The sequence below is a fragment of the Eutrema salsugineum genome, unplaced genomic scaffold (assembly GCF_000478725.1).
Source record: "Eutrema salsugineum unplaced genomic scaffold, Eutsalg1_0 scaffold_11, whole genome shotgun sequence".
Lineage (NCBI taxonomy): Eukaryota > Viridiplantae > Streptophyta > Magnoliopsida > Brassicales > Brassicaceae > Eutrema > Eutrema salsugineum.
The window spans coordinates 7,358,478-7,502,656 of record NW_006256901.1 but is presented as its reverse complement, the minus strand read 5'-3'; the positions used below and the strand labels follow the sequence as shown (position 1 = coordinate 7,502,656).

Below are 144,179 nucleotides of genomic sequence, written 5' to 3'. Positions count from 1 at the left end.
GCTTTAGTGACGCTCGACACCATGGAGAGTGACGCTCGACACTTGTCAGAGAAATAAGGAAAATGCGATTTTGTTTCCTATTTGAAGAAGGAGTTGGGCCTAAACGTTTCCAAGGAAGCCCAAAACGTGTCTTAGAGATATATATAGGATTTTTATTCCCTTTTTACGATTACCTTAGATTTTTGAGAGAGAGATACTCTGAGTTTTCGGCTTTTGCGATTTCTGAGCTTGGGGAGACAAGTCTGAACTCTGTTCGTTTAGAGAGAAGATTTCGAACCCCTTTATCTATTTCGATTTAATCTATTGCTTTCTATTCATCATGTTTGTTGTTTCAATAACCATGTCTGAGTAGATCACCTGTTAGGTTTAGGGTTTAATTAGGGTTTTCTTTGAATGTTTGATTAACTTGCTAGTTAGGGTTCATATCTGTTAGTTCTTCATCTTAGGTTGTTCTTAATGCTAATTCTAGATTGATCACCTAGAACTTAGATCTTAGGTTGTTTAATTGACACGGAAGTGTAATGAATGACTGGAAAGAACCTAGGTTGAGCAAAGTAACTATTTGCAAAGGAATTTGGTTTAGATACTTTTTGAACATATCGAACTTGTGCATTAAGGCTGGTTTAAATCTGTAGGATTTGCAAAGGAATTTGGGATTCTAGGATTTTAACTTAGATAATTCTCACAACGGAAGTTGGTTAATTATAATTGTGTGTTTCGAGTTCAAGAACCGAGCTTAATAACTGAACCCTGATTAGTTAAGTTGATCTGCATTCATTGATCTCCTGAAAATGCCCTAGACCTAATCCTTATCCAATCGAATTTACAAACCGTTTCACTGTTGCTTAATTTGTTTCTGTCGCATTGCTATTTACTTCCTATATTTCTGCTTAGCGTAACTCTATCTCTACAAGGTTTATTGAGTGATCTCTTGTCTCTGTGGTTCGACCCCTAGATACTACAACTGCACATCTGTGCTCTTGCAGAGTAGCTTAGGGATTAAACTTTGAGCAGATCACTAATGAGTAGCTCAGATGAAGAAGAAAACCCAAGGCGAAGAAAAAAGAAGTCATCCCAGCAAATTTTCAAAGAACGATACGAATCTGGAGACCCAGAAGTTGGTCTTCTTGAAGAACCAATAGGGAAGGAGTTTGAATACTATGTCTTGTATTCAAACAGATCAACTCCACCAACACCTGACAGTGAAGATGTCCGCACATGTTATATGTTCGGTTCTTCGTCCTCTCAAGAGCCAACATTTCCAACACGAGAATTTGAAGAAGGCAACATCAGGCACTCATGGAAAATCAGAAATCCGAACGTTAAAAATCCAGATGGAACGGCAAAACAAGTCAGTGCAGCAGAAGCAACTTTAAATTGGCAATCAGAAAACGCTATGGTCCAAAACCATCTCTTGAGCCAAATCGATAGAAAGATATCTATTATGGACCTTTCAATCAAAGAAATTAACAAAAGGATAAGTTCTCTTCATCAAGAACTCTTACACCTGGTGACTACTGTTTCCACAACTTCCCCACTCATGTACCAAAAGGAGTCAGAGCTAAGATCCCTTAAAGCCCAATTACAATCATTACAAAACCAGCCCAAAACACAGACCCCAATGCCATATGATCTCTTCACACCATATCCTATATATTCTCCACCAGCCATGACCCAAACACAACCTCTCTCCTTTTCCCATGACCCAAGTATCTTTGGATCATCCTCCTTCCTACCAACAAGAATCAACGAGCAACGTCCTGCAAAAAAAAAACACCCAACTGTTCCTAAAGAAACTCCGAAGATTTCTGCGCCAGAAACCACGAAGACCACTTCACCTGAAAAGAGTGAAGCACATTTTATGGTGGAACACGCCAAAAATCCAATTTCTACATTTCTTGAACAAGTGGCAGAGCAAACAAAACCACCAAAGCAACAACGTTCTGCAAAAAGCCTGATGCCGCTACAAGAAAGTTCTAATGAGGAGTTCCTAATCCCAAACTTCATGATGGCCGAACCAAAAATAGAAGAAGAAGATATGGAAAGCGATGGCGGAAACATATCTGAAGACAGAAAGGAACCACAGAAGCCTCAAACTCCACCAGACTGAAATCCAAGAAGCCACACTGACTCACACAGTGGTTTCTCTTTCGACAATGTTTCCCCATCAAAATGGAGAGACAAAATCTACGAGATGCATGCCTGGCTCACCGAACAACTGCTCAACCCAGGAGCTACTCTCCCTACAGAAATAGACAAGCTAATCTCCAAATTTCATGGTCGTCTCAGACAGTGGTGGATCAGCCTTGGAGATTACAGACAGCTACAGATCCGCCAATCTCAATCAGTGGATACTGTGATTGGGCATATCCACAACGAATTCCTTGGCACATGGGATCACTATACAATCTAAGCAAGAGAAGAGTATATGAGCATGAGATGCTGCTCTTTCAAAAGAAAAGATCTCGAGAAGCACTATGAGAGGATGTCAAAAAGATTATACTCACTAAATGGAATTGACGATGTCAATCTCAAGCAGGCGTACTTGAACTCACGTCCAGAACCTCTTGGAAATGAGACATCTCGAATATTATCCCTAAAGAATATGACTCTAAGTCAAGCTTCTTTGGGAGAAATATACCAGATCTCGCTTGCAGCCCTCGAAAAGCTATGCAACCACCAAAAGTTCTTCAAACAGCTGCAAGAACAAGGAAAACTACTCGGAAGAGCATGTGACCATCTAGAGCTCTCCACCAAATGCAAAACAAAAAGGTGTGGATGTTCTACGAGCTATAAACAGGAGAAAAAATCCGGAAACAAATGGCAAAAGAGGTATCCCAAGCTATCTGGTGGAAAGAAATGGAAATTCTTCAGGAGAAAGAAACAAAGAGGCTACAAGAAATCTCACAGATGCTACATCTGCAAAAAGAAAGGACATTATGCAAAACAGTGTCCAAACAAGAAGAAGAGGGATAATCTCCTTGGATATCTAGCCCAAGTAGAAGACATTGACGACTCAGACATCGAGTCTATCTTCTCTCTTGATAATGAACCAACTGATGATACAGTCCTTGCAATGGGAATCGAGCATGATGATGAATTCTCAGAAGAATCTGAAACCGAAGAAGAAGAGGATGCTGACGACCAATTCATGCTTTTTGATCTCTACACCCTAGACTCATGCAAGGTTGAAGAGTCAAAAGAAGCAGATTTGGCGTATCTATCCCAACCAGCTCCAAATGCCAAGATCTACATCTTCCCTACCAAATACGATAAGCCTATACCGGTGATAGCCTTCTTTGATACGGAGATGCATCTTCAATCATCAAACCAGATATACTCCCATCAACCCATTGGGATCGATGTTCAGTGGTCTTCAAAGCAGCAAATGGGCAGATATTTCACATCTCCCTCATCAGTAAGCCCATCCATATCCAATTATTTCCAGGATATATGGTTAAATCTAAAGTATATGGGTCTGATCTTCCGGGAAAAGACTTCATACTTGGATTTGATATCCTCCATAGCCTTAAAAGAGTATATTGGCACCCAAAAGGCCTTAAACACAAAAACCACCTGTTACCATGGACAACCATTTCCCATTTTTACCCCATGGAACTCCTGAACCCCATCAAAGAAGAGATTACCAAGACCTCTTGTGCCAGTTCTCACTCAGAATTCCTCACCAAATGTTCTTCACCCCTATGGCAAAATCCAGACTTCCTCATATCCTTGCCATTCAAGAAAAATGAAGATATCAATCCCACAAAGGCCATCCAGGGATGAATCCAGATCATTATACTCTGGCACTTGAAGAAGTAAACCTACTCCAAAAGAAAGGTCTCATAAAAAAAACAACTTCACCATGGGCATGCGAGGCTTTCTACGTCAACAAAAGGGCATAACAAGTCCGAGGAAAATTGAAGTTAGTCATCAATTACCAGCCACTCAATCACTTCCTTGCTGATGACAAGTTTCCATTACCGAAGCGAGAAATCTTATTCCAAAGGCTCCCACAAGCACAAGTCTTCTCAAAATTCGACTTAAAAGCGGGATTCTGACAACTGGGAATCAAACCGGAGGATAGATCTAAAACAGGTTTCTGCATACCAGACCGTCATTTCCAATGGAAGGTTATGCCATTTGGACTAAAGGTGGCCCATCGCTATTTCAAAAAGCAATGACAAAGATATTCGAGCGAATACTTCCAAATGCGCTGGTATACATCGATGATATCATTTTGTTCTCTCCGGATATCGACGCCCATACCCGACTACTAGAGAAATTTCACAAGATCATCCAACAGTATGGCATCATGCTATCCGAGAAAAAGATGGCCATTGGAGAGACAGAGATAGATTTTCTTGGCATGCATATCTCAAAAGGGCAATACCACCTACAGCCTCACATTGCAACACAGCTGATGGTGATCCTGATGTGTGTGTCGAGGGTTGTCAAGTTTTACCCTAATTGAAATCAATAGCCGCAAGTGCACAGCTGATCAATTGTAGTACTTAGGGATCGAATCCACAGGGAAGGAGGATCTTTTGCTGCAAAAAGCCTTTGAAAATAAGTTAAAGTAAGGAAGTCTAGAACTAAACGGTTTAATGGGGGTTTGGTGGTGTCATTAAAATGTAAAAACGAAATATTAAAAGAGAGTACGGAAATTAAATGGCGTAATAACTAAACTTAACGAAAATACTAAAAATGATAAAAATGGATATTCTAATGCTTAAATGAAAATGAACTAAAAAGGAAAGACAATATTGAACTAAAGCTTAAAGAAAAATCGCAGGAAATCAATGGAGAAAAAAGGCGTTGGGCTTCAAGGAAGTTTTCTCAGGGGTACGGACGATTCAAAACATTGCTAGAGAGTAAATTTTGTAAGATCTTAGCTTAAACTTTTCGAACTGGAGTCACAGACGTATGAATACGCCACTGTCGTGATCATAGACAACTATCTCTCTCAACCCTGACCAGCAGGTTTCCACTCTGGCCCTGGAAGAGAAGAGATGCATTATGTTTAAGACTCGTCCTAATTCACAAATCGCCCATAGGTAGGTTTACATTCCTATGTTTGTTTTGCTCTCCTAAACTAGATCTGATACCTGATGAACACTTTCGTGTCACCAAGCATCTGGATCAGATTGTAGTTCATGACGTTACCCTCATGCAGTAAAAACGAATTCAGAAGAAAAAGTTCTAAGATTCAGCTCAATAGCCAATGGAATCCTCATCGAACATATAAATCCCCATCGAAAATCCCTTAATCCCAACAATAAAACTACTCAGACATAATAAACGAAATCAAAGACATAGTATTAAGAAGTAGAATAGAAACCGAAATTGATAAAGAAAGAACAAGGGTTCAAGAGAACAAATCTCTCTCTCCCTAAAATCTAAAGCAAAAAAAACAATAAAAGTTTGAAAGATGATATTCAGTTACTAGGTTACACGATTTCTAGGGCTCCTAAGACATGTATTTATAGTGCTCAAGACCTCTCTAGATGTCACTTAGGGTTTCTCCAAATGTGGGCTTCAGAAAATGGGCTTTCTGGGCTCGGAGGTTGAAGGCCGCGGTCGGGACAAGTGTGACCGCGGTGGATGAGTGGTTTGCCGCTGTCGGGATGCTCCTGACCGCGGGAAAGTGCTTGTTGGCCGCAGGTGGAAGTGCTGGCCAGCTGGTTTACGGGACATCTTGCTCTTCGCGTATCTTTTGATTGAACCGTTGGATTGCCAAGCTGTAAAGTGCACTGGAAAGCTGATACTTCCATATTTAAGGTCTCCAAATTTGAGCTGGATCAGACGGTGAGAAGGCCTTCAATCAGGGGTGAACTTCTGACGGTTTGACTCTGAGCTGAAATCTGGTTTTCTATCCATTTTGTTAAGCTTTTCCCTAAGTTACCTGAAAAGAGTCTTTGGAACTACAAATACTAGAAAAACGTAATAAAAGTACTTAGAAGCAATTAAAAACATAGAAAAAGTATTTCAAAACGATCCATAAAAGTGGTCAAAATACGGTGTTATCAACAGCTCAACGAATTCCTAGACGACAAGCTCTCTTTCAAACAAGTCCAACAATTGCTTGGAGTTGTCAATTACATGGCGGAATTCATTCATGGTTTAGCAAAGTACAGGTCAATCCTTTCAACACAGCTAAAGAAAGATGCTCCTCCATGGGACGAAAGATGTACAGAAGCAGTAAAAGAACTGAAACGGATCTCAAAGACTCTACCCTCATTGAAGATCCCTTCTAAAGGGCAAAGAATCCTACAAACTGATGCGACCGACTGCTATTGGGGTGCTGTTCTCTTAAAAGAAGACGAAAAAGGGAAAAGAAGCATTTGTGGATACAAAAGTGGTGTTTTCAAAGACAGTGAAAAGCACTACCATTCTACCTACAAGGAGATACTTGCAGTCAAGAGAGGCATAGAGAAGTTCGAGTTCCACCTAGTCGGACAACACTTTCTTATCGAAATGGACATGCCCTCGTTCCCAAAGATGATTCAGTTCAAGCAAAAGATCTTGCCACAAGCACAATTACTTAGATGGGCAAGTTGGTTTTCACAGTGGAAATTTGACGTGAAGCACATCAAAGGAAAAAACAGTTTTCTCCCCGACTTCTTATCCAGAACACAAAGGAAAATTTCAGCTGTCATACCAATGATATACGCTCTCACTCCAACCGAAGAGTCCCTGAGGAACATGATTGCAAAAATGCCACAAGGAATACAAGAAAAGATCCTAGAGACTGCTCTAGTCTATCAAGGATGTGAGAAGCTCCATGGATTCTTGAAGCTCTATGTCTACAGGTATGGTCTAGACCAAGGGCCACTCCTCCAGCTACCTTATCATCCGGTATTCCCTTTTCCTCACTACCATAAACTTAAACCCAACTCACTATGGTAAATTTCCGCAAGAAGCGTATTTGCTGTTATGGTACCTGGCAGAACTGTACACCATTGGAGTACTCATTGACAAAAGCAAACTACTTCAGTATCTGGAAAAGTGCATTCTGACAAGAAGGAAAGAGCACTACAAGTTGTTGTACAAGTGGCTCACATTGTTCCACGACGTGACATGGTGGCAAGAGAATATTCGAGCACAAGAAGGATACAAAGTCTTAGTCACCTTCAACATCATCACAAAGCAAGAACAACAAGAAGACGGAGTCATAATTCAGAGGGAATACAAAGCCCAGATCCAGACAAGCTATAATGATGATCCTTTTGATGGGGACAATTTTCACATAAGGACAAGAAACCTGGCAGCGATAAATCACATTGAAGAATCTGAAATTAACCCACAGTTATTTTGTCCTCACACTGCAAACTGGCATAGCAGGGATGCTTATCCACATGACTTTATTGATGAAATACGACAAAGTCTGGCAAGCTTCCATGATCAGTACGCGTGGCCACAAGATGATCCTGACCATCCAATCTACAGAGTTGAAGGAAAGAAGTACACAATCAAAAAGTATATCCCGGGCCACAAAATCTTCATAACGAAGATAGTTTCTGACAGCGAAGAAGACGACGAGGATTCAAACTTCGGATAAGGGAGAATCTACCTCTCTTTTGGAGACAGGGGGAATAATAAATAATGATGCACATGTTGAATAAGAAAAGCATCATAATCCATATGTTAAATAAGAAAAGAATAAAATATTTATGCATGAGGAAGTTAGGTATCCACATGCTAAATAGCTCTAAGTTAGGTATCCACGTGTGTAATAATCTTAAGTTAGGTATCCCTTGTATCACTATAAATAAGAGGCTTGAGTGTTTGCATAAACAAAGCTAAGTCCTGTAATCAAGTCTGAGAGAAAACCTTGAGTGTCCTTGTAATTTGTGAGTGTTCCATATAAATAAAATATCCCCTTTTGTATAATCATCTCTTCCATATTTTAAATACCCTTTTTAATACTCTTGATCCTTATAAACCTTCTTTGTGATTGTATCCACTATGTGTCTGTAAATTTATGGTTATAAAAGATTATCAGGTTTTAACAAAAATGTGATGGAACACAAACTGTCATTGAGACATTTGTTTGGATATTTTTGTTGAATTGTATAGTGAAATTGCAAAGATTTTATGGTGCTAGATAAATTACAGAGTAATTTGATGATGTTTAGAAGCCATAACAAAAACTGTAGGCCATCCAAAATAATATGGTTCATATCAAGTTTTGGTTGCATTCAAAGGAAAATTTTATGCTGTTGAATCAAGTCCTTGTCATCAAACTTCTTTGCATGCTACCGAGGTCACCTCAGTCAGATGATCTTTTAGTGAAAGTCAGGAGAGGAACTGTTGCAAGTACCACGGTTCACACCAGGAGAGTCTCATGATGAATATGTGTATAAATGATTCAGAGTATTTAGGCTGTGGGTGGGTAAATAAGGAGGAGGAAGTGGGTTCAGGTTAATGACTTGAAGTACCGTATGATCTTCCTTGGACAGTTGAATCGCTGCTTCTCCGTGAAAATGCTTCGGGAGTGACAGATAATCACATTGTGTTCTTTGAATCAGAAGAGGGTATCAACTATAACAATGAGTCAATCCTTGTGTTTGACATCAGAACTAGAAGGATAAAAATACCATTTATTGAATGTCGAGGCTATACTGGTGAAAATCTTGATGAATATCTGATGTCATGTGGACTAGTAACCTTGCCGAACCCAGCAACAAGCATGTATGATTTTATCAAGTGAATCTGAGTGACGTCTTTAACCTTCTCCATTTTGAATTTTTTTTTTTTTTGGTTAATAGGTTTGCTATGGACAACAATTTTTTCTTTGCTTTAATTAAACTTTTCTTTTAAAATAGAGTAAGGACAAAACCAAATAAACCAAGGCTTTCTTTATATATATATACACATTGTGACAGCCTTAGTGCTTAAGACAGATAAAGCAGGAAAGAAAAGTATAAAACATAAACAAAGACTTTCTTTTTGTTTTGTTTAAGAGCATACACATAGAGTTGATTTTCATCTTCATTTCCCATTGATCTGTTGGATTAAGCTTGAAGAAAGCTTAAGAAATAAGTTTCCTAAAGAGATTAGGATTAGGTATTTAATTAGGAGTTATCTAGAATATGTTTAGGAGTTATCTAAACATATAAGCTTTTATCTAATTGGTTTAGGATATAGGAAATAAGTCTCTATATATATGAAGTTACCAAGTTGTGGTAGACTCATGAGATTATAGAGAGAGTTTGTAAGCTTTAAGTTTTGAGCAATTTTCTTAAAGCAATAAGAAGAGTTTTTCTTAATCTCGAGTTATAAGCACTTTATTTGGTATCAGAGCTTCAAGGTTGAAGACGACAGCTAACTACGAAAATCCTACATTACGACATGGGCGATTTAGTTCCAATCTCAAAATCAAAGGAGAGTAATACCTCAGCCATACAATATCCGATGCTCACATCGACGAACTACACTGTTTGGGTAATCCGGATAACGGTAACACTTAAGGTGAACAAAGTATGGGAAACCATAGACCCAGGAACAACGGATGGAGAGAAGGACGATATTGCACGAGCACTCTTGTTTCAATCCATACCGGAAACCCTAACTCTGCAACTCAGAAACCTCGATAACGCAAAAGCTGTGTGGAATGTGATAAAGACCAGAAATATGGGTGCTGACAGAGTAAGAGAGGCTCGACTTCAGACCCTAATTTCTGAGTTTGACAGAATCAAGATGAAGGAAACTGATAACATCGATGACTTTGTTGGCAAGCTTTCGGAGCTAGCAACAAAATCAGCAGCAGTAGGAGAAACTATCAAAGAAACTAAGCTAGTAAAGAAATTTCTTCATAGTCTTCCAAGAAGAAAGTACATTCATATCATAGCTGCACTTGAACAAGTCCTCGACCATAAAACTACAAGCTTCGAAGATATTGTGGGAAGATTAAAAGCATACGAAGAAAGAATTTGCGAAGAAGAAGATCAACAAAGTGACCAAGGCAAAACTTATGTATGCAAACACTGACTCACAAGAATCGAATGAAACTGGTAGATGAAGAGGACGTGGTGGACGCTTCTATGGACGAGGAAGAGGCCGTGGGTACTACGGCAACAGCAGTAACCAACAAAACAGAGGAAATCAAAAGGACAGATATAAGATCATATGCTTCCGGTGTGATAAGGCAGGGCATTATGCATCTGTTTGTCCAGACAGATTACTCAAGCTTCAAGAAACTCAAGAGACAGAAGACGACGAAACACAAGAGGCTGAGAAGTTGATGATGCATGAGGTGGTGTATCTCAACGAGAAGAACCTCAAACCTGACAATTTCGAGACATGTTCGGATGGAGACAATGTCTGGTACCTAGATAACGGAGCCAGCAATCATATGACAGGAAACCGGGGGTACTTTTCCAAACTCAACAAAAACGTCACAGGACAAGTGAGATTTGGGGACAATTCCCGAATTAACATCAAAGGAAAGGGGTCCATCTTGTTTGTAAGCAAGAATGGGGATAAAAAGGTCTTGGCTAACGTTTATTTTATCCCTGATGTGAAGAGCAACATCATCAGCCTTGGCCAAGCCACAGAAGCTGGATGCGATGTTAGAATGAAAGAAGATTTCTTGCACTTATACGATCGAGACAGCAAACTACTAGTAAAGGCGAATAGGTCCAAAACCCGGCTGTATAAGGTTCTGATGGAAGTTGAGAATACTAGATGCCTACAACTTGAGACGTACAATGATTTGATCAAATGGCATGCAAGGCTTGGGCATATTGCCTCTGAAACCATGAAGAAGATGATAAGGAAGCAACTTGTTACGGGAATACCTAGTATTTCCGTTGAAAGGAAAACTTGCTCTTCATGTTTACTTGGTAAACAAACACGACAAGTCTTCCCTCAAGCGACAGCATACCGAGCCACAGAGGTACTTGATCTCATACATCGAGATCTTTGCGGACGAATCACGCCTCAAACAGCCGCAAGGAACAGATATCTTTGTTTTAATCGACGATCACTCTCGCTAAATGTGGACAATACTGTTGAAGGAAAAGAGTGAAGCCTTTGACAAATTCAAGAAATTCAAAGCAACTGTTGAGAAAGAAACAGGTGCCACTATTAAAACCTTTCGAACGGACTGGGGGAGAATTCATGTCGCTGGAGTTCAAAGATTTTTGCGAAAAAACAGGCATCATAAGGCACTTGACTGCTCTGTATACTCCTCAACAGAACGGCGTGGTGGAGAGACGGAACATAACATTACTTGAGATGACAAGAAGCATCATGAAGCACATGAATGTGCCTAATTTTCTGTGGGGAGAAGCAGTACGACATACTACTTACCTGATAAACAGAGTAGCAACAAGGTCCCTTGTTGATCAGACACCATACAAAGTGTTTAAAGGGAGAAGACCGAACCTCGAACATCTACGTGTCTTCGGATGCGTCAGCTACGCAAAAGAAGAGTCTCCACACTTAAAGAAGCTCGATGACAGATCAAGGATGCTGATACACTTGGGAGTTGAACCAGGAACTAAGGCTTACTGGTTAACCCGGGAAGCAGAAGAATATTGTGAGCAGGGATGTGATTTTTGATGAAAAGAAGAGCTGGAAGTGGAAGGAAATTGAAGGTTGTAATGAGATGCCAACATTCACACTCAGTCTCCGAGATCATGGAGCTGAAGAAGGAAGAGAGATTGGTGACAGCAAAGAGACCAGAGCAGAGGAAGATGATGATGATGTCGAGATCATCGAGAGAGAGCTCTGCTCCTAAGATCGAAACAGAAATCACCGACAAAGTCCCCACACTAAGGAGATCAACGAGAACTGTCGTAAGGCCAATCTACCTCAATGATTACGTCTGTCTTGCTGAGATGGAAGGAGATCGACTTCTCCTGACAATACGCTTCAAACACTGAACTCATGTCCTGATGCTTCCCATGATCATATCAAACGGATTTCAAATGAAGGAGTTATTCAATTTACAAAATAGGTGATCTCCAGCTTACGCGTTTCAGACCTGCGGGCATTCAATGAAGGATTCCGACCAAACCAAGATGAGTTAAGCTACAAACCAAGTTGTTCTATAATCTTGGTCCATGAGCGAAGCCCAGCAAAGTGGATTCGGCCCAAAAAGAATCAAAGATGATCAAATTTCGTCCTTGACAAATACCGCATTTAATTCTGCCTATTTCTCTCTCTTAAATGCACTTTAGAGTTTGAATTTCATTTCTCCAGATTCTCTGCATGTTGAGCTACTTTTATGAACGTTTTTATCATGTATTTCCTCTATTTATAGAGCACATTATGCTGAATAAAAAATAAGACTTGATTCATTATTTTTGGAACCTTTTGAGAGTGATTCTCATTTTTCGATCTTTTGGAGATTATCCATTGATCAACCCGGTTTATCAAGTTCACTCCATAGAACTTGACGCAGCCTTCATACCATTGTTTGTGCGAATTCGTTTCAAGTAGTTTTAGGGGCACAGAGATATTCGGGAACTTGTTCTCACGCCTTATCATCCTAGTTGGAGAATATGCTCAGCTCAATTACAAAGCTCCTGGAAGAAGAATCATATCAAACGGAGTTCAAAGGAAGGAGTTATTCAATTTACAAAATAGGTGATCTCCAGCTTACGCGTTTCGGACCTGCGGGCATTAAATGAAGGATTCCGACCAAATCAAGATGAGTTAAGCTACAAACCAAATTGTTCTATAATCTTGGTCCATTAGCAAAGCCCAGCAAAGTGGATTCGGCCCAAAAAGAATCAAAGATGATCAAATTTCGTACATACAAATACCGCATTTAATTCTGCCTATTTCTCTCTCTTACATGCGCTTTAGAGTTTGAATTTCATTTCCCCAGATTCTCTGCATGTTGAGCTACTTTTATAGACATTTTTATCATGTATTTCCTCTATTTATAGAGTCCACTATGCTGAATAAAAAATAAGCCTTGATTCATTATTTTTGGAACCTTTTGAGAGAGATTCTAATTTTTTTATTTTATTTTATGGAGGTTATCCATTGATCAACCCGGTTTATCAAGTTCAGTCCATAGAACTTGATGCAGCCTTCGTTTGCAGAGTTTGGGAATTTCGTTAGTAGTAATTGGGGCTTAGAGATTTTCAGGAATTCATTTCTCACACCTTAACATCCTTTTACCGGCGTTTTACTCTTTCTTTGTTCCACCCCCTTGTTTTATTCCTTTTCAGCGCGAGTTTGGGCCTACGGATTCTCGGGAATCACTTCTCACGTCTTAACATCTTCTCCGTGAAAGTGTTTGGAGTCAAGGATTATCCACTAAACCACTTTAGAGTGCCGATTCCTTGGGAGGATCGCATCATTTGGTATCAGAGCAACACTCTAAGCCTGGTTTATATCTTTCTATCTTTTTTTCATCTTTTTATCTTCTTCTTTTCATTTTCTCATCTTTTCATCATCTTTCTTTCATCTTCTATCCTTTCATCTTCTTTTCTTCCATTTTATTTTATTTGTGTTTTATTTATCTATTTTCGTCATAAAAAAAGGAAAAAAAGAGTTAAAATAACGAAAATAGAAAAAAAGAGAGAGAAAAAAAGTATGGATCATTGTGTGATTTGGATTTGAGGACAAATTTTTTTTTTAAGAGGGAGAGGATGATATGATCATAGGAAGCATCAGGACATGTGTTCAGTGTTTGAAGCGTATTTTCTCAACCACCAGGAATAAACGCATGAAACTATCTGAGAATATGTTCAGCTCAATTACAAAGCTCCTGGAAGAAGAATCATATCAAACGGAGTTCAAACAAAGGAGTTATTCAATTTACAAAATAGGTGATCTCCAGCTTACGCGTTTCGGACTTGCGGGCATTAAATGAAGGATTCCGACCAAATCAAGATGAGTTAAGCTACAAACCAAATTGTTCTATAATCTTGGTCCATTAGCAAAGCCCAAAAAAGTAGATTCGGCCCAAAAAGAATCAAAGATGATCAAATTTCGTCCATGACAAATACCGCATTTAATTCTGCCTATTTCTCTCTCTTACATGCACTTTAGAGTTTGAATTTCATTTCTCCATATTTTCTGCATGTTGAGCTACTTTTATGAACGTTTTTATCATGTATTTCCTCTATTTATAGAGCACACTATGCTGAATAAAAAATAAGACTTGATTCATTATTTTTGGAACCTTTTGAGAGTGATTCTCATTTTTCGATCTTTTGGAGATTATCCATTGATCAACCCGGTTTATCAAGTTCACTCCATAGAACTTGACGCAGCATTCATTCCATTGTTTGTGCGAGTTTGTTTCAAGTAGTTTTAGGGGCACAGAGATTTTCGGGAACTTGTTCTCACGCCTTGTCATCCTAGATCCGTGAGTTCTCTCATTCAGTGAAGCCAACCCCTTGTTCCTTTTCACCGCGAGTTTGGGCCTAAGGATTTTTGGGAATTACTTCTCACAGCTTAGAATCTTTGCCGTGAAAGTGTTGGAGTCCAGGATTATCCACTAAACCACCTTAGAGTGTTGATTCCTTGGGAAGATCACATAATTGATATGATCATGGGAAGCATCAGGACATGTGTTCAGTGTTTGAAGCGTATTTTCTCAACCACCAGGAGTAAACGCATGAAACTAGTTGCCGAATATGCTCAGCTCAATTACAAAGCTCCTGGAAGAAGAATCATATCAAACGTAGATCAAACGAAGGAGCTATTCAATTTACAAAATAGGTGATCTCCAGCTTACGCGTTTCGGACCTGCGGGCATTAAATGAAGGATTCCGACCAAATCAAGATGAGTTAAGCTACAAACCAAATTGTTCTATAATCTTGGTCCATTAGCAAAGCCCAGCAAAGTGGATTCGGCCCAAAAAGAATCAAAGATGATCAAATTTCGTACATGACAAATACCGCATTTAATTCTGCCTATTTCTCTCTCTTACATGCGCTTTAGAGTTTGAATTTCATTTCCCCAGATTCTCTGCATGTTGAGCTACTTTTATAGTCGTTTTTATCATGTATTTCTTCTATTTATAGAGTCCACTATGCTGAATAAAAAATAAGACTTGATTCATTATTTTTGGAACCTTTTAAGAGTGATATTCATTTTTTTTTATGGAGGTTATCCATTGATCAACCCGGTTTATCAAGTTCAGTCCATAGAACTTGACGCAGCCTTCGTTTGCAGAGTTTGGGAATTTCGTTAGTAGTAATTGGGGCTTAGAAATTTTCGGGAATTCATTTCTCACGTCTTAACATCCTTTTACCGGCGTTTTTCTCTTTCTTTATTCCACCCCCTTGTTTTATTCCTTTTCAGCGCGAGTTTGGGCCTAAGGATTTTCGGGAATCACTTCTCACGTCTTAGCATCTTCTTCGTGAAAGTGTTTGGAGTCAAGGATTATCTACTAAACCACCTTAGAGTGCCGATTCCTTGGGAGGATCGCATCATTTGGTATCAGAGCAACACTCTAAGCCTGGTTTATATCTTTCTATCTTTTTTTCATCTTTTTATCTTCTTCTTTTCGAAGAGGTATGTACAGAGATTGGGAATTGATTTTGATGAAGTATTTGTTCCGGCCGCGCGAATTAAGACGGTTCGACTCATACTTGCTCTAGTAGCTTCGAAAGGGTGGCAAGTACAGCATCTTGATGTATAAACTGCATTTTTACATGGAGAGCTTAAGGAAGAAGTATTTGTTGAACAACCAGAAGGGTTTGGAATTAAAGGAAGTGACCGTAACATGTATAAACTACACAAAGCTGTTTATGGATTAAGGCAAGCCCCGAGAGCATGGAACAACGAACTGAACAAGATCTTATGCGAACTTAAGTTCACCAAATGCTCAAAAGAACCAGCTTTGTAAGGAGCATCTCCTCCGTATAGCCGTATATGTAGACGATCTTTTGGTAACAGGTTTGAGTCTGAACCTAATATTGGAGTTTAAGAAGGAGATGTCTAACAAATTTGAGATGAGCGACTTAGGGAAGTTAACGTACTATCTCGGGATTGAGGTATCACAAGACGAAACTGGTATTATGTTGAAAAAAGAGCGATACGCAACCAAGACTTTAAGTGAAGCAGGAATGGAGGAATATAACTCGGTCCATATTCCAATGGACTCAGGGTTGAAACTATCTAAGGCACAAGAAGAGAAAGTTGTCAATGAAAAAGAGTACAGGAAAAACATTGGATGCCTCAGGTATTTGCTTCACACTCAACCAGACCTCTCATACTATGTTGGTGTGTTAAGCCGATACATGCAGGAGCCAAAAGAGTCACATAGCGCAGCACTTAAACAGGTTCTAAGATATCTGCGAGGTACTACATCGCTTGGACTCAGGTTTGACCGAGCAAAGGAAACAGCTTTAATGGGCTATAGTGATAGTAGCCGTAACGTTGACGCATACGATGGAAAGAGCACAGCTGGTCACGTCTTTTACCTCAATGATTGTCCTATAAGTTGGAACTCGCATAAGCAAGAAACAGTGGCGTTGTCTTCCTGCGAAGCTGAGTTCATGGCTGGAACGGAGGCAGCTAAGCAAGCAACATGGTTACAAGAATTGCTTGGAGAAATCACTGGAACTGAGTGCAAAAAGGTGACAGTTCGTATCGACAATAAATCTGCAATTGTGCTTACAAGGAACCCAGTCTTTCATGCACGAAGTAAGCACATTCACAGGATATATCATTTTATCAGAGAGTGTGTCGAGAATGAGCAGGTTCTGGTCGAACACATTCCCGGAACAGAGCAAAGAGCTGATATTCTGACTAAAGCATTAGGAAGGATAAAGTTTAAAGAGATGAGAGATCTCATAGGAGTTCAAGATGTGTCAAGGAATGACTTCAAGCTTAAGAGGGAGAATGTTGGATTAAGCTTGAAGAAAGCTTAAGAAATAAGTTTCCTAAAGAGATTAGGATTAGGTATTTAATTAGGAGTTATCTAGAATATGTTTAGGAGTTATCTAAACATATAAGCTTTTATCTAATTGGTTTAGGATATAGGAAATAAGTCTCTATATATATAAAGTTACCAAGTTGTGGTAGACTCGTGAGATTATAGAGAGAGTTTGTGAGTTTTAAGTTTTGAGCAATTTTCTTAAAGCAATAAGAAGAGTTTTTCTTAATCTCGAGTTATAAGCAATTTAAGATCCTTACTCTTCAAAGTATTGTTCCTTTTGTATATTGGATCTAACAATGGCAGACTGGTCATTACTTACCAAAGACTTGTTAGAACGAATCAATAGTCGTTCTGAGACATGTTTTGAGACATGTTTTGAGACTGTAAACTTCCACTCTGTCTGCAGCTCGTGGCAGTCTGCTGTACCTCTGCCAAGCTCTAAACGCCGCTTAGCCATTAATACTGCTAAAATTTAAGAGAAATAAGAGATGAATGTTTGCAGAATTATGAGACTTGAAGAATAAGTAACCAGAGATAAAGAGAGAAAGAGAACCTCCATTTTTTTTTTTGGGCAAAAGAGAACCTCCATTAATGTAAATAGTCTGAGGTATTACAATAGGAAAATTGTAAAAAAAAAACATGAACTTTTAAATTTCGGCCATTTAAACCACAAACTATCATGTAAATAGTTTAAATAATTAATTTTGATTGATTTTAAATTTAAATCCTGAATTTTTGTTGATTAAGCCAAAAAAGACACAACATTAAATCAATAAAAGAACAAACTAACGGGGTTAAAATCCATTGTACATATCACATTATATTAATTGACGTCGTTTTGAGGGTTTTAAAAAAATAATAATTAAAACACCATAATGGCTATTCGAACCCCGACCACTATAAGTGTTGTTATGCCTTCTACCAACTGAGCCGAGCATGATATATGCTTACAAATTACAGATATAATTTATATAGAACTACACAAAATGTCAATCTTTCCATAATTTTTTTCCCAGCGATACTGATACTGCTGAGAACTTTGATGACGATACTGGTAGTTTTTCCGTATCAGATCTACTTAGAATGTCGTTTTTCCCTTAGATCTACTTAGAATGTCATTGCTCAGATCTGTAATTAGAATTTATTTATTTATTTTTAAAATATTTCATTCATTATATAAAAAGGTTTCAGGCCTACAACAAGCAAACTACAAAAGCCCACAACAAGACTTACATTCGGAAAGAGAAGAGAGCAATTTACACAATTATCTGTCAAATAACGAGAACCAAGAGGTAAGGTAAGAAACCGTGGAAGGAGGGTTCCGTTGCGCTCTGGATAACGGGTCCAGCCGGCAGCAAAGCGTGTGGGAGATGGTCGAAATGATCACAGAGGTCGGGCAAGATGAAGCTGTATGGAGTCTCTGGTTTCTCTCATTCCAGATCTCATAGATGGAGGATTGGTACACGAGTTTCATAATGAGGGCAACATTCGGGTCAGAAGTAAGGTCCTGCATCCATCTAATACCTGCTTCGAAGGAAGATGGAGGATTTAGATGAGCATGGGATGTGAAGAAGGACCAAACCTCATTACTGAAGTTGCATTCAAAGAACAAGTGCTGCCTTGATTCGTCAGCAATACTACCAAGAAGGCAAGTTGAGGGCGATGTGACTCCCCAGCTGATCAGACGATCGCGAGTGATGAGACGGTTTCTAGCGACCACCCAAATGAGGAAAGCGTGTTTAGGAATCCTCCCTTTGAACCATACCGAGTTTTACCAATCTACTGTCTCACCCGAAGGGTACAGAGCATTCCAAGTGAGCTTTGAGGAAAAATAAATAGCAGGATCATTATTAATTGTTTTCCAGAGATAAAGATCATCCGCCTCCGAGTCAGCAATAGACCCATCATCCGGGAGACAATGACGAAGGACCGAGATGATGGGGTTACGACTCCTCGACGATGAGAGCGTCCATTGGCGATTAGAGAGGGCATCAAACACTGCGGCGTTAATAGAGAAACCAGAAGTCCTCGGCCCGATATTTCCCGTAACATCGATAAGAGGACCCAGGGAGGTCCAATTATCTTTCCTGAACTGGCGGTGATGCCAGATCCGACCTCACAACCACAAATGTAATTATAATTTTAAACCCTGAGATCTGTCAGATATGTCATTTCTCAGATCTGTCATTTCTACTGAGAAGTTGTGGTCACCATTAGTAAATTGTGGTTTTATATCTACATATGGGATAGTTCTCAACACTCTTAGTTCCCAAATCATACCTTTGGGTCATCACTACAAGGTTGGCTTTGCTTTTCTTCTTTTTATTATTACACTACTAAAAATTATGCGTATACAGCCTTACAGATTAGTCACATATTTTCCGTGGTTATTTTAGAAAAGCCACAAAAAGTATCATAAAAACACCAAACTAACCACAAAGATATAGCTACGAATTTATGCAATTTTATTTTTGTATTCATGGCTATATTTTTGTGGCTTTTTCCGCTGTGGCTTTTTCGTGGCTTTTAAAGAAGCCATGGATTTTTACGCAAAAAATTAGTTGTGTTAGCAACTTTGTTTCATTTTCATTTTGGTTATGTGATGATTCTCATAAACCATCTTTAATATAGATCGATATTGTATAGAAGCTGTGATAATAGATGGACGAGAATCGAGGAAAGTTTTCTGTTGTTGATATGAGTGGATGAGGATATGTCTTTGTTATCGATCCCTCACTAGAAGTTAGCGAGATCCACTCGGTCAAACAATCTCGTGAGTTTTTCCAGGAGAGATGATAACACCGTATTTGTACCCATTTTCACCATTGATTTCAAATTGTTTTTTAAAGGTTTTAATCAGTATTAGAAAATTTTATTATGATTTCTCTGTATTTGTAGTTTCAATGCTCTTTTCAGGAAACTTAGGGAAAAAGATGGCAAAATTAAAGAAATCCACATTTTTAGCTCAGAGTTAGACCGTCAGAAGTTCAGCCTCAAATGAAGATTTTCTCACCGTTTGATCCAGCTCAAATTTGGAGACATTCAAGAGGAGACAACCAGCTTTCCATAGCACTTTACATCACAAAGATCCAACAGAGCAATCAAATGATACATGGAGAACAAGTTGAACAAATTCACCAACCCCGGAAGACTCTCACCCGCGGCAAACAAGTGTTTTGCCTGCCCTGGAAGACTTTCACCTTCGGTGGACTAAATCCGAGCCACAAGGCCCAACATCAAAGCCCATTTCGCCATTCCTCTTCAGAGAAGCCCTAAATGAGACCTGGAAGACCTTAGGACCTATAAATACATTTCTTAGTAGTCCTAAACGGGTGTGTGCTCTTGTAATGAGATTGTAACCCTCCAAACTCTGTTTTTCTAGGGTTAGGCGTTGAAGAAGGGAATTCTTCCCTGGATCCATTGCTCTTTCTCATTTCTATCTAATTAACTTTTCTGTTTCATCTTTTGCATTCTTTCATGTCTTTTATCATTCCTTGCATCATGTAGATCTATCCTAGAGAGTCAAGTTGTTTGAAGAGTTTTTGATAGGTATACAAGTCGATTAGGATTTCTAAGTTTCTAAACCATATTCTGGATCTCATCTATTCTAAGTTGTTTATATTGCATGAGAGTAGATTCATGACCTATTCTTTGAGCCTAGGATCGATCAGAGCCATGAGAGTGCTGTATTAGATCATCCATACCTAGCATCAGAAGAGCATAGTCGCTACAGGAGTCGAGAGCTACCTGCAGAGAAGATGTGAGCAGATGAATTTAATAGTTAATGCATGATCTTATCTCTGGCATGGAAGCGAGAGTTAATTGTCAGATTTGAGTGATTAGTTGATTAAGATGGCGAGAGTTGGTTAATTATACACGTCTATTCTAGTTCCATGCAGATCCCAGAAACAGATTAAGATAAATCGCCCGGAGGCTAATTGGAAATGCTTTGACATCGATTAGAGTAAACCGGAGAAGTCTAAATAGCCACCTATGAGTTTAGAGTCTATAGTTTGAGTCCACATCCTTGAGATATTCTTTTACCAATTCATTTGCATTGCATTTTATTTTCCGTTAATATAAGATTAGGTTTAATTTAGGATTCTTAACCAAAATCCCCAAATCCCCATGAGTTTATGACTTTGCTTACTTTCCCAGTTTGGTGTTGTTTGCAGATTAGATATCTTCCCTGTGGATCGACATCCTAAGTCCTACAACGTACATCTGTGCACTTGCAGACACTAGGGTTTTATAAATTAAAAACTTTTCAGGACCAATGGGCTTGTAAAAACACAACCCTAGGCCCGCACACATCAAGTTTTTGGCGCCATTTCCGAGGAAGGAATTAGTCACTGGAGGTCTAAATCCAGGAGATTGAAGCTATAGAAGACTGTATATATGTCTAGTTTCTGCCAAAACACCATAGGAAGTGAACCAAACTTATAAACACCCTAAATTTTTCTTTTTCTGCTTATTCTTTCTTCTGTTTGCCCTAGTTTCAGAATCCTTGAAGCATAGATCATCCAAAAAGAAACCCTAATCCCGAGCGAAGGTTTTGCAACCTGTGTGAAGTTCCCTCCCCATGTGAATCACCATCCAGGCGTGATTCTGATCATCTTGTTCGGCCGAATCATCTGAACCACTATCGTGGAGACTCGCAAACTCCAAGCCACCAAGATGAGCCCTATTCGCTACACCTGGTGAACCGTCGACCATCTCATCCTCTATCTCATCAGATTCTGCACCAGAACTATGAGAACAATTGGTTTAACATCCGGCTTAATCGATTGGAAACCAAGCTGAATCAGTTTCTTTCCTCCCTAGCCCTCATCGAAGCTGCCCTGCGAACAAGGATAGATGTCATCACTATCGACCTTAACAAGAGGTTTGATGATCTCTCTGAGCATGTGAAGACACTGGAGGATCAGAGAACCAAAGACAATGAAGTGTTGAATCAGAGAATGGAGTCTGTCGAAGAAGAGCAAGGGAAGAACAACTTCAACATTCGACAAAGTGAAAGAGAGCTGCAAACCCTAACTTTCAAGATTGATTACTTGGATAAGGAGCTGAATAAAAGCAATAACCAAACCTATGACTATACGTTGGAGCTGTGGCAAGGCGTAGCTAAGGTTGAAAACAAGACTAAAGAGCTTGATGTTACTTTAGACAAAGTTGTCTATGCTTTAGATGAAGTAGAAGAGAAAGTTGAAAAACTTTCTAAATATTATAAGGATTATGATCTGAACACTGGAACCAATGCTTTAGATGCCCAAGACGTGCCTGACAACCACTGGGAGCAAGAGAACAACATTGAAGAAGAAGAGAATGAAGAAGCAAGTATGGTGAGCCAGGAGAAGCTGACCGTGGCTGCGAGCACTTCACCCGTGGCCAAGATAACTTCCACTGCGGCCCAGAGCATCCCACCTGCGGCCAAGCCTGATTTTTCAGACTTGGAATCCTTTCAACCTCTTTCCGAAACCTGTTCAACTGAAGACCAACCCCTTGTGACCAGATCTAGGTTGTTTGATCAATCTGTCTTCTCAATCACTGCACAAGCATCAAAATAAAAGGAGGAATCCAACACTTATGCTTCTTGCAACATGGTTTATACTTGTGACAATGAGCTTTGAGAGAAATTCTCAGAAGATGAAGAGTATGGTTTGTTTGTAAAAGAATCAAACCCTGGGGACAATTCATCTGATGAAAACTCAGAACTAATAACCAAGAGCATATCCAGAGAGAGACTAATCAAATTCAACAAATTTGTGAAGTCCATTTCTCTCTACCATGGATTCGATGACATCTAGAAGCAAGGCTGCCTTCAAGTTCTTCAGATATAGCAATGAGACTAAGGAGAACATCTCTACCTATTTCAGAAGAGCCATGTATCTATCTTTTCCTAGATCATCACCGGATGCAGCTGTTTACAGGATCCATCTCAAAGATCCTAAAGAAGCCAGTGATTACACAAAAAAGATCAGCGAAGAAGCACTTGAAGAGTTCAATCAAGTAGTTCAGATTCTGCCCAAAGGAATTTCATTTGCCAATGCATGTAGTGATGTGATCATGGGCAGCAAAGAACTTGAAGAAAAAGTGATGTTTGTACCGTTGGAAATTGAGAATGCTCAATTCTTCAAAACTCACTTCTGGCTGATTTATCAAGATTTGGGCAAGAAGAGCATGAAAAAATTCATCTATGATGTTAGCTATTAATCCCAGCCCATTTTGAGCCTGTTAGAAGTCCAAGAAGAGCCCAACATAATCACTTAATTTTCTGGCCCAAATAAAAGACGAAAATTGAAGAGGAAGATTTATTTGGAGGCTTTATTTTTCTCTACATGCATGACTGGTATTAAATGTATCATTTCCCTAGGTTATGTGCATGTAGAGTAGCATTTATTTGTTTAGCTTTCTTTTCAAGTTTCTATTTTCTATTTAAACTCAAGTAATCTCATTTGAGAGAATAAGTTTTAATCAATATTTTTGGAAACCTTTGAGATTTATTCTCTTCTTTTGATCATGGTGTGTAATATCCATTGATCAGATCATGGTGTGTAATATCCATAGTCACAACCGATCTGTCTTGGTGTATCATATCCAAGGGATCACCCGGTAAATCAGGAGTCTTCCGCAGCTTCTGTGTGACCATTCGCTCCACATCCTTTGATCATTGAGACTTCACGGTTTCTTTGATGCAAAGCTTATCTTCTACTAACTTCTGAGTGCCGATCTTTGGGAAAGATCTTATCATTTGCTATCAGAGCTTAATATGATCCTCCCTGAATCAGCACTCTAAAGACTGGATCTAATAAGCTTGAACTTCTGAAATACAACAAACTGAAGGGCAAAGGAATGGATCGAGGGGTCGCACAAAAGGCTGCGGAAGACCTTTGATTTACCGGTTTGATTCTGAGGATATTACACACCTAAGAATCGGGTGTTTGAGAGATATGACACACTCACAAACTAAGATGTTCAAAGAACAAATGATCTTTACTTTAGAGAGGTTTTTAGATAAAAGAAAGATGGTTTCTCAAACGAGAGTAAAAGAGAATATAAAGGAAAAGAAAAACGTTTCGGCCATCAATAAGCATATCTAGGAAATACAAGTATGAGCTGTCTAAGTTGAATTCAAATATCTTCACACGCTCCTCTCCTCTTGGCCGTCTCATTTGGATTGGACTTAGTAGACTTTATTGAGAAGGTGATCCAATCTTGCCTCATTAAAAACCCATCACTAGAATACCCATTGGGACAAAACTAGTGATGGGGAAAAAGAGTACAAAATTGGATCACAACTCCACTAAGCTTCGAGGACTTGGATCACAACTAAAGTACTTGTGATGAACTCTTTTTCCTCCTTAGCCGAATATTGTGCTTGTCTTAGAACTCCTCCAACAGCTTCTTTAAGCTTCTTGGTCCTTGATCTTGTCATGGGGCCATTCGGAATGACTAAAGCCTCTTCTGGTTCGAGCTCTTGTTCCTCAGCTACAAGCTCTCCCTCCTCAGGTTCTAGCTCTATGTTTCCAGTGCTCTCCATGATCACATCATCCCCCCCTTCTTGAAAAGGATTTGACCTCAAATCTGGATCATCTGCATAAAAAGGAACTAAGTCAGCAACATTAAAACTCGGACTCACTTTGTACTTACCTTTGAGATCAATTTGATACGCATTATCATTGATCTTTTTGTGATTTTAAAAGGGCCATCAACTCTTGGCATGAGCTTAGATTTCATTTCAGCTGGAAATCTTTCTTTCCTCAAGTGTACCCACACGAGATCTCCTTCTTCAAAGACTAGTTTGCGGCGGCCTTTGATGGCGTGTTTAACATACTGCTTTGTCTTCTCCTCTATGTTAGTTCTAGCCTTCTCATGGATCTGCTTTATTAGTTCAGCCTTCTTTTTGCCATCTGATAACATCGTATTTTGACCACTTTTATGGATCGTTTTAATATACTTTTTCTATGTTTTTAATTGATTTTAAGTACTTTTATTACGTTTTTCTAGTATTTGTAGTTCCAAGACTCTTTTCAGGTAACTTAGGGAAAAGCTTAACAAAATGGATAGAAAACCAGATTTCAGTTCAGAGTCAAACCGTCAGAAGTTCACCCCTGATTGAAGGCTTTCTCACCGTCTGATCCAGCTCAAATTTGGAGACCTTAATGATGGAAGTATCAGCTTTCCAGTGCACTTTACAGCTTGGCAATCCAACGGTTCAATCAAAAGATACGCGAAGAGCAAGATGTCCCGTAAACCAGCCGGCGAGCATTTCCACCAGCGGCCAACAGGCCATTTCCCGCGGTCAGAAGCATCCTGACCGCGGCAAACCACTCATTCCCCGCGGTCACAGCACTCCCGAGTGCGGCAAGCCAACTCCGAGCCCAAAAGCCCATTTCTGAAGCCCACAATGATTCCCTCATTTGGAGAAACCCTAAGTGACGTCCAGAGCACTATAAATACATGTTTTAGGAACCCTAATCGATGAACCATCATAGAGAAACCGAATACGGTCTATCATTACTTCATACTTTTATTGTTTTTGCTTTAGCTTTTAGGGAGAGAGAGATTTGTTCTCTTGAACCCTTGTTCTTTCTTTTTCAATTTCGGTTTCTATTCTACTTCTTAATACTATGCTTTTGATTTCGTTCATTATGTTTGAGTAGTTTTATTGTTGGGATTAAGGGATTTTTTATGGAGATTTATATGTTCGATGAGGATTCCATGAGCTTTTGAGCCGAATCTTAGAACTTTTTCTTCTGAATTTGTTTTTACTGCATAAGAGTAACGTTATGAACTACAATCAGATCCAGATGCTTGGTGACACGAAAGTGTTCATCAGGTATCAGATCTAGTTTGGGAGAGCAAAACAAACATAGGAGTGGAAACCTACCTATGGGCGATTTGTGAATTAGGACGAGTCTTAAACATAATGCATCTCTTCTCTTCCAGGGCCAGAGTGGAAACCTACTGGTAAGGGTTGAGAGAGATATTTGTCTATGATCACGACAGTGGCGTATTCATACGTCCGTGACTCCAGTTCGAAAAGTTTAAGCTAAGATCTTATCAATTTACTCTCTAGCAATGTTTTGAATCGTTCGTACCCCTGAGAAAACTTCCCTGAACCCCAACGCCTTCTTTCTCATTGATTTACACCGATTTTTCTTTCAAGCTTTAGTTCAATATTGTCTTTCCTTTTTAGTTCATTTTCATTTAAGCAATTAGATATCCGTTTTTTACATTTTTAGTCATTTTCGTTAAGTTTAGTTATTACGTCATTTAATTCCCGTATTCTCTTTTAATATTTCGTTTTTACATTTTAAAAACACTACCAAACCCCCACAAAACCGTTTTGGTTCTAGACTTCCGTACTTAATACTTATTTCAAAGGCTTTTTGCAGGAAAAGATCCTCCTTCCCTGTGGATTCGATCCCTAAGTACTACAATCGATCAGCTGTGCACTTGCGGCTATTGATTTCAATTAGGGTAAAACTTGACAACCCTCGACACAACCACATCAAGTCACCATCACCATCTACACTTTCTCGTTCACTTAAAGGCAAGGGAGTTAGATCCAAGGGAGATAAAGGATTAAAACCATAGACAATTGGAATGGAGAATACTTAGAAGCAGAATGAACAGAATGATTATATGCAAATTCTACATGCGGCAAACAATCTTCCCAAGTTTTGAGATTCTTTTTAATCAGGGCTCGCAACAATGTAGATAGAGTTCTATGAACTACTTCAGTTTGCCCATCAGTTTGAGGGTGACAAGTAGTGGAGAACAATAATCGAGTGGCTAACTTAGACCATAGGGTTTTCCAAAAGAAGCTTAAGAACTTGGTGTCTCTATCAGACACAATAGATCTAGGCATGCCATGCAATCTTACGATTTCTTTAAAGAACAAATGAGCTACATGCGAGGCATCATCAGTTTTGTTGCATGCTATGAAGTGTGTCATTTTAGAAAACCTCTTAACTATAACAAATATCGAGTCCTTTCCGGTCCTAGTTCTAGGTAATCTAAGCACAAAATCCATAGATATGTCATTCTAAGGATGCGAAGGTATAGGCAAAAGGGTATACAAACCGTGAGGCTTAAGTGTGGACTTAGCCTGTTTACATGTTGAGCACCTTGCACAAATCCTCTCCACGTCTCTCTTCATGTGTGGCCAATGAAAATGGTCTTGCATTACTTTCATGGTTTTAGCAACCCCAAAATGCCCCATGAGGCCACCTCCATGAGCTTCCCTGACTAATAAGTCTCGAATAGAGCAGTTAGGAATACACAAGCGATTATCAAAGAAAAGAAATCCTTCTTGTCTAAAGTATCGGCCACTAGCAAACTTTTCACAGGCTTGGTATATCTCTTTAAAATCAGTATCAGAAGCATACATATGTTTTAGCTGTTCAAAACCAATCAACTTAGCATCAAGAATAGAGAGTAGAGTATACCTGCGAGACAATGCATCGGCTACAACATTGTCCTTACCTTGCTTATACTTGATGACATAAGGAAAGGTTTCGATGAACTCGACCCACCTGGCGTGTCTTTTATTAAGCTTTTGCTGTCCCTTCAAATGTTTAAGCGACTCATGATCGGTGTATGACAAATTCCTTGGGCCACAGGTAGTGTTGCCACGTTTGAAGAGACCGAACTAAAGCATATAGTTCCTTGTCATAAGTTGGATAGTTTAAAGTGGATCCTCCGAGTTTCTCACTAAAGAAGGCTATAGGCTTCTTATCCTGCATCAAAACTGCACCAATGCCTATACCAGAGGCGTCACACTCTATCTCAAAGGTTTTAAGGAAATCAGGTAGAACAAGTAAAGGGGCATGAGTGAGCTTATCCTTTAGGACCGTAAAAGCTTTTTCTTGTGCTGATCCCCACTTGAATCCCACGTCTTTTTTTATGATCTCAATGAGAGGGGCAGCTAGAGTGCTAAAATCTTTGACAAACCTCCAATAAAAACCGGCGAGACCATGAAAGCTCCTCACATCTCCAATGCTCTTAGGGGTTGGCCATTCCCGAATTGCTTTAACATTTTCCTCATCTACTTTGATGCCATCTGCACTCACCACAAATCCTAAAAACACAAGGTTATCTGTACAAAATGTGCACTTCTTCAAATTTGCGTACAGCTTTTCTTTCCTAAGCACATCTAGCACAGATTTCAAATGATCAATATGCTCTTCCAAGTTTTTGCTATAATATATCATCAAAATATACGACCACAAAAACTCCTATGAACGCTCTAAGCACATGATTCATTAATCTCATGAATGTACTAGGTGTATTAGTTAACCCAAATGGCATAACAAGCCACTCATATAGCCCATGCTTAGTTTTAAATGCAGTTTTCCATTCATCCCCTTTTTTCATCCTAATTTGATGATAACCACTTTTTAAGTCTATCTTAGAAAAGATACTAGAACCATGTAATTCATCTAGCATATCATCAAGCCTAGGAATGGGGTGTCGATACTTCACCATGATATTGTTGATTGCCCTACAATCGACACACATGCGCCAGCTTCCATCTTTTTTGGGAACAAGTAGCACAGGCACGACACAAGGGCTCATACTCTCTCGGATATGTCTCTTCTCCATTAGCTCATTCACCTGCCTTTGTAACTCCTTAGTCTCCACCGGATTGGTCCTATACGCAGGCTTATTAGGCAATGATGCACCAGGAACAAAGTCAATTTGGTGTGTAATGTCTCTAATGGGTGGTAACTCTTTCAGATTATCCTCAGGAAACACATCTTGATATACCTGCAAAAGATCATTCATTTTACTCGGCAGAGCCGGTGCCAGGTCAGTAATATTTGCAAGTGCTTCTTTAAACACAAATAAAAGGATAGGTTGCTTGGAAATGAGAGCTTTCTTAACATCACCAGCCCGTAGAAAGAAATTAGAGGATTTCTTAGGCGGCTTCTCTTTTTGCTTCATTTGGACTTGATCCTGGTATACCTCTTGCGGTGTTAAAGGAATCAGTGTGATTTTCCTGCCATGGAAAACAAAAGAATGCTTATTAGTAAAGCCATCATGTAAAACTTTTCTATCGGATTGCCAAGGTCTCCCGAGAAGAATATGTCCAGCCTCCATTGCTAGCACGTCGCACAGAACTTCATCTTCATATTTTCCAATAGAAATAGGCACCAAGACTTGATTCTGAACCTTCATTTCCCCGGTTTCATTAAGCCATCGCAACTTGTAGGGTCTCGGGTGCTTGGTCATCTTTAGTCCAAGTTTCTTGACCATTTCCTCACTAGCTACGTTTGTGCAGCTTCCTCCATCAATAATGAGACTACAGACTTTGCCTTGGACCAGACAACGGGTATGAAACAAGTTTTATCTTTGCTCTTGCTCTTCTTCTTTGCTTTGAATGTTCAATGTCCTCCGAGCTACAAGTAACTCTCCACTAGCCGGTATAGCCTCATATTCCTCAGTAGATTCAGAATCGTCTAGCTTTTCTTCCTCTGACTAAAATTCTCCGCTGCTTAAGAGGACTATTACCCTCTTGTTGGAGCACTCATTCGCGTAATGACCTCGACCGTGACACTTGAAACATCGGACGTCTCTAGAACGAGTTGTTGTAGTTTCTGGCTTGCTTCTGATGTCTTGAATTATTACCGGTGGCTTAACATCTGATTTTGGATTCACCATTGTCTTGTTATCTTTTTGGTAACTCGGTTTTTCTTCCTTTGGATAGTTGGCCTTAGTGGGGATACTAACTCCATAATTAGTTTTAGCCGGATGCCTTCTCTTGAGCTGTTGCTCGATCAAGATTGCTTTGTGCAGCATCTCCTCTATTTCTTCATATTGTTGCATCTCTAGCCGATCTTGGATCTCTCGGTTCAGTCCTCCCAAGAATCTAGACATTGTAGCTTCACTATCTTCAGTAATCTCAGCTTGCAGCATTAGAGTTTCCAGTTCTTGATAATAATCTTCCACCGTACGAGTGCCTTGGGTGAGTCTCCTGATTCGTTGGTGTAGCTCCTGGTGATAAAGACTCGTCACAAATCTCTTTCTCAGCAAAGACTTTATTTCAGACCAAGATTCAACCGGATACTGCTGATTACGCCTTCTAGAAGTCACAATTTGATCCCACCAACTTAGTGCATAGTCGTCGAACTCTGTTGCCACCACCTTAACTCGGTTTATCTCAGTATAGTGTTGACAACTGAAGACCAACTCAATCTTTTTTTCCCAGTCTAGGTACGCATCAGGATCATTCTTGCCGTGAAATGGAGGAATGCGTAGCTTGAGGCCTCCTAAACTATCTGGAACGTAGCCTTATCTTCTTTAGCTCGCCTATGCTTCCCTCTACTACCTCTAGACGAGCTGCTCTCTTGACCATAGTATATATCGGCCTCCTCATCTCTGGTGCTCTTATTTGGCTCTTGAACCTTTTCTTTTCCATGATCTCTTCTCCTCGTTTCTTTGTTTGATCTCGAATCAGAATGATGTTGTTGCATCTCTTGTCTGAACTCTTCAAGTTGATAGGTCATGAGTTTCTTCATCTCGGCCATCATGGCTTCCATCATTAGTTTATTGAAACCATTGCCACTGGTCTCCTCGTGTTGATCCGACATAGTTCCTGAGACCAAAGGCAAACAGATCACTAGAGATTTGTCCCAAACTCGATTAAGTTCAAAGAATGACTCTTCGTGTTCCTCAAGAAATCTAAAACCCTAGAATATGATCGGTTTTCATTTGAACTTAAACAAATATTGCCGATGATGTGAATCGATGATAGAAATTTGAAAGACACAATGATTTACTGGTGAAACTTGACGATACAATCATAAACACTAGATCTATATGCGGACTTGATAGATCTAAGAATATGAGATCGAAAAATGAAATGGGTAGAAACAACCTGATGAAATCGTTTCTCCAGTGAATAGAGTGTGCTCTGATACCACTTAATATGATTCTCCCTGAATCGACACTCTAAAGACTGGATCTAATAAGCTTGAACTTCTGAAATACAACGAACTGGAGGGCAAAGGAATGGATCAAGGGGTCGCACAAAGGCTGCGGAAGACCTTTGATTTACCGGTTTGATTCTGAGGATATTACACACCTAAGAGTCGGGTGTTTGGGAGATATGACACACTCACAAACTAAGATGTTCAAAGAACAAATGATCTTTACTTTAGAAAGGTTTTTAGATAAAAGAAAGATGGTTTCTCAAACGAGAGTACAAGAGAATATAAAGGAAAAGAAGAGAGTCTCAGCCATCAATAAGCATATCTAGGAAATACAAGTATGAGCTGTCTAAGTTGAATTCAAATATCTTCACACGCTCCTCTCCGCTTGGCCGTCTCATTTGGATTGGACTTAGTGGACTTTATTGAGAAGGTGATCCAATCTTGCCTCATTAAAAACCCATCACTAGAATACCCATTGGGACAAAACTAGTGATGGGGAAAAAGAGTACAAAATTGGATCACAACTCCACTAAGCTTCGAGGACTTGGATCACAACTAAAGTACTTGTGATGAACTCTTTTTCCTCCTTAGCCGAATATTGTGCTTGTCTTAGAACTCCTCCAACGGCTTCTTTAAGCTTCTTGGTTCTTGATCTTGTCATGGGGCCATTCGGAATGACTAAAGCCTCTTCTGGTTCGAGCTCTTGTTCCTCAGCTACAAGTTCTCCCTCCTCAGGTTCTAGCTCTATGTTTCCAGTGCTCTCCATGATCACATCATCCCCCTTTCTTGAAAAGGATTTGTCTCTATCAGACACAATAGATCTAGGCATGCCATGCAATCTTACGATTTCTTTAAAGAACAAATGAGCTACATGCGAGGCATCATCAGTTTTGTTGCATGCTATGAAGTGTGCCATTTAGAAAACCTATCAACTATAACAAATATCGAGTCCTTGCCGGTCCTAGTTCTAGGTAATCCAAGCACAAAATCCATAGATATGTCATTCTATGGATGCGAAGGTATAGGCAAAGGGGTATACAAACCGTGAGGCTTAAGTGTGGACTTAGCCTGTTTACATGTTGAGCACCTTGCAAAATTCCTCTCCACGTCTCTCTTCATGTGTGTCCAATGAAAATGGTCTTGCATTACTTTCATGGTTTTAGCAACCCCAAAATGCCCCATGAGGCCACCTCCATGAGCTTCCCTGACTAATAAGTCTCGAATAGAGCAGTTAGGAATACACAGGCGATTATCAAAGAAAAGAAATCCTTCTTGTCTAAAGTATCGGCCACTAGCAAACTTTTCACAAGCTTGGTATATCTCTTTAAAAATCAGTATTGGAAGTATACATATGTTTTAGCTGTTCAAAAACCAATGAACTTAGCATCAAGAATAGAGAGTAGAGTATACCTGCGAGACAATGCATCGGCTACAACATTGTCCTTACTTTGCTTATACTTGATGACATAAGGAAAGGTTTCGATGAACTCGACCCACCTGGCGTGTCTTATTAGATCCAGTCTTTAGAGTGCCGATTCAGGGAGGATCATATTAAGCTCTGATACCAAATGATAAGATCTTTCCCAAAGATCGGCACACAGAAGTTGGTAGAAGATAAGCTTTGCATCAAAGAAACCGTGAAGTCTCAATGATCAAAGGATGTGGAGCGAATGGTCACACAGAAGCTGCGGAAGACTCCTGATTTACCGGGTGATCCCTTGGATATGACAAACCAAGATAGATTGGTTGTGACCATGGATATTACACACCATGATCTGATCAATGGATATTACACACCATGATCAAAAGAAGAAAATAAATTTCAAAGGTTTCCAAAAATATTGATTAAAACTTATTCTCTCAAATGAGATTACATGAGTTTAAATAGAAAATAGAAACTTGAAAAGAAAGCTAAACAAATAAATTCTACTCTACATGCACATAACCTAGGGAAATGAATCATTTAATACAAGTCATGCATGTAGAGAAAAATAAAGCCTCCAAATAAATCTTCCTCTTCAATTTTCGTCATTTATTTGGGCCAGAAAATTAAGTGATTATTTTGGGCTTTTCTTGGACTTCTAATAGGCTCAAAATGGGCTGGGCTTGATAGCTAACATCATAGATGGATTCCTTCATGCTCTTCTTGCCCAGATCTTAATAAATCAGCATGTAAAGTGAGTTTTGAAGCATTGACACTTCTCAATTTCCAACAGTACAAACATCACTTCTTCTTCAAGTTCTTTGCTGCCCATGATCACATCATCCTCTCCCTCTTCAAAAGGATTTGTCCTCAAATCCAGATCTCACAATGAAACACATTCTTTTCCCTATTTTTTTTGTCTTTTTTTGTTTTTTTTTTTCATTTTTTCTCTCCCTTTTTTTACTCTTTTTTTTCTTTTTTGTGACGAAAATAAATAATAAAATACAGAAATAAAATAAAATGAAAAAAAAGGATGATGGGATAAAAGACGAAAGAAAGAAGATGAAAATATGAGAAAATGAAAAGAACAAAATGAAGAGATGAGAAGATGAAATAGAAATAGATACCAAACTTTAGAGTGTGCTCTGATACCAAATGATAAGATCTTTCCCAAAGATCGTCACTCAGAAGTTGGTAGAAGATAAGCTTTACATCAAAGAAACCGTGAAGTCTCAATGATCAAAGGATGTGGAGCGAATGGTCACACAGAAGCTGCGGAAGACTCCTGATTTACCGGGTGATCCCTTGGATATGACACACCAAGACAGATCGGTTGTGACCATGGATATTACACACCATGATCTGATCAATAAATATTACACACCATGATCAAAAGATGGGAATAAATCTCAAAGGTTTCCAAAAATATTGATTAAAACTTATTCTCTCAAATGAGATTACATGAGTTTAAATTGAAACTAGAAACTTGAAAAGAAAGCTAAACAAATAAATGCTACTCTACATGCACATAACTTAGGGAAATGATACATTTAATACAAGTCATGCATGTAGAGAAAAATAAAGCCTCCAAATAAATCTTCCTCTTCAATTTTCATCACTTATTTGGGCCAGAAAATTAAGTGATTATTTTGGGCTCTTCTTGGACTTCTAACAGGCTCAAAATGGGCTGGGCTTGATAGCTAACATCATAGATGGATTCCTTCATGCTCTTCTTGCCCAGATCTTGATAAATCAGCCTGTAAAGTGAGTTTTGAAGCATTGACACTTCTCAATCTCCAACAGTACAAACATCACTTCTTCTTCAAGTTCTTTGCTGCCCATGATCACATCATCCTCTCCCTCTTCAAAAAGATTTGTCATCAAATCCAGATCTCACAATGAAACACATTCTTTTCTCTCTCTTTGTTTTTTTTTGTTTTTTTTTTTCATTTTTTCTCTCTTTTTTATACTCTTTTTTCATTTTTTTCTTTTTTTGTGACGAAAATAAATAATAAAATACAGAAATAAAATAAAATGGAAAAAAAAAGATGAAGGGAGAAAAGATGAAAAGATGAGAAAATGAAAAGAATAAAATGAAGAGATGAGAAGATGAAATAGAAATAGATACCAAACTTTAGAGTGTGCTCTGATACCAAATGATAAGATCTTTCCCAAAGATCAGCACTCAGAAGGTGGTAGAAGATAAGCTTTGCATCAAAGAAACCGTGAAGTCTCAATGATCAAAGGATGTGGAGCGAATGGTCACACAGAAGATGCGGAAGACTCCTGATTTACCGGGTGATCCCTTGGATATGACACACCAAGACAGATCGGTTGTGACCATGGATATTACACACCATGATCAAAAGAAGAGAATAAATCTCAAATGTTTCCAAAAATATTGATTAAAACTTATTCTCTCAAATGAGATTACATGAGTTTAAATAGAAAATAGAAATTTGAAAGGAAAGCTAAACAAATAAATGCTACTCTACATGCACATAACCTAGGGAAATGATACATTTAATACAAGTCATGCATGTAGAGAAAAATAAAGCCTCCAAATAAATCTTCCTCTTCAATTTTCGTCACTTATTCGGACCAGAAAATTAAGTGATTATTTTGGGCTCTTCTTGGACTTCTAACAGGCTCAAAATGGGCTGGGCTTGATAGCTAACATCATAGATGGATTTCTTCATGCTCTTCTTGCCCAGATCTTGATAAATCAGCCTGTAAAGTGAGTTTTGAAGCATTGACCCTTCTCAATTTCTAACGGTACAAACATCACTTCTTCTTCAAGTTCTTTGCTGCCCATGATCACATAATGTAGAGACTACATGATCGGCCACTTCTTCTGTGATAGCGAAGAGTCTATCCAAGAGATGAAAGACTTGTTCACACACGCCCAAGAAGATAGACCAGTTCGAACTCTGCACAAAGTTCAAGACAAATGTCAATTTCTTATCTCTTGTGAAATTAGAGGTGAAAGATTCCTTAATATTCTTTGTGATTCTGGATCTTGCATTAATATGATGTCCAAAGAACTACTTTGAGACTTGGCATTAAGCACATTTCAAGTACCAGGACAAAGATTAGCTTAGCAGATGATTCAAGTGCAACTCCAAGAGGGATAGTCCGAGACATTCCTCTAAGGATTGGAGATTGCATAGCACCTGTCGATCTATACATTGTAAAGACCAAAGATGACTCATATCCAGTTATCCTTGAATGGCTTTTCTTAGCAACTGCTGGAGCCATCATGGATTGGCCCAACCAGAGAGTTTGTTTTGCCAACATCGACAAAGATATCTTCTATGAAGCTACACCACTTAAGAGGAAAGGAGAAAAGCATAAAGCCCAGGTATTTGAACCAGAAGAACTCTAGAGTGATGAAGAACCTGCAAGAGAGAACAAGAAGATTATGAAAAAGACTTGTCTTAGGGCAAGATCTTATTTGAACTAAGTCTTTTTCTTTGCAAAGTCTAGCTAAGGACTATAAACCAAAGTGCTTGATGGGAGGCAACCCATTTAGGTACTTATTTGTTTTTGTTTAACTTTCTTTTTCTATTTAAGTTTTGTTTTTCTTATCTTAGACAGGCCTTAGTATGTTTCAAAAAAACAAAAGAAGAAGAAGAAGAAAGGGAGCTGACCGTGACCAAAGGAGGTTCAGCCGCGGCCAGCAAGTGTTCGACTGTGGCCAAATGAGGTTCAGCCACGGCCAGCAAGCGTTCCACCGCGGCCGCGTCACCTTGACACGCGACCAGCACCAGTCCAGCCACCGTTGGCCACTTCCACCTCCACCTTGATCAAATTGGGACTGATTTGGATTCCTGAGATCCAAGTTTGATCAAGCACCACTCCATATCAACCACCATCCATCATTCACTATCCTACCACCTCCATGACCACCTCACAATCCATCACCAATACCAGGTAAGTTTTCTTTTCCTTCATCTTTTAAATTTTCACATACTCTGTTTCTCATCCTTGCCTGATTTTATTTCACACTGGAGGCAGCATGATTTAAGTATGGGGGAGGATTTCATCTTTTTCTAACCACATTTTCTTGCATGAGCCCTGCATTCTGCATTTTCTTTAAAACACTACAAGAAATATGCTTATTGATAGCACATTTTAATAGCGTAATATTTGTAACGGCTATTAAATGTCATTTTCGGAATAGGGTACTCTAATATAGCACTTAAAAAATGCTAAAGAGTAAATAATGTGAGCGGGAACAAAAAAAAGGCTTTGGCTCGCATAAAACACTTATGCCCGCCAACACTTAGTAAAAATTTCATGTTATAGACAAAACATAACAACATTCTGTCGACTAAAAAAAAAAACCATTTTCTCGGGTGAGCAAAAAATAGAAAGTTCTAGGGTTTACAAGAGAAGAGAGTGATCTCAAATTCATCAAGCCGATTAACAATCTGACGTCTCTGAAACCCTCATCGTCGGAAATCTCTTTCACCAGTGTCGATTTCGGGTTTAGATCAGGTCATCTTGATTCCTGTTGGAGTTAAGCTCTCGATTTTGGAGATTTCTGGGTTTAGCAGGAAATTTTCGGCGATTGAGGCAGAGTTGTTTGTCAAGTTCAGCGGAAACTAGACGACGCACATGCAAAGGTAACTCCAATTTCACTCTTCATAAACCCTAAATGTAATTCCATCATTCGATTCATTTAATTCTTATACTTGTTTTACTTACTACACTTTCATTCTCATTTCTTCCCTCTTGAGGTTTCGAAGCTGAAGAGAAACTAAAAGACAGCGAGAAGACATCAAATACATAGGCGAACAAAGCTCAATCGTGTCTGATTTCATCGATAATCAAGGTAAATGTAACTCGTTAATCGGTTTAGGGTTTACACAGAATTGATACGAAACTCATTTATATTGAACTCTACTTTGTCTTCCGGAGTACTTTTAGGGTGTTTGTTTAGGGTTGAGTCGTTTAGCTAACAATTGTTATTAAGGTTGGAGTATACAATGGTGGACAAGGCATGGGTTCACCTATGCAGGTATCACTTAATAAACATGTGTTCAGGGTAGATGTGCTTCTATATAGTTTACCTGTATAGTTTTGACTTTTTTTATTCATCGACATGCATATGTTGAAGAGCGGATCCTGCATATGAGATTGGTGCTAGGAATTTTGTGAACTCAGTTGCCTCTGCCTTAGGAGATTGTGATTTGGTTATATGCCCGTGCATTGATTGTCGAAACGTAGACCGTCATTCTAAAAATGATGTAGTGGATCACTTGGTCACAAGAGGAATGGATGAGACGTACAAGCTAAGGACTGATTGGTATCATCATGGGGAAGATAAACTGTGGGTCTGACGAAGCAAGGAAAGTGATAAGAGAGTGGAACGAGGAGATTGTAGGGTTGTATCAAGCTGCCGAATACTTGGATGAAGAGTTAGCTAACAAGACGGACTTATGCGATGTTGCTGAAGGTTTAGACAAGAGAGAAGACGAGTTTCTAGCTAAACTTGCTGATGCCGAAACGCCATTGTATCCAAGTTATGCCAGCCATAGCAAGCTATCAGCAATTGTATAGTTGTTTAGGCTGAAGACTCAGAATGGGTGGTCGGAAAAGAGCTTCAAAGAGCTGTTAGAGACACTGCCGAGTATGTTGCCGGAGGATAATGTGCTTCACACCTCGTTGTATGACGTGAAGAAGTTCCTCAAGTCTTTCCATATGGGATACAAGAAGATCCATGCCTGTGTTAATGATTGTTGTCTTTTCAGAAAGGGGTTGAAGAAGTTAGACAACTGTCCCAAGTGCAAGACGTCAAGATGGAAGACTAACTTCCAAACCGGTGAACTTAAAAAAAGGTGTCCCTCAGAAAGTTTTGAGGTACTTTCCCATCATTCCGAGGCTGAAGAGGATGTTTAGGTCAGAGCAAACTGCTAAGGAGCTACGGTGGCATTTTACTAACAAAAGTAATGATGGAAAGCTGCGTCATCCCGTAGACTCCGTAACATGGGACCAGATGAATTCCAAGTACCCGTTGTTTGCCGCAGAATCAAGGAACATTCGGCTAGGTCTATCTACCGACGGTTTCAATCCATTCAGCATGAAAAATACAAGGTATTCTTGTTGGCCTGTATTGTTGGTGAATTATAATATGGCTCCAAACTTGTGTATGAAGAAGGAGAATATCATGCTTTCCTTGTTGATTCCTGGACCGTATCAACCTGGCAACAGTATAGATGTGTACTTGGAACCACTAATCGATGACCTCCAACGATTGTGGGACATTGGAGAGCAAACGTATGATGCATTCAGTAAAACCACATTCACAATGAAGGCAATGCTATTGTGGACTATTAGTGACCTACCTGCATATGGAAATCTGGCTGGCTGCAGAGTAAAAGGTAAGATGGGATGTCCATTATGTGGAAAGCATACTGATAGTTTATGGTTACCTAATAGCAGGAAGCATGTTTACATGCGTCATAGAAAGGGATTATCACCCACGCATAGTTACCGTGGGAAGAAGGCATGGTTCGATGGAAAAGTTGAATATGGAAGGAAGGGTAGGATTCTAACGGGTCATAACATATCTGTGTTGCTGAAGAATTACAAAAAAGAGTTTGGAAATGTTAGACAAGCTGGAAGGAAAAGAAAAAGGGTTATTCCTGCGGAGTCATTAGCTGATAGTGAAGACGAAGAATCCGAATCAGAGGAGGAAGAGGAAGTAGATGAAGAAGAATTATCTAGATGGAAGAAACGATCTATCTTTTTCAATCTTCCTTACTGGGAGGTATGTTATCATTTTACAACTTCATTTATATTTGTTAAATACACTATAGATAATTTAAAGACTTTCAGTTAACATGTCTAAATGCAATCCATAGGAACTCCCGGTCAGACATAACTTAGACGTTATGCACGTAGAAAGAAATGTTGCAGCGAACATCATTTCCACCTTGCTGCATTGTGGAAATTCAAAAGACGGTCTTAATGCTCGTAAAGATCTACAAGTCCTTGGTATTAGGAAAGAGTTGCATCCTAAAGCCAGAGGCAAACGAACTTACTTACCTGCAGCACCGTGGACTTTGTCAAAGGAAGAGAAGAGACTATTCTGCAAGCGTCTACATGAGTTCAAAGGACCGGATGGTTATTGCTCCAATATATCCAGGTGCGTATCATTAGAAGAGTCTAAGACAATGGGATTGAAGTCACACGATTACCATGTGCTCATGCAACAACTTTTACCAGTTGCACTTAGAGGTCTTTTACCGAAAGGGCCTAGAAGCCATTACACGATTATGTGCATTCTTCAACAATCTATGTCAACGTGTTGTTGATAGGGAGAAAATATCAGGAATGGAAAACGAAATCGTTGAGACTATTTGTATGTTTGAGAGATTTTTCCCACCTAGTTTCTTTGATATAATGGTTCACTTGTGTATACATCTTGGGAGGGAAGCTAGATTAGGTGGACCTGTGCACTTTCGATGGATGTATCCTTTCGAGAGGTAAGTTGTCTATACAAGTTTTTTGATAAGTTTGCTTGCCGCATATTTCATCTTCCATTATCGTTATTCTTGTCTTCTTAATTCCTACCAGACACATGAAACTGTTGAAAGACTACGTCAGGAATCCTGCAAGACCGGAAGGATGTATTGCTGAATCATATCTAGCAGAGGAATGTATGCAGTTCTGCAGAGATTTCTTGAGGAAGACCACAAGTGTCGAAGGTAGACAAGAACGAAATACTGAATACGAAAGCACTTCTATACTCGAAGGGCGACCTATTTCTGCTGGGAGGTCTATCACACTTTCTGAAGTGGAAAAGAAAACAGCACACCTAGCTGTCATTCAGAATACCGCACTGGTAGATCCTTATGTAGAGTAAGCTCTAATTTCTTTATTATGCTGCATTCATATTCGGAATTCAGTCTTGATACTAATATATTTCATTGTTGTCTAATGTCACTTTGTAAGCATGCATCTGCAATACCTGCAAGACACAAACCCACGGTGTAGACAAGATGCTACTTTCCTATGGAGTACTCACACTAAAAACTTTTCAGAGTGGCTTAAAAAAAGTGTAAGTAAGCTGTTTCAGTTCCGTATTAATACAAGGTACATTTTAAACGTATTGTTGATTTACTTACTACATTATTTTTTTTCAACCACTTGACTCTACGCAACATGATGACACACTTAAGTGGATTTCATATGGTCCACGTAATATGGCTAGATCATACACTGGTTACGTTGTTAATGGTCTGCGGTTTCACACAACATTAGTTCAGAGACAAACGCAAAACAGTGGAGTATATTATGAAGCAACTGCAATGTGTCGAGCCAGTGCAAGAGACACTTCCCAAATCGTGGATTTGGTTTCTTATTATGGCAGAGTGGTGGACATTATCTTATTAGACTACAACGTATTCTACATACCTCTATTCCGATGTCAATGGGCGGTCAGAGGCAACGGTGTGAAGGTGGACGAAGGTTTTACGTTGGTCAACTTGAACCAAAGTCAAGTCTCTTTCGCAAGGGATCCATTCATTCTGGCATCTAAAGCTAAGCAAATATTCTATTCCAGAGAGGACGAGTCTTCAAATTGGTATGTGGTTATGAGAGGCCCTTCAAGCAGATACACTGAGGCAGACAGTGATGAGGCAGATGCTGGGCCATTACCATTGAGTGTTGACATGAACGTAGAAGATGTTGACGCTGAAGACCAACCTGCAAGGGTTGATTGTGAAGGAATATACGTTTAGGACATATACGTATTACCTATTGCGTAGTTAGAGTCGTTGCTTTCGGTTTAGTGTCTATGCTTGACTATATGGAATATGGTGGTCTGAATTTTTCACTGATGGGTTGTATTGAGTGTTTCAGGTGATAAAGTATGGGTCGACCAAAGGGAAAGAATAGAAAAAGGAAGAATTTATCTGAGGAGCCAGAATTTATTGGGACAGTATATCCGGAAAGTATGCATGATGGAGGAGAAGACAATGCAGCCGGAAATGATCAACCTGATGAAGTCATGAACGAGGCTGTGCAGACGCAGATTAATGATGAGACGCAGAGTCCAGAACATAGAGTGTGCTCTCAGGAACCAGATCTGAATGATGGATTACCGAATGTTGATGAGGATGCATTCAATGAACATGCATTCATGAATGATGAAACGCCGGCGCCTGAATCAGAAGGGACTACAGCTCCAAACAAGCCTAAGCGATCTAGAGGTCCAACAAGGATGAAAGACATCGCAAGAGATCCTAACAGTCGCATAAAGGTTGAATTCAATAGCATGGGAGAATCATATGGATAAGGATCGGTTAAGCTGTCATCTTACCTTGGGCCCTTGGTGCGTGAACACGTCCCTGTCATTATTGAAGATTGGAGGAAGATTGGTGAAGAACATAGAACAGTTCTATGGAAATCTGTACAGGTAGACCCATTTTAATTTAGAATAAGGTAAGTATTATGGACTTGTTTTTTATTGTTTGATTTGGAATTTATTGTAGGCAAGGTTCGAATTAGATGAGGAGTATCACAAGATGGCTGTCATCAAGCAAATGGGTTGTATATGGAGGGCCTCAAAGTCGAGGCTAGTCAGCCAGATCAAGAGTTGTAAGAATAACGCAGAAAGATTGAAGCTTCGCCCAAAGAATATTCCACCGGCAGAATGGCGCAAATTTGTGAAGGCTAAAACTAGTGCAGCATTTGAGGTAATCACGTAGCCCTCACTTTACTTCCATATACAGATAACTGAATTTTCGTTTTCAGGAACTAAGTGACACATATAAAGAAAGAAGGCGAAACCAGATTCCTCATACTTGCAGTCGAAAGGGGATGGTCAGACTGGCTGAAGAGATGGTAATATTCCGTATGTGTAATACTGATGCAACTATATGCAAATAACTAACATTGCCACCTATTTTCAGAAAAAAGAGAGCTCTGAACCGTCTGAAGTAACTAGACTACAGGTATGGGTTAAGTCTCGAACAAAGAAGGATGGCACTGCAGTCAATACAAATGCAGCCGAGAAGATCGTAAGTAGTTAACAATAACTAGTTGGTTTATTTTTAAAAGTAGATGAATACTGGCGTATCTTGGCTGATGTCGAAAGTGTGTGTACAGAAAAAGGCAGCTGAACTTGTTGAAACGGTTTCTCCCTCTTCGACGTCCACAAATCCCAAAGAAGATCTCCTTTCTCAGCTACTTGGGCCTGATAATCCCGGCCGTTTGAGAGCGATGGGTAGAGGGATGAGTCAAACCAAGTTAGCATGCTTCCAGTTGAAAAGCAAGTTTATGGATGATATGAAACGAGACCAACTAAGACAGCAAGTTTAGAGGAAGCACTGTCAAAAATACAGAACCAGGTAAGCGAGTATTTCATGTCTGGTGATAGTAACTCTGAATTTTACATTGTTATTATATTAACTTAGGTTGTTATTTCAAATTACATTTTTCAGAAACAAGAAGCTGAAGTCGGAGAGAATTCTGCGCCAAGAGTAAACTCTTGTTTTGTCTTATTTAGCATTTAAAATATATGTCATATGTTTACATCTGTTTTTACAATTCACCATTAACGTTTGCAGAGTGTCAACATGAAATTACAAATGAAGTGTCTGTTATTCGACTGGGCTGGAACGGATGAAAAAGTTGGTGAAGGACGTATTTTGTCTGAAGAGCCTGAGGAATTTGTCAACAGTAAACCCTTAGGCCCAAACTCGTACAAAGTTTTGGTGGAAACAGCGATTAAGCCAGAAGCTTATCTTTGGAGACCTGCTCGCAACGTCTTTAATATGGAGCAAGCAGTTGGAGAGATGATTGCATGGCCTCAAAATTTTGTGGTTCCCTTTAGCAGCGGATGTGAACCAGAAGACATTACGCCTCTGGTAAATATTCTTTCAGTACGGAATATTATAGTTGAATTTATAGTAAAAGTAAAACTGTGCAATGCTTGACAATGGTTTCATTTGTTTACTGCTTCACAGAGTCTTAATACTAGCTCTCGGAACTTCTGCAAGCTGCTTGACTGGGCTAGAACTAACGAGGAAGTTGTTGCAGAGGGTCGTTGGCATTCTCGAGAGCCAAAAGCATTAGTCAACGGACTACCTCTCGGACCTAATGCAGTGAAGGTATTCGTCGATGTGGTTTTATGCCCAAATACCTTCCTCTGGAGGCCAACGACTGAGTTCTTAGATATGGAGGATTCAGTCAACACCTTTGTCGCCTGGCCTGCTAATATAGTAATCTTTGAGGCAAGTCCTGAAATGAATTCTCCTATTGCTAACTCTGAATCAACTCCACCAGCTCCAATAAAAAAACCAATGAAAGCAATGTCAGAAAGTTCTACTCCTATAACTCAGGTAGGTTTTCTTACTAAACTTTCATTTGTTTGGTTTGTTTGGATTTGTTGATTTCGTGTATAGCTATATATTCAAAATGTCTTCGCTACAGGAATCCAACCAAATGGAAACGGGGAATGAAAATAAGAAGTGCTTGGTGATGGCTATTACTGGAAAGAAGCGAGTGATTGCTGAAGGATGTTGGTCCACAAACGATCCACTTCAAACAGTACATTTTGTTCCCTTGGTTCCAAATGCAGTTAAGGTGTGGATTGATGTTGTCAAAGTTAAAGATGCTTGCGTATGGAGGCCTTCGTCTGAGATCGAATGCATGGAAGATGCAATAGGAACAGCTATTGCTTGGCCAGAGGATAAAGTGGTACTCGTCTAAATGCAGTAGTCATCTGATACTTTAGTTTTTATCTTCTCTGAACTTAAGGATGGTTTCGTTGAAGACATAACCTGATATGTGTTTATGGTTTTCTTTGTTGGAAATGCTTGTATGTTGCTGAAACATTAACCAGTACTCAGTTCTTCTATATGGAAAAGCAGATGCATTTCAATTTTTGTTTACCAGGTTTTGATATTTAGTAAGTGCATTTCTTAAGGTTTTGGATATATCGTATTTGGTTAAAAAAAACCTACATCGCCAAATTCAATAGCACGTAAGAACAGCTCCAACACTAAACAATACAGCGTGAAAAAATAGCTACAGTATATGATGTTGGAGCTAAAATATAATGCTACGACTCAACTAACAACAGCAATGAATTTCTCTTATAGTAAACTAGAATGTAGCTATAAAACCACGCTACTATAAAGGTGTCAATAACACAAAAATAAAGCTACAACATTTAATAATACAGCGTCTAATTTGTGCTACCGTATCATTTGTAATAACATCATAACAATGCTATTATATATATGAATATAATAACACTTTCCATAAACGCTATATTAAGGGGTGTACTCTATTATAGCTCCGGCAGATACAGCGTTTATGAAAACTCTATGAAAGTACTTTCATAGCGTTATTCGTATGCTATGAATGTACATATTTCTTGTAGTGAAATTTTTCATTTTTTCGGTTTCTCAAGACTTTTCAAATGTCTTTTGAATTTCAAAAAGTGTTTTCAAAGGTCAAATACATTTTGAGTGAATAATGACAAAATCAATGATGATAACCAACCTGTTCACTTCTACACCATCAGCTCATAAAAAGCTCTTTTCAAGGTTTAATACTAGATTAGGCGGTAGCTAGAGTACTTGCACTACGAAATCCCACCAGAGGACTTCTATTCATGGAGATCTTTTCTGACATGATATATTGATGAGGTCATCGAGACAAGCCTAACACTAGCTGATGAAGAGCCGATCAACATACCCACCATGAGACATGCACCAAGGACAAGGTCAGGAACTAAGAGTCTAAGAGAGGAGTTCAACAAGTCAATAGAAGGGCTGATCACACTGATAGAGCACGAGGAACTCAAAGAGAAGCTACTCAAAGGGGAGATCACCCGAGAGACACCAATGGAGCCTCTAACCGAGTTCAGCACACTTGAGACCCAACAAGACGACGTGGAAGACTCGGCCGGTTCAAGCCAAGACCTTCAAGAAGCCAAGAAAGTCAAAGAGACACCGAGCAATGACTACTCTCAACTCAAGCGTCAAGCCATATCATTCTTACCTGTTTTACAAGGCATCAAGGATGCTACTACGTTTGTCATCTCCAAGCAAGTGGAAATGCCACTCATCGAACCAATGTAAGTGTTTACAATTGGATTATATTTCACGAGTTTATTGTTTGTTTTGCAGGAGCTTTTCTTTGCCTTAGTCGTTTTTCTTAGTTTTTAGAATTTTTCCATTTTGTTGCTTTAGTTAAACGATGAGCTTTGTTGTTTCCTTTTCTGTATTTTTCGGCCAAGAGAAGCCACCCCGCTGCCGAACCATTATATAAGGTTCCTTCTCAGCATGTAAATTTTTAACCTATCAATAAAATAACCGAGTTTTCTTTGAAAGCAAAAACCCTAGCCGCAGCTAGTTCTCTTCCTCTTCTTGGGTGTGATTCCTTTGAAGCTAAAGAACAAGACTTATCACAGACTCTTCCATCATCTGTGTGGCGTCTCTCGATCCATTGTTATCCGGTCTCATCGTTTAATCACTCCCTTTCTATCGAGTCATCTAGAGAGAGCCGTACGGCCAACTAGAGATTCACCACCTTTCCACCCAAGCAAGGACAAGTCACCACTTGTTCCTACATCATCTGGTATCAGAGCCAGGTTCGTGTCAGGTGAATCTATTCCCTTGTTACCTTCTAGTCTCGTTTCATTCTTGAAGAAAATCAAAAAAAAAAAAATTTAGATTCGTTTGTTTAAGTCATCGCATCTTGTTAGGGTTCTCTAGAAAATATAAAAAAATAGTACCGTTTGTTTCAAGTTTATATTCTTATCCTCATATCCTATAGTATTGTCATTGCATCAAAAAAAAAAAAAAAGAGTCATCATACTTATAAGATTTGTTATTCGCAGTCTAGTAGCCGAAACTTTCATACCGCACCAATTGCACTTGATCTTTTGTTGTTTTTGTTGCACGCAGGGACGATATGGGAGAACAAGGAGAGGTTAACATGGCTCAGATGCTTGCTAACATCCAAGCTCAACTCGCAACCTTAGGGGAGCGAATGACACGGATTGAGCAACCACCACCGGCCCCAAGAGGACCTATCAGAGGTGTAAACGCGCGGAGAGGCAACCAGGACGAAGATGAGGTCATGGAGGATCTTGACGATGGTGATCCACCGAACCAAAACCAACCCCGAGGACAACACCAACGAGGCCGAGGCCAAGAAAATGGCAAAGACCTCAAGCTCACCGCACCAACATTTGCCGGCAAGGTGAACCCTGATGCGTACCTTGATTGGGAAAGAAGGATGGAATACATCTTCGATTATTACCAATACTCGGAGGCTAGAAAGGTATCCTTAGCGGCTGCACAACTAACTGACAATGCCTTGGCGTGGTGGGATCGAGATGTTTCCGAAAGAAGAAGACATAGGCATGGGCAGGTCAATAATTGGGAGGACAAGAGATTCAGCCTCAAAAAGAGATATGTCCCCGCCTACTACCACCGAGACTTGCAGAAGAAATTTCGCAAGCTCACTCAAGGAAGCAAGACCCTGGAGGAGTATTTCGAAGAGTTTGAGACTCTTAAGAACCGACTTGAAGTAGAGGATTCAGCTGAGACCCTGATGCCCCAATTCATTGATGGTCTTAATGATCGGATTGCTAGAAAGGTCGAGAGGCAGACTTACCATGACTTGGAGGACGTGTTACATCATGCCGTGCAAGCTGAGCAACACATTAAGAGGAAGAACACTTCCACAAACCGGAGCAAAACCACCTGGACGCCACAACCTCAACGAGCTCTTGATAAGGGCAAGGCAGTTGAAGTGGATAACCGGATCCACAAGTCCACTCCTGATACTTCCAAAGCCAATAGACCCGAGGTAAGTAAAGCTTCCACACAACGAGCTAGAGATATCACTTATTTCAAATGCCAGGGCAAAGGACACTATGCGAGGGAGTGCCCAAACCAAAGAGTAATGATCCTCAAATCTAATGGCGAGTATGAATCACAAGACGAAGGAGAGGAAGCTGAGGACACTGATGAGGATATAGTCGACTATCCTGACCAAGGAGAGCTCTTAGTAGTGAGGCGAGCACTTAGTGCACTCTTTGAGCCAGAAACTATTCAGAGAGAGAACATATTTCACTCTCGGTGCACTATAAATGCCAAGGTATGTAGCTTGATCATTGACGGGGGTTCTTGCACTAACGTAGCTAGCAAGTATCTTGTAGATAAGCTAGGGCTCACCAAGACTAAGCATCCCGGACCCTACAAGCTCAAGTGGTTGAATGATGAAACCGAGCTCAAGATTGCTGAGCAAGTAACTGTACCCTTTAGCATTGGTAAGTATACGGACCAAGTGGTGTGTGATGTGGTCCCCATGCAAGCCGGGCACTTGCTCCTAGGGAGGCCGTGGCAATTTGACAAGGAAACTCTACACAATGGGCGCACAAACTACTATACCTTTACTCACAACAACAAGAAGCATAACCTAGCACCACTCACTCCGCAAGAAGTGCATGACATGCACAAGGCCATGTCTCGAGGCTCAGAGGTAAGTAAGACCAACCTTTATGTTACCCCTACGGTTGTGCTTAAGTCTCTTGAATCACGAGACCAGGTGCTACTAATGATCTTCAAGGAAGGTTTATTTTCAGGTCAGGAACAACAAGAGATCCCTCCAACTGTCAAGGAGCTGTTGGACCGCTATTCTGATGTGTTCCCGGAGGAGATTCCACCAGGCTTACCTCCCATTAGAGGAATATAGCATCAGATTGACCTGATCCCTGGAGCACCATTGGCAAACCGAGCCGCTTACCGAGTTAATCCCGAGGAGGCCAAAGAATTAGAGAAGCAAGTACAAGACCTAATGTCAAAAGGCTATATACGCGAGAGCCTAAGCCCGTGTGCTGTCCCTGTCTTACTAGTGCCCAAGAAAGATGGTGCATGGAGGATGTCTGTTGATTGTAGAGCCATCAACAACATCACCATCAAATACAGGCATCCCATACCTCGACTTGATGACATGCTAGACGAGCTTAACGGTGCCACCATCTTCTCTAAGATCGATTTGAGAAGTGGATACCATCAAATGCGAATGAAGGAAGGAGATGAGTGGAAGACGGCGTTCAAGACAAAGAGGGGCTTGTACGAGTGGCTAGTGATGCCATTTGGACTCACCAACGCACCGAGCACCTTCATGAGGCTCATGAATCACGTTCTAAGAGCCTACATCTGTAAGTTTGTAGTAGTGTACTTTGACGATATACTAATTTACAGCACTTGTCTTGCAGATCACCTGGAGCAACTTTCACAAGTTCTAGAGACACTTCGGTCAGAGAACTTATACGCCAACATTAAGAAATGCACCTTTTGCACTGATCAAGTAGTATTTTTAGGCTTTGTTGTTAGCTCACAGGGTCTTAAAGTTGACGAAGAGAAGATCAAAGCTATTCAAGATTGGCCCACGCCAACCACCATCGGCCATGTGAGGAGTTTTCATGGTCTCGCAAGCTTTTACCGCCGATTTGTCAAGGATTTCAGCACCTTGGCAGCACCACTAACATCGGTGATCAAGAAAAACGTGGAGTTCAAGTGGGGGCAAGCACAGGAACTTTGAGCTAAAGGATAGCTTAACACATGTGCCTGTTTTGGTACTTCCAAACTTTGAGCTGACCTTTGAAATTGAGTGTGATGCGTCTGGTACAGGTATAGGGGCTGTGTTAACCCAAGGAGGCAGGCCCGTGGCTTACTTCAGTGAGAAACTAAGTGGGGCATCACTCAATTACCCCACCTACGACAAAGAGTTGTATGCACTAGTAAGGTCCCTTGAAACTTGGCAGCATTATTTGTTATCCAAAGAGTTTGTTATTCATACAGATCATGAGACCCTCAAGCATTTGAGAGGACAAACTACACTTAATAAGTGGCATGCTAGATGGCTAGAGTTCATCGAGACCTTCCCTTACATTATCAAGTACAAGAAGGGCCAAGAGAACATAGTAGCCGATGCTTTGTCAAGAAGGCATGCTCTCATATCTACGATGGAGGCCAAGGTATTGGGTTTTGAACATATTAAATCACTTTATGAGAATGACACAGACTTTCAGGAAGCCTTCCAAGAGACCAACAAGGCGGCTTATGGCTCATTTTATCAACACGACGGATTTTTATTCAAAGCCAAGAGGTTGTGTGTGCCGCAAGGTTCTATGAGGGAACTACTAATCAGAGAAGCTCACGGAGGAGGGCTCATGGGGCACTTTGGGAGGGACAAAACTCTAAGTGTGCTGATGGAACACTTCCACTGGCCACATATGAAGCGAGATGTGGAGAGGTTTTGTGCAAAGTGCATCACTTGCCTTAAGGCAAAGTCCAGGTCACACCCATATGGTCTTTATTTACCGTTGCCTATCCCTAACCTACCATGGGTAGATATCTCTATGGATTTTGTTCTAGAGCTGCCAAAAATCCAATAAGGACTCTATATTCGTAGTGGTGGACCGATTTTCCAAAATGGCCCACTTCATCCCATGTAACAAGACCAACGATGCTACACAAACCGCTGATCTCTTCTTCAAGGAAGTGGTGCGTTTACATGGAGTTCCAAGGACCATAGTCTCTGACCGAGACACTAAGTTTCTCAGTCATTTCTGGAAGACGTTGTGGAAGAAGCTAGGGACCAGGCTGCTCTTTTCCACCACCTGTCATCCACAAACCGACGGCCAGACTGAGGTAGTACACCGTACACTCTCCACCTTGTTGAGAGCTACGGTGGGAGATCCTGTTCTGCGGTCAGAACCTTTTCTAGAGGGAGGGAATGATGAGGTCATCGAGACAAGCCTAACACTAGCTGATGAAGAGCCGATCAACATACCCACCATGAGACATGCACCAAGGACAAGGTCAGGAACTAAGAGTCTAAGAGAGGAGTTCAACAAGTCAATAGAAGGGCTGATCACACTTATAGAGCACGAGGAACTCAAAGAGAAGCTACTCAAAGGGGAGATCACCCGAGAGACACCAATGGAGCCTCTAACCGAGTTCAGCACACTTGAGACCCAACAAGACGACGTGGAAGACTCGGCCGGTTCAAGCCAAGACCTTCAAGCAGCCAAGAAAGTCAAAGAGACACCGAGCAATGACTACTCTCAACTCAAGCGTCAAGCCATATCATTCTTACCTGTTTTACAAGGCATCAAGGACGCTACTACGTTTGTCATCTCCAAGCAAGTGGAAATGCCACTCATTGAACCAATGTAAGTTTTTACAATTGGATTATATTTCACGAGTTTATTGTTTGTTTTGCAGGAGCTTTTCTTTGCCTTAGTCGTTTTTCTTAGTTTTTAGAATTTTTCCATTTTGTTGCTTTAGTTAAACGATGAGCTTTGTAGTTTCCTTTTCTGTATTTTTCGGCCAAGAGAAGCCACCCCGCTGCCGAACCATTATATAAGGTTCCTTCTCAGCATGTAAATTTTTAACCTATCAATAAAATAACCGAGTTTTCTTTGAAAGCAAAAACCCTAGCCGCAGCTAGTTCTCTTCCTCTTCTTGGGTGTGATTCCTTTGAAGCTGAAGAACAAGACTTATCACAGACTCTTCCATCATCTGTGTGGCGTCTCTCGATCCATTGTTATCCGGTCTCATCGTTTAATCACTCCCTTTCTATCGAGTCATCTAGAGAGAGCCGTACAGCCAACTAGAGATTCACCACCTTTCCACCCAAGCAAGGACAAGTCACCACTGGTTCCTACATCATATATTATCTCATTTTACTTGGACATAATCTTGACATCTAATTTACTCATCAATGGTTTTAAGAAAGCATCATGATATACATCTAGGACATCTTTACCTTATTGTTACCACTCTTTGTTGTCCTAGATGGCCAGTTCATCTTTAGCTGCTACCTTACCCTTAACCCAAACCTTCATGTTCAAACCTCATGCACTCTCTTTTAAGTCTATGTGACAGATATGCGCAAAACCGCCGGAGAGGGAGGAACAACATAGTTTTCATTCACTCAAAAGAAGGACTGAATGAAACCGGGAAGGAAGTGTACCATGCAACCTCAACAAGCCTCATGATGTCTCAAAAAGCTCATTCTTAAAGGTAATTTTCATGCTCCCTAAGACTCTAAGTCAAAAGGCGGTTTCCCTTTTCTAAAAAAAAAATACCAAAAAAAAGAAAAAGAAAGAAAGGAAAGGAAACGAAGAGCCTAAAGAGTCTTAGAAGCTAAAATCATTTGAGCAAAGGCAATAGGTATTCACTTAAGGAGTTATGGATTCACAACCTGGACAAAAATCCAAGTCTGGGGGAGTTATAAGAAGAACCTGAAGAAAGAAGATCAGAAATCTTGAAGCAAAGAGAATATGACTGGAAACTGTGAAGTATCAACAGATCCATCCTCTCTTGCTGTTTTGCATAATATCATGTCTCTCCAGAAAAATGTAACACTAAACACATCAAGCTTCACCACTAAAAAGCCTTTTGTTACCTAACCTTGAATTCCTTGTTTAATATCATTTTGATGAGAATCACTGAAACCTTTAATGAATGTTAAGAGCTAGTTGACTGGAAGTTAGTTCAAAGTGTGTGGATTTTTGCATGACGGATTAACGGATTAGTGATGTCTATATTTTGGTGAGAATTTTCTAGACTTGATCTGATTGATGCATTGTCCATAACTAAGGTCTAGAGGTGTGGTTGCTGATATTTTTGAGTTCCCTCTCATTTCTGTTGAATGATATTTTTTCAGATTGGATATTGTTTTGTTTGAGGACAAACAAAGTCTTAGTTTAGGAGAGTTGACAACACCGTATTTGTACCCATTTTCACCATTGATTTCAAATGCTTTTTCAAAGGTTTTCATCAGTTTTAGAAACTTTTATTATGATTTCTCTATATTTATAGTTTCAAGGCTATTTTTAGGAAACTTAGGGAAAAAGATGGCAAAATGGAAGAAATCCACATTTTTAACTCAGAGTCAGACCGTCAGAAGTTCAGCCTCAAATGAAGACTTTCTCACCGTCTGATCCAGCTCAAATTTGGAGAAATTCAAGAGGAGACAACCAGCTTTCCATAGCACTTTACATTACGAAGATCCAACGGTTCAATCAAAAGATACATGGAGAACAAGTTGAACAAATTCACCATCCCCGAAAGACTCTCACCCGCGGCAAACAAGTGTTTTGCCTGCCTTGGAAGACTTTCACCCCCGGTGGACCAAATCCGAGCCACAAGGCCCAACATCAAAGCCCATTTCGCCATTCCTCTTCAGAGAAGCCCTAAATGAGACCTGGAAGACCTTAGGACCTATAAATACATTTTCTGTTTCATGTTTTGCATTCTTTCATGTCTTTTATCATTCCTTGCATCATGTAGATCTCTCCAAGAGAGTCAAGTTGTTTGAAGAGTTTTCAATAGGTATACATGTCGATTAGGATTTCTAAGTTTCTAAACCGTATTCTGGATATCATCTCTTCTAAGTTGTTCATATTGCATGAGAGTAGACTCATAACCTATTCTCTAAGCCTAGGATCGATCAGAGCCACGAGAGTGCTGTATCAGATCATCCATACCTAGCTTCAGAAGAACATAGTCACTACAGGAGTCGAGAGCTATTTGTAGAGAAGATGTGAGCAGACGAATTCAATAGTTAATGCATGATCTTATCTCTGGCATGAGAGCGAGAGTTAATTGTCAGATTTAAGTGATTAGTTGATTAAGATAGCTAGAGTTGGTTAATCATACACATGTCTATTCTAGTTCCATGCAGATCCCAGAAACAGATGAAGATAAATCGCCTGGAGGCTAATTGGAAATGTTTTGACATCGATTAGAGTAGACCGGAGAAGTCTAAATCGCCACCTATGAGTTTAGAGTCTATAGTTTGAGTCGACATCCTTGAGATATTCTTTTAACAATTCATTTGCATTGCATTTTATTTCCCGTAAATATTAGATTAGGTTTAGTTTAGTATTCTTAACCAAAAATCTCAAATCCCCATGAGTTTATGATTTTGCTTACTTTTCCAGTTTGGTGTTGATTGCAGATTAAACATCTTTCCTGAGGATCGATACCCTAAGTCCTACAACGTACATTTGTATATTTGTAGACACTGTGATTTTATAAATTTAAAATTTTTAGGACCAATGAACTTGTAAAAACACAACCCTAGGCCCGCACACATCAAGAGACTGGTTGTCTCAGGAGACAAACTCTTGCTGGTGCAGCAATTTAACCCAGAAGTGTATGGTTGTGAACATATGTATACGTGGTTCAGATTTTTTAGGTTTGAAGAAGAAGACCAAAAGAGATGGGTTCGGGTTATTGACATAGAGGACCAAGCTTTGTTTCTTGGGTTTGATTGGAATCTTTGCTATTCAGCAAAGAAGGTTCCGCGTGTGAAGGGGAATTTCGTCTACTTCGATGAACCTATGGCCTACCAAACAATCCTTGTGTTTGAGTTAGGAACCAGAAAGACTAGTAAGACATCCCAGCGGACTGGTGATATGGGCGCGCCGATATAGGCGTGTTTGGCAATAATCATCAATCTCTGATGGAATGTAGAATTCTAAAGGTGCCAATTCCATCAATCAGTGTCTATGATGTAGACTCTGACGTAGGTTCTGAATGAGTCTTTTGTTAATTAAGTTACATTGGACTTTGTTCTTCATCTTCAGTTTGGTTGATTGTATGGGTTCCAATAAAATTTGATTGGAAAGTTCAAACTCATGTCAATTTCTTTTTCTTGATCGACAAATAGTTTTTACAAGGTATGAGATAAAAACACTTTGACTGTTAAATCAACAACAAATCTTACGTTGTTACTTGCTATGATAGAGGAATTTATTACTTTTCTTAAGGGGGTTCAAACTAGATTTTATATCATCTTAGTGAAAACATATTTTTCTTAATGTTGAACTAATACAATTACAAGAATTAAAAACAAAACAAAAAAGCTATAGAAGCACAAATACATTGCATAGGAATCACAGTAACAGATCTTTTGGCCCCTTATCGTAGTGGGAGAAATATTAGACTATTTAGTGGGGCTGGTGTGGGTAAAATAGTACTAATTATGAAATTGATTAACAACATTTCCAAGGCTCATGGTGGTGTATCCGTATTTGGTGGAGTAGGCAAACAAACTCGTGAAAAAAATTATCATCGAGTCATTAATGAACAAAACCGGATATGTATGGAAAGATAGAAATAAAATGACCACCAATTTGGATATTCATTTAATTTTTTTAGGTTTTATCTCCTTTTGTAGTGGTCTCAAAGCTGAGAATGGAGGCAAGGGCTTGAGCAACAGAATAAATATTGAAGGAGTTTACTTCTGCTCTAGAAGTTCCAGACAGAGAACGCAGACTTGATTGTTAAAGCCTCTGCTACAAGGTATGAGGCCTTGATGAATGAAGTTGTGGTTCCTAACCTTTCAATATCTAACCCATACAGACTGAAAAGGTTATTACATAGTCGCCCTATTTTCTCTCTCGGGCACGACTCCCAAGGCGCCTCCATCAACTTTTTTTTTTCTTCGTTCTCCTTTCAAGCTTTGATTCTTCGGCCGGTGGTTTCCTTTCATCTTCTCTTTAGTTCCTGTCGCCGCCTCTGTTCAAGGGTCTTCGTCATCCTCTTCGTCATCCTCTTCGTCTCTGCCTCTCCGGTGGTTGGCGCTTCTCGCCTCCGATGGGGAGGCCTCCGTCCTCTCTGGTTTTGATCTGCTTAGGGTGTTGTGTCGGTTGAGCTCCGGTGATTCTGTGCGGAGGCTCGAATCAAGAGAAGGAGTGTGGCACTTTGGCAAATCTCTTGGTTAGGCCTCCAGTTGAAGATTTGGTGGTGCACGGTGTTGGATCCCTCGGGATTTTGGTGCGGCCGCTGTGTGTCTCTCACGATGGTGTGGTCAAGCAGGTTTTGTGATGGCGCGTGGTGTGAGATCTTTGAGGACAGATCTCGGCGTATTGTTGTCAGATCAGGCTTTTCCTCACTATCCTGGGCGTTTCTGGAGTTGTGGCAACCTTCAGTGTGTTCTCTAAGTTAGTCTGCATCGGTGACTTTTGCAAAGCGGTGGCTTTCCTGGTGGTTCTGAGCGAGTGAGACTCACCGTGTTGAGCCGGTGTTCAGAGCCCTGTTTGGTGTGGTGTATGCTCGGTTATCATCAGGTTTTGTCTCTGGTGGCTCCTTTGTCTAGTTGCTGATGGGTTGTTTGCTTGTTTCTCGTTGATTTGTCTGTTTTCTTGGTGCAGTTTGATTGAGGTTGTCTTAATTTAGTTCTGTGTCTCGTTTATCTCGCTTTTGGAGGAGGTAGTAAGGCTGTTGAGCTGTGAAGTTGCTGGTTTCTGTTCTACCGACATCGGGAAGTATCTTGGTAGGCGAGCTAGCTAGTCTTCGCTTGATAGTTAGTGTAGTCCCGTCTTTTTGTCGGATCATTGTTTGTTGGTTGAGCGTGGATCCATAGATGTTGAGGACTGTCTTTGTGAAGGCCTCCTCCGACTCCTTAGAGGAATGACTCTTTTTCGGGCTACCGGATGAAACAGCTTCTGATTCGTAAGATGGACGTTTCTCTGACTTTTCTTTTGTGATTCTCCGGTCGACTCTATTATGGTCTCATCTTTCCCTCGAGCCTTCAAACGCTTTATCGCTACTCGTCACACGATGCTTCACAGCTTCTGTGTCGATTCAGTACCGATTGAATTTGATTCCATGTTTTTTCTCTTTTTTTGTCATGGGATCAAACTTTTAGATTGATCAATTGTCATAATTTGTAATGCCTAAACTTTTTCATTTTTAATGAAATATTTACAATATAGCAAAAAAAAAAAAAAAAAATCTAACCCAAACCTTAGAGAGATGCAGTCATGATCAGGAGATTGAAGTCTATTAGCTTTGATATAAGATAGTTATTAATAGGCCTGGAGATTTAAGCCAAACCGAGCCAAACTAAACTTTTTGTTTCTTTTTTTTTTGTTTCAGGATTTGGAGGTCCGAACCGATCAGCAGCTTTCAGGATCTATCGTTTCTTAGTCTTTCAATAATTTTTTACAGAATACTAGGTGGTTTACCCGCGCACTGCACGGGCCGCAGGTTTTCAAAAATTTGTCGAACTGATTATATGGTATTAAAATCATAAAGAATACTGTTTTATTTTAAATGAATAATTCATTGTCTCTGATCATGATTATGGAGTTTCTCATAAACAGATATTGCAATATATCCAATCTTTTTGAACAATCTTCATAATCTATAGGTAAATGTGTAGTTTGAAGTTAATTCACTTGTAAATGTTTAATTTGGTGAGAATAATGCATATATCTTACAGGAAAAACCACATGATTTGTAAGAAATTGTAAAAGAGAGCAAATAGTTGAAAATAAATCATAAGAGCACCTAAAAAACAACCATTATTCAAAAATGTAAAAAATAAAATATTATATTGTAAACCGAATAAAATCTAAACAACCATTTGAAACATACATGATAAAAATAAAGGAAACTCAAAAAAGTAAACACGATCTAAAATTAAAAACCCAAAATGCAATAGTAAATAAGTGTATGAAACTCAGAAACAAACTGAACTATGTCTCTCCCTCTTCCTATTTCTCTTCCTCTCTTTCTCCCTCCCTCTAAGTCTCGCCCTATCTCTCTCATTTTTTCCCTCTCCCTCCCTTTTCCTTCCTTTCTTTCTTTCTCCAACCTGGCCTCCATCTTTCTCTCTCTTCTCTCTCTATTGATCTCTGATTCCATCTCCATTTCTACCACTGCTTTGACTAAGACATTACTCAGTAAGTCAGAGACAAGTCATCTTCTCCTCATCATCTTCCTCTTTCTACTTTTTCTTCTTCTTCATCGCCTCATCTTCTTTGTTCTCATGCGACTTCATTTTCTTCTGGTTACCTAAGTCTTTTATATAAATTAAATACATGTACCTGAAATTTTTAACTCTTTCTCTCTCTCCCTCCCTATGTTTCTCTCTCTCTCCCTTTCTCTCTTTCAATCTTTCTCTCTAACTGTGTCCCTTCCTCCCTCGTTCTAAATTGTATATATCATACGATTTAAACAACTATATTTATAAGTATGAAGTGTTTCTAATTTAAAAAATTAGGAACACAAAAGAAACCAACTAACAGAGATTTAATAACAATCAATTACATACCTGGAAGCGTTTATTCTCTATGTCTTCTCTTACTTTTTATTCTTTAGGTTTTTCTTTGTTACACCTTCTTTTTCTTTGTGTTTTCCACATCTTCTCTTCATCATCTTCCTCTTCCACTTTTTCCTTTTCTTCATCTCCTTCTTCTTCTTCGTTCTCTGAGATTTCATATTCTTCTGGTTTACCTTACTCTTTTATATCAATCAAATACATGTACCTGAAAACTTTAACTATTTCTCTCTTCATATGTCCCTCCCTATCATTCTCTCTCTCCCTCTATCTCTTTCAATCTTTCTCTCTAACTATCTCCCTTCCTCCCTCTACTTCTCTCATTCTCATTCTCTTTCCATCTACATGTACCTGAAAGCATTAACTCAACTTATCTATATCTCTATCTCTTTTTCTCTTTTCAGCTCTCTCTCTCTCTCTCTCTCTCTCTCTCTCTCTCTCTCTCTCTCTCTTTCTCTCCCTCACTCTCTCTCATTCTTGATCTTCCTCTCTCCTTCCCTCCCTCGTCCTAAACTGTATATATTACACATTTAAAGTATAAATTGTTGCTTTTTAAACCAGATCAAACAAAATTTTTGTATCTTTGTATTTATCTTCTTTCTCATACATATTTTTATTTTTCGTCGTATTTAACTTTTTTTTTACCATATTCATATTTTGGACCTTTTTTCCTCTAAATTTTACTCCTCTTCGTCTTCATCCTCTTCTCCATCATTATAATAAAACTCTAAAATATTTCATGTTCATGATCATCATCAGCAAAATATTCTTTTTTATATCTTTTTTGTACACATACTCAATCTTTATCCTTATTCTAAGTTACTACATGTAACTCAAACTTGGCTTATTGCTATTTGTTCACGTTTTTTTCATAATACTTCATTAGTTTTATTAAAATAGATGTCAAAAACAAAAGAGATAACCAGTTAATAGTTTTGAGTTATTTTATAGTACAAAAAACTGGAATGAAAACCTATTATACTACCTTTATGCAATTCATATTGAAGAATATCAATGAAACATACTAAAAATAAAAATACTTAAAATTTGTGAATTAAATTGGGTATGCTAACTTTCATTTATACACATACAAATTTATATTGAATAATCTTAATAGTTTTTTTTTTAAATGAATCAAATCTACATATTTATTCTTGTCTATTTTACGTGCTTTTCTTTGTACTCTTCATCTATTATCTCTTCTTCTTCTCATCCTGCGTTCCAACATACACAGCTTCAACATCTAATCTAGAAACTTCACATTTAATTGAGTAAATCACAATTAATTCAGCAATTCACCACACACATGCTCGGTACACAGAGTCATTGGTTCTGGAAACAAAAATCATTGCGAGTAGCGCTGTCATTTTGGTTCATTAACCGCGGGTCCCACCCCGTTAAACCCGTCGCGGAGCGGGTGCGGGTTGTCCAATTTCAACTTATGCGGATTAGAGATTATGCGGGTTGGGAATTGTTAAATGCGGGGCGGATGCGGGTGATGGTTTTTAGATAAACGGGTTTGCGGATACCCGCATTTGATTTTGATTGGATTGTAATTGCATTTTTTTGTTGGGTTATAATTGGATTGTTTCGCTTTTGGTGTTAAAATATAACGTCTGGACCTTATAAAATAATACAGCCCAAGAATTGATTTACTAAACCAGGATATATTTTTATAAATTTGAGACTCTCAAGACTCAAGAGCACGCCGCCTCCTCAACTCTCAACTCTCAAAACCCTAGATCGATTAAATTCTCAACTCTCAACTTTTCATTTTCTAATTTTCTCTTCTTTTTAATAGATTCTGAGAATGGATCCGGCTAATCCAGCAGATGGTGGTAATATGCCAAGGAATCCGACTGCTGCTAGTGAGGGATCAAGTTTACCTGCGGAGGAGTCTCTAGCAACTAAGAACAAGAGGAAAAAAAACTCACCTGCGTGGGATAATTTCACTGTCATCACTAAGGTCAATAGTGAAGGTGTCTCTGAACTCAGAGCTAAGTGCAATCACTGCACTAAGGACTATGCTTATGAATCACACAAGCAAGGTACCTCTAATTATAACCGACATTCACTAGTGTGCATCAGAACGCCTAGAGATGGTGATGTAGGTGCTATGCTTGTTAGTGGAGAAGGGAAATTGCAATCTTGAAAGATTGATCAAGGTGTATTTCGTGAAATGGTAGCAAAGTGCATAATTGAGCATGATCTCCCCTTCTCTTGTGTAGAATATGATAGAGTTAGGTTGATCTGGAAGTATTTGAATGCTGATGTGAAGTTTATAAGTAGAAATACAGCTGCAGCAGATGTTTATAAGTTTTATGAGATGGAAAAGTCAAAGTTGAAGGTAGAATTGTCTGAAATTCCTGGTAGAATCTCTTTCACATCTGACCTATGGTGTGCTATAACTGTGGAAGGTTATATTTGCTTGACCGCCCATTATGTTGATAGTAAGTGGAAGCTAAGGAATAAGATTCTGTCTTTCTGTGCTATGCCTCCTCCACATACGGGAATAGACTTAGCAATGAAGGTCTTAGAGATGTGGAAAGAGTGGGGAATTGAAAAAAAAAATATTTTCTCTAACCTTAGACAATGCTAGTAACAATGACAGCATGCAAAACATGTTGAAGAAGCAGCTGGTAATTCAAAACGACTTGCTGTGTGGTGGAGAATTCTTCCATGTCAGATGCTCTGCCCATATTCTAAATCTGATTGTACAAGAAGGATTAAAGGTGATGGGTGATGCTTTAGGAAAAATCAGAGATAGTATCAAATTTGTTGAAGCTTCAGAGGCTCGGGGTAAGTTGTTTGCAACCTGTGTGGATTCTGCTGGGATTGATGTTAAGGCTGGTTTAACATTGGATGTACCAACTCGCTGGAACTCTACATTTAAAATGCTTGATAGAGCTATTGTCTACCGTTTTGCATTTAGAAGACTTAGCCTCTTGTTGCATTCGGCTCTGAAGCTCATGGACCTCGGTGGGGCTGAGTGGTGCTAGATTGTATTTGTGTCCAAGGTGCGTGAAGCTGTAAAAGTTGGTGCGGCCATTGTGCATAGTCACCTTGTCAAACTGCCACGGCCTGCCTAGTAAAAAATGTCCTGCTTGCATCGGCACAACATCATAGAAAACCTCATCTTTGTACTTGCCCACACTAAAAGGAACCGTAACTTGTTCGGTCACTTTGAGCTCGGTGGCATTTTCTAGCCACTGTAGCTTGTAAGGCCTCGGGTGCTTGATCTTCACCAGCCCTAACCTATCTACCATGAACTAGCTTGCCACGTTAGTACATGAACCTCCATCAATAACAAGATTACATACCTTGTTGTTAATGGTGCACCGCGTGTGGAACAAGTTCTCTCGTTGGATCCGATCCTCGGGCTGAACTTGCACACTTAGGACTCTTCTATTCACTAAGAGATATTCACCAGTATCAGGATACTCCACGTCCTCCTCGTTGTCCTCGGGCTCCTCTTCGGGCTCGTCCTGTGACTCATATCCTTCACTCGGGGTAATGATCATTACTCTTTGATTTGGGCAGTCTCGTGCATAGTGCAAAAGTTGGTGGCGTTAGTTTTATATCATGATTAACTTCTCTCGGTTCTCGTTCACGCGGCCTGTTGCATAGCAACAGGTCTTGTCTTCTCGGTTGTCGCCTACGCATGGGGTCAGGTGGAAGATCCTCCTCCAGTTCAGGCATACTGTCTGAATCAGAATCAGGGGGAATCTCCTCGGCCTGATTACGCACGTTCCTCCGAGCTTGAGGCAATACATGATTCGGTGCTCGGTGAGCTGGTGGCTCAAGTCTTGCGACACGTTCACGTGTATCCCTCAATTCTTCTCTCATGGTGGCTAACATGGCCATGAGCTCGTTGTGTTGTTGTCCATTGGCATGAGTAGGTGCGGCATTCTCGGAGTTATCTCCCATGGTTTCTTGTAATCTCACAAAAACAACAACTCATTAAAATACCAAAGGTAGAATGAAACTTAAACGCAAGAGATAACTAAGATTATAACTGAATTTTTTTTGAACTTTCTATTTTAATGTAAACAAAATGCAACGTTACGAAATGGTATGAAATAAGAGGACTTAAACAACAAATTTTTTTTTTTTGGTTTTTTTTTGGTTTTTTTTTTTTAGGCGACAAGAGACAAAACAAGGAACTAATACCCTAGCTACTTTTTTTTTGCTTTTCTTAATAGGTGACTAACTGATCTAACAACCTACAAATGCGGAAACACGAAATAAGTAAAATGATAGGAGTAAGAAAATCGAAAGCAGAACTTTCGGCTCTGATACCAGATGATGTAAGAACCAGGGGGTTCTCACGGGTAACACGGTGGTGGAGAGACAAAGCAGGCGGTCGCCCTCTCTTTGGCTCGGTGAATGATCGATAGATGGGGAACTGACACGCAGGCGGTCGCCCTCTCGTGTGGGATCTAGAGATGGTGTGTTGGCGGAGTGAATACACGACACAGAGGGGAGGTTACTCTCTGATACGGTGCAGGGGCTCACGCTTGCTTGAATCTCACAAGAAAGCAGTGAACAAGTTGAGAAGCCGCTTCTCAGAAAGTTTGAAGGAAGTTCGTTCTTTTATTGATAATGGGAAAAAGGTTGGTGACTACAAAGCTGCGTGTGGGACTTTATAAATAGTCCGTCAGCTTGAACCTTCTAGGGTTCGACTCAAAGAATAGAAAAAGACTCAAAATGACATGACTTTGAAAGAAAATAACAAGAAACAAACCTAGTCTACGAAAACATAAACTCATCGTTTCATTTAATACAAAAATAGAAAGTTTGCTTAAGGCTCTTTAAACTAAGTTACTGACGTTGTTTGATGTTGTACTTAGCTGTTGTGAGGGCTGAGATCACCTGCAAGAACAATATAATAATTGAAAAGCTTACCTTGGTGTGAAGGGTTCCGGTTGGCCGCTTGTGTGGTTGTGGTGACCGAGCTTGAAGATGTGGCGTCTCTGGCTTGGAACCTTCTTGTAAATTCTTCTAAGTGCTTCTCCAATGCAGCTAAGTCATTGTCTTCAAGTCCTCAAGCTTTTTGATGTTCCGTCCTAGTTTCTTGGTCTTCTTGGCCTTTCTCGGGTCCGGGTGGTGTGTTGTGAAGCAGCTCCAAATCTGCTCGTTGGTGGGGCAAGATACGTTCGTTAGCTTCAGAATATGGACTTGGACGAGAGATCTTACCTTTTTTGGAGGTTTCCATGTCGTTTGGTGGCTCTAGCCCGGGTGTCTTTGAATTATCGGCTAAACCTTGCATGGTCTCGGCAATCTCGTTATCCGCTTGGGCAAACTTGTTTCTGTCTCGTCCGTTAGATTCAGCTGGTGGTTTTGGTCGAGCGAGATCAGCTTCAGTACGACAAATTCCGTCGCTAAATTGGTCTGGCCGAGGTGGTACTGTTTTCTCGGCTAAAATCTCTCGCGTCTCGGCCAAAGTTTCTCGCGTATCGGCTATTTTTGAGTCATCCCTAAGTTTTTCAAGTTTTAAGCCTGAAAATGAAATTCTGCTCGGACTGTTAGAATTTAAATCAAAAACTGGTCGAGAGATAACCATTTTGGCCTGAGAGACTCGGTCGTCTGATGGGTCATTCCTGAATCCCAAGTATTCGGCCCCAGTTTGGCCGCAAAGCTCGTTTAAGTCGTATATGACATTCAGATCGGGCAACAACGGGTCGTCTGATTCTAGCGAGTTGATAAAAGTGTGTAAGGCCCTCTTGTATCTATTTCTGAGTTGTTTAATCTTAGAGCATGTCATGGCCCCGTCTTGGACTGATGGCATTAGCTCCGGTAAGGTCTTAGGGTCGATATCCACATCAGTTGCAGTGAATTCTGAATGGCTTGCTAATTATCCTGCCTTGGAGGCTGAATTCCTCGGTTTATATGGGTCTGATCATCGTCCTATTATCAGAATAGTTATTGTTTCCAACAACAGATGTCGGCGTTTCTACTTTGACAAAAGACTGATGCAAAATAGTGACTTTCGTAACTATGTGGAAAAGGGATGGAACTCACCAAATCTTTCACGGGGCTGCTCTATTACTGATCAGATTCGTGAATGCAGAAAATCTTTGGCCTTGTCTCGCAGAATTACTAAGCCTAACTCAGCTAAGAAGATTGAATCTCTCCAAAAAGAGCTGGAGTCGGCTCTTAAAAGTTCAGGTTCTGCTCGTTCTGTTATTCCGCATATTCAGAGAGAATTAGCTTCTGCATACAGGGAAGAGGAAACTTATTGGAAGTTAAAAAGCAGAAATACATGGCTTCAGGTTAGAGATCGCAACACCAAATTTTACCATGCCTGTGCAAAAGCACGTTATGCAAGGAACATAATCCATTCCATACAAGATGAGTTTGGTCGGGTATTCAGAGGTGATAAAGAGATTGGTACACATGCTGAAAGCTTTTTCAAGAAAATATATTCTAGCAATGAAAATTCAGTCTCTGAAGGCATCTTTCACGGGTTTCAATCGACTGTCACTGATGATATTAATGAAGGCTTAACAAGAGAATTTTCGGAGGAGGAAATTATGCAGCGGTATGTTCGATTGGAGCAGATAAAAGGCCAGGCCCTAATGGCTTCACAGCAAGGTTCTACCAATAATGCTGGGATATTGTGGGAACAGACATAATAAAGGAGGTCCGGCGTTTTTTTGCTACAAGTGTGATGAGACCTGGTGTGAATCATACCAATATTTGTATGATTCCGAAGATTACCAAACCGGTAACACTGTCTGATTATCGGCCTATAGGTTTGTGCAACGTTGTTTACAAAATTATTTCAAAGCTTCTGATCCTTCGGCTTAAGAAGTATTAAAACAAGATTGTCTCTGAGGAACAAGCGGCGTTTATTCCTGGCCGTATGGTCTCTGATAATGTTCTTGTGGCCAATGAGTTAATGCATTCTCTGAAAGCACGAAGGAGGGTTTCCAAAACTTATATGGCAGTTAAAACTGGCATAAGTAAAGATTATGACAGAGTGGAGTGGAATTTTTTGGAAAGAACAATGAGAGCATTTGGCTTTTGCAAAACCTGGATCCGGTGGATAATGGAGACGGTCAGATCGATGAGTTTTTCAATATTGATTAATGGAGATCCCAAAGGAACGATCAACCCAGAAAGGGGATTGTGATAAGGAGATCCATTATCTCTGTATTTATTCATACTATTTGCCGATGTTCTAAGTCATTTGATCAAATCCAGTATTAATCAAAGCAGGATTCGAGGCATCAAAATTGGAAATGAGGTTCCTCCAATCACTCATTTACTTTTTGCAGATGACTCCCTCTTTTTCTGTCAGGCAAATCACAGGAATTGTCGAGCCTTGCGTGGAATTTTTGATGAGTACGAAAGGAGCTCGGGAGAGATGATAAACTTTTTAAAGTCTTTGATAACGTTTAGCTCTCGTATTCCAGGAGACTTACAGAACCGTTTGAAGACAATATTGAGAATATAAAATCATGGAGGAGGAGGCAAATATTTAGGCCTTACAGAACAATTTGGCAGAAAGAATTTGGTGATGTTTTAATTCATTGTTGATGCCGTGAAGAAACGTACTTCTTCTTGGAGCTCAAAATTACTCTCTCCGGCTGGAAAAGAAGTCCTGCTAAAGTATGTTGCTGTATCTATGCCGGTATACTCAATGACATGTTTTAAAATTCCATCGGGGTTGTTCAAGAGATCACTAGTCAATTGTCTCGTTTCTGGTGGGAGAAGACTCAAGACAAACGTGGAATCTCTTGGTAGCGTGGAAAAAACTACAACTTTCAAAGAAAGAGGGCAGTTTGGGGTTCAGAGATTTAGAGAAATTTAACGATGCAATGTTGGCCAAACAAGTGTGGCGACTCTTGAAGCATCTGGATACTCTCTTTGCACGTCTGTTTAAGGCGAAATACTTTAGAGATGGATCTGTTTTGGAAGCAAAATCACAAAGAAATCAGTCTTTTGGGTGGTCATCAATTTTAGTTGGTCTGGAACTCATCAAAAAAGGAATACATGTAAATGTTGGCTCGGGAAAAAAGATAAGAGTTTTTCAGGATAACTGGATTCCTCCTGATCCTCCAAGACCAGCTTTGGGAAACGCCTCTGATCAAATGGTGGTAAGTGATCTTATCATCCATTCTACCTCTTTTAGACAATGGGACAATACACGCTTACAGATATCAGAGGAAGAAGATAGACATCTTGTTCAGTCTATCTTCATTTCGCAAGAAGAAGAGGAAGATCAAGTTTTATGGCACTATAATAAGGATCGTGAATACTTGGTGAAATCTGGATATCTTTTGGCAAGAAAACTTGCAGATCCTGGAAATGTGAATTTGGAACCTCCGTATGGTGATCCTCATCTTAAGGACAAAATCTGGAAATTAAATATTTTCCCCAAATTAAAGCATTTCCTATGGCGGGTGGTTTCTAAAGCGCTTGGGACTTCAACTCGGTTAGTATCACGTGGTATCCAGATAGATCCAACTTGTCATCGGTGTGGCTTAGCTGAGGAAACTATCAACCATATGCTCTTTGAATGTCTGGTGTCTCATATGGTTTGGCGTTTAGCCAATTTATCAGTACCGTGCTTGCTGAGCCCTTCTCAGGATTGTGAGGAAAACATCAACACATTGGTGGATCTTCAAACTCTTTCTGGTCTCAATCTCACTCAGAGATTACTTCCCTTTTGGTTGATGTGGAGAATCTGGAAATCCAGGAATAATCTCATCTTTGCCAAACAAATACCAAGTGTTTCACGAGATGTAACAACTGCGTTGGTGGAGGTTAAAGAATGGATCGATGCAACAACAGGGGACAACACACGATCAACCTCTTCCTCACATGGAAATAGTAATGACCAGCAACAACTGTCTACCTAGACCAGACCAGACACGGGTATGTATAAGTGTAGTTACGATGCAGCTTATAATCTCTTTACGAGACTTTCTTCTGGAGGTTGGATTGTTCGAGATGCATTTGGCAGTCCGAAATAATGGGGTTCAATCTTTCTGGGTGTATCTTCATCACCTTTGGAGGCGGAAGGAAAACAGCAATTCAAAATACCTTTATGATGGGTTTTAGAGATGTCATCTTCGAAGGAGATAGCTTCAACTTAACTCAGAATGTTAATGGCAACAACAAATATTTTTCTATACGTAACATATGTAAGGAAATCTCCTGATGGGCTACAAAATTCAACAATATCTCCTTCCACCAGGTGCCAAGACATTGCAACGAGCCAGCTGATTATTTAGCAAAACAGACTACACAAATCACTCCTTTCGTTTCTCACTGTATTTACTCTTCTGTATAAAGATTATGTATGCTCAATTATTTGATTAATATAAGTCAGTTGTTTCGTCGAAAAGAAAAAAATTATAGATATTTCACTCTGTACGGATTACTATCTAATAATTTCTTTTAAAATATAATATGCTATAGCTAAATAAGGCTCTTAATTTTGAGTTAGTCAATCAATATATAATTTTTTTTGTTATCTATGTTAATTTTCTCATAAATATATGATAAATTTAGGGGTGGACACTTTAGTTTATTTTCGAGTTCGGTTTGAGTTCAGTTCGATTTGGTTAATTCGGATTCAATAAAATTCTAACTAAATTTAACTGAAATAAGTTTAGTTCGGTTTGAATTTAGTTTGGTTTAATTCGATTTGATTTTAGTTCGATTTGGTTTTAATTCAATTTAAAACAATTATTTTAAAGAAAAAAAATAGTATATTGGTTTAGGTAAAATTTCAAATTTTTCATATTTCAAAAAATTAATATTATAAATTAACTAAAAAACTAAAATAAAATAAATATAATAGTTTATTAGTTTTGTTCGGTTTAAAACCAAACTGAACCGAACTGTTTGGGTTGTAAAAAACTTCAACCAAATAGATTATATGTTGAAAATTGGTCGGATTCATGATTTAAATTTGATTGGTTCGGTTAGTTCGGTTCAGTTCGGTTTTTTTGCCCACTCCTATATGATATTACGAAAATAAATTTTTTCGAAGTAAATAACTCAAAAATAAAAGTTTCTAGTAATGTTAAAAAGATATATATCCAACAGGAGGATACAAAGGGGAAGCGTTTCAGGAATATAGCAAAGGAAAAATCGGTTCGCGGCTAAATCAATCGCTTCTGCTTGGTACGTTCTCATTCCGATCTTCCATCGTCAGTCTGCTTCGATCTTCAATGTTCAATCTGGATTTTTCTACAGTCTCTTATCAATTTGATTGTTGAGGTTCGATTGTTTCTTAAGAGAGAGTTTGTTACCTCGAATTTCGATTCCTCTCGGTTTCTTCTCCTCTTCCCATGATTCTTGTTAGTCCTTGATCTGATTCCGAAATGCTCAGTTTCTCCATAATTTTTGATCTATGTTTCTCCGTCTTCTTCTGTGTGTGATCCCGAATCTAGCCGAGACCCTAGAGGAAGTGCGATCTCCTCTGTAATCTCTGAGCTCTGACTTATCCATTCTGATCTCGTCGTTCGCAGTTCTTTGCAATGGTGGTCTGCAAATGCAGAAAGGTATGATTATTGATCCATTTGATGACCTTTGGGAGGCTTTCCTTGTAAAATTAGAGTGTTGAGAATTTCTGATCTTGCATCTGAGTTTTGAGTTAAAATTTGAAATGAATTTCGATTTGCTTGCATGTGATCTGGTTTTGTATTCTTGTTTCCAGCTCTGTAATTTGTTGGAGAAATCATGAAACTATTTGGTTGTTTGTAGTTTTTGTTCTTGCAGAGCTCGTCAAGTGAATGCTAATGTTATTCAATTCTCTTGGTTTTTTTTCAGGCTACTAAGCTGTATTGCTTTGTTCACAAGGTCCCTGTTTGCGGGGAATGCATTTGCTTCCCGGAGCATCAAACTTGTGTGGTATGTTGATCAAAGTTATATGCTTGTTGTTTCCGTGTGGTGATAGTTTTCTAGAGGAATTAGTATCTTGTTGTTTGGAATGTGGTGTCCCTGTAGATATAGCGAAATTGTATGGAAATATTGTGGCTTCTGGGAACAGAAGCATTTGGCTTAGCTTTTGATTGTTATCTTCGTGCATTTTAAAGGATAATGTGGATATACGGTGCCCAAGTGGTAATATAATTGACACCTTTAATAACTCAGTGATACGAAGGGTAAAAGATCTGTCTCTGATTATGTCAATGGAGCTGTTCCATATGGTGTTTATTTTCTTTAGTTAGACACTTACTGATGTTAATTTCCCACTGGTCGATCATAACAGACGCAAGATAAAAATTAGTGGCAACATCTAGTTTGAGCAGCCGTCTAGTTTGAGCCGTTTTTCTCCATCTTTAGTTGAACAATATTTAGAACTTTTTGCTGTCTTCTTTTTCCTGCTTCATGGTTAACATGGAAGAACAATGCTGAAAGATGTTTCTATCATGTTCTAATGAATAGGTCCGGACTTATTCAGAATGGGTGATAGATGGAGAGTATGACCAGCCAAAGTGTTGTCAATGCCAAGTAACATTTGATGGGGGGGCAGGTCATCAAGTCACTCGGTTGGGTTGCTTGCGTATGTTTTTATCTGACTCTTACCGTTGTTGAATTGGATTTTTACTTCTGAACTTTGACACCTAAATAATTGGAACCATGTTTGCACTCTATTTGTATCAGATGCTATACATACAAGTTGCTTGGTCTCGCATATCAAGAGTTTTCCTCCTCATACTGCACCTGCTGGTTATGTGTGCCCATCATGTAGCACCCCTGTAAGGCCTGTTGATTGATATTAATATAGTAGAAAAGGTTCTGTTGTGTTATTTGTGTTTCTATTGCAGTGTAGATAATTTTGCGGTTTAGTTAACTTCTCAAGTCAATAGCAACCCCTGTTTATATTGTAGCAGATGAAAGCTAAGCAATCAAGATTACACCTTCTATTGCAGTTAAATCTTGGAGAAGTATTTAACACTAGAGTATTTGATGATAGATTATTGATGCTCTCTTGAGTCTTTCTATTAAACTTTGGATGACTTTTTGGCTGCTTTCAATGTTCTGGTGAGTAATACAACACTCGATAATTTAACATACTGGAGGCATATAGGTTATTTTTGATTCCTAAGACTAAGTTAATTGCCATCCCGATTGTAAGCCATTCCTTTCATTGCTTTTTAATTTAGTTGTATATATTCTTTTTTAGTCTGGTTTTATCATGTATCTTGCTTTAAATGTTGTTTTGTTCTTGGGAGAGTTCCATATTATAGCTCTCATATAGTCTTCAAATGCAGATATGGCCTCCCAAGATGGTAAAAGATGCAGGATCTCGGCTTCATGCACAGTTAAGGGAAGTGATTATGCAGGTAGTTGTAACTGTTAGTTCAGTTGCTGTTGCAGATTATCCAACTATTTTTTTTCTTGAAACAAATTAAAAATCTCAAAAGTATTACCTTATAACTTTACGTGTTGCCCTTACTTTATACATCTCTCAATGAGAGCATATGATATTTCCATTGATGTGGCAATATCGTTATGTCACACTGTTTGTGTTGACTAGTGAAAGTATTACTGATTTACTGGTTTAGTTGGATTTTAATTTTCTATTATCTATATGGCAGACTGGTCTTGAGAAGAATCTATTTGGGAACCATCCAGTTTCTCGATCCACCGAATCTCGTAGCCCACCCCCTGCATTTGGTTCAGATCCATTAATTAATTTATCATCATCTTCTCATACACAAGAAGGGAAGAACCTTCCTGATGGTTATTCAGTATCTGGAAATGGAGATTACTCCAAACCTGCGGTTTCGGAGATAGTTGAGATAGATGTTCCTGCTTCAGCTGGAAATTACATGAAAAACTCAAGCCCTGGAGTAAGAGATTCTTCTCAAAGCTAAATGTAGTTTCATTTTTCCCTCTATGGTTTTCTCAAAATTGTTCGAACTATCAATAATGTTGTATATAGCTTGCTGCTGCTGCTGCACGGAAAGGTGTACCAGCTGTGGACAGGCAGAACTCCGAGACTTTATATTATGCAGACGACGAAGACGGGAATAAGAAAAAGTACTCAAGAAGAGGTAGGAGAAAAAACCTTGTCTTTCTTTCCTCATTTTTCTTTTAGATCCATTTTTTTTGTATGAATCAATAGCATTGTGGCAATGACCGAGATTAAATAAGTCGTTTTTTTTCATGTAAGGTCCCCTTCGTCACAAGTTTCTCCGGGCTTTACTACCATTCTGGTCAAGTGCATTACCAACTCTACCCGTTACCGCACCACCTCGTAAGGATGCAACAAAGGGAGATGATGGTTCAGAAGGACGTGTAAGACATCGATCATCAAGGATGGATATAAGGAAAATACTCCTTTTCATAGCGATCATGTGAGGCCTGTACTGTTTTTTTGTCAACGTTTTTCATTCAAATTAGTATATTATCAACTATGGGATAATTGTTAAGTCTGTTTTAAACCGATGTGTGCAGAGCTTGTATGGCGACAATGGGGATTTTATACTACAGACTCGCACAACGGGTAATTGGTCAAGAAATACCCGATGAAGAGCAGCAGCGATGAGGTAATATCGTATCAGACAGGGGAGATAAGACTGGCTCAACATATATCATATTTATATATTCCGGGTTTTGTCCAAATCAATTTGCCCTGTTCTAGATCCTTTTGGGACGTTTAGAAAATGTTTCTTACAAGTTGATTTCGAGAATTGTTGGCTGCGGTTCTTTGCGACGGTGTTTTGTTGCGGGTTTAAAGTATATTGATTGTCATCTTTTTCTGTTTTTGTTTCATTTGACATGTTTTAGTATGTAGCTATTGGCTTTCGGTATAGACGAAAATGCATTTTATGGACGCTTTTAGCAGTTTCTTTTTTTGTTCAACATTTCGTGGACTCTAGAGTTGTTATCTCGTAGAATCGTCATCATTGTGGCCTCTGTATTAGAGTTAGAATCTACGTTTTTGCAGCCTTGAATGATATATAGTTTTAAAATTTTTATTGTCAACCTTAGTTTTGTTTTGTTCTTATTCTTAGAAATAAAAATACTTATATAATTTTAAGTTTGTATCATTCGACTAAAAGCCTGATACATTTTATCTAAACTTATCTTATATGTATTTCGATAAAATTTGCGTGAACTAAGGATAATGAATATTGATTTTTAACATTTTCTTTTTGTTAATCGAGCTAATCTCTTAAAAAATGAATATGGGTTTCTGCTTTGCGGATGCTCTAAGGAGCTTCAGTTTCGTTCGATTTGTCTAGATTTTGGTTTGCTTCAACTCGTTTTGGATAAAAAAAAAACACTAAACAAATAGGAACTACAAAATGATCTTAACTAATATAATATTCTCTATAACGAATTTTCATATTTCTTGGTATCGTTTGGCTGCTCTAAATTTGATTTGATTTGGTTTGCTTATTCATATTTCTTGGGTTTCTTATTCATTTTTTTAATACTAAAATTGGATAAAAAATTTAGTTAAGAGATCCATTAATTTTGTATGATCCTCTATATGATTTCCTAAAAAAGAAATATATCATTTTATGTTTTAACTTAGAAAAAAAAATATTTAATTAAAACATACTTAATACAAAACATTAAAACAATATAAAACATAAAGTTTGCCATAATTAATCAGTTGTTATCTTGATCATGTCTAAATTTTTCCCAGATATGGTTAACCATATCAACCTTCAACTATTGATGCTGTTGTCTATTATGAATTCTAGTTCGAACACCTATCATATTGGCAATATTTGTAGATATATTTGTTGAAAACGTGAGATCAACATTAGAACTTTCACTTCCTTCGCCGTGTTAGAATTCTTTAATATTGAAATATGTGTATCCATCTTTTTCGTCTTCTACAATCATATTGTGGAGTATGATACAAACTCGCATAATTTTCCCTCTTTTGGCTTTATCCAAAAAAAAAACTAGATTTTTAACAATGGTAAAACGAGTTTACAAAACTCCAAAAGCACGCTCGACATCTTTTCGGGCAGCTTCTTGATGTTCAGCAAATAAACATGATTTTGGACCTTGTGGAAATGGAATAGATTGAACAAAAGATGCCTATTTTAGATAAATACCATCTGTAAGATAATATGCCAAATTATACTCCCTTCCGTTGATAAAGACATTCACTTGAGGAGCTCAACCTTGTATGATATCATCAAAAACGGATGAGCGATCAAGGACATTTATATCATTTAAAGTACCTAGAGGTCCAAAAAACACGTGTCATATCCACAAATCATATGATGCCATAGCCTCTAAAACGATTGTTGGTTTCCTGAACCACGTGAATATTTCCTTTCCAAGCGGTTGGGCAAATTTTCCATTCCCAATGCATACAGTTTATGCTTCCTATCATTCCAGGAAATCCGCGATACTCTCTAAAATGAAATAAGCGATGAAGATCCTCCGGTGTGGGTATTCTAAGGTACTCTTCGCCAAAAAAAAATTATTATTCCTTCGACACAATGTTCCAAACAAGAATGAGCCGTAGATTCATCGAGCCGGAGGTATTCGTCAACCGCATCAGCAGCAAAGCCATAGGCCAAAAGACGAATGGCTGCTGTACACTTTTGAAGTGCATAGAGACCAAGCCTTCCAACAGCATCTTTCTTCTGTCGGAAGAATCAAACTTCATTGGAAAGTTTTTCAACAATACGCAAGAACAATGGCTTGTTCATCTGAAAACGTCATTGGAATAAGTGTGGAGGATTGATAACACCGTATTTTGACCACTTTTATGGATCGTTTTGAAATACTTTTTCTATGTTTTTTATTGCTTTCAAGTTTTTTATTATGTTTTCCTAGTATATCTTCTCACTGTCTGATCCAGCTCAAATTTGGAGACCTCAAAGATGGAACTATCAGCTTTCCAGCACACTTTACAGAATGGCAATCCAACAGTTCAATCAAAAGTTACGCGAAGAGCAAAATGTCCCGTAAACCAGCCGGCAAGCACTTCCACCTGCGGCCAACAGCCTGTTCACCACGGGAGAGGCTATACGACCGCGGCCAAGCATCCATTCACCGCGACAACGTCCTATCCGACCGCGGACAGCCATCTCCGATTTAGAAGGCCCATTTCTGAAGCCCAAGTCATTTTCTCCGACTAAATTCTGGAACCCTAGAGACCATGGAGCATTGGAAACTATAAATACATATCATTTAGGTCGTTTTTAGAGAGAGACGAAATACTTTAGAAAATATACAACTTTAAGCTTTTAGGTTTAGGGAGAGAGATCTGTCTCTTGAACCCTTTTTGTTTCTCTGTTATTTTTTATTTCTGTTATACTTTTTAACACTATGTCTTTGCTTTCGTTCATCATGTCTGAGTAGTTTTATTTTTGGGTTTAATGGATTTTCGACGGGGGCTATATATGTTCGATGAGGATTCCATTAGTTATTGAAGTCGAATCCTAGAACTTTATCTTATAAACTTATTTATAATGCATGGGAGTAACATCATAAACAACAATTTGATCCCGGTTTTGAGTGTTACGAAAGTTTTCATTCAAGGCCAGATCTAGTTTGGGAAGAGCAGATCGACCATAGGAGTGAAAACCTACCTATCGGACAGCTTTGAATATTAATGATTCTTAAGCATATCGCATCTTTTCTTTTCCAGGGCCAGAGTAGAAACCTATTGGTCAGGGTTGAGAGAGATAGTTGGTTATGATCACGACAGTGGCGTATTCATACGTTCGTGACTCTAGTTTTAAAAGTTTTAGCTAGGATCTTATTAAATTTACTCTGTAGAAATGTTTTGAATCGTTCATCACCCGGACAGAATTTCCCTGAAAATCCAGCGCTCTTTTCTATAGATTTACATTGATTTTCATCGAATTTCGTTCAAATTTTTTAGTCCAGTATTTCATTCACCTGGTCGATTTTCATACAAGCAATTAGATCTAGTCGTTTTCTCGTTTTTAGTCGATTTCTTTAAGTTTAATTATTAGGTCATTTTAATTCTCGTATTTTTCCATTAAGATTAGTTTTTACGTTTTAAAGACACCACCAAAACTCTACAAAAATCGTCTGGTTCTAGACTTCCTTACTTCATATTTCTTTCGAAGGCTTTTGCAGAAAAGATCCTCCTTTCTTGTGGATTCGATCCCTAAGTACTACAATCGATCAGCGTCCACTTGCGGCTATTGATTTCATTTAGGATAAAACTTGACAACCCTCACGACAACTTACATTAAGTAATGTAGCCTCATCACTGAAATAGTCATTCCATAGACGTATGTGGCCTTCTTCCCGAGCTCTGTCAATGTAAGCTTTTTTTTTTTTTTGTCTGGGTTGGCTCCTGATGCTCACCATAATCATTGAACAGATTATCAAAAGTTTGATAAAAAAGTTGATCAAACTGTTGATCAAAATTCTCATCCATTGATCCATAAATAGTATTGTTAGAAGAAGAAGCCATAGTATTGAAGTATTGATAGAATAAAGTTATAAACGATGAGTGAACAAAGTTTAAACCGTGGAAAGAACAATGTACAATGATAGAAACACACAAACGATGGTTGTCCAAACCAAATAAATAGAAGAAGAGTCATGAAACGCTGTGGTGCATAAGCCATGGTAAAAAAGTTGTGGTGCCAACGAATACTAACTACCAAACAAAAACTAAAAGTCCACTCAAATAACCCGAGGGCCCAAGTCATCTAGTTGTCTTGTGGATTGTTCTGCCTTTACTCGTGACTCCTGCTGGCTCCACTTGTGTCTCCTTCTGCCGACTAATCTTCTGAGCAAACATGTGACTCCACCTGGGACTGCAAGAACAAAAAGAGAACACAATTAAATAAGAAGCCAAACATAATGAAAAACAAACCAATACACAATGTCACATGAAGCCAAACACATTCAAATACCATTACCAAATAATAAGAGTTCAGAGTTGATATAATACAAAATGGAAACAGACGCATAACATAACCGAACATTACAAATGCTAACATGAAACAGATGCTAAACTATAAACAACATAAAGACAAAGAAGAACCTACAACACCAAACTCGAAACTTAATCAGACAACATGTCTTGTACACGCTTTTTCTTCAAAGCTTCTTTGTAGTCAGAAAGGGTTCCTTTTTGGCAATGAGACCCTCAACAAGAACCATCTTCGACAGCCTTTCCTTCATTGCCAAGTTTTTTTCTTTTATGGCCCACATACTCTAAAACCAGAGAGAACCTTCCCTTCAGCCATATTCTTTTTGCCCTTCCCTTTGCTGCCTTTACACCAAGAGGCCTATTACTTGACTGATCATTGTCGCCACTCTTGACATCCTCTGCTTGCGAACATGGTGATTAAGAACCATCCTCAGCCCTTCTATTTCTTAATGGTGGATCTGTTTTTGTGGTAGAAAGCTCATACCACTTCTGGTCATTTCGTAACTTTTTCCATGGATGTTCCAGCGTAAACTTCTTCTTCTGATTATTGAAGAAGATTTGGTGAGCTATTTTGAGAACATCATTCTTATTATGGCCACTGGTCTTCTCCTTTGTAGAAGCTTCATAAGCTCCACATAATTTGCAAACCAGGTCGTTGATTTTGTGCCATCTTTGCTTACACTGTACGCTCCAATCTGCTTCCAGAAGGCTCTGGATTTCTGCTCGTTTCCAACCACAGGAACTGCTGAGTAAAACATCCTCGCCGGGAGACCAAGTCTTTATGTTGCTTGAGGATTCGCTTCTCTTTCGTTCTCCTCACTCTGCAGTCGTACCTCCACCGCGGCTTGAGCCATGTCTACATTGAGTACTGAAGACAGGGAGTTGTGACTCAGAAAAAAAAACGAATCATTCAGGGATGTTTCCTGTTGACTGTTTAAAAGGTCAACAAATTTTGAGATCTGCGAAAATGGATATATGTGGAAGACATATCCATTATAGGCATAGAAGAGATAAAGAGCAAAAGAAAAAGGGAATGAAGGTTAGATGGAAAAGTTTAAATGGGTATAAAAGAGAGAAAGAAGAAGAACGAGTGAAGGGTTTAGGAGGAAAGAGGGAGTTCCTTCGAACATTACAAGAACGTGATCAATGATAATCTTTATAAAGAAGATCATCGAAACAGATGAAAGAAAGAAAAAAAAACCGACATTGAAGACCTTTCTAACCACATTGAGTTGACATCAACCTAACTCAAGCATTCATTCCCTCTCTAACCACTTTATTATTACCATTATCTACCTATAATATGCATTTATTACTCATAGACTTGGTTAGATAAAAGCATACCAGGATTGACTCAGCATGTAGTTTGGTGCATAATCGGTTCCACCTTTCACGCAAAGTAACCAGTTATTTGTTCCGTAACCTGCATTCAAACGAGAAAAAACATTAGTTAGACACCAGACAACCCCATTTCAAAGATAATGATCTGTAAATATGAAATAAGATGAACATCTGGAAATAGAAATGAAAAGAAACTTATCTGATCTCCTGTGATAATTGCATCTGAATGAAAAGATAAACATCTGGAAATAAGATGAACTCGCATCCTGCATATAAACACCAAAGACAAAGGAAACATAGATTTCGAGCAACATAGAACATCAATGTATAAGACAAAGACATACGAAACATAGATTTAGATACAATGTATAAGAACCAGTAATATGAAAGCAAATCCGAATGAAATTCAAATAAAACATCAGTCATATTGTTCAACATAAAGAGTACTACATATAAGATAGCTAAACAACCACAACCAATCTGTTCTACCTCATCTACTTAAAGGTTACACAGTTATATAATCATCCATACAACCTCCTCTACTCAAACCGATATGAGATAGCAGCAAAACAAAACAAAACAAAAAAAAACAAAAGAAGGACCGAATCAGAACCCCGAGTAGCCACTGCCTCGTTCATCCGTGACACTTCTCTTTGAAGCTCCACCAGAAGATCCTTGATATCTCCAATGTCGTCGTTGTTTCTGTCGATCGCCATTTCCATTGTCTCCATGCGGTTCTCATAGGATTGGAGAAGTGGTGCTCGGTTGTAGCTCTCCATCATTGCACTCTGCCGCTTAATACGTAGTTGTAGAATTGTGAATTGCTCTTCAACTCCTTCATCAAACCATTTCCAAATGTGATCTGTACTTTCCTACACGTTTGAGAAATAGACTTATCAGTACTAAAAACTCGGAAAAAAAACTGATTCTTTAGTAAATCCGATGCAGGTATTCGATCTTACCTGCCCTAAAATTGAAGGACAAGTGTAATACTTCCTCCCGAAAGTCGCTGCAGCTGTAGACTCTTTGATGATTGAAGTATGGCCACAATAACAGTGCTCAGGGATCCTGAAATTTCCATCGGCTCTAGCACAACCACTGTCATAGCTTGCTCGGTATGATGAACTGTTCGTGTATCTGCTCGGCATTTCACTGAAACATAGATAAGATATTGGACAGTATTGTTCTTATTTCACAAATCCTAAAACGCAAACACACAAACATTCACAGACAATTACACGAACACTTGATCAATGCAGGCTACTCACGCATAAATTGTGGATCAATTTACACTTCCCTTCCACAAGGATGAATTGCTAATTGTCTATCCCTAATTCCGGATCGATTAAACCCTAAATCTATCAAAATTAACAAACAATGATCCCTCTATCCCTAAACCAATTCACGCGATAAATTGAACAAAAATGAATCGATAAAAATGACCCAACACACAACACTAAACCCGATCACCTCTAAATCCTAGAAACCGACGAAGAGAAGAGGGAGAATCCAGAGAAAGACATCGAGATAGAGAGGGGATTAGGGTTTGGTATCGCTTATCTGAGTCGATGCTGAGAACACCACGCCAAATCAAGCCGGATATGTCGGAGAAGCCGTCGGAGAAGCTGGAGAGTTCGTCGCCTTCGATAGATAAAACAAGGAAGTCGAAGAAGTGAATGAAAATTTTTTCAGGAAAAAAATAGAAACATTTTGTCCCCAATTCCAATACCCAATGGAGACATAACACGTGGCTGGAAGAAATGTTTCTTCCCGTCCTCAAATAAGAAACGTCTCTAAGCATAAATCTCTTCTGCTAATTATTTTTAATCTAAATAATGTTAAGTTAAGAGACGGCCGTAAAGACTGCATTGATGATGGTCTTACTAATTCTGTTACCTTGCATTAGACTTCCGTAGATCTGACTTAAGCTTCTTGGAGATTTTTGAGTGGAAGCCACAAAGAAATAGTCAATCAAACTAGAGAAAGGAAACACTATTACGCTATATATATATTGATGTCTTACTCGATTGAGATAAGAGAATAAAAAAAAATTGCAGTGTATGACCATCAAGCTAAATAACAAAAAAATATTTGAAAGCTAATATTTTCTGTATTATATATATATATATATAATATATATATAAATATAAGAATACCTTTTTCCTTTTTTACTTTTTTTTGTTTTGTTCTCTTTCTCTTTCTCTCTTCCTCCTTGTTCTTTCATACAAGACTCCACTTTTTTTTACGTGGCTACACTGTTATCAAAAACCTTGCCATATAGATCATGAAGAAATTTTTTTAATTTCCACCAAATTTTTTGTTTCTTCTCTTCTCCTTCATATAAGTTGCATCTCGATTTTAATTTTCAATTTTTATTTATTTAGTGATAAACTGTTTCAATCTAGTTGATTTGACTAGTTTTATGCATTACTACTCTTTCATAGAAATCTGAATCATTCTTCAAAATTTTGGAACTTCTAAATTCGTTAAGTATTTTTAGATGTAAATTGCTCGATGGAATTTTGGGTTAAGATTGAAAATTAGGCAATTTTATTTTTGTGAAGTCTATGTAACATAACAAGTCTATGTAGCATATAGCAAGTCTATGTAGAATATAGCATAGTATGACTATCTGAATTAAAAAGCTTTCGAAGTTCAATTCGATCCTAAAACATAAAAAAAAATTTTAATTATATCAATCTAAACTTTTAATTTTCTTGGAATTTATTTGTTGTAATCACAGTGATTCATCGGCAATATTAGTAGAAACTAACTTTTATAGTATGACTATTTTAATGGTAGCGTATATGAATTCTATATTTTATATAAAGTATCTATTTTTTTATTTTAGAACTTTTTTGAGCTTCATTTCTATTGGATTGAGATGATTTTTTTTTTTTTTTGCAGTTCATCGCAAACTAAAACATTATCACCATGAAAAAAATTTATCATACAAATAGTTCAACTACAAAATAAAATGATGAAATAGAAAATCTGAAGTAGTGTAGATCGATCGATTACTTTACTATGATGGTTGATGGGGAGTAAACAGTTTGCACACTTCAATTCTATTGCATAGTTCTTTGTTGATAGGCGATTTAAATAAGTTTTGCATGCAGCGCATGCAGCGCGCCTGCAAAAACTCTATCTTTTATTGACAATTTGTTGTTTTTATCTGTAAGGGAAATTTCGTCCAAAAAGCATAGACAATGTTACTTGCTTAATTATTGGATACACTTGGATACAGTAGAACCTTGATAAATTAATAATCACCATAAAATAATAAATTTTGCTAGTTCCAAGTCGGGCCAATGTAAAAATCTTTCAAATTCGATAAAATAATAAGATAATAATTTTTTTTGAAACTCCTATGTAAATATGGTCACAACAAAAATATAAATTAATAATTATATAACTTTTTGCATATATATATAATTATAATCTACTAAAATATGACTATAATGTATTTGTTTTCAAATGTATTGTAGTCTTATCTTCAATTTTATCATCAATAATATGGATAATACCACAGTTTTTTTTTATAAATTTTAAACTTATGAACATGTATATTTTTACAGAAAAATCCAATATGTTATTAAAAACCATTCTATTTCAATAGTTATGATTATTAATCATAATAAGTATTAAGAGATTCATATAAAATTTTAAATATAACATTATTCGAAAGAAAATTTTAATAAATTATAGGTGAGAACCAAATTTTCTCTATAAATTAATAATTATTAATTTATAATTAATTAATATCACGATAAATTAATAAAATATCATAATCCCAACATTATTAATTTATAGATATTTTACTGTATATTCTTCATCCATTATTGAAAATTGGTTATTCACTTAATTAATCCTTGAGATAATAAGCATCAATCCGTAGAGAAAAAATGTAGAATTCCTCTTCTCTTTGACAAGTATCGTCATTTCATGAGTCAAAAGCAAAGACGAAACTATATGGACATCATCTGATAAGATAATACTGAAATTAATCATATCAGCGAATTCAGTGTGACAACAAAAAAAGTCGCTGAATTTTTCATTCTTGTATCATATATTTTGGCTCATATTTGATTTTGTCTTATATTTTGGCTCGTTTTATACATTGTCATGTTTGGGATCAATACCGAACTCCTTCCTTTAATGATGAATGCTACTTTCTTACATAAGTGGATGACTTCTCTCGAGTTGTGTGGGTGTTTCTCATGTTTGAGTGCCAATTTATTTTCATGGTTAAACAACAGTTTTCTAGTCTTGTGAAAACTAGATGTGTATGAAGGATTTCTTTCAAGACAATAACATTATACATGAGACCTCATTTGTTGGGACACTTCAACAAAATGGTTAGGTAGAAAGAAAACATTGTCACATTCTCAATGTTGCTCGTGCTCTTCGATTTCCGAGCAACCTTCCTATAGAAATTTATGATGAATGCATCTTTTAGAATATTTCCTCAGCTCACTCTAGCAGGACCCCTCTAGAATATTTTGTCACTTAGAAACAACAATCTCCACCTTGACAAAAATTTCCATAAAAGTCACCTAGAAACTCCAATCACTTCCGGGGGGATTTCATCTTCTTCAACACTTGAAGACATGGAGCAAATTCAAGCAATGCTTGAACTTCTCCACAGTAACGGGCTTGGTCAACATATCAACTGCATTCTCTAACGTGTGCACCTTCTCCAACAAGACTTCTCCAGATGCAGACAACTCTCTGATCTTATGAAATCTGACATGAATGTGCTTCGTCCTTGCATGATATACCGGGTTCTTGGCTAGAGACAACGCACTCTGACTGTCGCTGTATAGCTGAATTCCACCTTGATCAACACCCAATTCTGTCACAAGTCCCTTGACCCAAAGTGACTCCTTGGCTGCTTCTCCCATTGCCATATACTCAGCTTATGTGGTAGACATTGTCACAACAGATTGTAGCACAGATCTCCAAAAAATAGGACATCCAGCAAGATTAAAGACATACCCTGTAGTAGACCTTCTGTTGTCTTGATCACCAGCATAATCTGAATCCACATATCCCACAACTGAGCCACACTCTTGACCACCAAACATAAACCCAAGATCGTTTGTACCCTTTAAGTATCTGAAAATCTATTTGATGGCTTTCCAGTGTTCTCTTTCAGGATTGGACATGTACTTGCTCACTTGACTAACTGCTTGTGCTAAATCAGGTCTAGTGCACACCATAGCATACATCAAACAGCCAACTGCACTTGCATAAGGGACCTTCGACATATCTCTGATCTCTTGATCAGACTTAGGACACTGCATCGCTGAAAGTAAGAAGTGCATCGCCAAATGTGTAGACACTATCTTTGCATCTTTCATGTCAAACATGTCTACAACATGTCTACAATCTACTGCATCCCAAGGATCTTCTTTGCAGCACCAAGATCCTTCATATCGAGCTCTTTCTTCAATAACTCTTTCAGCTTATCAATATTCTTCATATCTCTCGCAGCAATGAGCATATCATCAACATAAAGCAGTAGGTATATGGGAGAATGGTCGTCCAGGTATTTTACATAGACACATCAGTCATACTCACAGCTTGTGTCTTCACCATGTAGGAGTCAAAACGTTTGTACCATTGCCTAGGAACCTGCTTCAATCCATACAGAGACTTCTTAAGTCTGCACACAAGCTTCTCCTCTCCTGGTTTTACAAACCCTTCTGATTGCTCCATATAGATCTCTTCATCCAGATCTCCATGAAGAAATGCTGTCTTTACATCCATTTGATCAAGATGGAAATCCCAGCTCGCTACCAAACCCAGCACAGCTCGAATAGAAGTGTGCGTCACCACAGGAGAGAATATTTCGTCATAATCAACCCCTTTCCTCTATGAGTAACCCTTTGCCACCAATTTTTCCTTGTACTTAACTGGTTCCTTCTCAGACATCCCAGGTTTTACCTTGAAAACCCACTTACATCCTATCCCCTCTTGCCTTTTGGTAAATGCTTTAGATCCCATGTTTGATTTCTATCCAGGCCTTTGGCCCGTTACATTCCTCAGCTCGCTCTAGGGACCTTTTAGAATATTTTGTCACTTAGAAACAACAAAAGGATTGTGTGTCTATGATATAAGGCTGTGAAGTTTGTTGTTTCTTGTGAAGCCTTTTTTGTGAAAACGAATTTCTATATTATAACTCTTCACGTGTCTTGCCTCCTCAAGTTTCTGCCTCTCTCGTCGAGTTCATTAATGACGATGATGATGTACTTGAAATGATTACCATGCCTTTGGTAAATACTGATCTCATTGTGGACTATGTTTACTGATGATCATTCATCTCCTTCGGGTTGCCCATAATCTTGCATTAGATTTATCGACTACATTCTTCTTCAGATATAACTCTTACTATTGATACAATTGATGTTGAAATTTTTGATACCCCAAATGCTGAAGCTGAACAAGAACTCTGTCAAGGAAAATATGTGAAAATTATGTCTACTTGTCTCAAGAATTTTGTTGGTAATACGATTATTGCCGATACTAGTTAGTATCCAATTGACCAATACATAAATTATTGTGCATTTTGAGTGCTTGTTACCGAAGCTTGTGACAAGTAGACCATTCTCATTCGCTGAAGCATTAAAGGCCACACGTTTGCATCTTGCTATGCAAAATGAGGTTGGTGTATTGGATAAAACTCATATGTTGTATTTAGAGACTCTTCCTCATGGTTAGAAAGCTATTAGCTATAACTGGGTCTTTAAAATTAAGTTTTACTCTGATGATACTGTTGAGATATTCAAGGTCCGACTTGTGGCATTAGGAAATCGTCAAATTGAAGGCCTATACGACACATGAGTTTATTTGGAATATAAATAGTTGCTCTTGGATCTTGGTATTGATCACACTCGATCGATGTCTCTCTTCTGTGATAATCAAGCTTCTATTCACATTTGTTTTACTCTTGATGTTTCATGAGCATCCGAAACATGTTAGTGTTGATTGTCATGATACATTTTATGAACTCTTCTTACTATTAATGTTTATACTAAGGAACAATGGGCATATATCCTCACCAAAGTTTGAACGCTAAAAAATTGTGTTTTTCATTACTTTGATTTTCAAGTTCCAATTTGATGGGCATTTGCGTCTTTTATTTCACCTATTTGTATATTTTTTGTGAATATGATATTCCATTGTCTTAGCCATTAGAGCTTAGATTAATGTTAATACTTATACAAATATGCTACACTCATTTGACTTAATCAATACAGAAAAGTAACCTTTCTCTAAACTCTCTGTTTTTTGACAAATTAAAGAGGACTGAAGAATACAGCCCAAAAGAAAAGCGCAAGGAATGATTGAATGAAATTCGCACGTGTTTATGTGAGTGTACATGTCCGAATTGCGAACGGAAAAGAGTAAACGAGGTTCTTATGTTTTCTCTTAGTTAAACTAAACGCCCCGTTTTGGTCTCGCTCTCTCTCTCTCTTTCACGCACGTACGAACGAACATAAACACAAAAACAAAACACAAAGCGAAATCGATAAAATTAAAAGGAAAAAATAAAAAAATCCCTTTAGGGCACAAAGAGAAGAAGAAGCACTTCTGCAACAACAAAAAAAAGGAAATTTCGCGGCTAAATCAATCGCTTCTACTGGTTCGTACTCAACTCTAATCTTCGATTATCAATCTGGGTTTTCATTTCTCTCTTCTCAATTTTGACTGTTTCTTCGAGAAATAGCTTCGGATCCTCTCAATTTCTTCTTTGTTTTCGGTGTTCGTTAGTTTCTCATCTCGATTATGCTCTCAAAATCCGATTCTTGATGGAATTTGTTTAGAATCCGTCTTTGATTTTTTACTATCTTAGTTAGTCAGCTGAACAATTGATTTTTCGTCAATTTGTTTGAGCACTCTCTAATTGAACTTCTTCTAACCTCCAGAACTTATTTGATTTTGAAATCAGGTACTACGAAATTGAGAAAATTGGGGGTTTTTAGGTCTTGTTCCGTTGCAATTTTGGATCTTCAAGTTGAAGAATTGTTGGATGAAGCTAGATACCCAAATCTGGATTTAGTTTTCAGGTGAAATTTTTGTTGGAAGAAATGGGGTCAGAATCAGATCAATGTTTCACCAGATTGCATACACTTGAGATAAAAGCCCTCATTTACCAGAAAATCGGCCAATCAAGAGCAAATACTTACTTCGATCATCTCGGAAAATTCCTCACCTCGAGGATAACCAAGTCCGAGTTCGACAAGCTCTGTATCAACACGATCGGTAGAGAAAACATCAAACTTCACAACCGTGTAATACACTCGATCCTCAAGAACGCAAGTCTTGCCAAAACTCCCCCACCAAGAAGCAACAGTTTCGCAGCTTTCCCTGCTTCGCCTCGTAAATGTAGGACGAGAAAACTTAGGGACCGGCCTAGCCCGCTTGGTCCACTTGGTAAGCCTCAGAGTATCACAACAACGAACGACGAGTCAATGTCGAAAGCGCGGCGACTTCTCGCCGCCTCTGTGGAAGACGGAGAAGAGGTTGAACAAATGAATGGAAGTCCGAGTGTACAGAGCAGAAGTCCGTTAACTGCTCCGCTCGGTGTTTCCATCACCAGAGCTAGAAAGTCCGTTTTTAGTTCTTTACGCGGCGTTGAGAGTTGCCATAGCAGCGGAGAGCTGCCTGATACAAACACATTAAGGGCTAGGTTGGAGAGGAAACTTGAGATGGAAGGGATAAAGTTATCGTCGATGGACACTGCCAATGTTTTGAATATCGGGTTGGATGCGTTTATGAGAAGGCTGATACAGCCTTGTTTGAGTTTGGCGAGTTCTAATGTATCGATGTTGGATTTTCGTGCTGCCATGGAGTTGAATCCTCGGGTTCTTGGAGAAAATTGGCCTATACATCTAGAGAAGGTTTGTTTTCGTGGCTTGGAGGAGTAAAGTTGTAGAAAAGACAGCTATTGTTTAGTGATACACCGGTGATATCTTTGATTGATAGATTTGATTCTTTCCTGTAATTTGGATGGAATTCCCATTAGTGAGTTCTTGAAGAAAGCTTTTGATGGGAAACACAAAGAGGCTTGGAGGTTGTACAAGTTCTGATAGATATATAATATATAGTTTTATATACCATTTGTTTAGCAGATGTCTTCTTCTTTTTTCTTCCCTGTATTTTTTTTTTTTTTTCACCTCATGTCTCTAATGTAACAAATTTTCCATGAAAGCAATGAAAATTTTAACATCCAGTTTTTCTAGAAACGCTTTGAAGCAGAAGATAGTTCAGAAAAATAACTATGAAACCAAACTCATTGCTTAGTGAAATCATTCATGTCAAAAATGTGTAGCTGTTCTTCAAAATTCTTCTTACATTTACCAATCTAAAGCTACAGACAGAGAACATAAATTTTTGAAGAATGCATGGAGTCTCTTTAGCTAATTGCAGGTTAATGTGACCTTTTAGGCTGTGTTTCTTCATTCCTCAACCACAGGGCAATGCAGAGAAAGGTAAGGTAGGCCGAGACAATGTCGAAGATAATTGAGTGTTTCAGCTTGAAATCGCAACTGGTTTTTCACGGTTTGCCATGTAAGTCATGTAGATTGTCCATAGATACGAAAACGAGTTGCTTACAAGAGGCTGCAGGGAAATAAAAGCAAGAACAGGGTGAGTGAGTGCATCCTGAGATGAGCAGCAAGACTAGGAAAAGTAAAATGATTTGTCTTTTGAGTTTTCTCTTGAACAGAAGAAGTGCTAGTCAAATGATAGTTACCTGTAAATGAACGGGGAAGAACCTGAATGTCATAAAATCACATATAGGCCAATACATAACACCGTTAAACATTGCGGGAAGTACGTCCCTTTTCAATCTGGCAAGTATATCTGAACCGCTTTCCCCTGAACAACCAGAGGAATGCAGAGTAGCTTAGAACGTCGTTTTGTGTAATCGAACCAATCCATATAAAAGAATAAAACTCCATCACTGATATCAACGGAATTATCTTTGTATATTTGTAAGACACGTCCAAGATTAAACAAACCTAACAGCAAGAAATGAACACAAGATTCTCCATTCAAGAATCAAGAAGCAGAGAGGAACCTTTTTCTGAAACATAAGTGAGTAAACTAAAAACAGAAATCAATCAATCATCAGTAATCATTCTCACCTCAAGAGATACTACCCATCAGCGTAAACAATTTTTAACAATTGCTAAAAAATTGTAGTGTGGAGCTAAGACTGTAAATGTAAAGTAAATTGATCCAGCTCACAAATTTTCTTGTAGATAAAAGTTCAGAGTTGGATGGGATGGTAACATAATTCTGAGAGGAAGTTTTCAGGCAACAGAAGAATAACAAAGATTGAAAACGGATTAGAATGTTTTCTTCTTCTCCTATCACTGTTCATGTCTCAGATATATAAAAAGAAGCTTACCTTGTAGGAACGCGTTCAATGAGAAGAAAATAACGGTCATGCTAGGCCCGTATATCGCCTGTCCCATGGCCATTTTCTTAAATGTTGTGATCAAATCTTGTTTGGGAAAGAGTCTTGACATGAAATTGAACCAATAGTGAAGCGTTGGACCCAACACAAATAGACCATATCCTGCCATCCTTGCTGTTCTCACCAAATCATATGACTCGGAAGAATTTTTCGAAATCGTCTGTTATTGTCAGCTCTTAAAGTCAGTTCTCAAAAAAAACGATACACTTTAAGGAAATGTAACACCTCAAATTCACATATAACAGCTAAATTCAATCACCATGTCAAGAACTCCCATTACAGTATCCAATTCCTTTGTCTTTCAAGCACACATTACTCCAACAAGAATCAAACTTTACTACTCCTATTCACAATTATATAGAACATTAAAGACTATGGAGAAACACATGTATGTTCTCTTCTACCTCTACTTGACATTAGAATCTCATAACTAAAGGCATACGGAAGAAGAAAAAGCTTAACTTTCTAGGAAAAGTAAACCTATTTTCCAAATTGCAATCTTCAATGAAATTTAAAACAAGGAAGACGTTGAAACCCAAAATTTGAAGCAATTTTCAAAGTACCTGAGAAGACAAATCAGCGGCAATGTAAATAAGCGAGGAAGTGACACTTTTTGTGAGAACTGGGCGTGATTTCACCATACCAAGATACCATCCGACGAAACCCACCGAGGAAGAAGAAGAAGAAGACGACGAACAGAAACCAGAAGAAGCTGAGATTCCTATTTCCTTTGCTCTCCCCAAAAGCTTATGCGAGCGGAAATAAGGCCTCGATTGGAATCGGGTAACGACGGATTTCGCATGGCCGGTCGGGTCTGCCGCCGCCGCATTACGCAGTATGAGCCGGGCGGCATCGCTGGCGACGTTCCTGAACAATGCACCGCTCATTCTGTTTCGGCTTCTCCGAGATTCTAGGTGATGTACTTTCTCCAGTCTTCTTCCATGAAAGCTATACATTTTCAGTCGGTTTACCTGAACCATATCTGAACCAGTTATCCATAATTTCAGGTATTAATATAACGAGAATTTTCCGGTTAAGAACGTAGGAAAAAAAATAAGGGAGAGTTTCAGATTTAACTATATTTTAAAGTTAAACACCAAACTAACTTTTTTTTTTTCTCTCTTCTAACTTTTGTCATTTTGTCACAATTTTATCCTTTTCACCTAAGTTATTAACGAAAATGTCATTATATATCTATTATTTCGATTTTTCCTTAATTTGGGTAAAGTCTCATTGGTCCTCTTAAAGACTATTTAATTACAAAAATGTCATATTCTTCAATTCCTTCAACCACCATGAACAACCACGAAATATGAATAAATGCTTCACAACCAATTTTAAAGCTGTAATAAATAAATATTTGAGCTCATTCACTCATAACCTTGCTCATTCTCTCATAATTTCTTCTCCAAAACATCTGGGCTAAGTTACAATGCGTCAGGCCATGCATTTTCGGTGATTTCTGGTTACTCTACACCTGGGTTTTCATTTTCGGTGAAATCATGAGTTCTGGGTGCTTAAGAGAAACTTATGCGAATTTTGTTAAAGGTAATCTTCACACTTCAATTTCTCCATATTTCAGTTTTTATATCACGAAAGTAGACTTCTCGTGAAGTTTATTGAAGTCTACTAGTCAACATAAGGTTATTTTTGCAATTGACTTCTTAAAAGTAGACTTTGTTAAACTTTACGAGAAGTTTACTCAACATCCTTTGAAAACAAAAAAAAGTTTAGTAGACTTCGTTTGAAGGCTTAAGAAGTCTACTAAAGGAAAGAGGTTATTTTTGTGGTAGACTTCCATATGAAATCTACTGTTTACGTCTGCAGAAGAAGTCTACCTTAAAGTTATTTTTGTAGTTTGACCAAAAACGTATAGGTCATTTTAGTGTTTGACTACGGTTTTTTTAAAATTAAAAATTTCAAAAAATTCCGAAAAACTTCAGTAGACTTTCCAAAGAAGTCTAAAAACTGTAGACTTCTTTGGGAAGTCTACTTATATTTTTTGGTCAAACTTAGAAGGAATTTTTTTTTAGTAGACTTCAATGTGAAGTCTACTAAAAAAATTCAATTGCAAAAATAACATATTTTTTCCGTAGACTTCTATTAAAAAAGTATACTTCAAAAGTAGACCGTCATAAAAGTCTACTCTTACATGAAGTCTACAATAGAAGTCTACTTTATTAGTCAATGCATCGGTCAAATGCTAAAGTAACCTTTTTGGCCGGAAGTCTACTTCTGAAGTCTACTGAAGGAAAAGTCAACAGATTGGTCAATTGCAAAAATGACCTGTTTTTTAGTAGACTTCATTAGTAAACTTCTATATGAAAAACACTACAAGAATGAGGGGTTTTTCCATTGAATTAGTTACGACGATTTTTAGTCGTCGTAAATTTACGACGACGTTACGTCGTATTTACGACGATCAAAAATTTCGTCGTAAATTCGACGTAAAAAATGACCCTCGTAAAATTGTCGTGATGTTACGACGATATTACGACGAATGAAGAATGAATTTTAATTCGTCGTAATATTATCGTAATATTTACATCGATAATACGACTAATTGTCCTCTATCTTGGAATTGACGTAAAATCAATGTAAATGTGATGTAAGTTTTATTTCGACGTAAATTTGATGTAAATATGCAATGGTAATATGTTGGTAACCAAACAAAAAATTCTATATATACCCTTTCTTCTCTCATTATTCCATCAACCCAAAAAACATATAAAGACACAAATTTTTTGAGTCTTTGAATGTTTAAGTAAAATTTTTAGTAGTTGAAATTGATATCACCTTTGTTCCATATCCTCGAGTTCGGAATACGGGAATTTCATGGCTGGCGGTTGTCAAAGTTGCTCCAAAGGGTATAATTGATGGTGTAGATCTCCCGCCAATGCAACAAGATGATTGTGTCGACATTACAGAACCGGATGTTGAAGAAAATGTTCTTTTAATTGATCCACGTAATCGACAAGTTGAAGATCTACATGGGGACGAAACTGAAGAAGGTGCTGACGAATTTCAAACAAGCAGTGATGATGACAATGATGTGAGGACACCGAGGAAAATGTTGATGAAGACTAATTAAATATGTTGACATTTAATTGCATGTTTCAATGTAACATTTGTCAAATTTAAATTTTTGAAAAATTAAAGCCAATTAATGAAAATAAAATTTGTTAAAGTGTTGACTTGGACATATGTTGACTTTTATGACGAATTTACGATGATTATTTAGAAATCGTCGTAACTTCGTCGTAAAATGCAAACCCTAAACCCTATAGGGTTTAGCTTTCCCAACTTACAGAATGGTTTTTGGGTTCATTTTCCTAAGTAAACTGATGAATTATATAAGGGTCTGTAGTATAAGGTTCAGGAACTTGTAAATATGTGGTTTTTATTACGACGAATTTACGACGAATGGGTGTGATCGTCGTAAATTCGTCGTAATATACCATCGAGATTACGACGAAATGTAACCCCTAAATCTTATAATCAATCTTTTCTGGGGTTCAGGGGGGATTTTGATGAAGAGAATGATATGGCTTACCATCTCATAAAGTAAAACAACTTTCTAAACAACAAAAAAAAAATTCAAAATTTGACATATATGTGTTTATCAAGTAATCTTAAGGTGTTATATACATTTACACAAGATGTAAGGATTTATCTTAGATCTTACTAAATTCTTCATTAAGTTATGTAAACATGCTAGAAAGTTATACAGACCACATTTATCATGAATAGACATGCTTGTATGTGCTTATGGATGTTTCAATTTTTGAATTTCATCAGTTTTGGTATAATTTGTCGTAAATTCGTCGTAATTTATGACGATTTGTGGATACACAGCCGTCTTAATTTTTATGATTTATACGATTCGTCGTAAAATCGTCGTAACATTACGACGATTTTACGACGAATAACACGGATCATCGTAAAATCGTCGCAAAGCCCAGATACAGCCACATGTGTTTGTATTATTTGCTTTCTTGTACGGTGGGACCATTACGACGAATTTACGAGGAAAATAAATTCTATATATGGGACCGCACCCCTTCCTCATTTCGTCGCTCATCTCTCCTTCCTCTCTCTCTGCTTCCTCCTCCCTTGCATTCCTCCTCTTTTGACGCAAAAAAAAGGTAATTATTTTTTTTAATTACTTAAAATTATAATATTATTAAATAGTTTAGAAATTCAAACGGTTTAGGTCGGGAATTAGTTTAGGCTCGGAATTTGTTAGATTTAGGATCGGAATTTGTTAGATTTAGGTTTTTAATTAAAAATTAATTGTAATTAAATTGAAAAATAAAATTTTATCGGTTTTGCAGACGATGACTCGACGGAGGACGCATTACATCAATTTCATGGCGGACGGACACTCTTCCCGGGCGTCTGCCTCGGGAAACACCGGGACCGATGTCCTTTCATCTTCCGGAGCCTCCCAGGTTCCGAATACCGCGGAGCAGTCTCCACCACCGCCTCCACCACCGCCTCCACCACCACCTCCACCGCCGGCTGCCGAACCGGTACCCGCCCCTCCTCATCCGTATGCCCAGTTTACGGTTGAGGATTTACTAGCCCTACCGGGATGGGGGGCTTTACGACGTCTGGTTCCCGAAAAAGCGGAACCAGGCTCTTATTGGTAAGTAAACTTTTTTGTTTTTTATATTTTTTAAAATTAATGCTTTAATTTACTTAAATATTAATGTAATAAGTTTTTTTTGTTTTCATAGGTTTGATTTGGATAATTGTGTCGGTCGGAGCGTTTCCGACACAATGAAGAGTCATTTCGTGGAGCCGCACTACAATTGGAGCAAGGTGTCGCAAGAGACGTACGACACCTGGTACAAGTGCTTCGCGGTAATGTTTTTAAAATCTTATTTATATCATTTTAAATTGTTTTAAATTTAATTAATCTTACTTTTATATTGTTTATCTAATTTTTTGTTTTCTTTTGCAGCAACGGTGGAACTGAGACATCGGGATCAACGAGACGGTCCGCGAAGCTTTCCGGCTGAAGGCGCAGAAACGCCTAGTCAACACCGTTTCCGATTGGAAGCGGAAGTGGGAGACCGATGGAGACGACGCAAAGCCGAGCTCCATGTCCACTTCCTGTTGGAACGGGTTGAAGGCGTATTGGCTGGACCCGCATGCCCAAACCACTGCGGCTAAGTGTTCGGCCGTCCGAAACCGGGTTGATCCGGTGAGTGGTCAGAAGTTAGTGACCCCGCACACTTCTGGCCAAATATCTTTTGCGGGAAGACGTCTCATGATGGTAAGTAATTAAATATAAATTATTTCATTATTATTTTAATTTTAATTATTGATATAATTTATTAAATATTTTTGACTAATGTTTATTAATTGGTAGGCCGAGGAGAACGGAGGAGAACTACCTCCAATGACGAAGCTCTTCGAGACCACTCACCGGAAGAGGGACGGGAGCTTTGTCGACGCTCGGTCCGAGGAGATCCACAATGCCGCTATGCAGCGGATCGCCGAGCGGGAGACCCAGGCCACACCTGACGGTACTATCCAAGTACCGTTGACCGTCGCTGAGCAAGACCAGATTTTCGAAGAGGTATGATCTATTTCAATTTTTTTTAAATTTATTATATTTATTACTTAATAAATAATTAACGTTTTCATTTTCCATTTGTAGGTTGCTCCGAAGAAGAAGGGCCGAACCTTAAGGATGGGCTCTATTAGAGACTGTCCTGCCGCCTCGGCTTCCGGATTTCGAACGCAGGAGGATCCGAGTCATCTTCGCCAGGAGCTTGCTACGGCCAATGCTGAGATCACCACTCTCAGGCATGAGCAAGTGGCCCAGAAGCAGGAGCTCACCGAGATACACGATCTCTTCGACATCGTTGCGGAAGCGGTTCCGCAGTTGGCCACCGCAATCCGAGCGAGGCAACAGCGAGCACGAAGGGTTTTTGAGACCGGTGGTACTTCCGGTACTGGACCATCGGACCAGCAGACGCAGGGTCAGTCTTCGGCTCCGGTAGTGCAGACGGGAAACGACGGTCCAGCAGCGACGGGCGGCCAAGACGGAGAGCCTCCTCGTGACGTCGATCTCAACCTCGACGATTACGAAATCACATTGTAGATTAGGTTTTTTTGTAAAAAACAATTTATATTAAATTTTTTCTTTTATTTATAAATTATTTTGGAATTTAAATTTCAATTTAAATTGTTTTTTTCTATTTTTAATTTTTTAATTATTTTAAAAATTCATTAATTAAATTAAAATCGAATTAAATAATTAATTTATAAATCGACGTAAATTCGTCGTAAATTTACGTCGATCTAACGTCGAATTATTAACGACGAATTTACGTCGAATATGAATTTATAAATCGACGTAAATTCGTCGTAAATTTACGTCGATCTAACGTCGATTTATTAACGACGAATTTACGTCGAATATGTTTACGTCGGATTTACGTCGAAACTTTACGACGAATTAACATCGACAATTAAAAAATTAGTTTCCCTTAATTGAAATTGTTCGTCTCCTAATCGTTGTTAAATCGATGTAATTTTACGTCGATTTTCCCTTACGTCGATTTTACATCGATTTTACGTCGTTCTTATGATGGACTTCTTTCGTTGTACTTTCGTTGGAAACTTTACGTCGCGTTTACGACGAATAGTGTCCGACGATATTACGACGATTTTCCCGGGTTGGTAATTTTACGACGATTTTACGACGATTTCGATTTTACGACGATCGTTTTACGACGATTTTTTTTTCGTCGTTAATTCGACGTAAATGCTCTTTTACGTCGATTTTACGTCGATATCTGCCGACGTAAAACCCAATCTTTCTTGTAGTGAAAGTAGACTTCTCCTCCAGTCTACATTTGAAGTCTGCTGTAAAAGTCTACTTTTTGCCATTTTTTAAAAACGCGTTTTGGGCAAAGTTAAAAAGTATTTTTCAAAATTTTTGGATTAGAATTGCTTTTTAGTAAGTGATTGAACTACCCAGTGAATTTCATTTCATTTCATTCGATATTTTTTGTTGAATTAGAAGTTTTGATTTTTTTTTTTTTTTTTTTTTTTTGACATCGTCGTGTAGTATACTAATGTTTTTCGGAAGAAGTCTACTCTTGATACAAAAGTCTTTATGCAGTGTTTGCTAATATGGTTTATATGGTTATTTTTCAGAGAATGGCTCAAATTTCAGTTGTGTACGGGGAATGGAAGATTGAGGAGAATTCATGGTATTTTGTTGTTGACATGGGCAAAGGTGGAAGAATGTGGTTTTTGAACGATGGTTGCACCTTGGGGGAGCTTACTGAGATGGCGCGAGATGATTATAACTTGGGCAAGAAGACTGAGCTCATCGAGTTAACCTACTCACCACCAGTCTCAATGTTGCAAACTATGGCTCCAGATACACATCCAATGCATGTCACCAATGATAGACAAGTTTCAAGCTTGATTGCGTTAAGCAGAGTGCATATGGTATGTCTTTGTGTGTCCAGTCGAGTGGAGATGGATATTGAGAAGAACCAGGAACGATCAGATGAAGATTTTGGTGAGGAGTCTGAGGAAAATTCAGAACATTATACCGATGATGAGGCAGCCAGTTCTGATGTGAACGAGGATGGAGAAGATGTCGACGATGCAGTTTACTCGGACGAAAAAGATTACAGTGTCTACGGTAAAGTGAAAGATGAAGATGATGATGAAGATGAAGTCTGTATTGATAATGTCAGAAACAGATATGGTGAAACATACCAATTATCTCCACATATTAATATATGTGTTGTTTTTTATGTTATAGTAAATATTAATTTAATTTGTTTTATAATTTCAACTTATATAAATATTTTTAAATTCTTCTAATGCTTGTAGGATAGTAAGTACAAACCACAATAACAAAATAATTAACTACTATTTAATAAAAATAGTATTGACACAAAAAATTAGTATATGTTTCTCTAATAAAATAAAACAAACTTTTTCATCATCTTCAATTTTCTTTTTCTTTTATATCAGTTTTATAAAAAATCTAAAAAACAATTTTAAATTTTAATTTCCTTCTTTGGTTGATTGCATATTATTTTATATCTAAGTAAATTTGTATTTTGTTTAAAAAATGTTCTTAATTTAATATTATTTTAATTTTTGTTGGTAATGGAAAATTAATACATAATTTTCTTATACTTTTATATATATTTATTAGTAATAATATTAATTTTGAATGTTAATGTGGACCAATAAAATTTCCTTTTAAATCCTATGTGGACATCTTTAGAGAGTTAGAAGCATTTAGCTTCAACATTTATTAGTATATATATATATATAATAGGATTTTGGAATTTCCGTTTGTCATCAAAAATAATGGAACCAAGTTGGACACAGTCGATAGCTTGGTCCTGACTATTAAATAGTGAAGTTCAGTTTTGTGTGCAGTCACAATAAAAAACGTTTAAGCAGTTGAAGAAATAAAGGAGAGAGGACAATTATATCCTGAAAAACTTGACGCTTCTCTCTTTTTTCTTGATGTTGGGAGGTAACACATTGTTTGTACATAAATTCTGAAAGAATTTTCGGGAATACATTTGGCCTGTGCATCCTACTGGTGGTTAATATAAGAAATATCTAGCAGGAACAATATAGACGAAGACGAAGGCGGTGGGCTAGATGTGTAAGGCAGATCATAACTTCTCTTCTTCAAAGGCTTGAACAGGCAAGCAAAGGTTCTTTTTTGTATGACCGATCAGATGGGTGATGTGGATCACTTTCCAAATATTATATTCTATGAAATTATTGGAATTAGTTTATTTTTCCTATGGTGAAGATTTATATTTGTAAGAAGCTCTCTAATAAATTGGTGTTTTTCATTATCTCCAATCCTCGTATTCAAGTTCTTACAATCACTCCACTTTCTTTTGTTTTTAGACAACCTTAAATCTCATTACTCGCAATATACTCTCTCTCTCTCTATGATCCCTAATCGCCTATTGATCAGAGTTTCCTCAACCTCAGAATGATTTTGATTCTAAAATCGATGGATGACTCTGTGCCGATCAAGTTGTTTGTGAATTGCTCAATTAGTTGTGGCGTTTCTGAAACATATGCTGAAGCTGTGTATTGTGGAGTGCTGGAAGAGTGGGTTTCCTTGGGACACAATCGTAGCAATCTGGAAATCTGAGGATCGAAATCACAGCTTCAAGTTTCAAATGTTAGTACTTCTAAGATAAGCGGTAATGGAGGAGAAGCTGAAGCAAGCTTCAACCACAGTCCACAAAAGTTGGCATGAGTACGAAGAGGAAGAAGAAGAATCTAATTCTTTAGGTTGTTTTGTTAAGATGGTTTAGTTAGTTTATTTGCTTTGGACATGTTAGTTGTTCTGTGTTTCAAAGTCTTTTTATGGTAAGATAATGCTTAAGAAGAAGAGGAAAAAGGTTATTCTATTTTGTTACATCCTTAAAAATTGCAGTATTCTTTAGATCCTTCAATATTTTAGAGGAATAGTTGAACATTGTTATGTCACCACTAAAGGCATGACAAAACTGTGGTTGTGATGATGAGATAAACTGGTAAAAAATTTAAAAGAAAAAGATAAATTTGAATAAGATAAAAATGGTCAAGATGAAAAGAAAATGACGATGAAAAATAAGAAAGAAAAGATGAAGAAGAAAAAAATCTAAAAGATAAAAAAAAGGAAGAAGACAAAGACTAAACCAATGAAGAAAATTTCGGAAAAGATAAGGAAGAAAACAATTATAAAGAAAAATAAAACCATGAACAGAATAAGAAGACGTACGAAACCAAGATATTGAAGAAAAAGAAGAAAGAGAAAGTAAAGGATTTGGAGAAGAAAAATAGAAAGGAAGAAGAAGTGGAAAAAGTGAAAGAAGATGAAAAAGAAAAAAGAAAGATACTGAAGGAGAAGATACATCAAAATATAATAAATAAGAAAAAAAAAGATGAAGATGGAACGAAGAAAACCTGAAGAATAATAGAGAAGACGAAGACAAACTGAATGTTAGAAGAAGAAGAAAAATAATTTATATATATGATAACTGTTTATATATGATTCTATAATGTAATCAACATAATAATTTTATGATGTTGTAGTCTTATTTTTACAAGTAGATAATATTCAATTAAATAAGTAATTTTGTGTTCACACTTGAGAGAATGATAAGAATCTATTAGAATGAGAGACACTTACAACAACAAAATGGAGAAAGAATTCCAGCAAGGGTAAATAGAAAAGAATTAGAGAACCATCCCTAATTAAAATTTGAAAGTGAATAAAACTTTATTATTAATGTTCTCGAGCATTATGATTGCCATTGATTGATTTTTGAACAAATTACATAAAAATTTAATTATAAACCTTCTTTATAAATGTGCTATGAATTTTAAAATTTATGGTAGGATAATTTAAAATAATATCAATTAAAATATATTTTGTAGCTATTAGTATAACACTCAATATATGATAAATGTTGTGAAAACTTAGAAACTTTATTAATCACTGGAATGTATATATAGAGTACATAGAGAATCTAGGTTAAGTACAATGCCCTGATGGGCCTAATGGGCTGGTATAAGAGTCCATATATGATATGTGTTATAACACTCCCCTTTGGACGAGTGAACCGGGCCAGCTACTCAATCGGGATCTCGATAATGCGCTGGGGAATGTTGCCTCATTAAAACCTTACCAGGAAAAACCCAGTGGGACAAAACCATGGTGAAGGAAAAAGAGTACAACACGCATTACTCCCCCTGATTGTAGCATCACTGCAGATCTCTAAGTCTATACATTCCTATCTGTTTGACGAGCTTCCGGTGTGTTGAAGTAGGCAATGATTTGGTGAAGAGGTCAGCTGAATTCTCACTGGATCGGACCTGCTGAACGCTGAGAGTGCCGTCCTTCTGCCAGTCTGAGGTTGAGAAGAACTTCGGTAGAATGTGCTTCGTCCGATCTCCTTTGATATATCCTTCCTTGAGCTGAGCTATGCATGTCGCGTTGTCTTCATACATCACCGTGGGCTGTGTGTCTTTGTCCATACCACAATCTCTGCGGATGTGCTGAGTCATGGAGCGCAGCCAGACGCATTCCCTACTAGCCTCATGAATGGCTAGGATTTCAGCATGGTTTGATGAAGTGGCAGTGAGTGTCTGCTTCATTGATCTCCAAGAGATGGCTGTTCCTCCATGCGTAAAAACGTAGCCAGTTTGAGACTTGGCAGTGTGCGGATCTGATAGATATCCTGCATCGGCGAAGCCGACTAACCCATCTTTATTTTGGTTAGTATAGAAGAGTCCTAAGTCTTGAGTACCTCGAAGGTATCTTAGGAGATGTTTTATACCGTTCCAGTGCCTCTGAGTTGGGGATGAACTATATCGAGCGAGGAGGTTCACGGCGAAACATATGTCTGGTCTAGTGTGACTAGCCAGGTACATTAACGCTCCTACAGCACTGAGGTATGGCTTTTCAGGACCAAGGATTTCTTCATCATCCTTTTTGGGACCAAGAGGGTCATCACTTAAGCTTCTAACTACCATTGGGCTGGTCAATGGGTGAGCTTGGTCCATATTAAATCGCTTGAGTACCTTTTTGATATAAGCCGATTGATGCACAAGGATTCCTCCTTTGATGTACTCAAGTTGTAATCCCAAACAGTACTTTGTTTTGCCTAGGTCTTTCATTTCGAATTCTGCTTTTAAGCAGTCGACTGTTTGGGAGATCTCACCAGATGTTCCGAGGATGTTTAGATCATCCACGTATACTGCTATGATTACAAATCCTTTGTTTGAGTACTTCTTGATGAAGATGCATGGACTGATGGGGTCATTTTTGTAGCCTTCTTTGATGAGGTAATTGCTGAGGCGGTTGTACCACATACGCCCACTTTGTTTCAGTCCATACAAGGATTTGTTCAGCCTGATGCAGTATTGATCTCGAGATGCATTTTTGTCTTTTAGTTCAATGCCATCTGGGAGTCTCATATATATTTCGTTGTCCAGGGGCCCATAGAGATATGCGGTTACAACATCCATTAACCGCAGATCAAGATTTTCTCTTATGGCCAGACTTATGAGGAATCGGAATGTTGTTGCATCCACCACTGGAGAATAAGTCTCCTCATAATCGATTCCGGGTCTCTGTGAGAATCCTTGTGCTACAAGCCGTGCTTTGTATCGAACGACTTCACCGAGTTCGTTCCTTTTGCGCACAAAGACCCATTTGTGGCCCACTGGCTTGATGTGTGATGGGGTCCGGATGATCGGACCGAACACGTTTCTGAGTTTGAGACTCTTTAACTCCACGTTTATGGCTTCTTTCCATTTTAGCCAATCTGTTCGATGTGTACACTGTGTTATTGACGTGGGTTCTAGATCCTCTTGCGTGAGCGCAACATCAAGTGCTACTTTGTATGCAAAGAGTGCATTTAAGTCGACTTCTTTTCGATTCCATTGTATTCCGGACATATTGTAATTGATGGAGATCTCATTGTTATCTTCTGAACCTGGAGATTCGGCGTCCCGAACTTCCATTGAGGGTTCATTAGATTGAGTCTCAGCCGCGGCTATGTCTGATATTGCAGGAATCCCGGTTTCGGTTATTGCACCTTTCTTTGATTTCCGGGGATTCTTATCTTTGGAACCGAGAGGTCTGCCCCGTTTGAGACGTGGTGCAGACTCTGTAGCAACTTGGGTCTGTCCCGTTGGGACAGCTATTCGTACTGGTGCATTACAAGCTGGGATGTACGATTTGTTTACTTTGGTCGGGTCAGCAAAGGAATCTGGCAATTGATTAGCTAGCTTTTGATAATGAATAATCTTTTGGATCTCTGAATCACATTCTAGAGTCCGAGGATCTTGCCAATTTAATGATGTTTGATTCCATGAAAGATCTTTGACCAGCTTGTTTGTCTCACCACCTAAAGAGGGATATACCGATTCATCGAATTGGCAATCCGCATATCTGGCCTTGAAGAGATCTCCAGTGGTTGGCTCGAGATATCTTATGATGGTGGGAGAGTCAAAACCAACATATATTCCCATCCTTCTTTGAGGTCCCATTTTGGTTCGATGTGGTGGAGCAATGGGTACATATACTGAACACCCAAATGTTTTGAGATGGGAGATGTCTGGCTCATGACCCAAGAGTAGTTGGGATGGGGAATATTTGTGTTCACTAGATGGCCGGATGCGTATGAGTTCAGCAGCATGTAATACTGCATGTCCCCATGCTGAGGCCGGGAGCTTTGATCTCATGAGTAATGGTCGGGCTATCCATTGAATGCGTTTAATGAATGATTCAGCCAATCCATTTTGAGTATGGACATGTGCTACAGGATGTTCCACGGTTACCCCCATGGCCATACAGTAGTCATTAAACGCTTGTGAGGTAAATTCACCAGCATTGTCAAGGCGGATAGTCTTTAGTGGGAAGTCAGGGAAATGGGCCCGCAATTTGATGATTTGGGCCAAGAACCTAGCGAAGGCTTGGTTCCGAGAGGACAAGAGACAAACATATGACCAACGGGTCGATGCGTCTATAAGGACCATGAAGTACCGGAATGGTCCGGAAGATGGATGTATAGGTCCACAGATATCGCCCTGGATTCTTTCTAGGAAATGAAGTGTTTGTTTAGAGATTTTAACTGGTGAAGGCCGAGTGATCAATTTGCCTTGAGAACAAGCTGTGCACATGAGGTGTTGAGGATAAGCTCGGTTTTCTTTGAGGGTATGCCCTTGAGAGTTTTGAATTAGTTTACGCATCATATTTGCACCGGGATGACCGAGCCGGTCGTGCCAAATAGTATAATCAGTAAACCGGGCTTTGAGAGTGGTATTAGCTTCAATCATACTGACTTTAGCATGGTAAAGTCCAGTAGAGAGCGCGGGTATGGTTTCGAGGATTTGTTTATGGCCGTCTACGGTTTTAGTGACTAGGAGGGATTCTTTGTTCCCTTGACCTTGGGTTTCTATGTGGAAACCATTCTGTCTTATATCCTTGAAGCTCAGAAGATTTCTCTTCGAACTAGGAGAATATAGAGCATCTGGTATTTCAAGTTGTGTGCCATTTGATAGCAACACATAGGCATGGCCATATCCTTCGATAAGGTTTGAGGGACCCGCGATGGTGCTAATATTTGCGGTTTGATAGGTTAGGTTTATGAAGTAACTTTTGTTTCTTAAGATAGTGTGGCTGGATCCACTATCTACGACTATGGTTTCCATTTGCTGGTGTGCTTTATTATGAATAGAAGATAGAATTCAGTATTGAGGAATTCAGAAAATGTGATAAATCATAAAGTAAAGCAGTGTCTGAGAATAAAGGCAAATGGAAAAAAAAATGAAACAAATCCCAAAATGAAAAAAAAAATAAAAATAAAAATAAAGAACAAAATCAAATTGCATCAGAGTTTCAGATGATTGAATTAATCGAGGAGATCAGCTGTTTCATAGTCCATGGGGTCGGTCTGCTCGTTTGTGGTGTTCTCATCATCAAGGAGGTCGTCACCTTCCAGGTTAGCAGCATCGACTGGCTGAGTCATGTTGGCTTCAGCAAGAGCTTTTCCGTACTTCTGGTATAGATCGCAGTGGATCTTGGGGGTGCGACATTGCTTTGTTGGGTGGTTGAACATCCCACATCTGGTACAAGCAGAGTGATCGGGGTTGGTGTGGCGGGTCGGCTTGGTGATGCCTCGACCACGACCAGGACCATAACTGAGGTTAGGTCGGTTTCCACGACCATGACCATGTCCGCGTCCACGTCTTCCACGTCCATGTCCTCGGCCATTACCACGTCCATTACCACGTCCACGGCGGTGATCTGAGGATCTATCGGGTTGAACATGGTAGGACTCTTGACGAGAATCTGGGACAGGAGCCGATCCCGGGGGCCTCATAGCGCTGTTCCTCATAAGCAGCTGGTTATTCTTCTCAGCGAGGAGAAGACAGGACAACAAGTCTTCGTACAATGTGTGTTTCATTGCACGGTATTGTTGTTGGAGCACAACATTCTCTGTGCTGAATGTGGATAATGTTTTCTCGAGGAGATCATTATCTGTCACATCCTCGCCACAGAGTTTCCGGATGGCAACAATACGAAAGAGTTCGTTGTTGTAATCATCTACGGATTTGTAGTCCTGGAACCGAAGGTTCTTCCAGTCGAAATCTGCCTGAGGCAACTGGACCATTTTCTGATGGTCATATCGCTTTTTCAGCGCTTGCCACAATTCAAGTGGATTCTCAAGAGTGAGATATTGCTGCTTAAGGCTCGGGGCCAGATGATGGCGTATGTGACATATCGCCTGAGACTGTCCCTTACGGGATGCGGTGTTACCGTCGGTAATACATGCATCGAGTTCTTTCGATGCAAGGAACAAGCGCATGTCTAGGGCCCACTCGAGGTAGTTATCCCCGGAGACGTGAAGGGCCTCGAATTCACATTTCTGAATGTTTGACATCTGAAACATGAGATTGATTTTGTTAGGGATTGTTTTGAGAAAATTTTGAATGCTGATGACGAAACTTTCTATTTTGAGAATATTTCTATTTTAGGAAAGTTTCTAAATTTGGAAAGTTTCTAATTTGGGTAATTTTCTAAATGAGGAAAGTTTCTATGTCGGGAAAATTTCTATATGAGGAAAGTTTTTATATGAGGAAACTTTCTATTAGAGGGAACTTTCTCGGAAATAGTAAATTTTAAAGGGTATGGTTTTAGTTACCCCGAACATGATGTCGGTTTAATAGCTGTGATTTAATCGGTTAAAGCCGAATATAATTTCGGTTAATGAGAACCAGGTTTAGCCGGTTTTAGGCGGTTTAGGAAAACATATTTTTGGATGTGATTTCGAGATCTATAGGATCTGTGGTCGATGGTTTTAATAATTTCACAAGGACAACAAAGAAATCACGTGAAAAGGACTAGGGTTTAAGCATTATGACTTACGATTTTGAAGATTACAAAATCGTGAATCAAGCTTAGGATTTAGGGTTGATTTTCTTAGTTTATTCAATCAAGTGTTTCAAGCAAGAGAATCAACAATCAAATAAGCTACAACAAGCTTATTAAACATGAAGAAAATCGAATAGGTTTATGCCATAAACATGGCCAAAAACGGTTGTTAGGTTTTTGTAGATTAGGGTTTTATAAAACGAGTTTAAAACCTTTGAACATGCATAAACTTGTAATTTAAACAATCAATCAACAAGTTATCAATCAATCATCAGAGTATCAAACACTTTCAATCAATTAGAGATCGATTTTTTTTTTTTTTTTTTTTTTTTTTATAGGGTTTTGAAGTGTTTAAACAACAGGTTCTATGGCTTTCAGTTTTAGAAGATACCTTTTTCACCTTTGGATTTCTGACAGGCTAATGAAACTGGGAGCTAATAGACCTCAGTTAGCCGCTACAAATTCCAAGGATTGATCACCAAAACTGGAGAAGCTGCTGGTTGAAGAAGGAAAAACTCGGATCTGGTTTTTTTTTTTTTTTTTTTCGGTTGATTGTCGTGTACTGTAAGTGTGCGTGAGGGCGCGTCCGACGTTGGATCGACAAACGGTTTTCACCAGTAGATTCGTCTCGTCGAGGGCTTCGATTTGATATGTAGATCGTCTTCTGGTTCCTCACGGTTTGGAAGATATGCGTCTTTTAAGTTTCGACTTGCTTTTAGGGTTTTGGTGGTGGCCGGATTTATTAGGGTTTTTCGCTCAGAGAGTCTTATCGTGCTGATAACGTGTTGTGAAAACTTAGAAACTTTATTAATCACTGGAATGTATATATAGAGTACATAGGGAATCTAAGTTAAGTACAATGCCCTGATGGGCCTAATGGGCTGGTATAAGAGTCCATATATGATATGTGTTATAACACTCCCCCTTGGACGAGTGAACCGGGCCAGCTACTCAATCGGGATCTCGATAATGCGCTGGGGAATGTTGCCTCATTAAAACCTTACCAGGAAAAACCCAGTGGGACAAAACCATGGTGAAGGAAAAAGAGTACAACACGCATTACTCCCCCTGATTGTAGCATCACTGCAGATCTCTAAGTCTATACATTCCTATCTGTTTGACGAGCTTCCGGTGTGTTGAAGTAGGCAATGATTTGGTGAAGAGGTCAGCTGAATTCTCACTGGATCGGACCTGCTGAACGCTGAGAGTGCCGTCCTTCTGCCAGTCTGAGGTTGAGAAGAACTTCGGTAGAATGTGCTTCGTCCGATCTCCTTTGATATATCCTTCCTTGAGCTGAGCTATGCATGCCGCGTTGTCTTCATACATCACCGTGGGCTGTGTGTCTTCGTCCATACCACAATCTCTGCGGATGTGCTGAGTCATGGAGCGCAGCCAGACGCATTCCCTACTAGCCTCATGAATGGCTAGGATTTCAGCATGGTTTGATGAAGTGGCAGTGAGTGTCTGCTTCATTGATCTCCAAGAGATGGCTGTTCCTCCATGCGTAAAAACGTAGCCAGTTTGAGACTTGGCAGTGTGCGGATCTGATAGATAACAATAAATAGTTTAATCACTGACTTTTCACGTTTACTCACCAAATAATATAATTATCTGACACTCAATAAGTGGAAAAAATCACAAAAAGTTCAAAGACGTTGTAAAACGTATGGAAAGTAAAAGTTGATGTATGACAAAAAAAAATAGAGAAAATTAATATTTAGTTAACTAAGGTTATGTCTTATTTAATTAATAATAGCCAATGATCGTAGAATACAATTGAGCAATAGGAATCACAATTGAGCAATAGGAATCCATGTTATCGAAGATTTCTTGGAGAATGAAAAAAATCGAGAAAAAGAAAAACCAAAAAGAAAATTGGAGAAAATAATGCTAATAAATAAAAATTCGAAATATACGCACGAAAATGCAAATAAAAGAAAAAAATAAAAACCTAATAAGAATAAGAAATTAGATAAGACCAAAATGTTAAAAATAAAGATAATAATTTTGAAGATGAGACAGAATGATCAAAAAAAATGAATAAGAACTCGGACAAGAATGAGAAAAAAACCGTAAGATTTTTAAACTATTCATGCTCACAAAGAAAACAAAGAAGAAAAAAGAAGATAAACTAAGAACGATTATGTGGAGTTGAAGACAACACTTTAGTTTATAAAATTCATAATACTTATTGTTTTTTGGGTGTTTAATTTTAGATGATGTTTACTTTTTTTGGTTAGCTTTATTTTAATCATCTATGTCTCGGTTGTTATATTTCTCTTTGGTTTATAACGAAAAGTTTTGGTTTACGCAAAAACCTTTCGGCATAGGCTTTATTTTAAACTCTTCGGGCTAAACACTCGAAAACCACATTAAAATTTTGTCTCTTTATGTGGTTGTCAAATGTAGTGGATCTTTTGGGTGATTTTGGATTTTTTTTTCATATCATTCCCCTTGTGTTTTAGTACAGTGAACCTATCTCGCAATTAATTTGTAGTTGCGGAAACAAAACTCCTGAATTTTAAACTCTTAAATTAACGAACCTAAATCTACATACAGATAGCAGATATTTTGAAGAATGCTCGAGTCTCTTAACCAATGCAGTTTGATGTGGGCTTTTGAGCTGCGTTTCTTCATTTCTCAACCACAAGCAATGCAGTAGATGATGTAGAAGATATTTGAGTGTTTCAGCTTGAAATTGCGTCTGGTTTTTCACGGTTCCCCATGTAAGTCATGTAGATTGTCCACAAATACGAAAACGAGTTGCTTATAAGAGGCTGCAGGAAAATTTATTAACAAGAGAAGATTGAGTGAATCCTGAGATAAAGCAGCAAGAACCAGGAACAGCAATGAGGGAACCACATGTCTAAAAAAAAGTGCGAGTCAGAATGATCGTTACCTGTAAATGAACCGGGAAGAACTTGAATGTTATAAAATCACATACAGGCCAATACATGACACAGTTTAGCATCGCCGGGAGAAAGTCCCTTTTCAATCTGGCAAGTATATCCGAACCGCCTTCACCTGGACAAACAAACGTATAAAGTAGAATACTTAGAACATGGTTTAGTGTAATCCAACTACTGAGATAAAAGTAAAGCTCCATCGCTGATTTCAATGGAATTATTTTTTCATTTGCAAGACACCAGGAAATGAACCTGAGACTCTATGTGACTCTCAAAAATCTAAAAGCAAGGGACTGTGGGATTCTCTTGAACGATAGCTAATGGAAATAAGTAATAACCAATCAATCATCAGTAATCACAAGCAAAATGATTTAGAGTTGAGAAAAACTGTAATTTGGAGCAAAGATAAATTAATCCAGTTCACAAAATATCCATGAATAAGATTAATGAAGAATGGTATCATAATATATAAGAAGCTTACCTTGTAGGAATGCATTCAATGAGAAGAAAACCACCATCATAGTAGGCCCGTAGATCGTCTGTCCCAAGGCCATTTTCTTAAACGTTGTGATCAAATCTTGTTTGGGAAAGTGTCTTGACATGAAATTGAACCAATAGTGAAGCGTTGGACCCAAGACAAATAAACCATATCCTGCCATCCTTGCTGTTCTCACCAAGTCATAAGACTCAGAAGAAGTTTTTGCAATCGTCTGTTGAATAAGATCAACACAAAGTGACCAATGTCAGCTCTTAAAGTCAGTTCGCACAGAATGGGAAGCTCAAAATACACAATACAGTACAAGGAAATGTAACACCACAATTCACATTAAACAGCTATACTAAAACACCATTCAAGAAGTTCCATTTCTGCAAAAAGAATCAAACTTATGTAGAGCAGACCAGAGAAATTTCGTTCCTCTAAGCACTTACACTGTTACACACATTTGATATTCTCATATATATATATATATATATATATATATATATATATTATCTTCATATTGTTCCTACTTGGTATCAAGACCTAGAAACATCTCCAGCAAAATTGAGCCTTTTTACATTTCTGAATCACATAGCTAAAATATCGAAGAGAAGAACCATTTATGGAGTGAAACTACAAACTGCACAAAAAAGGAAACCCATTTTCCGGCGAATTGAAATCTTAAACTCAAAAATTTGAAGCAATTTTCAAAGCAAGTACCTGAGAAGACAAATCGGCGGCAATGTAGATAAGGGAGGAAGTGACACTTTTGGTGAAAACTGGGCGTGATTTCACCATTCCAAGATACCATCCGACGAAACCCACCGACGCAAACGAGGAAGAAGAAGAAGAAGAAGATGAACAGAAACCCGAAGAAGAAGGAGGTGAGACTCCGGTTTCTTTTGCTCTTCGGAAACATGACCTCGATTGCAGTCGCCGGACGTCTGAAGTAGCAATGCCGGTTTTACCAAACGGGTCTATCGCCGCCGCCGCGTTACGCCGTATCAGCCGGGCGGCGTCGGCGGCGACGTTTCTGAACAATGCTCCGCTCATTTTGCTTCGGCTATGTTTGTTTCTCCGAGATTCTAGGGATTTTCAGGTCAAGTGTTTTATCTTTTTAAACCAAGTGGTTTAGGCCACGGATCAATTCTTGGCAAACTTAGAAGTTACAACTAACTATTCCATTTTGCTAATCGGTAATCGAAATAGAATTTAGTGATTACTCCACGATTGTACTCATTTTGGAAGATATATAACGGATGAAGTGCAAACAAAGTTGTTCAGAACAACGATGGACGCGTATTTCTAGTTTCTTTTTTTTTTTTTTTTTTTTTTTTTTTTTTGTCGACGCGTATTTCTAGTTTCAATTGAAGATATTTCGTTGTAAGGTATTTCCAGTTTAAGTTTCGAAAGTGTTAAACACGTTTCAAGTTCTCTGGATTTGGATATACGTAGTGAAAAGAGTTTTAGATTGGATTTGGATATACGTAGTGAAAAGAGTTTTAGAGATTACGAAAGTATTGATGTGGTAATTGTCGTTTTAAAGGTAGCTAAGAGCAACTCCAACCAGACCGCAAAACACTAAATTTGGTGTGAGACGGCATATTTTTTTTTTTGCTGTTTCATGAACAATATCACACCATATTTGGTGTATTATTTTATTTGTTCTATTATATAATATAATTAGTTTGTTGTTTATTCATTGATTAAATATGTAACTAACACTACTACAAAAAAGAGGGGTTTTTTCGTCGAATTCTTTACGTCGATTTATAGTCGTCGTAAATTTACGACTCAGTTACGTCGAATGTACGACGTCAAAATATTTCGTCGTAATTTTGACGTAAAATACTACTGTCATAAAATCGTCGTAATTTTACGACGATATTACGACGAATAAAGAACGAATTTTATTTCGTCGTAACATTATCGTAAAATTTACATCGATAATACGACGAGTTGGCCTTTATATTTTAATTGACGTAATATCGATGTAAATATAATGTAAATTTTATTTCGACGTAAATTCGATGTAAATATTCAATGGCAATATGTTGGTAACCAAACAAAAAATCTATATATACCATTTCTTCTCTCATTATTCCATCAACCCAAAAAACATACAAAGACACAAATTTTTGAGTCTTTGAATGTTTAAGTAAAATTTTTAGTAGTTGAAATTTATATCAAATTTCAAAAACAAAAAGTCACTTATTTGTTTTTGAAATGTCTATATACGATATACGAAAGTGGATGTATACGCTCAAAAATAGTGATGGGTCGTTGACTGAAGATTTCAAAAACGGATTGGAAATATTCATGTACCAGGTCGGCCTTATGCAAACTGTAATTGAAAGCGGCAAAATGTATTGTCTTTGTGTGAAATGCAAAAATAGGAAACATATTCCTATTGACACGGTCTGGCAGCATTTATTGAATAGAGGGTTCATGCCCCAATACTTTATTTGGTATCAGCATGGAAAGGGATATGATCAAAGTAGTGGTCAGATGGCTGCACGGAGTAGTAGTAATCATCAAGAACATGGGGATTTTGAAGCGTCAAATGATTATCAAAGTAGTCAAGTTCAGGGTGAAGATCATGATAGGATGCATGAAATGGCTACTGATGTATTTCATGAAACACATGCTGATACTGTTGAGGAGCCCAATGCAGATGCGAAACGCTTTTATGATATGTTAAACGCAGCAAAACAGCCTCTTTACGAGGGATGTAGGGAAGGTTTATCAAAATTATCATTGGCAGCTCGGATGATGACAATAAAAACTGATCACAATCTATCTGAAGTTTGCATGCATGAACGATTGGGCAGATCTTATTAAAGAGTATTTGCCAGATGATAATTTGGCTGCTGAAACGATTATGAAATTCAGAAGCTGATTTTTAGTCTTGGATTGCCTTCTGAGATGATTGATGTTTGTGTTGATAATTGTATGCTTTTTTGGAGAGATGATGAGAAGCTTGAAAAATGTCGTTTCTGCCAAAAGCCAAGATATAGACCGCAAATTGCTGGGCGTAAGAAGATTCCTTACAACCGAATGTGGTATCTTCCTATCACTGATAGGTTAGAAAGACTATATCAATCTGAACGGACAGCTGCGTCGATGAGATGGCATGCAGAACATTCACAAACAGATGGTAAAATGACTCACCCGTCTGACCGGAAATCTTGGAAACATTTTAACACCGTACATCCAGACTTTGCTATGTCTAAGCGAAATGTTTATCTTTGTCTTTGCACTGACGGGTTTAGTCCATTTGGTATGTCCGGTAGGCAATATTCATTATGGCCTGTGATTCTTACGCCATATAACCTTCCTCCAGATATGTGCATGCAAAAGAAGTTTTTGTTTCTAAGTATATTAGTCCCTCGTCCAAATCACCCGAAGCGGGCCCTTGATGTGTTTTTGCAACCACTCATACATGAGTTAAACCAGTTGTGGCATGTTGGAGTATGAACATATGACTGTTCGAGTGGTAAAAATTTTACGATGCGAGCGGTGCTTATGTGGACAATAAGCGATTTTCCGGTATACGGAATGCTCTCAGGTTGGACAATGCATGGGAGGTTATCATGTCCTTATTGTCTTCATAGGACTGATGCATTTCAGCTTAAACATGGTCGGAAAACCTGTTGGTTTGATTGCCACCGTCGGTTTTTACCACCGTCGGTTTTTACCACCAAACCATCAATATAGAAGAAACAGGCGTTTGTTTATAAAGAACAAATTGGTTCGTCTCCCTCCACCAGTGTACCTAACTGGGGTAGATCTTGAAGCACAAATAGATCATTGGGGTGGACTTGAAACGGTCCCCCGAGGAGGAAATTGGCACACTCCAGCGAATATGCCTGAAGGATATGGGGTTCATCATAATTGGCACAAGAAAAGTATATTTTGGGATCTGCCATACTGGAAAGATCATTTGCTGAGACATAATCTTGATGTTATGCACATTGAGAAGAATTTTTTCGATAACATCATGCATACTGTTTTGAACGTCCAAGGAAGAACCAAAGACAGCGTTAAATCACGGATGGATTTGCCCGATATATGTAACCGAATTGAGTTGCATATGGTGAGTAATGGGAAAGCACCAGTTCCTGTATTTCGGTTGGGTGCTGAACAAAAAGCAGCATTGTTTAATTGGGTATTATTAGCCGTGAAATTTCCTGATGGGTATGTATCTAATCTGGCTAAATCTGTGGATAAAGGACAAAAGTTTTCAGGGATGAAAAGTCATGATTTTCATGTGTTTATGCAACGGTTACTTCATTTTGCGTTTGCTGAACTCCTACCGGGACATGTCCATGAGGCACTAGGAGGCATTGGAGCTTTCTTTCGTGATCTAAGTACAAGAACATTATCAGCAGATGTAGTTGCCCAACTGTCTACAAATATTCCAATATTGTTGTGCAATTTAGAGAAAATATTCCCACCTGCTTTCTTCGATGTTATGGAACATTTACCTATACACCTCTCTCATGAAGCAGAGTTGGGAGGACCTGTTCAGTTTAGGTGGATGTATCCGTTTGAACGCTTTATGAAGCATTTAAAGGGTAAGGCTAAATACTTAGCAAAAGTTGAAGGGTCTATCGTGGCGGGAAGTTTGACAGAAGAAACTTCTCATCTCACGTCTTATTATTTTGCTCCGAAAGTTCGTACACGCAAACGGGCTCCAAGACGTTATAACGATGGGGTCCAGGACAAAGTTACGCAGTAGAAGGTGTGCCTGATATATTCTCACCAATTGGACGTCTAAGTGGGAAACTAAAAGAAACTTATTGGTCAAACGAACATGACCTCCACAGCGCACATACATATATACTTATGAATTGCGAGGAATTGGCACCTTACGAGAGGTACATAAAAATAAGGATGCATGATTATATTTTGATTGAATAGACGATGTCTTTAACAATGTTTTCAAATTTCAGCACTTTTGTCAGTCAAGTCCGAGAATGCATTGACGGTGTTTCAGAAGATGAAATTAATAAGCGGAAAGACCAACATTATGCAATGTGGTTAAAAGCTCAGGTCGAGCATGATGACATGACATATACAGTATGGTTTCATGAGTTGCTCCATGGTCCTATATCGAAGATAACTACTGCAGCTATGTATTTCACACGTGGCTATGTTTTTCATACTTACAGTCATGGCACTCAACGGGCAATTACGAACTATGGAGTTTGTGTACGAGGTGAAGTTGACTTTTATGGGATCATAAATGAGATAATTGAAGTGGAATACCCCGGATTAGTAAGAATGAAAATTGTTCTATTCAAATGTGATTGGTTTGATCCAACGGTGGGTCGTGGAGTGCGTATTAATAAATTCGGAGTGGTAGATGTAAACGCATCTCGGCGATACAATAAGTTCGAGCCTTTTATACTTGCATCTCAAGAAGAACAAGTCACCTTTGTTCCATATCCTCGAGTTCGAAGTACGGGAATTTCATGGCTGGCGGTTGTCAAAGTTGCTCCAAGGGGTATAATTGATGGTGTAGATCTCCCGCCAATGCAACAAGATGATTGTGTCGACATTACGGAATCTGAGGTTGAAGAACATGTTCTTTTAATTGATCCACATAATTGACAAGTTGAAGATCTCCATGGGGACGAAACTGAAGAAGGTGCTGACGAATTTCAAACAAGCAGTGATGAAGATGATGAGGACAACGAGGAAAATGTTGAAGATTAAACACGATGACATTTGCTTGCATGTTTTAAACGTTTAAATGTAACATTTGTTAAATTTGATAAATTTGTTAAACTTTAAATGTTTTAAAAAGGGAAGACAATTATTCAAAAGAAAATTTGTTTAAGTGTTGACTTGGACATATGTTGACTATTACGACGAATTTACGACGCTTTCCAAATAATCGTCATAAATTCGTCGTAAACTGCAAACCCTAAACCCTATAGGGTTTCGCTTTACCAACTTATAGAATGGGTTTTTGGTGCATTTTCCTGAGTAAGCTCATGTATTATATAAGGTTTTGTAGTATAAGATTAAAGAGCTTGTAGATATGTGGTTTATATTACGACGATTTTACGACGAATGGGTGTGATTCGTCGTAATATACCATCGAATTTACGACGAAATGTAACCCCTAAATCTTATAATCAATTTTTTCTGAGGTTCATGATGGATTTAGATCAAGAGAATGATATGGCTTACCATCTCATAAGGTAATACACCTTTCTAAACCAACAAAAAAAAATTCCAATTTTGACATATATGTGTTTATCAAGTAATCTTAAGGGGTTATATACATTTATAGAAAGATGTAAGGATTTATCTTAGATCTTACCAAATTCATCATTAAGTTGTCTAAACATGCTAGAAGTTTTACAGAACACATATATGATGTTTAAGGATGCTTGTAGGTGCTTATAGATGTATAAATTTTTCAATTCATCATTTTTTGAAAAAACTGTCGTAAAATCGTCGTAATACGACGAAATGTAGATACGCAGCCGTTATAATTTTATGTCTTATACGATGTCGTCGTAAAATCGTCGTAATATTACGACGACTTTACGATGAATAACACAGGTCGTCATAATACCGTCGCAAAGCCCAGATACAGACACTTGTGTTTGTCTTATTCGCTTTGTGGCTCGGTGGGACCTCTGCGACGAATTTACAACGAATTCGTCGTAAAGTCGTCGTAACATTACGACGAATTTACGACGAATATAAATTCTATATATATGGACCCACCCCTTCATCACTTCGTCGCTCATTCCCCTTCTTTCTCTCTGCCTTCCCTCCTAATCGCCTAGCTCCTAAACCCTAGTTAGATGTATGTTTTTTTTTTAATATTTAATATTTAATTATTGATAAGTAATTTAGATATTGAATCGGTTTAGGTCTGGAATTAGTTTAGGATCAGAATTTGTTAGATTTAGGATCGGAATTAGATAATTGGTTTGGAAAATTAATTTATTATTATTTTTTTTCTGTTTTGCAGACGATGCCTCGACGGAAGACGCACTACATCAACTTCATGGCGGACGGACACTCTTCCCGGGCGTCTGCCTCAGGAAATACCGATATCTCGTCATCTTCCGGAGCCTCCCAGGTTCCGAATACTGCGGCGGAGCAGTCTCCACCACCTCCACCACCGGCTCCTGAACCCCACCCTCCTCAACTGTATGCCCAATTTACGGTTGAGGACTTACTAGCCCTACCAGAACGGGATGCTTTACGTCGTCTGGTCCCCGAAAAAGCGGAACCAGACTCTTATTGATAAGTAAAATTTTTATATTATATTTTTTAATTAATGCATTAATATACTTAATTATTAATGTAATATGTTTTTTTGGTTTCATAGGTTTAACTTGGATAATTGTGTCGGTCGAAGTGTTTCCGACACAATTAAGAGCCATTTTGTCGAGCCGCACTACAACTGGAGCAAGGTGTCGCAAGAGACGTTCGACACCTGGTACAAATGCTTCGCGGTAATGTTTTTTTCATTTTTTTTTTATCCTTTAAAATTATTTTAAATGTAATCTTAGTTTTATATTGTTTAATTTTTGTTTTATTTTGCAGCAACGGTGGAACTGGGACATCAGGATCAACGAGACGGTCCGGGAAGCATTCCGTCTGAAGGCGTAGAAACGCCTAGTCAACACCGTTTCTAATTGGAAGCGGAAGTGGGAGACCGACGGCGACGACGCAAAGCCGAGTCCGATGCCCACTTCCTGCTGGAACGGGTTGAAGGCATATTGGCTGGACCTGCATGCTCAAACCACTGCTGCTAAGAGTTCGGCCGTCCGAAACCGGGTCGGTTCTGACAGTCAGGAGTTAGTGACCCCGCATACTTCTGGCCAAATATCATTTGCGGGAAGACGTCTAATGATGGTAAGTAATCTTAATTATTTAATTATTTTTATTTTTCAATTATTTATATTTACGTAAGATATTTTTAAATATATTTTTACTAATGTTTAATTGAATAATATTATTTGGTAGGCCGAGGAGAACGGAGTAGAACTTCCTCCAATGACGAAGCTCTTCGAGACCACTCACCGGAAGAGGGACGGGACCTTTGTAGATGCTCGGTCAGAGGAGATCTACAATGCCACTATTCAGCGGATCGCCGAGCGGGAAACCCAGGTCACACCTGACGGTACTATCCAAGTACCGTTGACCGTCGCTGAGCAAGACCAGATTTTCGAGGAGGTATGATCGATTTCAAATTTTTTAAATTTTTTTATATTTAGTACTTAATTATCTGTATATATATGATCTAATTAACGTTTTTATTTTTATTTGTAAGTTGCTCCGAAGAAGAAGGGCCGAACCTTAGGGATGAGCTCTATTAGAGACTGTCCCGCCGCCTCGGCTTCCGGATTCCGCACGCAAGAGGATCCGAGTCAACTTCGTAAGGAGCTTGCTACGGCCAACGCTGAGATCACCAGTCTACGGCATGAGCAACTGACCCAGAAGCAGGAGCTCACCGAGATCAACGGTTTTTTCGACATCATAGCAGCAGCGGTTCCGCAGTTGGCCACCGCAATCCGAGAGAGGCAACGGCGATCTCGCGAGATTATTGCGGGTACTTCCGGTGGACCATCTAACTAGCAGACGCAGGGTTAGACTTCGGATCCGGTAGTGCAGACGGGAAACGACGGTCTAGCAGCGACGGACGGCCATGACGGAGAGCCTCCTCGAGACGTCGATCTCAACCTCGATGATTATGAAATCACATTGTAGATTAGGTTTTCTTTTGTAAATTTTTTTTTTAATTTTGTAATTTAATTTATAAATTATTTTCGAATTTATATTTTAAATTATAATGTTTTTTAATTTAATTTTCATTTATTTGATTATTTTAAAAATTCAATAATTAAATTTAAATCGAATTTATTTAATTAATTTCTAAGTCGACGTAAATTCGTCGTAACTTTACGTTGACTTAACGTCAAATATTTTACGACGAATTAACGTCGAATCTACGTCGAATTTTTACGATGAATTTACATCGACCTATAAAAAATTTATTTCCCTTATGCGAAATAGATCGTCTCCTAATCGTTGTTAAATCGATGTAATTTTACATCAATTTTACGTCGGTGTTACGAGAAAACTATTTCGTCGTACTTTCGTTGGAATATTTACGTCGTGGTTACGACGAATAATTTCCGACGATATTACGACGATTTTCTTGTGTTGGCAATTTTACGATGATTTTACGACGATTTCTATTTTACGACGATTGTTTTACGACGATTTTCCATTCGTCGGTAATTCGACGTAAAAGGCCCATTACGTCGATTTTACGTCGTTATCTGCCGACGTAAAAGGCGATCTTTCTTGTAGTGTAAAAATAAATATGACATTGATATTTTTGTATAAATCATTTTAGTGATACAAAATTTAATTGTAACATAATATTTTTTCCCTCAAATAAGAATATTTTAAATATATATTTTTATTTTATTATTAATTACAAAGAATACTCATTATTTCTTTCTTTTTTTGTCGACCGAACACTCATTATTTCTAAATTTCTAAATTATACACAAATATTTACTTGTTAGTTTTGATTTTTGGCTTTATGGATATGTTCTACTAAATGTTTTAATGGCTTTATAGAAGATTTTTAATATATCACACTATCTCTTTGTGTTAACTTTTTTTTTTAAATATAATTTTAATTACATAATTTTAATATGTTAGTTTTGACTTTTGGCTTTATGGATATTTTATACTAAATTTAATAAATAGTTTAAAGAAGAACTTTAATATACCATATTATCTCTTTGTCTTAATTTTATTTTAAATTAAAATATAATTTTGATTACATAATTTAAATATTTGTTTGTTAGTTTTGATTTTTGGTTTTATGAATATGTTGTACTAAATGTTTTAGTAGTTTTATAGAAGACTTTTGATATAACATGTTTGATCTAAAATCTTATAAGAAATTTTATAAAATTTTATAAGAAATCTTATATTTTTATAAATAGTATTGATCAACATTTAAAAAAAAAAAAATATATAATAATATAATAATAGAATATTCTTTTTAATGTGAAATATAGTGTTATGGTTGGAGATGGAAAAAAAAAGTAAAACACTATAACACCAAATTTGGTGTTATTTTTACACTAAATTTACCGTTTGGGTTGGAGATGCGCTAGATAAGGGGTCCAAGTGGATAACATACCGTCTCGGTAAAGTTAAGTGAAACTATTCCTAGACATTGAGGTCATTGGGTGGGTTCAGATTAGTTCTTTCGATTTCTAGAAAATTTGGTTCGGTTTCGTATACCCGAATTATTTTATTAAAAAGAATATTTGGATATTTATATGATTAGCGGGTTTGGTTTGGTTCTTCAGAATTCGATCCGATTTGGTTTCCTGGTTCCGAATACTTTGCACAGGCCTAAGCGAGATGGTTTGTGAATGATACAAAATGCGGGAAAATCCGCTTAATCCATAATATGTGCGGACATCTTCATTGTCAGGTGTTGGTGGAGTTGATCTGTTCAAATACAAGACATAGTATTCAAACTCCTTCCCCGTAAGTTCTCCTAGAAGACCAACATCTGGGTCTCTAGATTCATATCGTTCCTTGACAATTTGCTGGGATGAATTCTTTTTTCTTCGCCTTGGTTTTTCTTCTTCATCTGAGCTACTCATTAGGCAATAGTCACAGTCACAGACGTCAAAGAATTTGTGACCTGTTTCGTCTGAGAATGCATAGATAGGGTCTCCGGCTGCATTAAATTTGTTTATTGGAACACCAGGCAAATATTGCCTCAGGGGTTGTACTTCCTCGGCTGGAGAGATTGCATTTATCTCAGTGCAAAACGCTGGATGCCGTGGTTTTTCACCATCTTGTTGTTTGAAAGATATCTCGATTGCTCCGTCTTTTCTTTTGTAGATGGAAGAGTCCACGGATTGAATCGGTACGCTGTTGTCATGAAGCTTTTCGTAATTTGTCACCCAAGACTCTGGAAGTAATTTGACTAATTCTTCTCTAGGGATTTGCCTGGGGATATGGATGCATGATGAGATTCTAGCTGTATAAGTAGTGCATCTCCTGTGTCTCGCGGGAGACTGAGGTCCATAGCATGGTTTTGGACCCTATACGCCATCTGATGGTGGAGTGTTGCTACATATGTGTTGCCAACTTGGGAAGCGCCTGTGATTTGTAGCTGGATTTGCATGTTTTGGAAGATTTGAGGGTCTTCAAGTGATATGTTGAAGTTGGGGTAGAGAGTGACAAATACCGTGCCTGCATTCAGGGTCGTCTGAATTGTTGCTATGCAAGCATGCTGTTATTCTCTGTATCTAGTGTCGAGTGGGGCAACTCTTGCTACGACGGGTAGGCCTTTTCTTCCATGCAGGGTTAACGCCAACCGAATTGCTCCGTAGTGTAGGTGGGTATACCCATGAGTCTTCCATTGGTGAACCATCCCTTCATTGAAGCGGAGGGGAATCATTTTCTCAGTTTCTGTCGCTGGAACTAGGTGTTGCTCCATTTGTGAGGCTAGGATTAGCTCTCTTGCGGCATGTTTGCTGGGACCGAAGACTTGTTTTATCACCTTTGGGAAAGAAGAGTTTGGCTTTGTAAAAGCTTTATATGGGTTTAATAAAGGTAACTGGGTGATGGGTACTTTACTATCTTCACTCACATACTCTATTTCATATAAGTAATCTATCTTACTAGAGGTTGATTTTCTAAAGGGAGTGGTGTTTAGGGAACTTTCCATGATATATGATGATACCAGAAACCAAGACAGAATGCTTTATTTCTTATCTATCCCTTAGAGTAATACTAAGCCAAGAGTTGGTTTTTATGATGCACTAAGAATATTTGAGAAATCCCTCGTAAAATGTTTTAGCTCGATAACCGAGGCAATACTTCATAGCTTTGAGCCTCAAGGTGCTTTGAGCATTATAATCTTATGAGTTCTTTCTTAAAATTCTTTTTTCTTAGCTATGTCAGATTTCTGATGTGGAGGATCCACTATGTGGCAACCACAGAGCATACTTTCTATATTAGCTTGTAGAAGAAGACAACTCGTAGGCTTATTACTCCTCGGGGAGATAAGATCTAAAGCTTAGACTGCCATGGCTCTGATACCAAATTTACAGACACATAGTGGGTACAATCACACAGAAGGTTTATAAGGATCAAGAGTATTAAAAAGGGTATTAAAGTATGGAAGAGATGATTATACAAAGGGGGATATTTTATTTATATGGAACACTCACAAATTACAAGGACAGTCAAGGTTTTTCTCTCAGACTCGATTACAGGACTTAGCTTGGTTTATGCAAGCACCTAAGCATCTTATTTATAGTGATACAAGGGATACCTAACTTAAGATTATTACACACGTGGATACCTAACTTAGAGCTATTTAACATGTGGATACCTAACTTCCTCATGCATAAATGTTTTATTCTTTTCTTATTTAACATATGGATTATGATGCTTTTCTTATTCAACATGTGCATCATTATTTATTATTCCCCCTGGCTCCAAAAGAGAGAGGTAGATTCTCCCTTATCCGAAGTCTGAATCCTCGTCGTCTTCTTCGCTATCAGAAACTATCTTCGTTATGAAGATTTTGTGGCCAGGGATATACCTTTTGATTGTGTACTTCTTTCCTTCAACTCTGTAGATTGGATGGTCAGGATCATCTTGTGGCCACGCGTACTGATCATGGAAGCTTGCCAGATTTTGTCGTATTTCATCAATAAAGTCATGTGGATAAGCATCCCTGTTATGCCAGTTTGCAGTGTGAGGTGGGTTAATTTCGGATTCTTCAATGTGATTTATCACTGCCAGGTTTCTTGTCCTTATGTGAAAATTGTCCCCGTCAAAAGGATCATCATTATAGCTTGTCTGGATCTGGGTTTTGTATTCCCTCTGAATTATGACTCCGTCTTCTTGTTGTTCTTGCTTTGTGATGATGTTGAAGGTGACTAAGACTTTGTATCCTTCTTGTGCTCGAATATTCTCTTGCCACCATGTCACGTCGTGGAACAATGTGAGCCACTTGTACAACAACTTGTAGTGCTCTTTCCTTCTTGTCAGAATGCACTTTGCCAGATAATGAAGTAGTTTGCTTTTTTCAATGAGTACTCCAATGGTGTACAGTTCCGCTAGGTACCATTACAGCAAATACGCTTCTTGCGGAAACTTACCATAGTGAGTTGGGTTTAATTTTATGGTAGTGAGGAAAGGGAATACCGGATGATATAGTAGCTGGAGGAGTGGCCCTTGGTCTAGACCATATCTGTAGACATAGAGCTTCAAGAATCCATGGAGCTTCTCAGTTCCTTGATAGACTAGAGCAGTCTCTAGGATCTTTTCTTGTATTCCTTGTGGCATCTTTGCAATCATGTTCCTCAGGGACTCTTCGGTTGGAGTGAGAGTGTATATCATTGGTATGACAGCTGAAATTTGCCTTTGTGTTCTGGATAGGAAGTCGGGGAGAAAATTGTCTTTTCTTTTGATGTGCTTCACGCCAAACTTCCACTGTGAAAACCAACTTGTCCATCTAAGTAATTTTGCTTGTGGCAAGATCTTTTGCTTGAACTGAATCATCTTTGGGAACGAGGACATGTCCATTTCGATGAGAAAGTGTTGTCCGACTAGGTGGAACTCGAATTTCTCTATGCCTCTCTTGACTGCAAGTACTTCCTTGTAGGTAGAATGGTAGTGCTTTTCACTGTCTTTGAAAACACCACTTTTGTATCCGCAAATGCTTCTTTTCCCTTTTTCATCTTCTTCTAAGAGAACAGCACCCCAATAGCAGTCACTTGCATCAGTTTGTAGGATTTTTTTCCCTTTAGAAGGGATCTTCAATGAGGGTAGAGTCTTTGAGATCCGTTTCAGTTCTTTTACTGCTTCTGTACATCTTTCGTCCCATGAGGAGCATCTTTCTTTAGTTGTGTTGAAAGGATTGACCTGTACTTTGCTAAGCCATGAATGAATTCCGCCATGTAATTGACAACTCCAAGGAATTGTTGGACTTGTTTGAAAGAGAGCTTGTCGTCTGGGAATTTGTTGAGCTGTGTTGCAATGTGAGGCTGTAGGTGGTATTGCCCTTTTGAGATATGCATGCCAAGAAAATCTATCTCTGTCTCTCCAATGGCCATCTTTTTCTCGGAGAGCATGATGCCATACTGTTGTACGATCTTGTGAAATTTCTCTAGTAGTCGGGTATGGGAGTCGATATCCGAAGAGAACAAAAGGATATCATCGATGTTTACCAGTGCATTTGGAAGTATTGGCTCGAATATCTTTGTCATTGCCTTTTGAAATAGTGATGGGGCTACCTTTAGTCCAAATGGCATGACCTTCCATTGGAAATGATGGTCTGGTATGCAAAAACCTGTTTTAGGTCTATCCTCCGGCTTGATTCCCAATTGCCAGAATCCCGCTTTTAGGTCAAACTTTGAGAACACTTGTGCTTGTGGGAGCCGTTGAAATAAGACTTCCCGCTTCGGTAATGGAAATTTGTCATCAGCAAGGAAGTGATTGAGTGGCTGGTAATTGATGACTAACCTCAATTTTCCTCGGACTTGTTCTGCCTTTTTGTTGACGTAGAAAGCCTCGCATGCCCATGGTGAAGTTGTTGTTTTGATGAGACCTTCCTTTTGGAGTAGGTTTACTTCTTCAAGTGCCAGAGTATAATGATTTGGATTCATCCCTGGATGACTAGCCTTTGTGGGATTAATATCTTCATTTTTCTTGAATGGCAAGGATATGAAGAAGTCTGGATTTTTCCAAAGGGGTGAAGAACATTTGGTGAGGAATTCGGAGTGAGAACTGGCACAAGAGGTCTTGGTAATTTCTTCTTTGATGGGGTTCAGGAGTTCCATGGGGTAAAAATGGGAAATGGTTGTCCATGGTAACAGGTGGTTTTTGTGTTTAAGGCCTTTTGGGTGCCAAGATACTATTTTAAGGCTATGTAGGATATCAAATCCAAGTATGAAGTCTTTTCCCGGAAGATCAGACCCATATACTTTAGATTTAACCATATATCCTGGAAATAATTGGATATGGATGGGCTTATTGATAAGGGAGATGTGAAATATCTGCCCATTTGCTGCTTTGAAGGCCACTGAACACCGATCCCAATGGGTTGATGGGAGTATATCTGGTTTGATGATTGAAGATGCAGCTCCCGTATCAAGAAGGCTATCACCGGTATAGGCTTATCATATTTGGTAGGGAAGATGTAGATCTTGGCATTTGGAGCTGGTTGGGATAGATACGCCAAATCTGCTTCTTTTGACTCTTCAACCTTGCATGAGTCTAGGGTGTAGAGATCAAAAAGCATGAATTGGTCGTCAGCATCCTCTTCTTCTTCGGTTTCAGATTCTTCTGAGAATTCATCATCATGCTTGATTCCCATTGCAAGGACTGTATTATCAGTTGGTTCATCATCAAGAGAGAAGATAGACTCGATGTCTGAGTCGTCAATGTCTTCTACTTGGGCTAGATATCCAAGGAGAATATCCCTCTTCTTCTTATTTGGACACTGTTTTGCATAATGTCCTTTCTTTTTGCAGATGTAGCATCTGTCAGATTTCTTGTAGCCTCTTTGTTTCTTTCTCCTGAAGAATTTCCATTTCTTTCCACCAGATAGCTTGGGATACCTCTTTTGCCATTTCTTTCTGGATTTTTTCTCCTGTTTATAACTCGTAGAACATCCAAACCTTTTTGCTTTGCATTTGATGGAGAGCTCTGGACGGTCACATGCTCTTCCGAGTAATTTTCCTTGTTCTTGCAGCTGTTTGAAGAACTTTTGGTGGTTGCATAGCTTTTCGAGGGCTGAAAGCGAGATCTGGTATATTTCTCCCAAAGAAGCTTGACTTAGAGTCATATTCTTTAGGGATAATATTCGAGATGTCTCATTTCCAAGAGGTTCTGGAAGTGAGTTCAAGTACGCCTGCTTGAGATTGACATCGTCAATTCCATTTAGTGCGTAGAATCTTTTTGACATCCTCTCATAGTGCTTCTCCAAATCTTTTCTTTTGAAAGAGCAGCATCTCATGCTCATGTATTCCTCCCTTGCTTGGATTGTATAGTGATCCCATGTGCCAAGAAATTTGTTGTGGATATGCCCAATTACAGTATCCACTGATTGAGATTGGCGGATCTGTAGCTGTCTGTAATCTCCAAGGCTGATCCACCACTGTCTGAGACGACCATGGAATTTGGAGATTAGCTTGTCTATTACTGTAGGGAGAGTGTCTCCTGGGTTGAGCAGTTGTTCGGTGAGCCATGCATGCATCTCGTAGATTTTGTCTCTCCATTTTGATGGGGGAACATTGTCGAAAGAGAAACCACTGTGTGAGTCAGTGTGGCTTCTTGGATTCCAGTCTGGTGGAGTTTGAGGCCTCTGTGGTTCTCTTCTGTCTTCAGATATGTTTCCGCCATCGCTTTCCATATCTTCTTCTTCTACTGTTGGTTCGGCCATCATGAAGTTTGGGATTAGGAACTCCTCATCAGAACTTTCTTGTAGCGGCATCAGGCTTTTTGCAGAACGTTGTTGCTTTGGTGGTTTTGTTTGCTCCGCCACTTGTTCAAGAAATGTAGAAATTAGATTTTTGGCGTGTTCCACCATAAACTGTGCTTCACTCTTTTCAGGTGAAGTGGTCTTTGTGGTTTCTGGCGCAGAAATCTTCGGAGTTTCTTTAGGAACAGTTGGGTGTTTCTTTTTTGCAGGACGTTGTTCTTTGATTCTTGTTGGTAGGAAGGAGGATGATCCAAAGATACTTGGGTCATGGGAAAAGGAGAGAGGTTGTGTTTGGGTCATGGCTGGTGGAGAATATATAGGATAGGGTGTGAAGAGATCATATGGCATTGGGGTCTGTGTTTTGGGCTGGTTTTGTAATGATTGTAATTGGACTTTAAGGGATCTTAGCTCTGACTCCTTTTGGTACATGAGTGGGGAAGTTGTGGAAACAATAGTCACCAGGTGTAAGAGTTCTTGGTGAAGAGAACTTATCCTTTTGTTAATTTCTTTGATTGAAAGGTCCAAAATAGATACATTTCTGTCGATTTGGCTCAAGAGGTGGTTTTGGACCATAGCGTTTTGTGATTGCCAATTTAAAGTTGCTTCTGCTGCAATAATTTGTTTTGTCGTTCCATCTGGATTTTTAACGTTCGGATTTCTGATTTTCCATGAGTGCCTGATGTTGCCTTCTTCAAATTCTCGTGTTGGAAATGTTGGCTCTTGAGAGGACGAAGAACCGAACATATAACATGTGCGGACATCTTCATTGTCAGGTGTTGGTGGAGTTGATCTGTTCGAATACAAGACATAGTATTCAAACTCCTTCCCTGTAGGTTCTCCTAGAAGACCAACATCTAGGTCTCCAGATTCATATCGTTCCTTGAGAATTTACTGGGATGATTTCTTTTTTCTTCGCCTTGGTTTTTCTTCTTCATCTGAGCTACTCATTAGGCAATAGTCACAGTCACAGACGTCAAAGAATTTGTGACCTGTTTCGTCTGAGAATGCATAGATAGGGTCTCCGGCTGCATTAAATTTGTTTATTGGAACACCAGGCAAATAATACCATTCAAACATCTAGTGTTATACATCATTTAATGATTTTTTTTTTTGTCTAACATTGAGTGAATGTTTATTATAGTGAACAAATGTATTTTGCATGTCATATTCATAGAGAAAACATCCTAGGTTTCAGATGAGTATCTTGCTCTGATGCTCTCATAGATATGAAAATTCTATGTCATATATAAAGCTACAATACATCTGACAACATATACAGTAACTGATCTTATAAATCAACCACTATGATTCGTAGTTCTCAGCCTCACACAACAAAAAGCAAAAGATCTCTACTTCTTTCTAATGTAACAACTTAGGCAATCATGCTCCAATACCCATAGTTTATAAGCCCTTTCACATCATTTTAAGCAAAACTAGTTCCATTTCCCATCACCAGAGAGATCATCTGGAACAGAGATGGGCAGAGTTTGAACCGGGTAAGAGCATCTGTTCCATACATCGCTAACAAAAAACCACCAACGGCCTATACAGTTTCATACTTCGGGTTTCATCTGTACAAGTGAAACTGATGAAGGGTCAGCTACGGATATTGTATAGCTTATCGCGATAAGCAGATAAGCAGGCACAGCCAATAGTCCTCAATGTAGAATCCTGAAGATCTTATGGCCGTTTCTTCAGTATGCGTTCCAGTAACCTACGATCCTCATCTTTAGGTGCATGTGGATCAAGATTCCTCAGATCTTCAGCAAACAGCTTTGCTTCATCTTTCCTGTTTAACTTGCAGTAACCATCGACAATGGAGTTATATGTGTTTTGGTTCGGTCTACAACCATTCTTGATCATGTACCTAACGACCCCAATGGCCTCCTCAAACATCGAATCAGCCGCATAAGAACCAATAAACGTATTGTAGGTGATAACATCAGGAACAATCCCTGACTCCCTCATCTCTGCGAATATTCTAGAAGCATCTCTCATCCGAGTATTCCTACAATACGCGTAAATGACTGTGTTGTAAGATATGATATCTGGTTTGATCCCTTTAGCCTGTATCTCCCTCAAGACCTCCTCGGATTTCCCGAAATCCGTGGACCGGCTATGCATATACATGAGGCTATTGTAAGTCGCCATGCTCGGTGTGAAACCCATCTCTTTCATGTAGTCCAAGACTTCGTTCGCCTTAGCCACCATCTGCCTTCTTCCGTATATCGAAACCATGGAGTTCAATGTGGTTATGTCTGGTGAAAACCCTCTTTCTTTAAGCTCAGAGAATGCACGTTCAGCCTCTGGCAAAAGATCACATTTACTACAAACCAAGACTAGCGTCTTCAAAAGCACAGCTCGAGGCTCGATAACTCCAGAATACACTTCTTCCGCTAAGAAATGCATCCGACCTATCTCCTTGCCGTTTGCATATGCGTGAAGAAGAGAACAGTAAGTTAATTCATTCGGTTTGCATCGACCATCTTCCATCTCTGCAAGAACTTTCTCAGATTGTTCCCACATTCCTCCACGTGCCAAAGCTGCCAACACAGTATTATAAGTGGAAAGATCAGGAGTGACTCCAGCTTCAAGCATCCGCCTGTAAACAGTCATAGCTTGTTCAAAGGAGCCACATCGACTATAAGCACTGATTAGCGTGTTGAAAGTCTCTCTTTCGGGTATGAAACCTGCTCTCTTCATCTCCTTGAATACACCCGACACTTCTGAATCCATCCCGTTTTGGCCAAACACTGCTAATAGCGTGTTCCAAGTGACAATGTCTGGAGAAAGACCACACACGTTAATCTCATCGAATATCTTCATCATCTCTGCAAACTTTCCCCTGTTCCCATACATCTTTATAAACGCATTAAAAGTACAAATATTCGGTTTGCATCCAGCGTTTCTCATCTCTTCAAAGACACTCATAGCGGATTCAACCTTCCCAGCTCTCTCGAATCCCGATAAAAGCGTCGTGTAAGTGAAAACATCAGGCTTCATTCCCTTCTCCACCATCTGGTTCTTAAGCTCCATTGCTTCATCAAGCATCCCATCACGCGCATAAGCAGATATCAACGAGTTATAAGTCACAATGCTCGGTGTAAACCCACTAAGCTCCATCTCATTCAAAACCTTCATAGCTTCTTTAGGCCGATGAGACTTACCATAAACATCTAACAACGCGTTGTAAGTAACCTTATCATGACTAAACCCAGCAACCTTCATCTCCTCGAAAACCCGAGCAGCTTCTTCGTGCAAAGAGCCTCTTTTACAACAAGTTATAAGCGTGTTATACGTATACGCATCAGGAGCAATCCCTTCACTCTTCATCTTCTTCACGAGGGACATGATCTTGTTCCAAGGAGTACCCATTTTCCCAAATACATTCAGAATAACGTTGTAAGTAATCAAAGTCGGTTTACAACCTTCTTCCTCCATCTTCTTAAACACCATTACAGCATCTCTATACCTTCCACTATTCGCAAACGCCGATATCAGCGAAGTGTACGAGTAAACATCGAGTGAAAACCCTTTTTCAAGCAAACCATTGAACAAAATCGAAGCGGAAGAGACTCTTCCTTCTTTACCCAACATTGAGATAACTACAGCAACAACAGAGTTATCCAACATGATTTGATAATCCTTTTGCTTCATAAACCAATCAAACGCACTCAACGCCAAATCGAATCTCTTGTGGAATCCTAATCCTTTAAGAAGAGCGACTAACTCTGAGGAAGTAGAAGAAGACGACGAAGACTCCATTTGATTATCTTTATACGGCTCGAATAGCTGAGAGAGAAGAGCGTCTAGTTGGCCGGAATCGAAAGACGGTTCGATTAACGAACGGAGGATTTGCTGACCTTGTGGAGATAAGCCATTGTAGGACCAAGGTTTCCCGAGGTTAGGGTCGCGGGATTTTCCGATTCGGGTCCGGTTACGGTTTTTAGGGGTTTGTGGGGTTATGGGTTTTCTCGAATTAGGGTTTTGGTGGAGGAAGACGTCGTGGAGGAGAGGTTCTACTGGAGGTGGTGGAGGTTGTGATGAAAGTGGCGATGTAAGAAAGGGCGTTCTAGAGAGTTGGTGGTGGTGGTTTTGGTCGTGAAACAAGGGTTTTGAGGAAGGAGTGCTTGGAAGAAGAAGAGGGAGAGCTAGCTTGTCCGCCATTAGAGGTATTGGAGAAAGAAACGGAGAGGGGGAAGGAGGAAGAAGCGAGAGAGAAGAGAAGAGAAGTGAATGGATATTTTCTGTTAAGCCTTTTTTTTGTTATTTAATTTCTTTTAAATTTAATGGGAAAAAAAAAATATATATATATATATATAAAAAATAATTTGTTGAGTTTAATTTTGTTTTTCTTTTATATTTCTGAATTATTAACTATTACAAATTTTAAAATAATCACATGATGATTCAATAATGATGAATATCGCTTATAAAGTTATAATGATATACGACAATAAGTTTTATTATTCTAAAAAATGCCATTAGCAAAAAAAAGTTTTATCATTCTATCTACATTACGTTTACGATAAATAATTTTGTTTTGACATGTTAAACCACGGTTATATATGCACTACGTTTGCTGAAAACCTTAGATAATTTTATTTTTATTATTCTGCATAAGTCGCATGATTTGAAACTTGAATCCATATACTTGATGGAGAAGCTTTAATGAATTGTTGATCAACCAGTAAATCAACTATAGTTTTCTAAATAATTTTGTTAATATTTGATTTTTTAAAACAAAATAAAATGTTAAAATGATTCAGCTCAAATGGTGTATTGCATTCTGCAGTCGTAACTCGCAAGAATATTTTTCAAAATGTTGTCTTGTCTCATTCTCAACCACTTATTATGGTCCTCGTGATTTGTATTTTTTCCATCTAAACTTCATTAAAATACCAAGAAAATACATGGTAATTTACATGGTAATATACAGGTGAAATACACAAACCCGAAAAATGTATTTTTTCGAAAACTAAGCAGAGAAGTTTAGAAAACAATATGGTCACTATGTTTTCTTTTCTTTTTTTTCTTTTTGGTCAAAGGGGAAGTATCTTAAGATCGTTATCTATTTGTTAAATGCGTCTTCATGTGCAGTCAGTTATGAATGTGCTCAAACACTTGTTTCTTTGTCATCTGCTTCTACTGCTATTAGAGCAGCTGCCAAAATCTACTGCGAGCTTCTTCTTTATCAGAATGATAACATTGTGAAGCTTATTGTGCTGGATACATTGAGTGATCTCAAAGCTTCTCATAAGGAGATCATGGATGAGATGATCATGGAGGTGCTAAGAGCAATCTCTAGTCGGACTGGACACAAATACTTGATATTTGTCCTGTACTCGTTACTTGCTTCGTACTCGCCTTGAAAAAACAAGTATTTGTTATTATCAAGTCGGGTAACAAGTCATAGAAATCTATTACTTGCAAATACGGGTTAAGTATCAGGTATCATTAATATTTTTAATACTTGTTTTGTTATTTGTCTTATTACTTGTAACTTGTTAAAAAAAAATATTCGCTACCCGTTTAAAAATACTTGTTATATGGTTTTGATCACATATCGATATTTCAGTTTTATTTTTCGTTAGCATATTTATTGACTTTTTGTATGGAATTTTTTTAATTTCAAGTATTTAGGTTCAAATAATCAAGTGTACAAGTATTTTAGATTCAAGTAATCAAGTACTTGAGATTTAAGTAATGGATTTTGGCAAGTAACAAGTTGGCTCAAGTAACTTGCAAATACTCCAATTTTTCGCAAATGCTTGATATAACAAGTACTTGTTTTAAACGTGTCAAATATAAGTAGCAAATTGAATTATTTGAACGGATCAAGCTAAGTAGCAAGTACCGGAAAATTAGCAAGTACTTGTCCCGTGCCCAGTTTGTATTGCTTGTAGTTCCTGGTTTGGTGAAGTCTAAGAAGCATCTACATAACAATTATTAAAAGAGTCGTTTACAATTTATATCACTTTGTTTCTTTCAATTACACAAAATATTACTTTCTGCTACTATAACACTTATTCAGCTTTTACATTGGCTAGATTATAATTTTATCCTTCTTTTACTCTTTGTAATTTTTAGGCTAAAAATAAATCAAATTAAAAATAAAAAGTCACACTCTCTCTCTTGTCTCCTTTTTCTGACGTCATTTTTTTTCTCTTTCCTCTCTTTTTCTCACACTTATATTCTCTATATTTTATTTAGTTTATTTTCTTATTTTTAAAAAAATAATTTCATAGTTATGTTTACACTATCAGTTATATCTCTTTTATATCTATATTTTGAGTACTATTTTTCAATAGTTTACTTATATGTAATACGTATAATTAGATAAAACATACAAGTTATATAGTTGTGTCTACATGGATACGTACATGTATCCATATTTAGACGTATCCACGAACATGTGGTCTATGTGGACGAAGTTACATGTATATATAAACGTATTCACGCACATATGGTACACGTGGATGCAATTACATGAACATACATGCTCCTCCACGATAATATGGTACACGTGGATGCAATTACATGAACATACATGCTGCTTCACGATAATATGGTATACATGTACACATTATATGTATATATGTATTTTTTATATAATATATATAAATTATATAATTATGTAAACTATTATAAAATGGGTATCAAAATATAGACATAAAATAGATATAACTAATAGTGTGAAAATAATTGCAAAATTTTTTTTTTTTATAAAATGAAAATAAACAAAATAAAATATGAGAAATATAAGTTGGAAGAAATAGAGGAAAGAGAAAATAATAAAGAAATAAAATATACTGTAGTCACAGAGAAAGAAAGACAAGAGAGAGAGTGTGGCTTTTTATTTTTTATTTGTAATTATGTGTAATTGACAATGATAGAATTGTAATCTAGTCAATCTAAAAGCTGAATAAGTGTTATAGTAGCAGAAAGTGATTTTGTGTAAACTAAACTCAGAAAGTGATACTGAGTGTAAATTTCTCTTATTAAAAACAGTATTGATCAGCTTGATGAATAGCTCGTGGAACATCCTTTCTGATTAAACCGTGGTTTCAGAGTTTCTTGATTTATCTCTGCTGCTTCCAACCATGATTTGAGGTTAACCACATTTTGTACTAAAAAGTATATCATTCTGCTGCTTCCAAATTCTCCATCCTATAATATGAAATAGTGTTATAGTTTTTGGAGGGATGTTACTGTTTACAGATTGATAAAAGTTCATTGAAGGAGAAGAAGGCTGATCTGTTTGGCTTTGTAAAAGATTGTAACCAGATTTAACAAACTACATTTTTACCAGTTTTTTGTGTGGAACCATGTTATTGTGTCCTAAACTCTTGCAAAAGGAGGAATAATCTCGCGTACTCTTTGCGCATTAAAGAAATTCTCATATTTCCTCCTCATAATATTTAATTTGTTTTCGATTTATTTTAAAGGAAGAAAAAGGAAGAAAATCGGTCAAATACTTGGGGGTCCTTAGTAAAGTTGCATATTTACGAACCCAACCACGAAGATCCACACCCAGTCTGTCATATCAGGTTGAATCCAAAGAAATCGGATCTTCGGTCAAAATTGTGGTACGTCAAACCCTAAATAGCAATTATACTTGGAATTTTTTTTTAAAAAAAAATTTAAATTTCGAAATCGTCTTCTCGTCGTCGTCTTCGTCTAGTATTCTCTGGGACAACTACGAGTGATTTGCTGCTGCCTGTCTTGAATCAACGCTAAATCAGGTTCGTTCATCTTCGTCATCTGATTTGTCCTCTGATTTCTAATTTCTATTTAGATTACTTTGTAGATTTGAACTCGATTTTGTGTGGAATCCAAAATATATGTTCTCTATTTGGTTGGTAATTACAAAATAAGAGTCATGGATGGTATCGAAAGAGTGTTTAGATATGCTAGACAAGAACTGTACTCAAAATCCGAATCATCGCAAGAGAAAATGGTAGAAGGAGTTGCCGATTCAGAGACGGGTAATAATCAGATAGTGTTGTGGCAGAACACTACTGAAAATACGGAAACTGAAGTTGAGGAGGAGGAGAACCAGCCATTGCCACCCGTGAGAATGTTCTTCCAGCCCAGTCAGTATCATAATGCAATAAAGCTGGGAACAAGAAGTTATATCCACAAAGCTGTTGCAAAATTGGAGTCCCTAGACCTTGAACCCCATGAGCTGATATGGTTTACAAAACACCCAAGTTCAAGCACTTTTGGCACATGCATAGGGCCATGCATGAGGACACGACACACAAGAGATGAGAATGTGGTTGCTTCTTCTTTGGACAGCAAACACAAATAAGAAGAGGGAAGCTTGGTTTGTAATGAATGGCGTACCAATTCATTATTCCCTTAGAGAGCATGCCCTTTTGTGTGGATTAGACTTTCTATCTTACCCAAAGGACTATGAGAGCATAGGAAGTTCTTCGTTTTAAGAATAGATATTTTCAGGAAACCGTCCCCTCCCTTGCTGCTGTTGAGAAAAAGCTAGAGTCGATGCAAGAGCTAGCTCATCCTGATCGGTTGAAGATGTGTGTCGCCTACTTCTTATCCTCTATAATTAGTGGGAAAACAAAAACCGGTAAGGGAGCACCATCTGTTGACTCCTTATTCCTGAGGATTGTGGATGATCTTGAGGCTGGTAAAAGGTTTCCTTGGGGTAGGTATTCATTCGATCTAAATATGAAGGAGATTGAGCACACAATGAGGCATTTCAAAGGGGTCGTCAAAACAGATGCTAGGACATTTCCAAGCTTTGTTACTCCCTTGTAGGTATGTCACATTATAACGAATTTGTAAGTATGTAATACTATAAGCTTAAGTGTAATTTGTTGGGTTTATGTGTAGTTGCTAGCTTTTGAGGTCATCCCATGTCTGAATAACAAATACAGAGAAGATGTTAGAGGAGCAGAGAGGGAGTGTCCTTGGATGTGCAGGCAGAAGTTCCAACCATTCACCCTAAAAGTTTTCTCTTTGTCGGAACTCTATGAAACACTGGGTAACACTAGGGTCATCGAGAGTATATTGCAACCATCCAAGGATGAGGTAATTATGCTTGCTGGAGCCATGGAGAGGAATGAAGAGGAAGATGTCGATGATATCGTTCCTGAAAATTGGACGAGGCGTTTAGTTGAGGAAAAGAAGCCGATATTCTGGAAAGAGATATGCAAGATCGATGTTGATCCCCAAGATAATAAGGAGTGGGTAAACCATCCTGCAGCGGCTAAGAATAATGTGGGGACGGAGAATGTGGCGCCTCTTGGATTGGTGGAACAGCTTCAGAGCTTGCAGAAGAGTATGAACGCTCAGTTTCTCTGAATCAGTGCCTGGATGGATGGCTTTGATACAAGACTCTGCTCTGTAGAACAATATGTAAAAGAGACAAGAAGAGAAAGGGAAGGACCAGGAGATGAGGGAGGAGAAGTTTTTCGAAATGATGCAGAACATGAATATGAACAAGGTGGAGAGAAACTTGAAAGTGTGGTGATAACTGAGAAAGCGAGAAAGCAGAAACAGCCGAAGAAGAAGCAGAAGGAGCCGGAGCAGATGGAGCCAGAGCAGAAGGAGCCGGAGCAGAAGGAGTTGGAGCAGAAGGAGGCAGAGCAGAAGGAGGCGGATCTGAAGGAGGCAGAGCAGAAGGAGGTGGAGCAGAAAGAGCCGGATATGAATGAGGCGGAGCTGAATGAGGCGGAGCTGAAAGAGGCAGAGCTGAAAGAGGCAGAGCTGAAAGAGGCAGAGCAGAAGGAGGCGGAGCAGCTTGTAGCCCGATCTCCGTACCTGCTTAGAAGTAAAGAGGTATTGAAGTTTGAAGAGTAATATCCATTATTTTGGTAATACTTAATATTTCGTGGTAACACTATGTTGTATTACTTGGTATGTGTAGGTAGAACCAGATGGTGCTGACGCTGTGAATGTAGAATTGGGTGCAGGTAAACGGAAACAAGAGCAATCGAAGCTAGGGCCAAACACAAGGCAGAGACGTTAAGTCTCCTTTGACATTTGATATATGTATTTGTATTTGGATTAAACTGTATTAGGGTGTGTACTTCTATTTGTATTATTAATTTTGGATAAGTATGTATTATTTGGATTATTGAAAACCAAATATTGGGAAAACTTGGTATTATTGGTGAACCCACATGTAAATTGTATAACCTAGTATTATTTGGTGTAACCATCTTAGTATTATTTGGTGTAACCACTTATTATGCGGAATACTAGGCCTAAACAGTTCGAGTTAATATTATTAGAATAATGTTTATACATAACATAAGGGAGTACAAAACATAACGAATTGTGTACATAAGGAATCCAGAACATAAGGAAGTACAAAAAACAAAAAACATAAGACACAAAACATCAGACACATTCACCAGTTGACCATTTCAGGAAAAACCCTAACTACCCGATACACATATAGGAAGAACCTTCCGCATTCGCGAGTTAAGAAGCAGTAGTTGCAGATGTTCCCTATTTATACTCATCATTCCACCAACACTCCCATCAGTTAACTATACCGCACGGACATTGGATAAGAGTATTGAGGCACGGTAAAAAGCGACGGTGGCTTTCATCGAATATCTCTGGCAACGCCATTGGCCAACCAAGATATACTTCTTCAACGAGCTCGCGGCTGCACTTCCTTATTGTTTCCCAGCTTAGTTTGATGAGGTACTCATCACCCTCGGGATGTTCCATAACAAGTTTCATGAACATCCCGTAGACATATACTGCACGCGTGTACCCTCTATCCGCCGCATCCTTTATCAGTTGAATCCCTCCAAAATTGTGTCGATGAAAATAGAGTTGTATACGTCGCATGAAAAGCATGCCTGGATTTTGTGCATCATAGAACTCTCTGAAGACATTAATGATGAGATGCACATCTTGATCCACTGGATGACCCATATTAAACGGATCAACTTTAGCATAGGAGCCAGGGCCTCTGGTGCAGTCATTGAACCTATGATAAATCGAGCGAATCCGTATTAGGTCACCAATTGTGTTAGCCGATGTTGCCTGAACCTTTTCCAGTAGTTCGTCTGGTAGGGCTAGTAGGTAGGAGTACTCTGCCATGGATTTATATATGAAAGTGGTCGAGGCCGAGTTTTGTGAAAGGGATTTTGAGGCAAAGATCTGAAACCCTAAGAGAAAATGATGGATTTTGTAATATAAAAGGAAAATCTGAACCCTAAGAGAGACGATGAAGGAAAAAGTGATGGACTTGGGAAGGTAATGAAGAAGTAGAATGGATTTTGAAACTTCTTTCCGTATGGATTTGATTTGCGAACTTAAATTATAGAAAATGGAGGAAGTGAGTAGTCTCGTCTAGTAAACGCGACCGTTTGAGAGAGATGAATAACTGCTACTCTCATTAATGCGTTATTGAAAATATATGATTTTTACTCATATACTGCAATATTCGGATATTTTTCTGGATTACTGAGATATTCTCGGTATTCAAATATTTGTCTACTCAGCATTTACTCACGTGAGAAGAATTATTTATTGTATAGACGCGTTGCATGGACGAAAGATGATGAAAGAGGGAACGACGCTGATATATCATGGTTTTTATGGTTTTTATGGTTTTTAACCATGGTATAGGTCTTATTTATAGAGTCTTTCTAGTGTTTTTCGAGTCTTTTGGAGTCTTTACAGGTCTTAGGTATGTTTGGAGCTTAACTGGAGATTTTGGAGCACTTTGGAGCTTAATCGGAATCAAATTCGTCAAGGATGGATTTTGTGCTTTAGTGTCGCTCGACACCATGGAGAGTGACGCTCGACACTTGTCAAAGAAATAAGGAAAAAACGATTTTGTTTCCTGTTTGAAGGAGTTGGGCCCAGAAGTTCCCAAATAATTCCAAGAAGGCCCATAACATGTTTTAGAGATATATATAGGATTTTTATGCCCTTTTTACGATTACCTTAGATTTTTGAGAGAGAGATACTCTGAGTTTTTGCTTTGGGGCGATTTTGAGAGCTAGGGGAGACAAGTCTGAACTCTGTTCATTTAGAGAGAAGATTTCAAACTCCTTTATTTATTTTATTCATCTTCTTATTGCAATCTATTCAATCATGTGTGTTGTTTCAATATCCATGTCTGAGTAGTTAGCTTGTTAGGTTTAGGGTTCTCATAAAGGTTTTCTCTGGATGTTTGATTAATTGATTTAGTTAGGGTTCATAATCTGATTAGCTCTTCACCATAGGTTGTTCTTAAAGCTAATTCTGGACTGATCACCTAGAACTTAGATCTTAGGTTGCTTAATTGACACGGAAGTGTAATTGAATAACTGGAAAGAACTTAGGGTGAGCAAAGTAGTTATTCGCAAAGAAATTTGGTTTAGATGCTTTGTGAACATATCGAACTTGTGCATTAAAGCTGGTTTAAATCTGTAGGATTTGCAAAGGAATTTGGAATGCTAGGATTTTAACTTAGATAATTTTCACAACGGAAGTTGGTTAATTATAAATCTGTGTTTCGAGTTCAAGAACCGTGCTTAAACCTGAACCCTGGCTAATCGATTGATCTGCATTCATTGATTTCCTGAGAAACGCCCTCCATCCATCTGAATCTTACAAACCGTTTTTACTGCTGCTTAGTTTATTTCTGTTGCATTGCTAATTATTTTCAATATTTCTGCTTAGCGTAATTCGATCTCTATAAGGTTTATTGAGTGATCTCTTGTCTCTGTGGTTCGACCCCTACATACTACAACTGCACATCTGTGCTCTTGCAGAGTAGCTTAGGGATTAAACTTTGAGCAGATCAAGTTTTGGCGCCGTTGCCGGGGACTTGATTTCGCCATTAAACCTAGTTTTTGAGTTTCGACTAAGTTTTTCTTAGTGTCGAGCGAGACACCACTTGTGGTGTCGCTCGACACCTTTCGTTTTTATAACCTAATTTACTTATTTCGTTTTCTCTCTTTGTTTTTGGTACTTCAGGTTTATGCATACTCGTGGAACCAGAAGCAACAAGGACATCCCGCTAGTGAATTTGAGCAACGAGGAGCTAGTTGAGTTAGAGCAAACGAACAGAAAAGCAAAAGATCCAGCAATGGTGGAGAACGCCAACGGACTTGTTCGTGATGATGCTGGAGTCTAGAGAGACCAAGAGGGTCATGTGTGCAATGCGAGAGGCCAAAGGCTTGATGGAGATGGTAACATCATTCCACCAGCACCTTTACCAGTGGATGTTGTTAATCAGAATCCACCACCTGCACCGCGTGGTAATGCTGTGATCGTTCCAAATCAAAGGAACGTTCCAGAAGATCGGAATGTGTGGGAACCTGCACCTGCAGCTGGTCGGGGACGAACACTTGGAGATTACAACAGGCCTGAGCAGTTCTATGCAAATCGGTCTGCGATTTGCGCCCCTGCGTTTCAAAGGAACGATTTTGAGCTGAAACCTGTGTACTACACTTTTGTGGGTCAGCATCCCTTTCATGGTCACTCTCATGAGCACCCTATGGATCACATCGAGAGGTTTGAGGACTTGGTCACCAGCATCAAATACAATGGAGTGTCCAATGATTTCCTCCTCTGCAAGTTGTTTCCTTATTCTCTTGCTGGAGAAGCAGCTAACTGGTTAAAGCAATTGAGCCAGGATCACTCACTACTTGGGAGGAGACCAGGAATGCCTTCCAGCACAACTTCTTCGATGATGCTAGGTCTGAGAAATTGAGAACAAAAATCTCGACATTCTCTCAAGAACCAACTGAGGCGTTCAAAGCTTCCTGGGTGAGATTTAAGTCTTACCAGCGAGACTGCCCCCATCATGGCTTCAGCGATGTGCAGCTGTTAGGTATATTCTTCAGAGGTATTGATTGGAGGTATCAGATGACTCTTGATGCAGAAAGCAATGGAAATTTCAACACCAGATACCCAGACGAAGCTGTTGAGCTCATCGAAAACTTGGCGTCTAGCAATAGCACCAAGAATGCTGATCTTGAGCGGAAGAAGCAAGCTGAGAACATGGATAGATCGCAGATTGCTGAGGTGAAAGCTAAACTTGACTCTGTGTATAGTCTTCTAGTGGGTAAGAAGTCTGTCAGATTCGCACAGGAAGTAGAGAGTTTCGAACCTGAGGATGAAGCTGAGGAGGAAGATGTCAATTTTGTCAATGGATCAGGGTTTCAGGGTCAAAGGTTTGGTAATCAGCAATGTAACAGAAGCTACATTGGAAACAATCAGAGAAGCACCTTCAACAGCAATCAGAACTTCTCTGGTTACACGCCTAAGCCTCAATACCAGAAGCCTTATTCCAACAACAGTTTTTCCAGAAACTACAGCACTCCTTCAGCTCAACCTCAAACTTCTGATAATGAGATGAAGTCTATGCTAGAACAGATTCTGGAAGGACAGCAGAAGCTCACCATGAACTTCAATGGAAATATGGATGCTCTCTACCTTGATCTGAATGGGAAAATCGAAGCTTTAAACACCCATGTCAAGCAGCTCGATACACAGGTTGCCCAAACTGCAGGTTCTGTTAAAAGGCAAGAAGGTTTTCTTCCTGGGAAGACTGACACCAATCCAAGACACCACTGCAGTGCCATTACGTTGAGGAGTGGTAAAAATCTGAGTTCTGAGCCCAAGAAGACGCCTCCTGCAGCTGAAGTCGTGGATTTGGAAGATCCTGAAGAAATTCCTGAAATTGCAGAGCCGGTGTCGAGGGACACCACAACCAATGTCGTGCGTCACCAATTACAGAGCGAAGCTGTTATTGCTCCAAGTTCGAAATCTGCTGAGGAGAAGGTCTACAAACCTAATGTTCCTTACCCAAGGAGCCCTAGGAAGTCCAAGCAAGAGCTCGATGATGCACGATGCAAGGCTTTGATGGAAAAGCTTGTGATTGAAATACCTTTGGTTGATGCTGTGAAAATCACTCCTGTTATCAGGCGTTATGTGAAGCGAATGGTGACCAATAATCTCAGCCATGAACAAGGAGTGATGATGATTTCTGAGCAAGTCAGTGCTGTGATTCAGAACCGAATTCCAGAGAAGCTGACTGATCCAGGAAGCTTTGTCTTGGACTGCTCCATCTTCACGGAGAGATTCAAGAGATCGCTGTGTGATCTGGGTTCAAGTGTCAATCTCATGCCATATTCAGTCGCTGTCAATCTAGGCATGACTGACTTCAAGCCAACAAGGATATCTCTTATCCTGGCTGATCAATCGACAAGGATACCTGAAGGAGTGTTGGAAGATGTTCCAATCAAGATTGGAGACTGCATGATACCGACTGACTTTGTGGTTCTGGAGTATGGAGAGGAGCCTAAGGATCCTCTTATCCTTGGGAAACTATTTCTAGTTACAGCAGGTGCTATCATCGATGTCAGGAAAGGCAGGATCGCTCTAAATGTTGGAGATCTGGTGATGAACTTCGATATGGACAAGCTGATGAAGAAGCCTACAATTGATGGTCAAACCTTCTATGTGGACACACTCACAGAATTTGCAGAGGAGATCTTCCATGAGATGCTACCCACAGACCCACTGGAGAGAGCTTTGACCACATCTGCAACCGAAGCTGAGCACTTGGACGAAATTTCAGCATCTTACTTGAAGATGTTGGATTCCAGCGAGCATGTAATGCAGTTGGCAGCGCAGATAGATCAACTTGTGCCTCCTGCAAAGGCCAAGCAATTCTCCGACTGGAGTGAGGAGAAGGCGCCCAAGATCGAGTTCAAACAGCTCCCTGCAGGACTAAGGTATGCATTTTTAGGATCTAATTCCACTTATCCAGTCATTATCAATTCTTCTTTGAACAGTGCATAGGTTACCTTACTACTGAGCAAGCTGCGCAAGCATCGCAAAGCTTTTGGCTATTATCTTGATGATATTTCAGGTATCTCACCAGATCTGTGCATGCATTGAATGCACCTGGAGGATGAGTCGAAGTCATCGATCGAACACCAGTGCAGGTTAAACCCTAATTTGAAAGACGTGGTCAAGAAGGAGATCATGAAGCTGTTGGAAGCTAGGATCATCTATCCAATTTCAGATAGTGATTGGGTCAGTCCTGTGCACATGGTTCCTAAGAAAGGAGGAGTTACAGTTGTGAAGAATGACAAGGATGAGCTGATCCCAACGCGCACAGTGACTGGACACAGGATGTGTATCGATTACAGGAAGCTGAATGCAGCAACCAGGAAAGATCACTTTCCCTTGCCCTTCATTGATCAGATGCTGGAGAGACTTGCAAACCATCCCTATTACTGCTTCCTTGATGGTTATTCAGGGTTTTTACAGATTTCTATCCATCCAGATGATCAAGAGAAGACCACTTTTACAGAATGCCTTTTGGACTTTGTAATGCTCTTGCAACTTTCCAGAGGTGTATGATGGCTATCTTCACTGACATGATTGATGATTTCATGGAGGTCTTTATGGATGATTTCTCAGTTTATGGATCATCTTTTAAAGACTGTCTGGATAATCTCTGCAAGGTATTAGCTCGCTGTGAAGAGAAACACTTGGTCCTTAATTGGGAAAAGTGTCATTTTATGGTCAGAGATGTGATTGTTCTTGGACACAAAGTTTCTGAAGCTGGTATCGAAGTAGATCGTGCGAAGATTGACGTCATGATGAGTCTGCAACCACCTGATTCTGCGAAATTGGTTAGAAGCTTTCTGGGTCATGCAGAGTTCTATCGTCGATTTATCAAGGACTTCAGCAAGATTGCACGTCCTCTTACTGCTCTGCTATGCAAAGATGTCAAGTTTGAGTTTATAGACGAATGCCTTGCTGCGTTTGAACAGATCAAACAAGCTTTGATAAGCGCCTATATTGTGCAGCCTCCTGACTGGAATTTGCCTTTTGAGGTGATGTGTGATGCCAGTGATTTTGCTGTTGGTGCTGTTCTTGGACAGAAGAAGGACAAGAAGCTTCATGCAGTCTACTCTGCCAGTCGAACTCTGGATGATGCTCAAAGAAACTATGCTACTACTGAGAAGGAGCTGTTGGCTGTGGTTTTTGCTTTTGAGAAATTTCGACCCTACCTTGTGGGATCGAAGGTTATTGTGCACACAGATCATTCTGCACTCAAATACTTGATGCAGAAGAAGGATGCAAAGCCAAGGTTACTGCGATGGGTTTTACTTCTTCAGGAGTTCGATATAGAGGTCAGAGACAAGAAGGGTGTTGAGAATGGTGTTGCATCAGGGTTGACAGGGACTTACCCATAGACGATTTTCTGCCAGAGGAGAATGTATACTATGTGGAAACTGGGCTCCAGAGCAGATTTGACGAAGAATTGCAGGCTTTTCGAATTGAAGAAACGTTAGTGTCGAGCGACACCACCACTAGTGTCGCACGACACCTTGCGCAGCAGAACACAGAGACTTCTCAAATTGGAAGCAGACTTCCTGAGATCTGTTCAGCTGCTGTATCTGCCACCCAATGTCCTTGGTATGCTGATATTGCCAATTACCTCGCTGCAGAGGCTGAGCCTGAGAACTTTAAGGGGTACGCGAAGAAGAAGTTCCTGAGAGAGCTGAGGAGATATCACTGGGACGAGCCATATCTGTACAAGCACTGTTCTGATGGGATTTACAGAAGATGCATTGCAGAGTCAGAAGTTTCAAAGGTGCTGTTTCATTGTCATGGATCTGAATATGCTGGACACTTTGCGACCTTCAAAACAGTGTCTAAGGTAGCTTTTGGTGGCCTACAATGTTTCGCGACGCACATGCCTTTATCTCGCAGTGTGATGCTTGTCACAGGAGAGGGAAGATTAGCAAGCGACATGAGATGCCACAGAATTTTATCCTCGAGGTTGAAGTATTCGATTGCTGGGGTATCGATTTCATGGGTCGAAGCCATTGCCAGCCCCACCAACGATTCTTCAGTGGTTTTTAAGATGTTCAAGACTATCATCTTCCCTCGATTTGTAGTGCCTCAAATTGTTATAAGTGATGGTGGTTCTCACTTTATTAACAAGGTGTTCGAAAAACTCCTAAGGAAACATGGAGTTCATCATCGAGTTGCAACTCCTTATCACCCTCAGACGAGTGGACAGGTCGAAGTCTCGAATCGACTGATCAAGGAGATCTTGGAGAAGACAGTGGGTAAAACTCGGAAGGACTGGGCTGCGAAGTTGGACGATGCATTCTGGACGTACAGGACAGCGTTCAAAACACCTCTAGGCACCACGCCTTTCCACCTGCTCTATGGAAAGCCCTGTCACCTTCCAGTGGAGATCGAACACAAGGTAGCCTGGGCAATTAAGATGATGAACTTCGACATCAAGTCTGCTGCAGAGAGGAGACTGATACAGCTAAATGAGTTGGACGAGATCAGGCACCATGCCTACGAGAATTCGAAGCTGTACAAGGAGGGGACAAAGGCTTATCACGACTCGAAAATCCTCTCCAGGCAATTCGAACCAAATGACCAGGTACTCCTGTATAACTCTCGGTTGCAATTGTTTCCTGGTAAACTGCGTTCTCGTTGGTCAGGTCCTTTCATAGTCAAAGAGGTTCGCCCCTATGGTGCCATCGTCCTCCTCACACCAGATGGCAGCAGGGAGTTCACAGTGAATGGACAAAGGGTGAAACACTACTGGGCCAAAGATGAGATTCCAGATGGACATATCGTTCCTCTGGATGGTGCACCTCCTGCCTGAATCACCATCAAGTCAAGCTAATGACTTTAAACAAGCGCTTGGTGGAAGGCAATCCACTAGTAAGTATGTACATAAGTCTTTTTGTTTCAGTTGATTTTCATTTTTCTCTTTTGTGTCTTAGGTGAAACAGAGGCTGGTGTCGAGCGACACCAGCATCGGTGTCGCCTGTCACTTGTCATACTAAAAAAAAAAAAAAATTAGGACTTAGCTTAACCAGAAATCCAGAACCGGAGTGGAATCGGGAGCGGATCGGGCACGAGGAGATTTGGTCCACGATATGCAAGTGTCGCGCGACACCACCATCAGTGTCGCTCGTCACTAACAAACAGGTAAGTCTCATTTTCCCATTTTTATTTAAAACCCTCACACACTTTTCCCTTCTTCCTCGCCGCACTCGACACCTTCGCCATACTCACCTTCATCAAAACCCAAGTTGCTCAAATCTTCACCGATTTGAGTGATTCCAAAGCCTAACCTCATCAGATTTTCACCCTCTATCTGTTTCTCCCATCGATTTGCCAATCCAACAAGGTAAACCACTCGAATTCTCAATTTTTCGATTTCGGTGCCTAAGGTATGTTTGTCGAAATTACTCTTTCTGGGTTGATCCACTGCTTGATTTCAAACTTTGCGGTTCACTTAAAGTATATTTCAACCACCCCCATGTTCTTTAAACGGACTGTTTGGCTAAATCTGAGAAATTTGTTCTTCGTGACAATTCTACTTCGAAAACTTTAGATTGTGGAGTTTTGGTATGGATTTAGAGTGATTTCTGACTGCATGTGTTGCTGGAATCATTGCTGTTACTATCTGGAATTGTTGGATTAGATCAATTAGTGTTCTCCAAATACACTAACTTGGGATTCTTCCTCTTTTGTTGGTTTGCTCTGTTTCTTGTTTTGCAGATGCCTCCACGCAAATGACAATGCAGGAACGCCGCCTCCAGCTAGCAATCCACAGACGCAGTAGCATTCAACCTTGGCGATCACGTCGAAGCTTTGTTTGGTGACCTGTGGCAACGTGCGATCATCAATGCGGTGTTCACAGGATCTCGCTACCTGGTCAAATTCCATGATTCCCAGGACTTGCAGGTGTTCACATCCTCCCATCTTCGACCTGCTGCACCACCCCGAGCTCGCTCCGCCTCACCACCACCATCACCTCCTGCAGCCCCTGATTCACATGACGAGAGGATTAGGCCCCCTTGGCCTAAACGGGAAAACCTGCGCATCACCTCTCGCAGGGCTAGGAAAATTTCCAAGGATCCCATTATTTCACTTCTAAGTTGGAATGATCACACAAAGGAAGGAAGTGAGGGGTAGGAAAGTTTCCTGTGACCCCACTATTCGCTGAAAACCTTTGATACAAGGTAAGGGGACAACTCGGGGACTCGATGGCAAACACCATCAGTACTCGCAGCTATACCCTTATCGAGTATATGCCATTAAATAAAAAAATGATGAGTGTGCGAAAAGAATAAGTCTGGGGGAGAGAAAAATTTACCAAAGTGTGTATGGCTGATTTGTTTGAGTATAGTACGGGAAAGAATCTTGAAGGTTCTTGGCATCTGAATCATCAGTGAGACCCAGCGATGAGGGCTTATGGACAATGTTGTGGAATTTTGGACTTAATCTGGGAAGCTGTGAATGTCTGCGGAGAAGTACATGGTGGTTCGATTTGGAATGATGAAGCAGTAGTTGAGTTGCAGGGTAATTGGTCAAAAGCGATGTTTCAGTGAAAGGTTGAGTCTCCGTGTTTTCAAACCTCTTTCTCTTATTTGGTGTTCTGTTTGCTTTAGGGCAAGCAAATGCTAAGTCTGGGGGAGTTGATATATATATCATGGTTTTTATAGTTTTTAACCATGGTATAGGTCTTATTTATAGAGTCTTTCTAGTGTTTTTCGAGTCTTTTGGAGTCTTTACAGGTCTTAGGTACGTTTGGAGCTTAACTGGAGATTTTGAAGCACTTTGGAGCTTAACCGGGATCAAATTTGTCAAGGATGGATTTTGTGCTTTAGTGTCGCTCGACACCATGGAGAGTGACGCTCGACACTTGTCAAAAAAATAAGGAAAAGGCGATTTTGTTTCCTGTTTGAAGAAGGAGTGGGCCCAGAAGTTCCCAAATAATTCCAAGAAGGCCCAGAACGTGTTTTAGAGATATATATAGGATTTTGATTACCTTTTTACGAATACCTTAGATTTTTGAGAGAGAGATACTCTGAGCTTTTGCTTTGTGGCGATTTTGAGAGCTGGGGGAGACAAGTCTGAACTCTGTTCGTTTAGAGAGAAGATTTCGAACCCCTTTATTTATTTTATTCATCTTCTTATTGCAATCTATTCAATCATGTGTGTTGTTTCAATATCCATGTCTGAGTAGTTAGCTTGTTAGGTTTAGGTTCATAAAGGTTTTCTCTGGATGTTTGATTAATTGATTTAGTTAGGATTCATAATCTGATTAGTTCTTCACCATAGGTTGTTCTTAAAGCTAATTCTGGACTGATCACCTAGAACTTAGATTTTAGGTTGCTTAATTGACACGGAAGTGTAATTGAATAACTGGAAAGAACTTAGGGTGAGCAAAGTAGTTATTCGCAAAGGAATTTGGTTTAGATGCTTTGTGAACATATCGAACTTGT

The 144,179-nt window shown here is 38.8% G+C and overlaps 6 protein-coding genes, 1 non-coding gene and 3 pseudogenes across 8 annotated transcripts; 4 read left to right on the top strand and 6 right to left on the bottom strand.

The window, feature by feature from the left end:
* LOC112089805 overlaps positions 1–2,110 on the top strand; it is a 13,177-nt pseudogene extending 11,067 nt beyond the window's left edge.
* A 15,045-nt stretch (positions 2,111–17,155) lies between these two features.
* Positions 17,156–53,712, top strand: LOC112089803 (annotated as a pseudogene).
* Positions 31,176–32,282, bottom strand: LOC112089951. The gene is made up of 3 exons (XM_024160823.1): positions 32,210–32,282; positions 31,887–32,007; positions 31,176–31,584 (listed from the first exon to the last, which is right to left on the bottom strand). The coding sequence occupies exons 1-3, from the start codon at positions 32,223–32,225 to the stop codon at positions 31,329–31,331; spliced, it is 393 nt and encodes a 130-aa protein (XP_024016591.1). The 5' UTR covers positions 32,226–32,282; the 3' UTR covers positions 31,176–31,328.
* Positions 53,713–67,419: 13,707 nt separating the features above from the next.
* On the top strand, positions 67,420–71,165 carry LOC18026159 (zinc finger protein-like 1 homolog). 2 transcript variants are annotated; one of them, XM_006409564.2, is made up of 10 exons: positions 67,420–67,487; positions 67,757–67,867; positions 68,136–68,216; positions 68,754–68,871; positions 68,973–69,067; positions 69,584–69,655; positions 69,911–70,165; positions 70,258–70,369; positions 70,489–70,672; positions 70,773–71,165. In XM_006409564.2, exons 2-10 carry the CDS (start codon positions 67,844–67,846, stop codon positions 70,861–70,863), a joined length of 1,032 nt encoding a protein of 343 aa, XP_006409627.1. In that variant the 5' UTR covers positions 67,420–67,487; positions 67,757–67,843; the 3' UTR covers positions 70,864–71,165. The 2 variants fall into 2 exon arrangements, with proteins under 2 accessions (XP_006409627.1, XP_006409628.1); XM_006409565.2 differs by having other exon boundaries at positions 67,435–67,583.
* A 12,937-nt stretch (positions 71,166–84,102) lies between these two features.
* Positions 84,103–85,679, top strand: LOC18026158. The gene is made up of 2 exons (XM_006409563.2): positions 84,103–84,202; positions 84,509–85,679. Exon 2 carries the CDS (start codon positions 84,648–84,650, stop codon positions 85,485–85,487), a length of 840 nt encoding a protein of 279 aa, XP_006409626.1. The 5' UTR covers positions 84,103–84,202; positions 84,509–84,647; the 3' UTR covers positions 85,488–85,679.
* A 187-nt stretch (positions 85,680–85,866) lies between these two features.
* Positions 85,867–87,979, bottom strand: LOC18026157 (PXMP2/4 family protein 4). The gene is made up of 4 exons (XM_006409562.2): positions 87,607–87,979; positions 86,975–87,203; positions 86,315–86,439; positions 85,867–86,181 (listed from the first exon to the last, which is right to left on the bottom strand). Exons 1-4 carry the CDS (start codon positions 87,928–87,930, stop codon positions 86,092–86,094), a joined length of 768 nt encoding a protein of 255 aa, XP_006409625.1. The 5' UTR covers positions 87,931–87,979; the 3' UTR covers positions 85,867–86,091.
* Positions 87,980–105,419: 17,440 nt separating this feature from the next.
* On the bottom strand, positions 105,420–107,563 carry LOC18026156 (PXMP2/4 family protein 4). The gene is made up of 4 exons (XM_006409561.2): positions 107,103–107,563; positions 106,383–106,611; positions 105,895–106,019; positions 105,420–105,772 (listed from the first exon to the last, which is right to left on the bottom strand). The coding sequence occupies exons 1-4, from the start codon at positions 107,433–107,435 to the stop codon at positions 105,683–105,685; spliced, it is 777 nt and encodes a 258-aa protein (XP_006409624.1). The 5' UTR covers positions 107,436–107,563; the 3' UTR covers positions 105,420–105,682.
* A 9,129-nt stretch (positions 107,564–116,692) lies between these two features.
* On the bottom strand, positions 116,693–117,826 carry LOC18026155 (annotated as a pseudogene).
* A 6,323-nt stretch (positions 117,827–124,149) lies between these two features.
* LOC18026153 (pentatricopeptide repeat-containing protein At5g02860) lies at positions 124,150–127,121 on the bottom strand. Its single transcript, XM_006409558.2, has one exon. It carries the CDS (start codon positions 127,069–127,071, stop codon positions 124,585–124,587), a length of 2,487 nt encoding a protein of 828 aa, XP_006409621.1. The 5' UTR covers positions 127,072–127,121; the 3' UTR covers positions 124,150–124,584.
* Positions 127,122–136,593: 9,472 nt separating this feature from the next.
* On the bottom strand, positions 136,594–136,700 carry LOC112090159. Its single transcript, XR_002901508.1, has one exon. It is a non-coding gene; the product is annotated as a small nucleolar RNA R71 (small nucleolar RNA).
* Positions 136,701–144,179: the final 7,479 nt, after the last annotated feature.

Excerpts from the sequence above, each read along its gene's own strand:
- LOC18026157 (XM_006409562.2), bottom strand. The coding sequence starts at position 87,930 with ATGAGCGGTGCATTGTTCAGGAACGTCGCCAGCGATGCCGCCCGGCTC. Across the intron at positions 87,204-87,606 it reads CCGCTGATTTGTCTTCTCAG|ACGATTTCGAAAAATTCTTC; the intron begins GTACTTTGAAAA and ends TGACAATAACAG. Across the intron at positions 86,440-86,974 it reads ATTGAACGCGTTCCTACAAG|GGGAAAGCGGTTCAGATATA; the intron begins GTAAGCTTCTTT and ends CTGGTTGTTCAG.
- LOC18026156 (XM_006409561.2), bottom strand. The coding sequence starts at position 107,435 with ATGAGCGGAGCATTGTTCAGAAACGTCGCCGCCGACGCCGCCCGGCTG. Across the intron at positions 106,612-107,102 it reads CCGCCGATTTGTCTTCTCAG|ACGATTGCAAAAACTTCTTC; the intron begins GTACTTGCTTTG and ends CTTATTCAACAG. Across the intron at positions 105,773-105,894 it reads TCTTCCCGGTTCATTTACAG|CCTCTTATAAGCAACTCGTT; the intron begins GTAACGATCATT and ends ATTTTCCTGCAG.
- LOC18026159 (XM_006409564.2), top strand. The coding sequence starts at position 67,844 with ATGGTGGTCTGCAAATGCAGAAAG. Across the intron at positions 67,868-68,135 it reads TGGTCTGCAAATGCAGAAAG|GCTACTAAGCTGTATTGCTT; the intron begins GTATGATTATTG and ends GTTTTTTTTCAG. Across the intron at positions 69,656-69,910 it reads TAAGGGAAGTGATTATGCAG|ACTGGTCTTGAGAAGAATCT; the intron begins GTAGTTGTAACT and ends TCTATATGGCAG.
- LOC18026158 (XM_006409563.2), top strand. The coding sequence starts at position 84,648 with ATGGGGTCAGAATCAGATCAATGTTTCACCAGATTGCATACACTTGAG.
- LOC18026153 (XM_006409558.2), bottom strand. The coding sequence starts at position 127,071 with ATGGCGGACAAGCTAGCTCTCCCTCTTCTTCTTCCAAGCACTCCTTCC.
- LOC112089951 (XM_024160823.1), bottom strand. Across the intron at positions 31,585-31,886 it reads GTGGAGAGGAATTTTGCAAG|AAAGGGGGATGATGTGATCA; the intron begins GTGCTCAACATG and ends ATCCTTTTCAAG.